Source organism: Idiotropiscis lumnitzeri, chromosome 12 (genome assembly GCF_059441095.1).
Source record: "Idiotropiscis lumnitzeri isolate Australia: NSW breed Sydney's pygmy pipehorse chromosome 12, RoL_Ilum_1.0, whole genome shotgun sequence".
Classification (NCBI taxonomy): Eukaryota; Metazoa; Chordata; class Actinopteri; order Syngnathiformes; family Syngnathidae; genus Idiotropiscis; species Idiotropiscis lumnitzeri.
This window is the reverse complement of record NC_142402.1, coordinates 4,134,487-4,251,797: the sequence shown is the minus strand read 5'-3', so window position 1 is coordinate 4,251,797 and position 117,311 is coordinate 4,134,487. Positions and strand designations below refer to the sequence as shown.

Genomic DNA, 117,311 nt, shown 5'->3' with positions numbered 1-117,311 from the left:
GCATGGAGTTTGATGTATTATTATGTTGGCATAGGAGTGGTGCATTTTTTTTAATTAACGAGTGGACATCTTACAAAACCGCAGTTTTACAATCAAATGCAACATTCCAATGAGTGAACAAAATACATAGCTTCAACAACAACGACAAAAATAGAAAAAAATATAAATAAAACTTAAAAAACTTTAAAAAATAATACCCCAAGGGGAAAGGACAAGAACACTTTTTTCCAAGTTTCCTAAAACTTTTTTTTTTTGTAACATAGTAGCCAACTCATAAGCACATTCCCAATTTGGTCAGGGGGAACAGCAAGTGTCTCAGCTAAGTATGACAATGTGTGTAGACTTTTTTTTATTTTTCACCAGGGACAATACATAAATATATGAATACAGCCCAAACAACAACAAAAAACCCACAAAGAAGTGGAGAAAAATTAAAGAATTTTGCCTTATGAATGTGGAATTTTCCCAAAAGTAAAATAATATTCATCGTATACCTGAGTGATACATTTTCAGAGTCAAAACCAGATATATCTTTAGGCTCGATCGTTATACATTTGACAGTTTTTGTCACAATTAAGTCCTTTATGTCACTTCAAAACTTTAATGTTACTGGGCAACGGCAAAATAGGGGAATTGTGGTTTCAGGTTCAATTTGGCAAAAGGAACAAATAACATTAATATCAACGAAATTGGAAATAATTACCTTACTCGGATAAATATTGTGTAAAATTTTGAAATGAATTTCTTTGCAGTTATTCTAGACGCCAAATTCAAAGGGGCATAACCATTCTCTGCTCCAATTGATATTTTCAAGTTGTGCATTTGAAAAGGATTTTCCTCTGGGTATGATCCGACTTTTACGTTGAAGCTCCCCTCGAATATGCTTGTTGGAGCACATGTGGTCTATTAAATCCATTCCGCCAACTTTAAGATGAGGCATTAGAGGGTTAACTTTCTGGTAGCGTAAACAAGATTTCATTAGTACTCTGGGCAATGCTTTTGTAACAGAAGAATTTTTTTTTTATATGGAATTGAAAAAAAAAATCCCTTAAGTCTTCATAACTATAGAGATCATCATTATGATAAAAAAGATCAGCAATTTAAGTTATGCCCCTTTCATTCCAACTTGTATTCTAGAGACTTTTTTTTACTACTACTAACAATGGCACAATTGTTCCAAATGATCCAAATCTCTGTGAGGTGAAAAATTGTGCGTATTACATTATTACAACGAGAGTAGAGCCTGCTCATAGAATTTGGAGAGTTTGATGGGCAATCTTGCGACCGAATAGTTACACCCAAGCAACAATTACCAACCTACTTTCTTGAAAATATTGTTTGGTATAAAGAACCATAAAGAGTTTGGATATTGGGAACAGTTCTTGAGCCATTTGACCTTAGAGGTAACATTAAGTTGAACAAAATCTAATGTTTCTAAAGCACTCTCTGATCTCTGCAAACAAAGAATTTCCGTTTTTAAGTAATGTTTGCTTCACCACACAAATCTGGAAAACAATTTGTTAATCTCTGTACAATTTGAAGGGCTGACAAAAAGTGACAGCGCTGGATACACCAACCGCGATATTCTTTCTGCCTTTGACAGTCAGACTCTTCCATAAATGGAGAGATCCCTTTGAAGCCACATATTCAGAATGGACCTGGTTGTTTTGATGTCGAGAATCAAATTCTGCTGGTGACTGAGAGTCTTTCAGAATACTGATACCAAGATTTTTAACACTTTGGTTAACAGGTTGAAAAGAAATTCTCTTCTGATTCATATAAACATAAAATTTCACTTGTTTTTTACTTCACACCCAATGCTTCAGAAAAGGCCATCCTGCTAACCAGTCGGGCCACCGTGCCACCCACAATTAAGGTCCTCTCCCAATATTAAAATTCCGATGGTTTAAACCATTAAAATTCCGCCTGAGTTTCCCGCTACAAGAGATATAGACATTCATAATTGTCAAAATAATCCCTCCAAGAGCACCTATACCAATTATCCAATGTCAATTGTTATCCTTAAGCCCCTTTTCTGACAGAAAGCCCAAGGATTTGTGACAAGGGTGGCGCGGTGGAGGATTGGTTTGCACGATGGCCTCACATTAGGTGCAGGGTTCGATTCTCGCCTTCCTGTGTGGAATTTGCATGTTTTCAATTGTCAATTTTAATCTGTCATCTTTTCAACATCCAAAAGAATAAAAAGGGACATTGCTTCTTCCTCACTGCGCTCCACGGAGTTTATGATGTCACCAATTTCCCTGAGGCGCAACAGCTGTCCGTTCTTCTCCTGTCTGCCTGTGTTTGCCATCTTTGTTGCAGTAACTCTCTCTCCAAGACATCTTTCTCCTCCACCACATTCACCCCTGAAGATTACAGTGCTTCCACGAGAGATGAGAAAACCTTGATCACTATGTCCGGCAACACTTCAAATTGAGCTGAGTATGGAAATTGGCCTCTGATGTGATGCTGCTTAAGTTTTTTAATGACATCACGCACTTGCTTTGTTTCCTTTGCACCTCCAGAGAATAATCCTGGTCCAAATTTTCTCCTCTTGAAGCTCCACATCCCGCTGCTTCCATCCCTACTGCATCACCACTTGTTTCACACTGAAATCCAAAATCTTCAATCTTCTCTTAATTTTTCCAATAGAAGCCTCCATGTGCCCTTGAGAGTCTATTATGTCTCTTGGCACTTCCATATCCTTCTCGAAACTTAGCATTAGTATTTCCTGCCCGTTGTCCGACTGAGCCAAGCTAGCATACAACGTTAGCTGCTTTTTGTCATCTTTGCATCATTGCTTTTGCCCAGTTTAGGGTCTCTTCTTGTTGACTTTTGCATTTAAGGCATTCTTGTGGTCTACCCCCAACAAATCCAACCACAACATCCTATAGCAGGGAGTTAAGATGGTCAGAGCGAACAAACCAGCTGTCTATACATGGGCATACCGGAAGCAAAAGTCTCCGCCTTACTTGTCTTTTATTCTGAAGTATACATGGGAATAAATTGTTTTGGTCCTAACTTGACTTGGGACCTTTCGACCCTGGGCACTGACTGCAATACGCTTGTAACGCAAGTACGCCTGAAGGCAATCAAATATCACGCTCACGTTACTATTTTCAGTACGCATGTGCACTTTCTCTCTCTCTCTCTCTCTCTCTCTCTCTCTTTATCTAGCTATCTATCTATCTATCTATATACATACATATATATATATATATATATATATATATAACCTTGGTACAGTAAAAGCCTTGCGAAGATTCACTTGTTAGGTAATCCTCAAGAAGGATTTTTAAGGACTTTATCTAGCTCAGGAAATAGAATGATTTCTCAAATTCACACTTTTTAGTTGGTGATTAATCCATCCATCCATTATCTGTACCGCTTGTCCTCACAAGGGTCGTGGGGGATGCTGGAGCCTATCCCAGCTATCTTCAGGCAGTAGGCGGGGTACACCCTGAACTGGTTGCCAGCCAATTGCAGGGCACACAAAGACAAACAACCCTCCGCGCTTACACTCATACCAAGGGGCAATTTAGAGTGTTCAATCTACCTTCCATCCATGTTTTTGGAATGTGAGAGGAAACCGCAGTACCCGGAGGAAGCCCACGCAGGCACTGGGAGAACATGCAAACGCCACACAGGAAGGCCGGAGCCGGGATCGAACCCCTGACCTCTGCACTGTGAGGCAATCGTGCTAAACAGTCGTCCACCGTGCCACCTTAATGATTAATATTCAAAACTATTTGCAGGACACCATTTTGGATGGAGTCATGACTGGGTTTGCCTTGGGCCTCAACGTGACTGCTCGTGTGCCAATGTATCAGCGGCAAATGTAAAATATCTGGAAACAAATCTGAAAGTAGAGCTCCATGGAGCTCTGCAGAATGTTTTCAGGCAGCAGTTGCTCCTCTGTTCGTACCTTGGCTTTGCAGGTCGATGACCTTGGTTTGAGTTATCAATACAAAATGTTTTTGAAAATTGAAAGTTGACGTTAGAGGTATCATCGTCAAAGGGAACGAACATAAAATGGCCCGTTATGCCGATGATATTTTGATTTATCTGGGACATACAGCGCATTCTTTACTGAAGTTTATGCAATCTTTCGATCAATTTGGCTCATATTCTGGTTAAGAAATGAATGTACACAAAACCCAACTGCTTTCATAAAATTATGACCCTCCAATAAATATATATAATATATATAACAGTGGGCGGCACGGTGGGCGACTGGTTAGCACGATGGCCTCACAGTGAGAGACATCATCGGGCGTGGGTTCGATCCCGGCTTCAGCCATCCTGTGTGGAGTTTGCATGTTCTCCCCGTGCTTGCGTGGGTTTCCTCCGGGTACTTTGGTTTCCTCCCACATTCTAAGAACATGCATGGCAGGCCGATTGAACACTCTAAATTGCCCCTAGGTATGTTTGTGAGCGTGGATGGTTGTTCGTCTCTGTGTGCCCTGCAATTGGCTGGCAACCAGTTCAGGGTGTCCCCCGCCTACTGCCCGAAGATAGCTGGGATAGGCTCCAGCACCCCCCGCGACCCTAGTGAGGAGAAGCGGTACAGATGATGGATGGATGGATATATAACAGTTTTCCCCTTTCTTGGCGAACAAAATCCGTAAAATATTTGGACATCACTATGCTAAAAGAAATTAAATTATTGGATATTTAGTGTCTCCCTCTCCAAAAAAGAATTAAGAAAGATATATAGAAGGTGGGGTCTAATCACAAATCTATTACCATGGTTTTTGTACATTATTCAAACCCTATGCATAGAAGTGAGTCACAACCAGTTTAATGAATTGGACAGAATGTTATTGAGGTATATATGGCAAAATACGAGACCAATGGTTTGTCTCAAAACCTTACAACTATCTAAGGGGAGTGAGGGTTGTGGGGCCTACCATCTCTCAGGGACTATTATCTTGAGTCTCACATTAGTGCAAAGATATGTTGCTGTGACCCATCGTATGATGCACAGTGAAAGAGGATCAAGGAGGGATTCTTTCCAATCTCCACACAAGCACTCTTTGCGGAAAGTCATATTCAGAACTATATAGAGTATATATTTGGTGTTGGCAAGCTACGGCGTGGGGGCCACATGCGGCCCGTTAAACGTTTTAATCCGGCTAGCCAAACTTGAAAAATGAATAAACCTCATCAATGTTTTATTTTCTAAATACTCTAGTGCGTCAAACATTGATATTTTGTTGTAATGCTTTTGTTCATTTTCATTCAAAATTAAATGTATTTTTTTTACTCTGATGTGGTGAGGTTACCAAAACACTCCATCCATCTGCTCCTGGTCCTTCTGTCAAATTTTAGAAACCAATGTGGCCCACCAATCAAAAAGTTTGCCCACCACTGATATAGACAATCCATGGGTCAAACTGACTTTAAGAGTTTGAAAAAGGACATTAACAAAACATAATCTGGCTAGAGAGGTTGTGATGTTGAAATGATGTGCATACGATTTGAATTTTATGCCTAATAAATTTGACCTTAGATTTAGGAATTGGACAATAAATGGGATAATGGCTCTATGTACCATAATAAAGGAAGGTAAACTTTTTAGTTCTGAAACACTTGGGCAAAATTATGACCTTGAAAGACAAGATTTCTATCGATACCTACAAATGTGTAATGGAAGGAGGCGAGAGGGGTGGGGCTGGATCTGTTAGCCATAAAATTGGGGGTAAAATTATTTCAAGCCAAATACGGGTCTAATCTTAAATCGCATTCTACATTTTATATTAAAAACAAGTGGGAAATGGAAGCAGGGCTACACATATCAGAAGAAAACTGGACAATGTTATGGCGATATCAATGGAAATGTACCAGCTCACTGTGCTGGAGAGTGTTTGATTGGTGAGATTTTGTTACACCGATTCCAAAATCCTATTATGAATTCTCCTGTTGTTGGAGGAATTGTGGTAATTACAATGCAAGTCATTAACATATTATCTGGGATTTTCCAATTCGTAAAGACTTTTGGAAGGATATTCATAAGGCAATTCAGGATATATTTGTAATGCTTCTGGAGAAAGGAAAGTGGCTAACTCAAGAAAAGCCTGACACTACCAGGGCGGATAGACATTATTATGGACAATTACAAAACTGAAAAAAATAATGGCGTATTTCAATCATAGAAGTGGACGATTTGCTTCCTGATGGGAAAAATTGGTTGATTTTGTTACCTCCCTTGAGATCGGACTTTATTTTTGACAATGATTGAATATGATAAGAGAAAACTCCCTACATGCATATACTTCAATGGAAATAAGTTGTGCGACATTTAGTGCATAGCACACAGTTGTATTTTCATTTTTTTCCCCTGTGTTTGGAAAATAAATACCCAATAAAAGTTAATTAGAAAAGAAAATTGAAAGTAGGCCCAATGTGCCTCATCAAACATATATGTTCCTTTTTTTGAGTGTCAGAAAGGAGCTCATGGAATTATCCTGGAATGCAAAAATAAAGTAATGATGGTTATTATGTCAAATACAATATATTGTTGAATGAATAAAGAGTTTGACACATTTATAATTTGTCTCTTCGTTATTTTTGTCTTAATTGTGATGAAAACTTTTAAAAACAGATGAAAACCATCTTCAAAATCATCCCTTTGTCTGGTTTATGATAGGAACATGCAGTTGCTATAGTTACTGATGTCACTCAGCCGGGGAAAATTGTATTGAGGAATATGGGGCATGGTTATTATGGAGAACAAGGGAAGGGAATCCTTTCATTATGCAACATTTATAGTTAAAAATGGTTTAGTTCGTTAGTGCACTACTACCATAGCTTGACAGAGTCTGCCAAGGTAAAACACAACATAACGCTTGCACGCATAACACTTTCCAAAACAATCTCATATCTATCACACCCTGCATCGTCTTCCACCGTGCTCTAATTAATGAACTAAACCATTCTTGTTCATCAATGCCCCCTTTCTTATGCTGAAGGACATACACACACAAACGCACACGCTTACACGCACACACACTCAGGGCTCTGAAGTGGAATGGCCAAGTCTTCCGCTTGGCTCGTTAGTCTTCACAATTCAATTCAGTCATGACTGTAGTTCTGATTATTATGTTGCAGGTTAATGAGGCAGCATGCAGTGGATGACATCACTGAAAAGTACAAGAATACTGTACAAGGGTGTATTTGTTAAAAAGATTCTGTGTTTAGTATGACAAGATGTGGTGTGACTAATAATCAAGGACTCTTTAATTTGAAATGTTCATTTTTGCACTGTATGTAAAAGACGTGTCAGACTTGTAGATAACAGTTAGCAATTTACGCTTTGTTTTCTATAGCTAACTGCAAGTATTTCTGATGATCTTAAGTATCAACGAGTCTTTTTGCTTTTCATATTTCTGAAATATGAAGAGGTCGTCATCTGCTCTAAGTGTCTATACTGAAACTGTACAATACATTAAGCTTATGACTTAACCAATGACAGTTTAGTTTGATTTCTTAATCGAGAAGTAATAACATTTTATTTTTATTTTTGTTAAACAGTCAAGGTATGTGAGGGCATATATATACATACATACATATACACAGTGTAAGAATCAGCATATGTCATGTGTGGGCCATGTGTCGTGTCTGATAACAGTTGTGTGAGGAGGTATTGATAAACCACACAATCTTCCACAGGTCTGTTGCTTTTGCGCGATAACAGAGTGTAGACCCACCTTTTAGGAGTGCTTAATTAACTAAAATATATCATACAGTAACTCGTGTGACGGATTACAAACAAAGAGTCATGATTTAAATTTCGCTATTAGTTTCTTCATCTTGTATTTAGAATTTTACATATATTGGTTGTATGTTCATATAATATTGTGGTAACTTAGTTACAAAAATATGATGTAACGTAGATTAGTTAATGATACAAACTGACATGGCCCTGTGTGGTGTATTATCAAGTGTTTCAAATTGTATTCGTTATGAATTTGCTTCAATTTGCTTGGTTTCCTCACTGTACTGATTTGCCACTCATCAATTTTCCCTTGTTGATTTTGAGGCCACACTTATCTAGTTCAAATGACATTCTAATGTAACTACACTGTATTGGTGTTGACCAGTCATTTGATGTCTCACTTGATAAGATCATTGTATTTTGGTTGTCACAAGTCATGTTATAGTCACTGCCCCTAGAGCATCGATCAGGATGTCATTTGAGGCCAGGGTGACTTGTGATGGTGTAGAGGCAAACAACAAACAAGAAAACATTTTTATTCATCTTTGAATCATATGCTTTGATGCATCAACAGCAGTGTGCTTTGGAACAGCGCACTAAAATGTATAACTCCACCATGATGCCTGAGGACGAATATCTCATTTTTGAAATTCCGAGATAGATGCAGCTGACTGATTTCAAATATAAATGTATGAATGATGCCAAGTCATTTTTATTTATTGTGACATTGGTGTAAAAGGATTGATTGAACTTTGGAGCAACCAATGATACAAAATAGTAGAACACAATTAACGCAATTTACCCAAGAAGCATGTTGTTGTCTTCTGGAGGAAAACAGATTAAGCCGGGAGGAAATGCAAACTTTACTCAGAAATGTTCCAATTGGAGATTCAAACCCAGACATTCATTTTAAATTAAAGAATAAAATGGCATCTCTGAGCTCACTTTTAAAGTGAATTGACTTTTATTGACAAAACAGGTTTCCATTAAATATTTTCACAACTTAAATGATGACAACAGTATCTCATATATTAGTCAAGAAATATACTTATTTGCTTTTAAACATTATTGATTATTAAATCCTAAAGTCCTGTATTAATACCTCTGGTCATGGAAAGATCTGAACGGAAGGTAAGCATACTGCAACTGCAGTAGAGTCTGATTAAGATAAATATATACTACATACTGCATCACAATTGGAATTCATTTTAGAGTTACAAGTGGTAAAATGCAGTGTGAGGCAATACTTTGGTGGACATGTTTTTCACAGGTATACTTATTTTTATTTAATAATTATAAGAGTGCTCCATTGAAGCCCCAGCCATAGTGAAAAACAATAGCATCGGTAATCTCTCTGATACAGCAGTTTGTAACTACAGTAGTTAAAAACCCTTTTGGGGGAAATGACGTGAGGCAGTTGAATGCATAATCAAACATGGTTTAATGTTTTTCGAAGTCAAAAACATTGGAGAGGTGTAATTTATGTATGAAAAAACTAAAAAAAATGAAACTCATTTTTGTCCCTTAATAAATCAACTTCTCATTGTTTGGGTCACGTCTTTGACGAAGTTAAACTCAACGTTTTTTTTTAAATCTGACGACTTTGTCTTTTGCGGCACATTGGGCGACTGGTTGGGATGGGATCAACTCTGGCACCGGCCTTCCTGTGTGAAGTTTGCATGTGCTCCCTGCGCCTGCATGAGTTTCCTCCGGGTGCTCCTGTTTCCTCCCACATTCCAAAAAAATGCATGGCAGCTTGATTGGACACTCGAAATTGCCCCTAGGTATGAGTGTGAGCGCGGATGGTTGTTTGTCTACGTGTGCCCTGCGATTGGCTGGCAACCAGTTCAGGGTGTCCCCCGCCTACTGCCCGAAGATAGCTGAGATAGGCTCCAGCAACCCCCGTGACCCTTGTGAGGACAAGCGGTACAGATAATGGATGGATGGATGGATGGACTTTGTCCCTCATTCAGCAAGACTGCCTTGGGCGTATCTTGAATTTTTTTATTTATTTTTTTTAGACAAATTCATACCACAAAGCTAATAAATGCAAATAATATATGTTGTTCAGAGAACACAGGACAAAGAAAAAAGAAAATTGATTGAGAAAGTCAAGTGATGAAAATCAATGTTTCCCATTCTTTATTAAGCCAAGGCACATATTTTGTATTAGGAAAAAAAAATGCACACCACCAAACAAAAACTAAATAAATCCCAAAAAGTGAATATGCAAGTTAATTGTCATCTAATATAAGAGCATTTTATTACCTGTCACTCACTATGTTGCAGCCAGATATTATTTGAAGTAAATAAATAATTGTCATACCAAATAAGTGAAATTGGATAATTTCCTTGATGATCTTTCACGGCTCTGTAATGTGTGTCACGACGCATTAGGAAACATTGATATGAATGAGGCCTTATTTATTTGAAGGAGGCGCGGACTTGACGACCCTTCAAAGGCTGAGGGGGCCGGTAGTTGTCTGCCATGCAGCACTCATCCTCTCCTTTTCCACTGAAAAGCAGGCTGCGGAACATTGCCATCTATGGATGAAGCACAGAGATAGTTTTATCTTCAATATACAGTAGTTGCAACAATATGAATGCATTAAGTAATAGCTGACTTGAAAAAGAATATGGGGTAAGATGAGAAGTGGAACTGGATATTAATGACAAAAATTTTGACTAGGCCTAATAACTGTTGCAACTCAAAAACACGCATTTGTGTAGGATTTATTGGCGAGTTAGGTTTGCCTGTCAAACGTTCTGCCTCAGAGGGCGGAGGGGCTGTGTCATGTGACAGGTGGCTGATGTTGATTGTCCGCACCCAAGCAGAACCTAGTGACAGAATGACTAGGCATTTTTTGCCGTGTACAGTTGTGCTTTGAGATATGAGTTTAATTTGTTCTTTGAAGATGCTCGTAATTAAATTAGTCATATTGCGAATCCTCTTTCCCCAATGAAATGAATAGAATTGCCATTAATTGGTTCCAGCATTCCAAAAAGAACAATAAAAATTCCAATGCGTTCTTTTTTAAAGAAAAATAGTCATCTGCTATATTGTACTTTATACAAACATATAACAATGAGATAAATGAACTTAAAAAGAATTAAACAGTTTTTGTATTCATCACTTGAAATGCCATTGTGCTGCTGCCCACCCTGATCAACTGGGGGCAGTATAAAACAGACGGACAGAAGTATATATTTGATATTTAATTTGACAATTAACTTCAACTGGGTGGCATTAATCCTCTTTTTCTTGACTTATTGTGACGGCTGTGGATTTGAGTTGACTGCCATCAAACAGCACCCTTATCTCAAATTTGTACTCACTTTCGACCACGTCGAGCTTTTAAGGAATGAATGGATGTTTAATTTTTATTTTGGTTAAAAACTGACTGAAACAGATCAGGATAATACATATAAAATATTGATTTCAGCTAAGAATTTAGGAGAAAATGTGCATCGCGAGTAAATTTGATCCACTTTCCCTTTTTACATGAAAGGGTAGGTGAAAGTATTTTTTTCTGCGATAAAACAAGATGCACAAAATCCCCAAAATTTGGGCAGCAGGGGGAAATTGTGTAGCTTCGTTGATGAGCAAACAAAAAATGTTTCAATTTAATCACACACTAAATTCTAATACATTCTATTCCCCTGCTCTAACAAAAGACAATAAATACCCATCAACTGTTTTTGTTGAATTTGTCTTTCAATCGTCATAGAAGGACGGGTTTACATGGAAAAAAAACATGTTTGACACCAAGATAAGGAATACTGGCATAGAGAAAAAGCACAAAAAAAACCTCTAATATCAATAGCAGTGATTAACAATAATTCTGTGAACATATTCCTCGCCCTTGAAACTAACTATACAAGTCATACTTGAGTTTTCTAAATCTACGTTCACACTGCAAGGAAATGGGACCCAGGTTGGATTTTTTTTGCCCCATACGTGAACTGTATCTGATTTTTTTTTAAAGACAGTCTGAATGGCTCAATTTGGATTTTTTTCAAATCCGACCTTGGCCACTTTCATCAGTGGTCCTACATCGGATATGTATCGGATGTTTTGCAAAAATTTTTGTTTGATGGACTCATGAATTCATGTTTTGTCTAACAAGGCACAGCACACATTTTAATGAGTGTATTTATATACTATATATGACGGTTTGTTTATTTGAAGTACCTGTGCAGGGCTGACACTTATCGGCTCCTTGAGAACAATCCATGTGACACTCTCCAAAAGAGGTGGTGTGGTCAGAGAGCCATCGTATGTCCAATAGTCCCGAGTAGGGGGCAGAAGAGTCTCTGGGTCAAAGTTAGCAAAGGTGGTCTGCATTCCCTGTAAGTGTCACAGAATAAATGAGGGGAAAGGAGGTACAAATATCAGCATTCATCGTGCTTTAGTATTTTGCTTTTGAGATGGATCATCAGCATGGGTTTTTTCACCTTTGCCTTGATCGAAGCCAAGGCGTCCAACACTTTCTGCAGCCTGGGGTTGGCAGCACCAATCTGGAAGAATATCAGTCCCAGTTAATAAAGAAAGAAAGAACCATTTTAATTTTTTCATCAAATGTTAGAGGAATAGATAAGTCATCATTATCATCATTTGTCTATAGTGACCAACTGATAATTGACCATATTACATAACATGAGTGCTGACTTGATGTCGTGGACTCACCTTGAGCAAGACACCAACCACAGCAAGTCCATCAGGTTGGCTGGCCGCCTCTCCAAAACTGGGATATTTGGTGTTCCAGTGCACCAGGTGAAGCTGACAAGACAGCAAAAGTGCAATCATTTTACAATTACATAATTCAACAATTAAAGCTAAAGTGGAAGAGTAAAGACCTCCAACAAGTTCAAAGTACATGAACTCCACCTAATTTAATGACACCAACGCTTTCCTGCTATTGTTGAACTGCATGTTGCATTAAGCACGAAGGCAAACTCAAGATTTAGTTGATTGGTACTTTTCTGGGGTAGTTTTCATCTGTTGGTTTATACAACCACACAAGATATGCAGTGCTTTGACATAGTAGTCCTTTAGATTTGCATTTTCGGCAGTTAAACCTCCAATTTTGCACTGGTGTAGTTGTGTACAAACTGAGCCAAAAATAAACATCTTTTAACCTTTTTTAAAAATGCACTCTTTTTTTTTTCAGTACCTCACATGGGAACTTGATGCCATTGATCGTGTGCTCAGAACCTCTTTCATCACTGGCTCCCCAGTGGAAATGAAACTGCTTCAGACGGTATATTCCAGAAATAGGACCCCCAGTAAGGGCTGTAAGGAAGCAACATTTGAATTGTGAAATGTTAACAATTTTGTTCAAATGAAGATTGCATAAACGTTTCATTAAAAAAGTCCCTTTTTTTTATTTATTGATGGTGCTTTTAATACAAAGTCTTTGGTCACCTCCAAAATTCCACAGCTCTGTAGCTCTATGTCCTTTGCACTACTGTGTCTTTCTGGAGTAAATATCTACTGTTAAGTTTTAAAAGAATTAATAATGGATTTATATCTTTCATATGAGAAGTTTGATCAGGCCATGGTGTTCAGACATCCCACTAACCAAACTACTCGTGACGCAAAGGTGCAGTGACATCATCAGATGTTGTTATCTGCTGCAGTGCACACAGCAGGGTGGAGGCATAAACAACATAGTCAGCCAGATAAAGCCTTCAAGGAATATTTGCTACTGTACAGTAATGCGTCAAAAAACACTATACGAGTCGAGGCTGCATTACAGTTGCTTAGTCTAATTGAGGATCGGGTTTTCATGAGATTTTTACTTTGAATATTTGGAAACACTTTGAAAGTCAATTTACTACTGCATTTGATGAGAGATATCAAAATAATTACGTTGTAGTCAAAAATAAAAAAAGTGAACGACAACTGCAAAATAGAAAAATATTATTTGGAATGCTTTGTGTTTATGTTTTGTATTTTTGCACACATAGTTGGCACACAAGTGTCTGACAAAATAAAGATAATAACTAATATAAAGCAAATGTGTGTCTCTGTTAAAGGTGTTAATCTATGGAATACTTAGGAACTGACTTGTATTCAAAAGAAGGTTTAAAAAATAATGCAACAAAATTATATAAATCAAGTATAAATATGAACAACATTTACATACACATTCTATTATCATATGAGCCTGGTAGTATATTTTCTACGATGGCATAATTACCAGGGTAATTATTTAATTACTTAATATGTAGGTAAAGGGACTGAGTGTTGTACTTCTTCCTACTCCCTTTGAACATGTAAACCGAGTTGAACTTTGACATCCACTGATGCTTTCTCTTTCTTTCTTCCATTTTCTTATCTTGTAATGTGTTTGTATGATCAACAAATCAATCAAACGCCCATTTTTATATTTCCATTATCTATAGCATACTTCAACAGGATTATTTTTGTAAAGACTCAGACACTTACTAGAAGAATCGACATCATCCAAATAGTCAACTTGGAAGGAGTGTCCATTGTTGAGAATGCCCAAGGAGTTGGATGGGTCATATTTGAGTTTCAGAGACTTCAGAGAGGGTGAAAACTGGGCTTCCTTAGGGACGATGTTGATGGGAGACTGTCTGGGCCCATTGGCTATTGGGAAACCTTCTTCCCATTTGTCAGGACCTATGAAACGTGGAGCGAAAAAAAGGGAGTTAATCATAATAATAAAAAAATAAAAATAAAATAAAATGAAATAATAATAATAATAATAATAATAATAATAATGCACACGTGATTTCCAACTACATTCACTAAACGATTTGAACTCACCGTTATTCGGTCCGTATCCCCATTTATGAGACATGTCTGCTCCTTTGCGCGCTCCCTGCAATTACACGAACGTGTGACGAATAGAAGTGAGTTTCGAATATCCAAATGAGGGCGAGAAGTGAGAGAACGATGTTCAACACCCGCCTGAACGGCACAGCAGGTGTTTATATAGGCGGGCGCCCTGGCTCCTCACCCGGGTGGGTTTGGCTTGTTTCTGCAGCCTCGCTTTCATTCTGCAAGGAGGATCGTTCGATTACGAGACGCGGTCCGAATAATTCACTCCTGCTTTCTATTATCTCCAAAACTACATTTGCGTTCGAATGCTTCAATCCACATTTATTCTACACAGCTGTGCAGTATGATGCTGGTTTTTGAGTGGCTGAATTGTTCGTGCGGGTTCTTGTTTTTTATATGAAGCATGGTCCATCGGATTTCTTTGCAATATCCTGACTTGGAATTTTCTTTCAGCGCTTGCCAGCGTTCACTAATCAAAATCGTCATCTACGTACTTCAATATCAAAGCTCTTAAGTGTGACGGTGGAGGATTTCTTACCCGTTATAAATTTCATTATTTTGGGTCGAGTCTGCAGGTGGTCGTAATATTGTGACGTAACGAGTATAAACAACTGCAGCTTTGTATCGGTGACTATATTTAGTTATTTACTAATACCTTCATATTTTTTGTTTATCCATTTATGGTCACCACAGCGTAATCCTCAAAGTGAGAACATGTTAAATGAATTGAAATAAGACTAGGAATAAATCATCGTGTCAAATGTTATACAGGTATTTGCTTTTTTTCCCCCAAACCACCCAACATCCATCTGTTTTTTGTCTCCCCCAAATTTTGACACACACAGAATCGTGATCCTTTTCAAAGATCAATAAATATTTCCTTTATTTTGTATAAAGTAAGGTTTTGAGAGGACTTATTGGATGCACTGTATAAATAATGTGTTACATAAAATGAATTGTGTGACACAAAAGTGCCTTGAGAGGAAATTGTATGTGTTTTGGCACTTTGTACCTAACAAAAACAAAATAACTCTCAGCATCCTATATTGCAAGGAAGTGGATATTCTTCACAAAGTGTCCTAATTCTTCTTTTGTATCAAATTGTAATTTGTCTTGACAAGCTCAATTGTATAAATTGCTTCAATACAGTTTTTCAGGGAACTTTATGAGCTTAATAACTCAACAATGTTTTTTTTTTTATGTAATCCGAATTTGAAGTCCATTATTTGTTCTTCCATCCTCCCTTTCAGACCAGCCCTTTACATGAATGTCATTCGTCATGCTCCATTTAAAAATTGCAACCACTGACTGCATCCACACTGGTTGGTGTGCCAAAAGCCACATAGTCTATTATATTGACACTCCCAGTTACAATCTATTAGACAAAATATGGTCACGCATATGCCTTTATATTTCCTGGGTCAATTGGATGTCATCTTGATTCCTCCCAACAAATATATGCTGCACAATGCAGCTGTCACACAAGCTCAGTTTACATCATGAGTATATCCAGCTTCACAACCTTGAAGAGGTGTGGCAGACTGAAATGCGCAGAATGTCACTTACTGTAAATTTACCCTGAGAAGTTGGGCAAATTATTGATCATTTTATTAACTGAAAAAATACATGGAAATTAGTTGTAAAAACCCAGCATCTATATTCATAGATGATCAAGTTGTTTTTTATTTTTTGCTTTGTCTTGGAACAAAAATAAGACTACTTGGTACATAATTAATTGTAGAACTGCGGCACGGCAGTACATTGGAAGTTGCAGTGTTCTTGTTTTTTGACGCATATGTCCGTGTGTGCGCGCGCAGTATGTTCGCGTGCCCGCCCTCACTACAGTAGTCATTTGCTGCCACCTTGGGGCTCAATAAGAGATTGATAGTACCGATACTCGTTTGATGGAAATACAAATAGTGTAAGAGTGAATGTAACATTATCATTTAAACTATTAACAGTCTATTCGAGAAGATTTATTTATATTTCCCCTTGATACCCAATAGCGCTTATCAGCAAGATAGATATTGGTAAAAAAATATATTATATATATATATATATATATATATATATATATATATATATATATATATATATATATATATATATATATATATATATATATATATATATATAAATATAGCATATAATAATTTATAATCTTGCAGTTCTTAATGACTGCAGAGCAGAGGTACCATGCTGGCCATAATCATTAGCCAGATGGTATCCAAGGACAATCTCTTCTAACTGTATCATCATGCATTTACAAAGAAGCCTTGATATTGTATTTTAATACCACAACGTAGAGAAATGCACCGATAAATTGCTGCTTCAACATCATAATAGTGCATATGATCAGAATCAAGGGAATAATGTCGTTGCCATTGCCAAGGCAAGCCCATGGCCATCTTTAGCAGTGTATATCACTATCCCCGCACCGGTTGTGTTAGCAATATATAACTTGGCACAAACTCAAATTCTTGAAAGATGAGAATTTGTAGAGAATTATTTCTTTTTTTTTTTGCTTTTGACCATGTCTCAACAACAACAACAGTGAACAGATTATTTTCCTGAGAAACAAATGTATGTTCTTTTAGCCAATACATTTATCACTGTACTTTAAGTGTTAAAGGATAATTTCAATGTATCACCATTTTCCACATTAGAAAAATGGAAATGTACTTAATTTAGCTCCAGGATCAAGCTATTCTCATCAAAAACCTTTCACCTGTAGAAGTAATTTTAATGTCATAGAAATGGGTAAAAAGTGAGGGAGTGTCTGTAGCACTGAATTTTTTTTCAGTACATTAGCATGCATGGGTCATATATAATGCTCTTTACATTATATCTTGCCTCAGCAATTTCAATCATCACAACAATTAAAAAAAATAAAACAGTTTTGCTGAGTTGTTCTGAATATTGCATTTGGACTACACAAAGATCACTTCTGGTAGGGAAGAATGTCAAATGTGCCTCGGGCATCAGGATATTACAGGTCTATGAAAAAGGCTGCATTCCGAACTCATTTTAATGCTTCTTTGGACTCCAAAAATGTGGAGAATGTACACTCTATAATTTGGTGTAATATCTTGTTGCGTAGACTTATTTTCAAAAGGTATATTTGTTCTCATTTTGACATTTCTACGTAGGATGCAGATTGCGAAGGCAAAATTCTCATTTGATTTGTACATATTTGCAGAGGTTACTAAACTGCGCCAAAGTGTTTCAAAACCCGATTATATGAATGTATGGCCAACTGGTTAGCACCATGGCCTCACAGTGCAGTGGTGTCGGGCCTTCCTCTGTTGAGTTTGCGTGTTCTCCCCATGCCTGTGTGGGTTTCGGGTTACTCTGGGTTCCTCTCACTGTTGTTACATATCTTAATGTATCCGTTGCTACACAGTTGCTATGGTCCTTTTATGCTCTGTTCTTTTATGATGTCATATAGGCTTGATGCTTTGAGTATTTAAGATCGAGTTACTCAGTGACACATCGTTGGTACGTCAAGCTTTCTTCGTGTGAGGATGTCAGCCATCTTTCATGTGTTCTGAATCCAGGCCTGCTTGTTATTACTTGGAATTTTTGTATATAAAGACTTTAACGTCGCCACTTCCGTCTCCTGTCTGCTTCTGGGTCCAAACCCCACTCCTCATGTGACACTCACATTCCAAAAACATGCATGGCAGGTTGATTGGACACCCTAAATTGCCTCTAGGTGTGAGCGTGCATATATATATATATATATATATATATATATATATATATATATATATATAGTAAAATTAAAATATAGTAGTAAAATTAAATTAAAAAATTAAAAGCTGCGCATGACAGCAGGCTCCATTGCATACTAGCGGCTTAACAAACTTATAGTTCACCAGCTCGCCAACACGGCATACTCAAGTTCAACACCACCAAGCAGCATGGTGAGAACTCTAAATGAACCACCTGATCAACAAATGATGAACCCAACTACAACAGTAAATCTACATATTGGAAAAAGGGATTTCAAAAGCTTTGAATATGCTAACCACGAGACATTCAATTCTGAAAATAATTTGGACCCAGGTAACCACTTTAGTAAGTAATTACAGCATTTAAAATTCTGACTACTACATGGATGATCAATTCAACATAAATATAAAATATACTTTAATTTACCGCATTTTCCGGACACACCATGCTATAAAAAATGTTGTTTACTGCATGTACAGAACGATTTTGTACTGTGAATGCACATAAAGGTACATTAACAACTACTTTGCTAATTAAAAAGAACAAAAGAGAAGAAGAAAAATTCACAGAAAAGCCGCACTGTTGTATTAGCCGCACGGTTCAAAATCTAGGAAAAAAGTAGCGGCTTATAGTCCAGAAAATATGGTACACACTTTAATAGTAGAAGCCTAAAATCAAAGAATACTTGACTAAATTAAACAAATTCATAATAATTGCAAAATAGGGACAATAGAAAGGGTGGGGTGTTGCAGTATGTGTAGACAAAGCTTTTAGATGCAGTAAAATTGAGAGCTTGACGAACACAATAGAGAACATAATGGAATGTTGAACCATTGAAATACACACAAAAAAATGTATCAACACCAGGATCATGTCTTAACACATTCAATAAACTAACAGATATGCTTAGTCACTCAAATGATAAAAAAAAAAAAAACGCATAATGTGTGGTGATTTTAACATTGACTTGCTAAATACAAATGGACACTAAAAAAAACAACAGATTTTTTTTTAAGTACAATCGACAGAAACAGTCTTTTCCCTGTAATTATGAACCTAATTCAATAACAGTTGATATAGCTCCACTAATAGATAATATATTTACAAATGAAATTGACTAGAAAATACAAAATGGATTTCGAATTAATGATGTGTGACCAACTCCCCGTCCTTGCATCCATCCATCCATCCATTCATGATCTATACCGCTTCTCCTCACTGGGGTCGCGGGGGTGCTGGAGCCTATCCCAGCTATCTTCGGGCAGTAGGTGGGGGACACCCTGAACTTGTTGCCAGCCAATTGCAGGGCACATAGAGACGAACAACCATCCGCGCTTACACTCATACCGAGGGGGAACTTAGAGTGTCCAATCGACCGACCATGCATGTTTTTGGAACGTGGGAGGAAACCGGAGTACCCGGTGGAAACCCACGCAGGCATGGGGAGAACATGTAAACTCCACACAGGATGGCTGGAGCTGGGATCAAACCCACGCCCGATGCTGTCTCTCACTGTGAGGCCATCGTGCCAACCAGTCAGGCCACCGTGCCGCCCATACATTGTTAAAGCAAAAATAAAAACAACAAACAAGGAATATGGAAAATAGTAAATCGCAATTAAAAAATTACTCCAATAAATAGACTATCCAGAATATTTCATACAAGACAAAAAATACGGTATCTCAAAAAACTGCGTAAATAACGAATGAATTTAACAAATATTTTGTCAATATTGACAGCAACCAAGCAAAAAACAAATCCTGAGCCAAGGAATAGTAGATAAATACATTAAAAACAACTCCTCCACTATCATCCAAAGAGCTGTATATATATATATATATGTATATATATATATATATATATATATATATATATATATATATGTATATACATATATAATGATTATAGGCATTTTAAACATTTATGGGACAGAATGTTCTAAAAGAAAAAAAATGAAAAAATAGAGAAGCTATTTTCAGCAAGACTTGATAACTTTATTCAGAAACACGTGCTATTAAATGAAACTCAATATGCCTTCAGAGAAAACGGACCACCTCAATGACAGTAATGAAACTTGTGGAATAACCAATAGTACAGATAGCAGAGTTTACTATTGGGATTTTCCGAGACCTATAAAAAAAAAAGCATTTGACACGACAGAGCGTGAAATGTCTGGTGGCACACAAGGAATAGCATATGAATTGTGATTTAGAAAATAGTTTATTGATAATTTCGACTTTTCTTTTCACTCTTCTTTCGTCCCGCCTACCGCGATCCACCCACCATTCACAGCCTCTCCAGAGAATAGGAAACTATAAAAACAAATGTAACGATATACAAGGATGCTACGGTATGTTCTCATCAAATAAAGGTTTATTGTAATCGATTGGTGTACAATTAATCCACTATTTGGAGTAAAGTTTTCTTTTGATATCTCATTCTATTCCAAATGTAAATTTTACTCGGTTTATACTGGGACCAAATGGGCTATAGTCGTTAAATGTAGTAAAAAGTTCTTTCGGAACTTTAGTGTGTAATATCACAATTTCCTTAAAGACATTTGAAAGACACTGATCTATCCGAGCGAAAAAAAGGAAGAGGAGGAAAAAATTTATTTTATTTTGTAAGGAAATACCGGAATCAATATAGGTAAAAATTGGTATTTTTACCTCCGCCACTGACCGCAGGCTTTCGCCACTTGATGCCCACACATTGACGTTCACACATTCACAGTCTCTCACATTCCGCCGGTGACTCTGCGTGGACATCACCGTGGGTGCAGGAAGGGACGTTTCTTTGGATGCTACGTGTTTAGCGATGATGTGAAGAGCTGAACGAGGTAAGCTCCTTTTACACCTTCCAGTCTAATTATTGATAGGTCAGGCGTTGGCGCATCACACGTTCAAGGAGTAAACAGTTTCTCACTGGCGATGCTGCTGTGGATTAATGACTCACCTCGCACCGGTGAGGAGGCTCGAGCGTGTTTGAAGAGGGGATTGCCTGCATGATAGATAGTCAGCCGCTGGCTTCATCAACTCTCTTTTGCCGTGGCTCTTAAAGCTTCAGCATCTTCAGCATCTTCAGCATCACGTTCGAGCTGATGGAGAGCCACCGCGACGGCCGTATGTATTTTCCCCCCCTTAATGCCTTCCAATATATGAATTAGGATTAACCAAACACCCACATTCAAAACGTACTTTGTATGTGGGGGAGATTTTGACAGAACGATTTTAGGGGGTGAATAAACGTGACTCTTGAATGTAATGAATGAGAAATAGTTTTCCAGCTGCTTCAAGCATAATTTCACACCTCTTCATATGTAAGGCTTATGTGAAGGCTGCATCTAAGTGATGTTTCAAAGCTGGGTGGAAGGTTGCATTTTGCAGGAAATAACATATTTAACAGGTTGTTGCACTGCCGTGTAATCATTATTATCCCAAGCTCAAATGAAATTTAAGACTCCAGTGATGTCAAGTGTGATGTAGTGCAGTCATCCTTGGTTGGGATTTGTCCGCCTTATCTTCTTCCGCTTCAGTGAGAAGTTGTGAGTTTGAGTCAGATTGTCGCCTGTGGCTGTGGATGAGAGGACAAGAGATCTGTGCATGCTTCTAATTCAAGACGACCAACTGGTGATGATAAGAGTGTGCGCATAGTGTTAGCTCTGAAAAGACTCCCATTGCATTAGTACAGCGTAAAGTCCCCACCAAGGTAATTAGAGTTTATGAAAAAATAACTGCAGGTATAAATTAACATTTTTGTAAAACAAAATCAAATGAAGACAGAAGTGTTTGTGAACTAACTGAAATGACATTATTGGTTTGCAAAACTAAGACAATTGTAAAAATATTCATATCTTTTGAAATCAATTTCATATGCCCCGGTTAGCTTTTTATGTTAATATTAAATGAATGTGTTTGGGCTCGATCTTAATCTGCTTAATGTTTGTGGAAAAAAGCTTAACGAGGCTTAATGTTAGTAAAGTACAACCAGAATTCATGTGCATTTTGTCATCTATGCCAACTTCAACTTCTGAAAGTATCATGGCAATCACCAGTCTTTTAAATTTTATGGGCTTTTAAGCATTTTCCTCATTAAGTCACATTAAGCTTGAGTGCACACCTGTGGAGAGTAATGTGTGACGGTAATGTCCTTATAATGTCAAATATTGGTCTGATGATATTTATATTTTCTGAGATTGATGTGGGCTTAGGTAGAGATGTGTACAATTTTGGATGGCGATTGGTTGTAGTTTTCTAAAATTAAGCGACATTAAGCTTTTTCTTTATCGAGAACCTCTATGGGGAGAAAAAGCTGAATGCCCATAAAATCCAAAATACTGTGGCAATTGTTTTGATATTTTCAGAGATTGAAGTGCGCATAAGTAGAGATGTACATGTGAATTTCAGTAACGATTAGTTTTAGTTTTCTGACATTAAGCGACATTAAGCTTCATTTACGTTAAGCGTTTTGGAGATTGCAACAGTTGTTCAGGTACTTTACGCCAATTGCCCCAAAATGCTAGCATCAAGAACTCTTTTTTTCATTTGGCCTGAAATGATTGATTGAATACGCTCCCTTGAATAAATAAAAAAAGCAAAATATCTGCCTCGGTGCTTTGTTACACCTGTGTTGTATGGCCTGCATAGCACTCCTTTCAGAAGGAAGCCATAGCATAGAGCCAAAAATATCTGTAAAAGTCACATCATGTCGATAATTTTCATTCATTTCATACAGCACGTTTACGATGAACTAAATGTGAACACCTTGTTATGTGAACCAATCTAATAGCTTACCATCAACTGTAATAATGAATGATGTTTAATTGTTGTGGCTGTAACCTGCCTGACTAGATCATGTTCAGATGTGGAGGGTTGGAAATGAATTTGAGTGAAATTGCAAGAGAGTAAACAGAAAGATGCCAAAAAAAAGAGGAGCGACAGCTGGGCGGAGGTGACACCGCAGGCAGGGATGCGCCGATGGCTCTGAAGTTCTGGGAGGAATGTGTGATATTTACGAATGATGTGGGCGTGAGTCAATACTCACTTTGTTCTGTAATGTGTTATGAATGGGATTTTCTTGAACGTTATACATGTTCATTTACAAAAAGGTCAATCGCTCTTTAATGCTGTTCAAGTGTGTGTGTGTTTGTTTTAAAAATATGTACAGTGCAAGCTTTCTTGGTTCGATGATTATAAAATAAATCACCATAGAGGCTTCAATGTCATATACAGTTTTCTCTGTCGCTGAAGCAATATTATCTTGAAAAAGGCACACTGAATGCTGGCCTACCATAAGTGAATGGTTGTTGGCCTATTATACATATTTGATTAATTAATTAATTGTTTCTTGTAGTTTATTTTTTAATGAGTCTGATGACAATTTGAAGTCTCTGGCGTTATGAAATATGATGCTGGCCAAGCCAGGTTGTGATATTTGTTTAAAAAAGTGTGTCAGGGTTCGCCGGAAGGCGAGTTGGAGGAAGGACCCAAGATGCGAGGAAGCGGGGAAAAGGGTAACTTAAAGGGAATCTATTAAATGAATCAAACAAGGACAAACAATGTGGCAGGGTGCAAAGTAACAAAGAAGAACAGAACGTGACTTAAACCTAAACGTGACGGGGAACAAAGACAGCGACAAACTAACATGAACGTGAACGGGGACGAGCAATCGGGACAAGCGAATATGGCCGGTGTGTAGAGAGCCAGCGCGAGACCGAGATCAGGGAGCGGCCGTGACAGTCCTGGAATTGAGCAATGTACCGACACTGAGTTGTCGGCACGGGGTGTCTAAATAGTCCGGTGATTAGGGGAGCAGATGGGAGTCAGGTGTGAGGCTAATGGGGAACCGGTGTGTGGCTGGTGGGTGCGTCTCCTCGGCCGGACGAGACAGGGCGGGAACGAGCGCTGAAGGAGACGCCCCACTCAGCTGACAAAACAAACAAAAACAAGGACATGGCATAGAAGGTGAACAATAATAACAAAAACCCTGACATGACTGACACGGGTCATGACAAGTGTGGCTGATTATTTATTTATTAATTTTTTTATACAGTAAAAAATTAATTCAAAACCACACATAACTCTGTTTGCAGATAATGCAGGAAATCTTTTGAAGTGCCTCTCGATCGAAACAATAAACTGAATAGCTCCAAAAAACACAAGTCACATATTTGAACAAAAGTCAACTTTTCTAGATGATTCATTTAGTGCCGGATGTAGTCAGTTATGTATCCTTGGTTGGTCCTTTGTATATAGATTCTAACGGAGAACAGTAATGATCATGCCAATGCTTGCATCAGCATGCATTTAAATCCTACTGTTTTTTTTTTCGTTTGTTGTTCGTTACATCTCGGCTAGATTACTGTAATCCACTTTACTTTGGAGTCAGCCAGTCCTCCCTCACGCGCCTCCAATTGGTGCAAAATGCTTCTCCGTGTCTTTTAACCGGAGATCGAAAGACGGCTCACATAACCCCAATCTTGGCTTCTCTTCACAGGCTCCCAGTGCGTTATAAAGTTCGCTTTAAGATACTTCTGTTTCTCTTTCAATCTTTAAATGGCTCCTCTCCAGCGTATTTCTCAGAGCACTTCCAACCCTACGCACTGGCCCGCAGCCTCAGGTCTGTGGCCCAAATGCTGCTGGAGGTGCCGAGGCAAGCCCCCTCTCTGTCCACATTTAAAAGTCATTTGAAGACACATTTTTATTCTTTAGCTTTCGACTCAACACGAGACCGTCGCTGTGCTGTTGTTCTTCTGGTATCAATTGTATATGTGTTTACGTTTTTTAGTCTGTGTTCCAATTTCCTGCTAATTTGTATTACACCATATGGAAAGCGCTTTGTTACAGCTTCAGCTGTTGTAAAATGCGCTATATAAGTAAAGTTGTATTGGATTGTGTTGGGTGGCACGGTGGATGACTGGTTAGTATGCTGGCCTCACAGTGCAGAGGTTGTGTGTTTGATTCTGGCTCCGGCCTTCCTGTGTAGAGTTTGCATGTTCTCACTATACCTGCGTGGGTTTTCCTCCGGGTACTCATTCACACATTCCAAAAACATGGCAGGTCGATTGAACACTCTAAATTTCCCTTAGGAATGAGTGTGTGCGCGGATGGTTGTTTGTCTATGTGTGCCCTGCGATTGGCTGGCAACCAGCCTGCTGCCCGAAGATAACTGGGATAGGGTCCAGCACGCTCCGCAACCCTTCTGAGGAGATGCGGTACAGATAATGGATGGATGTATAATGTATTTTTTTAACACAAGCAGAATGCATATTACAAACAGTAACAACACAAATATACACGGTGCTATTAATTACTGTATTTTAATTCCTCTTTAATTGGTGACCAACTACGACCTAATCAAATTCCCCATTGACGTTTCAGTCAAGGTGAAAAATTTGTGGTTCCCTATTTTTTTCCTCTGAAATCATTGAAGGCGGCATAAGCTGAGAGACTGTGTGGCAACCACGGTTCTATTTGTGTCACCATTACTTCTTTGAAACCCGTGTCTTGAATAGGTGTATTTTTGTATACTATGATAAATTATATATTACCCACAGAAGTGCAGTCCAGCAGTTGCACTCTTGCATTTTGTATTTGTACTGGAAGTGGACTTTGCAACACTCAGTGTTCCGTCTTTCATTTCTTATTCTGCCACCACTACTCTATTTGTTCATGGTGGGAAAAAAAGTAGTTCCATGCCCTGTCATTTCCTGTTTTAAAATGTTGTTCAGTCTTATTTTTTCATTTATTAATTTATCTTTGTCTCATTCTGCTGCCTGCTCATAAAGCGGGCAAAGACCTGTATTCCCATTTAAGCTAGAAAGGCAACGTTCAGTTGTGGCCACCATTATTTTCTTTTGGTGTCAGGGACCACTTTTATCTCTGCGAAATTGTTGTACAACAATGAATGTTATATGGCGAAGGTGTAGGGAGTTTTGAGTGGTTCAGTGTCAGTCACACAAGGGATCAGGTAAAGTTGCTTGATCTATGTGCATCTACCCACTGTAAACCTCTTCTGTTCAGGCTCAGAAACAATGTAGGGTTCTCATTTTATATTATTATTATTATTGAAAGCCGGACCAGGCGGCACGCTCAGAATTTTATTAAAAAATACAGGCATCAAATTTGCAATATGATTAAAATTTGTTGTTGGCACTATTTTGTGTTTGTTTGATCTAAGTGCATTTTGACTGCATTTAGCTGTCTACTTCTGTTTTTTCTGTCTGTATGTTGTATTACATTAGCATCAGTGCTATGAAATCTAAGTCAGCACAAAATATCTGCCAAGTGGCAGTGACAGTGTCAAGGACATCAACCTTACTGTACAAGCTGCTCTGCTGTGCTGCAAAGAACTCAATCCTCTCACCAACTGTGAGACATGCACACATGCATCATCATTAGGTTTAGCTCATATCGCAACATAGCATGTTGACTGAAGTTGCGGTAACATTTTCATAGAAACATAATCATGGTAAATATTAAATAAATATTTAACAATTAGGAGTATGACAGCTGCAAAAATTCTGCCTCTGTCTATTGCCACATTAAGGTTAAAAAGAAACAGATAATTTATTTCACCGGGTCTGTTCTTAGCAATTATATCTTTAACTCTTCTTATCCATGAATTTTCAAGTGTAGTGTTCATTTTTAAAAAATGGTAAAAATATAATATTATAATGAAATGACTTCAAATATTTATTTGCATTCCCGACCAGAAAATATTACTTGAATATCATTTTATTCTGACACAAACCTGATGCAAATTCAACATGAATTACCTTGCTTCTGTTCTAAATGATAAAACATGTCAGGAGCTCGCTGAAATTGAGAGTTTGCATTAAAGAACTTCAGATGGAGAAAGCCTGTTGTTGTTATGGTCATGTGCCCAAGTAGTCTCTTAAGCTTTGAAGCAGGTGACTGCTTTCTTTGGGCGGTGGTAGGATTTTAGCAGGCATTGATGACTGAGAACAAAAACGTAGCAACTGCCTGACATACCTGGCGATGGTGATGGTGGGTTTTTGCTGAGGAGCCTGGAGTTTTTATGAGCCTCTTAAAGAGCAAAACGGGCAGGAAGGTGTCTCTCTTCTCTTACCACACATGGATGTTTGGCTGAGATTAACAGAGAGTTGCACCAAGAACTGGACACTAACAGGTCTTCCTGTTTGATGTTTGCCAATTTTGATGTTACACGGCAGCGTCTACTCCCACATTGTCCACACTCTCGGCTGCCAGACTCCTACAGTCGTTCTACCTCCACACATACTTGGTCTTCTGTGAGAGAGCAGTGTCTCTCCGTGCCCTGTGCCTTACTGCCTTTTGTCTTTGGAAAATAGCCCAAACCTGTCTGGCCATATAAAAGTAAAATAAAAAAAAAAAGAAATACAGAAACATTTAAATTCAGCAATCATTTGTATTCAACCACCATTTCATTAGATATTTTGCTACTTTCTGATTTTTGGAGGATTCAGAACAGAATACATCATTATTTTGGTGGGTGGAAGGGTTCTGTTGATGCCAGAGTGACTCAAATGCTAAAAATGACATGCATTCGCTTTCTGCCTCACACACATCAGGATTTTTCAAATCTTGAAAGACTGTTTATCCGTACTGACCCCTCGCATGAAAATTAAAAGTCAAGGCATTTAACAGTTTTGGATTTACTTTGTGTGGTGTGCTTGAATAATCTCAACACAGAACAAGACACATATAAAAATTCTGTTAAATGAAGAAGAACAAATGGCTACCTGATCTGTTGTGCCAATCTTTCCTGAGTGTTTCAGAAGTGCCCGGAAGCAGAAGTGTTATAAAATAGTCATATCATCAAAAAGAGACTTGCTTTGGAAAACACACCAACTGCCGGAGAACCCACTTGACGGAGCCAAATTCCAAGACTGGTGCCATGGTGTTGAGAAGATCATCTGCATGAGCCAACATTCCTCATTATTTTGCTGATGCTCATGTCTGCTTGTTGGCTGTGGTCTCCTCTCCTTTGGCTTTGCTCCCAGCAAATTCCAGCGAGGGCAAAGACTTTCGTTTCGTTAGGCTACATCCATGGAGCTAACTAGCTATCTTCACAATGGTCATCTGCGCAAAACCCATTTTAGGCATTCCAATGAACTAAACATGGAAGATGTAGATTTTAAAACATTTATTGAGAAAAAACCTCCATCCAAACACACTCTTGGATGTGGCAGCTTTTCTTCGTATGCTAAGTAGTTTATAACTACATGAGCTTGTTGCCAAAGGCTTTGCTATACTTCAGAAGACTTCCGTTTAATTAGTGGAAACCTCTGTGCACCACATTGTCTGTAATTTGACCAGATTCAACAACAGCCAGCCGAATCATGACATAGTGACAGAGATTAAAGATCTTCCCTGTCGAACATTGCACGACAGCCACCTACATGGCCACAATGCCAGCCCTAGTTGTGACCGGGAGAAACCCCTTGCCAAAACAAAAGCGGAGATGGGCTTTCCTCGTGGTGACTCTGGGAACCGCACACCTCTGCCGTGTGTGGCTCCACGTAGCCAAAGGGTGGTTATAACATATGGCGCATCATACACATGCCAAAGGGAGGTCACCACAACAGTACTGGACCAGACAATCAGGTCCAACCTCCACGACCTCACTTCCCGGGTGGCAGTAAATATACAACCTCCGTCCAACTCTGTAAAACATCAGCAGCAGGTGAAAGACACACCTTCAATGCTTCATGTGACGAATCATCATCAATCTATCGTCTCTCAGAGAGACACTTAAAAGGTCTAATCTTGTCGTCAAAGCACAGTAGTCAAACCACAAACAAACTTTGGTCCATCTTCTCAAACTGAGTACGCTCACACCAAAGTGTGACACGCTAAGGAGTGACATGTTGCACGAAATTGGTTTGTCCATAGATACTGCTGTGAGAAGGCCTTCTTGCTGTAATAGTCGACCCCCACACACGCCATTTGGCAGCAACGGATTTGCATGTCGCCCTCCCACCCTTTTTATTATGTTTTAAAATGTTTCTTGCTATTGTTGTTTTTGAGGGATTTTGCACTTTTTACATTAATGTAATATCGCACAGTATGTAAATATATTTATTTCATATTGCCATAGACAACTTTTTCAAATGTAGAATGAGGGCTGAGCGATATGTCCTATAATTCATATCATGCTACAAATTTAATCGCTTCACCGTTTCGGTATATTTCTTTCTTTTCTTTTCTGTGCCGCTTCTCCTCACTAGGGTCACGGGGGTGCTGGAGCCTATCCCAGCTATCTTCGGGCAGTAGGCGGGGGACACCCTGAACTGGTTGCCAGCCAATTGCAGGGCACACAAAGACGAACAACCATCCGCGCTCACACTCATACCTAGGGGCAATTTACAGTGTTCAATCGGCCTGCCATGCATGTTTTTGGAATGTGGGAGGAAACCGGAGTACCCGGAGGAAACCCACGCAAGGATGGGGAGAACATGCAAACTCCACACAGGATGGCCGAATCCGGGATCGAACCCACGCCCGATGCTGGCCATCGTGCTAACCAGTCGTCCACCGTGCCGCTGTATCAGTATATATTGCTATATAAAATTACATGTAAAAGTTATAATGGAAGTATTTTTGAATGAGTTATTTAAATGCGTAAGGTAAATATTTTGCATTAAAAGCTTTCGAAAGTATCAGATTTATTCTTCTCTCTGCTTCTTTTCGTTAAAAGTTTGCTTGTAAAAATGCGTTCTTTTTCTTTTATGCAATGAAAGCAATGTAACAAATAAAAACATCTAGTGAAACAAAAATATTTATTTTTATTAATGTCCTTTTCCAAGAGGAAATAAACCACTGAGTTTTCAGACTAATACTGAGAAAATCAACTCTTAAACAGTACAGGCAGTGCCCTAATAAGGCAAGCAGAGGTAAAGCAAGGGTGTCCGAATCCGGTCCTCAAGACTATTCAGAGTGTTTTAGATGTTTCCCTCCGCCAACACACCTGATTCAAATATTTTTTTTAAAAAACCTGAAGAAAAGAAGAGATTAAGTCATAGAAAATGTAGGGCAGCGAAAATCATGGGGATATCTCAGTCAGATAGAATCACTTAAAAAAAATGAGGGAGTGAGGGAGGGGTTGCCGGTTTGTTAGCCAGTTCTGGTGTTACACACTCACTCAAGAGAGATGAGGTGTATCCCATTTGATGAGCAGCCTATCACAGTGACAAACTACTATCACACAAGCCAGGCATTTGAATTCAACAAAGGCTATTGAGTAGACATAGGCCTTTATGACATGTCATGATGCATGATTTGTGAAACAATATGTGGATATCACCTGGTTGTGCAAAATTGAATTGTACTTTCCACTTTACAGCTTTACACAATAGTTTGTATTTTGCAAGCTACACAAATAATTACGTAAATTCTAACCCTTAATTGTGGAGGGCTGCATGTATGTGTATGTGTGTTGTCTTTATCAGTTTATGTTGAGATGAACTGTGAACTGAACTCAAATCCATAATTGTTTCTAAGCCAAATGATGCTTTGGAAATACAGAAAGCTCATCAATGTTTCTGAGAAAATATGTTCTAGTGTTAGCCCACTTAGGAGGATTTGGAAGCAGGCTGCCACCATTTCTGACAAGACACATTTATTCAAAGACTATACAAACTCAGAGTGCTGAATCTGATTCATTTGGCATCTGGTCGACGATTTCCTGTTTGTGAAGAAGACTTACTTGTTTGCCAGGATACAGAATGGTGCTTTTCCTATTGAGCTGACATTTGGAGCTGGTGCACAAGTCCTGTAGAGTTAGTGCTTGCCTACAGTGTTAACATATTGTGTTGCATTAAATAGGATTACAGATCTGCGCATGACTGTGAAGATGCTGTGCAGTGGTTGTTTTACGCATGGTATTTAATGCTGTACTACTCACCTTGGAGGCTTTTTTTTTTAGCTCAATTCACAAAGCCATAAGCACCCCTGTGGTTGAGACGCCACATATAATCTGTCTTCCTCTGGCAAATGTAAAATCAGTCATTTTTTTACCCCTCTAACTATCTGTTTACGGCCCCTATGTAACTGTTTTACATAAGAAATGTTATATTCTATTTTTAGTAACGATACAGAAAAAAATGGATTCATAACACTGACTTAACTTATATTGCAATACTTAAATGCAAATGTGATTGAAAACTGCTACTGTATTTTCACAACCATAGGGCGCACTGTATTAAAGGGTGCAGTCTAAGTTGCGGGTGCTATTTCTGGCCGATATGTTTTGTTTTGGTATTTATGCAGACAGAGAGAGAGAGAGAGGATTTTTTTGTACAATGTATGTATATGTAGCCAATCTCGGTGGCGGCTTTCGCTTTTCAAGTAAGTTGTCTGAAAAATGACTGCTGTCCTGACAACTGGCTTTTTAATTCCTACACCTTTCTCTTCCTCAGCTCGCTTTTCGGCGGAAAGTCGGTATCATATTTTCCATGAACAGTCCGAAAATCCCGCTCCACATTTCCTTTCTTTGGTATGGCGATGGTAGACGGGCAGATGAGGGAAACGCACTTCGAAAATGTCAACTCCTCCTCCCACTCCGTATTAAAGTGATACGTTTTTGTCTTACTTGGTCCAGCACCCCCATCATGTTTATACCCCCCTTGAGTTCAAGAGAATAAAATGAGGGCTTAAAATTGGAGGTAACCAACTTGCTAGCTTGTTAGTTGTGCTGCACTTAGGCACCGTTGTTTGCGCATGCGTGGTGACCTATGTGTCACACAAAAAAAATCAGGTATCATCTGATTGGGTGCCCTGTATCAATCACATGACGGATAATGATAGGCTGACGTCTATTTTTTTAATGTCATGCGATCTACCCATACTACCTTTGCTATCGACTGGTCGATCGCGATCGACGGAATGAGCACCCCTGATATAGAGTCTACATAGAGTATTATTCTGGCGTATCCACCATAATTGATATGGCAGCGCCCCCGTAAATGAATGCATATCAATTTCACTCAGCTTAAAGATGCGCCAATTTACAAAGTTAATGCCTTTTGTTCACCCATGTATATACATTGGCACACGAAACAACGTACGTTGATATTGAATGTGATGATTATACATATTTAGCAGCATATTTCAGTCTCATCACATTAATTGTGTGCCGCTCATAATAGTATGAAAAAAACCCTTTAAAGTGAATGTTTTTGCCGAAATTATATAGAATTCTTGTTTTTTTTGTGTCATTTTTAGAGATTTTTTCAGAAATAATGCAGTGGTTTTTGTATTAGGATAATTAAAACCCCTTTTTGTTATCACTCCAACATTTAGAATTAGAATTAGAAATCCCTTTATTGTGCGCAACATGTTTTGCTGCAAGATTTTTATGACTTCCGAGAAGGCTTGCTTGAACCAATTTAAGACTTGATTTGATAGAAATTTTAAAACGGACTTGCTTGAGACTTGTGACTTCCTTTTTTTTGGGAATAAAATTGGAAGAGAGAGGTGGATGCTGGTGGTGAAAGAGAGCCAGTGAAAGGTGTGAAATCAGATCGTTCTAATCATGAAAATGACAGGGATACGTCATCCAAGCAGCATGAAAAAAAGAAAAAAGTACTGCTTCCAACCGGCTGTTATCTTAAAGGTAACCGCTTATCCTTATGAGGGTCGCGGAAATGCTGGTCCCTATCCCAGCTGTCTTCAGGCAGTAGGCAGGGTACACCCTGAACTGGTTGCCATCCAATTGCAGGGCACACAAAGACGGACAACCATTCACTCTAACACTCAAACCTAGGGACAATTTAGAGTGTCCAATAAACCTGTCATGCATGTTTTTGGGATGTGGGAGGAAACCGGAGTACCTGAAGAAAACCCACGCTGGCTCGGGGAGAACATGCAAACTCCACACAGGAAGGCCGGAGCCGGAATGGAACACACAACCTCAGAATTATGTCTGATGTTAGTACAAGCTTGCACTGGTACTGTGGGGGGCCAAATCTGAATCAGTGCTCAGGAACCAGACTTGATTGATTATGTTAGTAGGCAGGAAGTGAAGCTGTGCTTTCTCAGTTGAAGCGGGTTAGAAGGCACCATACTGTAAGAGTTGCCCCCTCTGTGTTGTTATATAAAAGCAAAACCTTCGGTTTTTATTTACCCACGTTGTCTTCTTTTACAAGACGTCTGTCTATCCATAATCTGAACCGCTTCTCCTGACGCAGGTCGCGGGCCTGCCGAAGCCTATCCCAGCTATTTTTCGAGCAGTAGGGAGGGTACCTTCAATCTGGTTGCCAACCAATCGTAGGGCACGAATAGACAAACAACCATTACATACACTCACAGTTACACCTCGGGATAATATAGAGTGTTCAATTAACCGATCATGAATATTTTTTTTAATGTGGTATACTATACTTCTTGGTAGTGGTCAGATGGATGTACACAGAGCAGCAACATGTTACATTGTGTATGTGAGTGAGTGAATAAAACCAAAGCCCCAAACCACTGAAATTGGTTAATTGACAAGGTAATGTCTTTGTATTCTTGAGATTATAACTATACATTACAGTGGACCCCTCCTATTCGCAGGGGATAAGGACTGGGCCGACAAAAAAAACCAAAACATGTATAATTGGCACTCATCTAACTGTTTTTTTTCCTTACACCCAATCATTTGTTAAAAAAATGCTTCTAGCCGATGGACTGTTGAACAGGTTGGAATAAATGGAACAGTCGTAAAATGTTTCAGGTCCTCCTTGAAAGACAAGACTGGAAGTTTTGAATCTGATCAAATGGCCACGACATGTGGGGTCCCTCAACGGTCAGTCCTTTGACCCCTAACTCTAACTCCTAAAATAATGCTAATGGAATAAAAACCCAGTAGGTCTGCAAAATAGCGTCAATTAGTAGAGCCCAGAATTCAAAGTAAACATGAATGAATGTTTGGTGAATCAGCATTTGGCTGTCATGTTCCATGCAGATGGAATGACGTGCCAATACAATTGAAGCGTAACAAGTGTAAATTAGCATCTTAACCCTTTAGGCGTTAATGTCCAGTTCTGATCTGTGTGATCCAATATTCTGGTTAGAAATTTGATAATTGAGGTGTCTTATTAATGTTTTTAAAAACCCGAACAACAGCATGTTCTGTGGGGTTCTGCGCATGTTTACATGGCTATTTATATTAGAATAATAATTGTTAGTGCTGTCACGTAATTAATTTTTTTTTAACTATATCACCACAAATAATTCCATTGTTACCTTTTCGGGACCATAGAGACTTAGAAATCCCAATTCTTGCTGAAAAGTGTCATGAAACCATGTAGTATGATACGTCTATTGCATGGATATTATGCATGGACAATAGACATGGCCAATAGGAAAGAACAAATCATCTATGTATATAACCCTTTGTGGGATTGAAAAGTGCATGTTTGCACACTCTGCTAGCCTAAGTCTGACACATGCATTCATGGAAATGACTGTGAAAAATACATTATGTGAATACGATCTTAAGAGATGGTGCAAGGGAAAGCTGTCCACAATGTCGTAGTCAGTTTTATCATTCATGTTATTGCAAGCAAGAAACATCACAGGTTTAGACAACAGACTGCAAAAAAAACAAACAAAAAACAAACAAATAAAACACAATATCTCTCTAATCTGATAAAGATGATAAAATCCCAGATTGCCTCAATTTGATAATCTCCCAGAATGCCTCAGTGTGATAATCTCCCATAATGCCTCAGTACTGTTTTTGTGTAATTTTTATTTCTTTTGGTGATAGGAATGGCATGAGTGATGCATGTTTTGTGTTAATTTTATTTATTTGTTTCATTATTTGCTTGTACGCTGAGATATTTATGGTTTTGACTTGAAACCATGACTCTAAAGAGTGTGGTGGCCAGTGACATCCCTCCCCTGACCTAAACAATAGGTTTTGTTGTCACGACATATTTGATTGGCCTTAGCTGAAGTGCTGCTGCTAACAGCCGTTCGCATGCGCGAGCTAGGATGCGCGAGCAGCTCGCACCAGCTAGCATGTATGTAAACTCGCGCATGCGTGCGGTAGTAATAGCACTCTCAACTGGTGCTGCACCCTTTAATACGGTGCTTGCAATTAATCACATTTTCAACTACTATTTTTAGCCCAGCTTATAACAGATATTTACTTGAATAATATCTTGGATTGATGCAAAATCACCCATTTAATTCAAAGACTGTCCTAATATTCTCAAATACGATCGAAATGGAGACATTTTTACAGAACCTTTTTCTTCGAAACATTTCTCCCAACTGCCCACATGCGCCACACTCCAGCAGTGTTGGTTTGCAAGGCCCAGTGGTGACTTGAACACGGTGTTTTGAGACCTGCTAAAGATGCACAGCTAATATGGCCCAAATTTGCAAAGGATGCAAATTATTTTTGAAATAAATCAAACTAACTGAGTTAAAATATTTAACTGAGTTAAAAAAATTTTGGATTAATCATCTGAGTTAATGCTTTAATTTTGACAGCCCTAATAATTATATATAATAATAACTTAATAGGCAGGTGTGAAATAATTTTGGGTGGTGGTCTAATAAACTTGTTTCATAATGTATTGAAAAAATTAAAATGAATAAAAACTAATTACTGCCTCCTATTATCTGGGGGCGGAGGGGAAACCTAAACACGTCTTCCAGTGATTTTATTATATTTATATATGTATTTGGCACACTGTGTAAAGTGTAAATAAAAACAGAATACAATGATTTTCAAATCTCTTTCAGCCTGGATTCAATTGAATCCACAACAAAAAGATATTTAATGTTCAAACTGATAAACTTTACCATTATTTGACAAAATGTAAGAACAAGTGATGTTGAAATCGGACGGTACAGTTGTGAAAACATGATTTCAAACGTTTATCATTCCTTGATATTCAAGTAGGAGCAATGAAAAGAAAGTTCTCGCTTTTTATTTGTTTTCATCTTTAATGAACAAAAAATGGAACGGTGGGCGACGGTACAGTGGTGCAGGGTTCCATTCTGGCTCCGTCCTTCCTGTGTGGAGTTTGCATGTACTCCCCATACCTGCATGGGTTTCCTCTGGGTACGTTGGTTTCCTCCCACATTCCAAGAACATGCATGGTAGGTTTATTGGACACCCTACATTGCCCATAGGTGTGTTTGTGAGCGTGGATGATTGATGTCCTTGTGTGCCCTGCGATTGGATGGCAACCAGTTCAGAGTTTACCCCGACTACTGCCCAAAGATAGCTGGGCCAGGCTCCGGAACGCCTTCAACCCTCATGAGGAGAAGCGGCTCAGAAAATGGATGCATGGATGGATGAACAAAAAACATTACTTTCATGCTTTTCATTTCATGGCCCAAGTTCTTTATTTGCTTGATTTGTGTTATCCATAAATCAATCAATCAAAAATAACTATTCTTTAATTCAACAGATCAAACACTGACACTGAATCAAAGCTTTAAGTAAAGTCAGAATTTCATCAGTTTTTGTTTTTTCTACTCTGTAACCTTAATAACACTTAATAGGCCGTTGCAAACTCATATGCCATTGGATGTTCTTTTTCCGCATTATCATTCTATAATCAAACAGTGTGAGTGTAATTAAAATGAGAATTGAATGCAATAAGTGTCCCACACTACGGAAATGATGACAGAAGATAGGTGCCAAATTGTATGATTCACGCTTCTTTCACAGTCATCTGGTCATTTTGGTCCCAACTCCTTCACACATCCCACCACTGAGCTGTTCCCTTATCTGTCTGTCTGTCTATTGTCGGCTTCACAGGGATGCACAAACACAAAATTGAATTTTGTGTGGAGCATTGCAGCCCTACGCACAAGGCACCAAGATTGAGAAAATCAAGGTCCGTAAGAAGGAGAGATGTGAGGAAAGGCAGAGAGAAGGAGATGCAGGTGCCCACGCATGTCTCCTCATTGCTGTGCTATGAAGGCTCGGTTGAATCACATCAGTCAGTGGGCGAACAGAAGAGGAAAAACACACACATTCACGCACATAGATTATGACATACAATACTTTTTTTGGATGATGTGACGTCTTACAAATGATGAGGAAAACTTAAAGGATGGGAAATGTTAATCGATGCATTCATAATTCATTACTCAGACTCTTAATCTCTTCAGAGCTAGATGGATTTTTCAAACTGTGTTGTCACCTCTAAAACCTATCCGGCCAAATAAAATAGTATCCATTTTCAGAAATCCAGCGTTATTATATTGACAACAGTGGAATAAATTGCTAGAAAAAGCAAATTGCCTTCCTATAGATGGATGCATCAAAAATATACCACATGCATTTTTGTGACCTGTCAAAAAATGTGTTGTTCAGATTGTGGCCTGACTATCTCATACCAGGCGTTACAGTAGCCGACTAGGTAGTAAATCATGCGCTTCACAGTTTCACAGTGGGTTCAAATTCGGGCCCCTTGCAGTGAAGAGTTTGCATTTTCTTCCTGTGCCACTGTGGGTTTTCTTCACCTACTTTGATTACTTCCCAGATTCCAAAATCGTTCATAGGTGTGAATTGTGGTTTGTCAATTTTGATTGAATGGCGACTAGTTCTGGGTGTGCAGCGCTTCTCCCCCAAAAGTCAGTTGAGAAATTCTTTGGCACACCTGCGAACCTAGTGAGGATTAACGGTACAGAGAATGAATGGATGTGACATAACAGTGAGCATGCATCTGCTCTAAGTGTCACATATACGGATCTGCACACTAATTAACGTGTAATTCAACAGAGTTGTGATTTTTTTATTTCAAATTCAATTCAGAATCAGGGCTTGAGCGCACCCCTCCAAACAACGCAAAGCCATACTGGCACACAACGTAATAAAGAGTGAGCAGTGAATCATTTGCATGAGATAGGACCACCCCCACAAATACAGCTTTTCTCATGAGCTCTGTAAGTAACCATAAATCTCTATTAAAAAGGGGGTAAAAGTGTGTTTTATTTCTTAATTATTCTTCTTTGCTCAAAACACCTTTACCGAAACAAGTCACAGTTATTTTTTTAGGCAAGCAATTACTCCAGCAATAAAGTTGCTATATTTTTCATGAAATTTGCTTTCATGAATGACAGTTACCCTTAATATCAAAATAATAACCTTAATAATCAAAACAGTTTCTTACATATAATAACCAAAATGAGATACATTTGATATCACTGTTGGTAAAGTGGTACCTTCACCTGATGTTGGAAGAGACCGTTCCCACTCAATGTCCTTCTTGCTACACTCACAAGTGGCAACCTGTCAAGGGTGTAGTCCACCTTTCACCTGAAGTCTCCAGTAATAGGCTCCTGATGACAATAAGCCTTATTGAAAATAGACAGACCGATAGAAACTAAATAAACAGCCAGTCCTCTGTTGTGTTCCCAACTGCAGTGGTATGGTACCGAACTAATAGAGCAGGCATATTGCAGCCTATTGATTGGAAGATAGAAAATACACATAAAAAGGAATGGGTCACAAATGACACTTGTTCTCCAAAAGAGCTTTTCTTCTTTTCATGGACACAGTCACATGCCATGTTGATGTTGTTCATTAATTGGATGTGACGTGCTGAAATGGAACGGAAAACAGAAATGCATTCCCCTTAGTGCTGTGCTGTGTTATGACTCTCTGGAGCAATAAGCGCTCTAGTATGCTTGTAGTTCATCGAGACAAATACTATGATTAACTGTCACAAAGTAGCAAGGTGTCAGACAGATGGTGTGGTTTGATTCTTCTCAGTTTCAAACAGTCTTTGTGATATTTACAGCACATGAATAAAGAAGGGAAGACTTAAACATCAAACGTGCTGCTTGCCATGGGCACATCGAGGCCCTTTTTACTGGTACTGAGCACCCCCAAAGTCAGTGCATGACAAGAGGCAAAAAGGCTGATGTTTTTTAATTCATAAACATTACTTAAAACCAGAGCTGGGCAGCCCGTCCCGGCCCGGCCGTACGCCCATTTTGGGGCAGTGGTGGGGGGGTGACAACTTTTAAGAAAGAGTTCTATTAATTAGATTTTTGTCCGGCCCACAAATTGGCCCTCATGCGTGTGATGTGTTCACAAGGCGGCAAAAAGTTATTCTCAAAAATTTCCTCAGAACGCGTCAAAAGTGCCACTACCAACTGTTTGTGTATGAAGAGATGTGCGACAGCAGCGTACGTTCAAGCATGCCTGTATTTCCTAAGTATGACATCACATAACCCTTCGCCTCCCACCTGCTTCAGGGGCATCCATTTTAAGAGAGGGGGGGAATACCATAGACAGAGAGAACAGAGGGGAAGTCAAACCGTGAACCCACTTCAGTTTGACAAAACACTTACCACCATTTTAAGCCCGTAATAAAGTAAACGGATTTGAATGGTAAATTAGCCAGCTAATGATTGTTGTTGGGATTGTGCTATTCCCGACCCCTCTTGTAATTGTATGCCCCCGTTAGGTTATATCAGAGGTATTCAATTAAAAGTCACAGAGGTCCACGACTAAAATGTCTTCCAATTAAAAGGTCCGAACCAAAGTCCAACTTCCCTTAATGTCTAGCCTATGTTTACATTTTTAGTTTCAATAATTAGTCATTTTCAACAGAGCGCACTTATATACAAAATATTTAGCAACGTTCACATTAAACACCTTTGCCAAACAAATATAAGGCGTTTATTTCACATTCAAGAAAATGTGGCTCCAGGAACTTAAGTTTGCCACTTCCAGAAAAAAACTCCTGCAGAAATATATCAAGTGCTAAGCATTGAGTTAACATCTTTTACCTTTTTTTTTCTCAAATCACAGAGTTATCAGCCTAAAAAAAACGGAAAGCCTAATTATCCAAGTAAACCAGGTCAACATGTTCAGTACACAATCAATAAAAATGGCTGTCCTCATGAAAAACTAATTTAAAATGAGCTTTGACACCACCTTTTCTTTTGAATATTTTTTAACTTCTCTTAATGAGAAAAATGAGTTTGTGACTGCCCTGCCAGTGACTTAATTCTGGGTTGGAACGGAGTCAGGGCCATTGGGATTTGGTAGATTATTTCACACATCTGGCCTTTGTTTAAATAATGTTTGCGCAACCGTATTTAAGCACTACTTCACAACTTCCCTATCACTGAATGTTTTTTTTATGTTTCCCCAAAATCCATGATACTTTTAGTGATCATTCGTTTGCATGCCGCTGGGCTGTAAACGAAAATGTAAAAATCTGTTGTACTGCACTCAAAGTTCGATGTTTTTGCGTGCGCTCACCTCAAACTTCAGCGGATAACTTTGCAAAAAAGGGCGGTGATTTGTTTCGTAGTGGCGCTTCCCAATGTTGCGACGGTTTCGGGGCACATGATGGACACTGGTTTTGAATCAGCTGCAGCCAGAACAAAACTAAATTTCTCCGTCCATTCATTTAAAACAACACACATCAACCTTGCTAACTTTTTAGCAAGGCATACTGTCAGCAGCACTCTCTTCCGGTCTGCTGCGCAATTGGCTCGTAAACAAAAGATGTGATTGGCTCAAATCAGTGACGCGTTTTCTGTATTAACTAAAATTGCAGCGCCAACGTTTGTGAATGCGCCCTGAAAAAAATTCATCGTAGATTGGTCATGGGTCCGGTCCGAACCATCGCGCGGTCCGGTCCGCCATTTGGTGATGCCTGGGTTATATGATGGCTGAATAAGAAAATATAGCCACACTTAAACACAGGCTGCTGTCTTAAGTCTCGTCGTACAAAAACAATGATCTTTAAATATACTCCTGCCGTTAGCATCTTTTCCGCAGCAACATCCTGCATGGATGCTACATTTTTGGGGGTTTGGGGAGGCGACAATTTTTATGAATAAGGTCGGAGCGTCGAGGCCGAAAGGCAAGACACCCACTTATTGTATTTTATGGATAACAAAAGAAAACACTTGATTTAAAGCCACAATAGCACAATTCTGCCGTAAAAACGTAATTGCATCAGACAAATAGCTGTGGGTCTTCACATTATGAAATGAGGTATTATATCCATATTGTGCTGCTTATGAGGCAGTTAGGGATGCTTTCAGTTTTATTATTGTAAGCGGCAGAATGAGCTTATAGTTACTTACATTCATATAATGATGAGGTGTGAGGCGTGACCTGTACACTGTAGCATGCCGCTGATTGGTGAGCGTGGGGATATAACGCGATGTCAGAGATCGCGATTCTGGTCCCAAATCGATAAATCGTTCAGCCCTAATACTCAGCGTTAAAAAAAAAAAAAAACTTGAAAATTGTGAATTTATTTGTGGCTCTGAAAAACATGTGAAAATCACTATTATGTGTATGAATGTGTATGTGTGTGTGTATGTGCGCACGCATGCATTTGCACATGTGCGTGAGTGCGTGCGTGCATATGTGTGTCTGCACAGACAGACTGACAGTTAGCCTCATTGATATTTGATTGTTTTCTTTGGCAAACAAGTGGCAGTTAAAGTAAGAATGGGTCCATTATTGTCTTCTTGGATATAAAAGAAAATGGTTGTTTATCTGCCTTTTGGTTGCTGGTACAGAGAGACTGAAACAGAGAACAGAAGGAGACTTTATATACTGTATCATTAGTATTCAGTTTATTATTGTATTTATTATTGTTATGTCTATCACCACATTGAAAATCACACAGACACTTAACATATATATCAGTGGACTTCATTCTAGACAGACATCTTCATTACAATACATAAACTACATGATTTACTATATGCTTCATTTAACTATATGAGGAGGAGAAAAAACAGGGACAGACTGCCTTTTCAAGAAAAAGTTTTTTGCTCACTGTAGGAGGCTGGTCTTCTCCAGAAATATGCATATTGTCAATGTGGATGTTGAGGAGCTGCTGTATCAAAAGATGATGTCTTCCCCCAGATATTATTTTTGCAATTTGAGTCATTTTCTCCTTTGCTGTAGCTCATTATTAAAATCTTGTAAATTTGGCTTGCTCGAAAACCTCCCTGCAAAATTCCTGTGCACATTTCTTTTTTCCACTAAACGATGCACAAAATAAACCATCCCATACCCCCAACCCACCCACACACACCCACCCTATCCCCCACACCACCACAAACACCACCTAGAGCGTCCAGCGGTTTTTGTAGCATCTCTAAACCTCTGATGCTAGAATTGGTCCTGCTGCTTGCTGGCTGTAAGGTGCAATACATCCAGAGTGCTCATTCAATATAGTCTGTGTTGTTATGGCAACTAACTTGAGAATAAGAGCTGGCGCCATGCACTTACTGTTGCTATGAGGTTATACAATATATCTCCCAAATGATTATGCATATAGGATTTAATTCGAAGAAAAATGTGTGTAGTATAGTTTCACCTGTCCTTTTATTTCAAGCAGTGGTATTTTTAGCAGTTCTCCAGGTGAACCAAATCAAAGGAAAATTACTTTTTACAGAGATGTCACCCTATTTTGCCGGTCCATCATTCGTCCACGACCTGGGCACCTTTCCGTCATCGCCCCGCCATCCATATTCATAAAATAGACGTCCTGCGTCTTCGTCCGTCCTGCGACCTTTAAAAGCGCTTCCGTCCTTGCATTTCACCAGTTCATCAACTGCAACCCCACCGGCCCAAAACAAAAACAAAACAAAGTGTTTGTGCATGACGAGAGGCGAATGGCAGAGGTTTCATAATGTATAAACAATCTTTAAAGCTCATTATCTGGCTAATTTCCTATTCGCATCCACTTACCATAATTTCTGGACTACAAAACTTATTATAAGCCATAATAGGTACATTTAGCCATAAAAAAGGATTTGTACATATATTAAGGGCTTCAGATAAACAGCCGCGGGTCTCCAGGTTATTAACTGGGCTATTATCTATAGAATAAACACCAGTTTACTCACTTCATGAGTTTTTTACTCACCGAACAAAGTCGAACGCTCCTATAGATACATAGCATAGCGGAACCTTTTTCAGATTCTTGTCCCACGAGGCAAATTCACAGATGAGCTAAGACTGCTTTGCTCTAATTCAGGGGTGGGCAAACTTTTTCATTGGCGGGCCACAATGGGTTCTAAAACTTGACAGAGGGGAGCAGATGGATGGAGTGTTTTAGTAACCTCACCTCATCTGAGAAAAAAAACAAACATTTAATTTTAAATGAAAAGGGACAAAAGCATTACTACAAAATATCTGTCTTTGACACACCACAGTATTTAGTAAAACATTAACAAGGTTTATTTATTTTATTTTTTTTAAGTTTGGCGGACTGGATTAAAACGTTTAACGGGCCACATGTGGCCCCCGGGCCGTAGTTTGCCCAAGCCTGCTTTAATTAAACGCAACTTGGTGCTTATTTTGGCTTTCAATTGCTTCTTCGCACAGCCGTATTTCTTCCGTGTTTTTGGCCTTGTTGAATCTCGGTCTCCCTCTCACACGATCTCTCTTTCTCTCTCCCTCACACTCACTCTCTCTCATCCATTCTGCTCTGAGTTCAAATAATTCTATACACGCTGTACTTGACGAAAACCCACTTCCGTTCTTGCTTAGTCTGTCCTTTTCTAAAAAACTTCTCGTCCTCCAGAGTTTCGTCCCTGTATCAATATGCCTATCTGTGCTTTTTATATATTCCTCTTATGCTTAATGGGATGAAAAGCATGCAATAGTTCAATGCCTTTAAAAAGGAATGAAACCACTAGACATTTCAAGAAAACCACTGTACTGTTGAAAAATCTGTGTACAATTCATAAAGGAATTCAAAAAGGACCACTTTTTTTTTTTTTTTAAATTTGCAAATCTTTGATTTTTTTTTATCAACTGTATCTGTCATGTATACATTTAATGTTTACCACACATCTAATCTCTGCAGTCTGACCACTATGTTGCTTGCTATGTGATTCTACCATCCCTGAGCTTCTTTTATGCAAGCTGCCGAACACTGAAAACACCGTAAAGATGCAAACAAAACCCGCAGACCTAAATGCAAAAAAAAAAAAAAGCATGATTATTAAGCAAAAAAATCTGCAAGTAAGAAATGCTGCAATCACAAAAAGAAAGTGGAAGCAAAATTACAAACCACAAAAAATGCTAAAGAAAAATGCTATAATTTGCAAAAAAAAAAAAAAAAAAAACACACTGAAAACAGCGGACGCAAATGAGAAATACTGCAATTTGGTGCCACATAATGGACCGTCTCAAAACACTCGAGTAATTACCCCCTGTTTCCGAATTCGAGGAAGGTGGGATGTCGGACTTATCCCACTCGGCTAGTCCCAGTTCTAACCTCAAAGCGTTCCAGGCGAATGTAAGCAACAAAATTAAGGTCTTTTTTTCCCGCAACTCATCCTTCCCAGTTCAAAGGGGTGTTCCAGTGCTCCTTTTCGGGTTAGAGAAAAGTCCGACTTCCCACATTCCTCGAGAATGCAACATTAGTTGGCGTGCATTTGCAGAGGAAACTTAAAAGGTGCTTTTTTTTTTTAGATATATTGATCTTGTTTCTGTTATTTTTTTCATATTCGTCCAGGCCTACTGTCAAGAATTTTTTTTTTTTTAACAATTGCACAACTTTGCGTAATGAATAGTTATTAGTTGCATTTTTAGTACTGCAATCCATCAACATTTGTAATCATCCACTGGCTTGCTAGAAATCGTGGTTGTGTCATCTTGCAGTTAGTTATATGGCATGGCGTAGTTTTGGCTGTCATCTTCACTAAACTTCCCATGGCTAGTGGTGTAGTAACACTCAAAATAAACTTTTTTGATGCAATATTTGCGATAAATAAACAATTTTTGGTTTGGTAACTGAGAGCAACACTTCCACTTTTACTGCCAGCCAAGACGGCTGGTCTAATGTAAGATGCTCTATGCTGCAAAACGCTCATTTGAATAAAAGAGATTAAAGTAACCAGGAAAATACTGAAGTGTAAATACATTTGTCACAAATCCATCATTGGCAGAAAGTAGTAATGACAGTTTATTGTTCATGATTGACTTCTGACAGGAAAAAGAAAGGAGATTTTCTTAACTTATAGGATACAGTAAAGGTTAATGCAATTCTCTAAGGTTGCAGTCACAGATGGCTATTGGGGCAATGTTGGACTGTTTGACCGGTCTGAGATCTCTGTGGTACATGCAGGAGGATATGAACAGGTTGACCTCAGCACAGTTTGATCACAAGCCGTTTTTAGGGAGAATGAGATTGTCATACTGACTGCAGGAATGTACAACAGCACCGTTACCTGTGAATTGATTGGCTCAGTGCTAGAGTGAATCCAAAGTTTGTGGGTTCGATCCTCAAAATTTGTGAGCATGTCAAAGTGTCCCCGAGCAAGATGCTGAACCCTAATTTGCTCCATGTATGTGTTAGCAGCCTCCCACTGGTGTATTCCGTTACCTTTTCATTGTTGAGTCCTCTACCATAAGCCATTTCAGAGAAGTTAGACAGTAAAACTGCCAAGTTTTGAGAAGCTTTTTATTGCGGGCAGCCAAGGGCACATCTGTGCAATAATCTTGCTGACAAGGCCACATTTTGATCTGCCACACCGGTGAGGTGGATGAATTATCTCAGATAAAGGAGAAAGGTTCACAAACAATGATTTTGACAGATTTGTTGGGAGAAATATGTCATGTGTGGATAGAAAGCCTTAGATCTTAGAATTCAGTTAATGGAAATTGAGAGCGAGAGCTAGTGTTGCATTCACTTGTATGTGAGCATGAAGTTTCGATTGACTACATGGGCACAGATGGTCCTGTGCCCCCACTTTCAAAAGAACCTCCATTCATCCTCCCAAGTCATGTTTGATGCCTGAAAACAGACCTCCAATGCCCCAAGGCAGACAAATATTATAAATCCAACATAGATTGACTTTTTTACTCACGTTAACACTAGGGGTGTCCCAATCCGATAATTTGCATCGAATCGGATTCCAATATCAAACTAGTATCAGATTTTATCGGTCTACATGCAAAATGTCCAATATTAGCACTCGCATACAGGCAATCCATTTGAGAATACGCTCTTGTTCTTGTATCCAGCAAATTTACAAACTGGTAATGTGGAAAACTTTGAAAAACTTTATGAAGCTTCAAAATCTACTTTCCCTCACCAGATGATGTCATCTATTGATATATTAATTTGTTTCAACATATCTGGTATTGGAGCAATCCAAAAGTAATTGAATGTATTCAAGTTACATTAATATTGGGCGCTTTAATTACATCGATTACTAACTGCATTTTTAACAGGTAATTAGTAACTGTATGCATGTATACATTTAATAGTCAGATGCACATCATATATGAAATAAATTGGTCATATATTCTCACACCCACCGTTGTTGACTATTGTTACTCAGTTTAATAGTATAACTTGATCCAGTCTCTTCAAACAATTCGTTCTAAAAAAAAATAAATTGCAGCATATATCATTGCTGTTCATATCATATCGGACGACATTGGAAGCTGGAATTATTCTATGCTGCAATATCAATATCGAAGTGGATGATGTCGCATCGGGACACCGTATGTTGGTAAGGCGAGGAACTCCTTTGTTGTGGTGTTGAGAGCTCTAAAGTCCCACTCATTCATTTGATGTGAGTCAATTTCACACTAAAAAGAATTACATCTGCTCAACGTCAAAATAAAAGAAGTATAATTTTCTCCACAAACATCTGTAGCCTACTTTTTTCTACTTAGCTAGATTGGTCTTGTTGGCATGTACTCACCACTAGCTGAACAGAACTACAGAACTTTAAAAATATCACATTCCTTCTTTTTAATGCTTAGCCAACATGTCATTAAAAAAAAAAAATAAAAAACAAACTAAAATACAAAGATCAATGGGAAGGAACACATTGGCTTTTCCAAGAGGCCCCACAGTTGAAATGGTGCGCCCTACACAGCCTGAAAGGTCATTTCTTCCAACGTCGAGCGCAGCCATTGCAGAGCAGGAGTCTGATCCCACCCATGAACCGCTGGCTCCTATGACTTCTCCACCCACATCAGATGCCCACATTGATGAGCATTCCTCTTCCCCGGCCTCGTGGTCCATGACAGGTGGAGTGGACAGGTTGACGGCAGTGCGTGAAGTGTGGAAGCGCAACGGTGATGGTTTAGAACCTAAGCAACAGGAGGAGCTATGGCAACTGTTGTGGGACTTGAAGGACATTTTTGCGCTGACAGAAGAGGAGGTGGGCCGAACAGACTTGGTGCAGCACGAAATTGACACGGGGGATGCACGACCTATCAAAGCACGCCCCCGCCGCCTTCCCCTTGCACATCAGACGGATGCTGACAGTGCAATTGATGAGATGCTGAAAGCTGGCATCATTGAGCCATCTGACAGCCCTTGGGCCTCAGGGGTTGTCATGGTCAAGAAAAAAAAGACAGTGAAGAAAAGGTTCTGTGTGGACTATCGACCCTTAAACAGCGTGACCAAGAAAGACTCCTATCCATTGCCCCGCATTGATGAGACTCTGGATCTGGTGTCTGGGTCGTCCTGGTTCTCCTCATTAGACCTGCGCAGTGGATATTGGCAGGTGCCCCTCAGCCCTGAAGCCAGGCCAAAGACTGCTTTCTGTACTGGCAGGGGGTTGTGGCAGTTTCGAGTTCTCTGTTTCGGCCTGTGTAATGCACCTGCTACCTTCGAGCGGCTTATGGACAAGGTGCTGGCTGGCATTCCCCGACAAGAATGTTTGGTCTATTTGGATGACATCCTGGTCCATGGGAACTCTTTCCATACAGCCTTGGAGGCCCTGCGCCGGGTCTTACAAAGAATTTCGACTGCGGGTCTGAAGCTTCACCCTGACAAGTGCTGCTTCATGAGAAGAGAGCTTGAGTTCCTGGGACACAAAGTTGGAGGGGAAGGCATTAGCACTTTGGAGGAGAAAGTGCGAGCCGTGAGGGACTGGCCTACTCCCAGCAACCCGCATGAACTGAAGAGCTTCCTTGGGCTGGCATCCTATTACAGGCGATTCGTGCGGGGTTTCTCATGTCTAGCTGCACCGCTTTTCCACCTGCAGCGGAAGGACACTGATTTTGACTGGACTCCTGAGTGCAGACGGGCCTTCAGCTCGCTAAAGAAGGTGCTGACAGAGGCACCCATTCTCGTTCCCCGAGACGCCAACCTGCCGTTCGTCCTGGACACTGATGCCAGCAATGTTGGAATTGGGGCGGTTTTGAGTCAAGTGGGGGCAGACGGGGAGAGAGTAGTGGCATACTTCAGCAAAACCTTGAATAAGGCTGAACGGCGTTATTGTGTCACACGAAGGGAACTGCTGGCAATTGTGAGAGCCATTAGCCATTTTCGATATTATCTGTCCGGTTTACCCTTCCCTGTACGCACTGACCATGCGGCACTCCAGTGGCTATTGTCTTTTAAGGAGCCTGAAGGACAGATGGCACGCTGGCTTGAAGAACTGGCACCATATGTCTTCCAAGTTGAGCACAGGGCTGGAAGTCACCATGCCAATGCTGACGCTATGTCTCGACGCCCTTGTGCTCTTGCTGGCTGCCGCTTCTGCGAGAAGAGAGAGACCCGAGAGAAGGAACTTTGTGGTGATGAGCAAAGTCTCGCGCATGATCATGTAGACCCCGTATGTAGGGAGGTGCAGGTTGTGGACGCATCTGAATGGAGGAAGCAGCAGCAACAGGATGTTGACCTCCGACCTGTATTACAGTGGGTCGAGTCGGGTCAAAACCCAAAGTGGGAGGAGGTCGCTGGACACTCGCCTGCCACTAAAGGACTGTATTCAAAGATTGGGACTCTTCAGGTCAAGGATGGGGTGCTCCAGAGAGCTTGGAAGGAGCCTGCTACTGGGGAGGATAGATGGCAGGTGGACGTCCCCAGGGCCCTGAGAGAGGCTGTGTTGAAAGCTTCTCATGGGCCTGCAGGGGCAGGGCACTTTGGTGTGTCGAAAACACTTCGCAGACTGCGGCAAAGTTTCTATTGGGGTCAACTAAGGCGAGATGTTGAGGACTTTTGTCGCCGTTGTGACCTCTGCACAGCGCACAAGAGTCCACCAGGCCAGTCTCGTGCCCACCTCCAACAGCTAGCAGTGGGCGCTCCTATGGAGAGGATTGCGGTGGACATAATGGGGCCATTTCCATGCACTGACAAAGGCAACCGTTATGTCTTAGCTGCTATGGACTATTTTACGAAATGGCCCGAAGCATATGCCATCCCCGACCAAGAAGCAGAGACTGTTGCAGACGCGCTGGTGGAAGGCATGTTTACAAGGTTTGGGGCAGCTGAGGTCATTCACAGCGACCAAGGGAGAAACTTTGAGTCGGCTGTGTTCACTGCAATGTGTGAGCGACTGGGCATGAGGAAAACGCGCACCACACCTCTGCATCCTCAAAGTGATGGGCTCATTGAGCGCTTTAACAGGACCTTGGCAAAACAACTCGCAATTCTCACAGCGGAGCACCAACGAGATTGGGACAGGCATCTCCCTCTGGTTTTGTGGGCCTACAGGTCCGCTGTACAGGATTCCACTTCATGTACACCTGCCCTGCTCATGCTGGGGCGTGAGCTACGGACACCGGTGGAAATGGCTTTTGGCAGACCCCCTGATACACCAGCCGTGCCACCAGGACCGGAGTATGCCAGGAGACTTCAAGACAGGTTGGAGTCAGCACATGTCTTTGCTCGTGACCATTTACAGAAGGCAGGTGTAAGGCAGAAAAGGAACTATGACATGAAGGCCAGAGGGACGGACTTTAAGGCTGGAGACCTGGTTTGGGTGTACAACCCAAAAAGGAAAAAGGGCAGGTGTCCTAAATTGGACAGGCACTGGGTGGGGCCGTGTGGCGTGCTGGAGAGGATAGGAGAGGTGGTGTACAGGGTGCAGCTGCCACCTGGTGGCAGACGGGTAGCCCTCCACAGAGACAGACTGGCCCCATATAGAGGTGATGCCGTTCCGCAGCAGCAGTTTGGGTCGCGGACACACACTCACAGTGGGTATCGAATCCCACCCCTCCAAGACACCGGATTGTACCTCCACTCTCACCCCCACAGGCGGCTACAGTTGAGGACTCATCGCCTGATGCTACACTGGCTGTTCCGAGCGGACATGCCTCGGGGCGGCCTCAGCGACAGAGGAGACCACCTCAGTGACTTTGTTGAATGACGCCCTCGGGACGAGGTTCTTAATAAAGGGGAGGGCAGTGTAGCGACTTTGTAAATAGTTCAAGGGTTCTGTGTTTTCCTCTTTTCTGTGGAGGCTGTGAAGGCAGCAGGGGAGTGAACGTTATGTTGTTGTCGTTGTGTTGCTCTCTCTCTGATCGGCGTGGTTGCGGCCAACAGCAGCCGTTTTTGGCTTAATAATAAAAGCGTTCGCTGATGGACAAATTGGCCTGATTTATTATACAACGTTACAATATGTATTGCGCAACAGTAAACTGAATAGCATACTAGCAAATCAAAACAAGGCTCGGACACTCTCTCTCTCTGTCTCTCTCTCTCTCTCCCTGTCTTGTCCTCCCCCCCAAAAATGTGCGTCTTTCGATGAAATGCACGTCTCTGTATAATACCTTTAACACAATGGCAATCTAAAATCTTGTGAAAAATTAATTATTTTGGTTGTTATTTTTCTGCCCCTTAAGTAAGATGATTAAAAACAAAAAACGTGTCTCTATCTGTGTGGCTGCCACACTTCTGTCATGATGTCAACCTGAATCCGATGCTGTTTGGTGGCACTGCCCACTAAACAGTAAATAGTAATGATGGAAGAACTTAGAGTAACGTCTCTGAAGGCTATGAGAGACGTTAGTTGTTTATTACCTTTTTTTATGAATCACAAACAGGCTACTGTGGGCCGTAGCCAATGCAAAAAAAGTGCAACAACAGCCTGCGGAAAAGAATATACAAGGACAAACTCTTCCCTGAATAGTATTTTTATATTTTGACACCTTTGAGAAAGTGGGCATGTGTTAAGTCTGCTGGGGCGGTACTGGAGTGGCTCCTCACTTTGCGACGTAGAAGAGTGAGGATCCAGTCGTTTTCTTGGGTTGGGAGGGACTGGTGCAGGTATGCTCAGAGATGGCAGAATGGAGGATGACGCCTCTTTAGGGGTGATTTGAGTGAGGAATGTAAATTTTTAACATGGCTAAAAGATTTAAAAAAAAAAAAAAAGTTGATTTAGCAATATGTATGGCTTGGAACATATCACCCACAAAAAGTGAGAGAACACTGTGTTGGCAAGTAAATCAACACTAATATAATCTTGCTTCATACTATCACTGCAGTTTCAACGGCTAATGTGACAACAGTGTATGTTATATTTACTGAACAGTATGTACTACTGTGTTTCAATACATCCATCCATCCATTATCTGTACCGCTTCTCCTCACTAGGGTCGCGGGGGTTGCTGGAGCCTATCCCAGATATCTTCGGGCAGTAGGCGGGGTACACCCTGAACTGGTTGCCAGCCAATCGCAGGGCACACATAGATGAACAACCATCCGCGCTCACACTCATACAAAGGGGCAATTTAGAGTGTCCAATCAACCTGCCATGCATGTTTTTGGAAAGTGGGGGGAAACCAGAGTACCCGGAAGAAACCCACGCAGGCACGGGGAGAACATGCAAATTCCACACAGGAAGGCCGGAGGATTGAACCCACGACGGCTGCTGTCTCACACTGTGAGTCCATCGTCCTAACCAGTTTTGATACATATAATGTGGAAATGTGTTGATATGACAATAAAAATACCTTTGAATGAGCAAATAATATTTTATCTATCATCTAAAACCATAATTATAGATGTGGGCATCATTTTTCTTTATTAAATTCTAAAACCAAGATATCAAAACATTCAGTTATACAGTGAACCCTCGGTTATCGCGGTTAATGGGGACCGAGACCACCCGCGAAAACTGAAAATCCGCGAAGTAGCGGCGCACCTTCAAAAATGCTTAAAAAAAAAAAATATATATATATATAGATATATATATATTCATATATATATATGTGGGTAGAGAGAGAGAGAGAGTGAAATTCATGTTATAACAAATAAAAACAAATTATTATTAAAACTTATTATTTTTGTATTCCCCAGCCATTATTTTTGTATTTATTCAATAACTTCTTTTTGTATTTATTTTTATTTTTAATTACTTCGACTTTTACCTGCTGGTACGCCGTCCGGTGTGCCCTGTGAATGTTATGATCCTCCAGCAGAGCTGGAGGATTGAGCAGGACTCTCCAAACGCAGACACGGGAAAAAAAGGTGGTGATACAAAGATATTTATTATAATCACAACATAGTCAGTATCCAATAACAATCTAGGACTATGAGGGTCTATCGGCTATAATATATATAATACCAATCTATCGGCGGAAAGAACGTAAAGCGCTGGTGGAACACTCGCACCAGGAAAAGGGAATAACTATAGAACGAAAAACGCTTGCAAAAGGCAAGGAATGACTAACGAAGATGGCTTACCACGGAAGGATAAGAGGAGACCAATCATCGACAGAAAAAGAGAACATAAAACGGGGCGAGCTGTAGCTGATAATGAAATGAAAGAAAAACGCGACAACAAGAAACACTTGAACAAGATAACGATCGAAGTACGGGAGCATGAGCAAGTAGGATAACAATCCGATGCCAGGTAGTCAGTGTAGGTGGATTATATAGTGAGTGTAATCAGTGAGTGAATGGGAATCCGGTGCGGGGCTGGTGGGCGCTTCTCGCAGCAGTTGACGGTATGGCGCGAGACGATCGCTGGAGGAACGCCCACACAGCTGAAAAAACAAAAACACACGCGGCATGACAGGCACGGATCATGACAGTGAAATGAAAGGTGGCATTCTTCATTTATTTATTTATTCATTCATAACTGACAGCTTCGTGCTCCGCTCGTGCCCGGGCGGAAGGTGCTCCTTTTCGGCTTAACTGTGACACACGCCCGCCCTCCTCCCCCGGAGCTTCGATTCGGTTAAACCTAGGGGCCGCTTGGCACCGTCCGTGCCCGGGGAAGGTGCTCCTCTTCGGCTTAACTGTGACGCGAGCATGCCCTCCTCCTCCGGAACTTCCATTCGGTTAAACTTAGGGGCCGCTTGACAACGCCCGTGCCCGGGGAAGGTGCTCCTCTTCGGCTTAACTGCCACGCACGCCGGCCGGCCTCCTCCGGATCTCTGGTACGGTCCGAACCGCGCGAAACGTCGCCCCCGATCTTGCCCGGGGGAACGTGCTCTTCTTCGTCCACTCTCCTCTTCGCCCACGCTCTTCTTCGGCGCACGCCGGCCGTCTAACCGCTCCAGCGCCCCGTCGTGCCGCTCGGCGAAACTACAATGCCCCCGAATATTTTTTAGACCCGCGAAGCACTGAACCCGCGAAAGGTGAACCGCGAAGTAGCGAGGGTTCACTGTATATCAATTGTGCTTATTTTCTTTTTGCCCCGTTGTTTACTTTTATCTATAAAGCATTCAACCAAAAAAAAACAAATAATAACACCTTTAAAACATCGGATCTATTGGAGGCTGTTATATTTTGGTTGTTTCACACTTGTGATTTGAGAATGTGTCGCATAGTCGCTAGTTCTGTCTTAGGCATCTTTATTCACAAAGAAAACCATCCAGAGTTTACAATTATTCAGCAAAGAAGTTACACATCATCGCTGTCGGGCGCACTCCTGGCTGACTCGCAACGGCTTCTTGCAGTTCTCGCATCATTCGAGTTGGTATCCAACCTTGTGTTGCTGTCATATATTGTGACCACCAACGTTAACATGACACCAGTCTGCAAGTCACATTATAATTCTAATTTAATCCATTCAAAAATATGTCCAATTAATTATACTGTCATTAATTTCATTTATATAATACAGCATTGGCTCACTGCTTTTGTGGCTCGTGGCTTGCGGCTTGCTGATCGCCAAGCAGCTGCTTGATTCCAGCCTGCCAGTGGGCAGGCAAGTGCCGAGTTAGCTCGTGACAGTTGGCTGACTCCTTTTCCAAAGGTTTAGAGTCATGGTTGGCACAATAAATAAAACAAAATTTATTTGTGACAAATAATCTGCATACTTACTTGATGCGATGCTGACAGCCTAGCACAGTTGCAGTTCTTACCGAAGCTTTACAGCCCGACATTTTTAACTAACCAGTCTTTTTCAAACGTGTCTAACCTAATGACTTTCACTTGTCATTGTTTAAAACAAATCCAAACTTTCGCTTTTGAGGGTCACTGTTGACACAGTTCGATTAAGCGCTGTGATGCCTCATCATCTCATCATCACTGCAGGTCTGCAGCTGATGACAATTTTGTCAAACATTGCACCTTCCATTCCATGGATTAATTATCCAGTTAAATTATGATTCAATTAATATAATTTTAATCTGAGAAAAGTGAAATCTTCACTTAACGGAACATGAAAAAATAGTGTTCATTCCAGTGAAAAAAATAAAATATATGTATATATATATATATATATATATATATATATATATACATGTATTGAGTGTGTCAATCACACGTTGTGAATGTAAATTTCTATATACTAGTCCACCTCCTGTGTTAGTATCCAAGTGCATGGTGACTCAAAGGCTTTTTGTTCACCAGCTTTTATTTAGCCTAAAATAACTTGATCCCAGCCCTATTTTCATTCCTCCTCACGCCTACACACAGCATCAACGCAGCAGTCTGGTACATGTGGCTCTTAATGGAAGGATGGTGGTACAAGATAGGTTGTGGGTTATTCAGCTCCGGTTTAAAGCCTGTTTTTTTTTCCAGACTCATTTCCTGCAAAGTTGCACTCAACGATGACAAGAATAACAATAATTGCATTGCTGCCAACTGTTAGGATTGTGCGTATTTTGTTATGTCAATCACTGAATGCTTGATGCGAATATTTAAGGTCATGTTACTCAAACAGGATGAAAACGTGCAAAAATACTTGGTAGATCCATCTATCCGTCTACTACAGCTTATCCTCACAAGGGTCACGTTTGCTGGAGTCTGTCCCAGCTGTTTTCGGGAGGTAGGCGGGTTACACCCTTAAAAAAACAAATTCACAATTCACCATTCACAATGACAATCACACCTCTGGACGATTTAGTGTCCAACTAAATGTGAGAGGAAATCGGAGTACCCAGCCAAAGCCCACACAGAGAACATGCAAACTCCACACATGAAGGACAGAATGTGACATAATGTGCTAAACAGTCGGCCACAATGCTTGAAACATAATTGCCATATATGTTTGACAACACACCAGGGCAGACAGTGTAGTTCCGCCGGTACACTCATGTAAAGTTGTGCTTACACATGCACAGCGGAAGTTAACAGACAAGTTGTATATAAGATGAACCCAAACAACTTGAGGCTAAACTCGACTGCCACCAGCCTTAATAGATTCCTATCAGTGGTGAGGGACAAAGCAGAGGCACAAGAGCTATTTTTCCATTACAGGTTCCAGAACAGCCTGGGACCACACCGCACCGGCCTCGCTTGACCTGGCTTGGCCTTCATTTCTTTTACATAACAACAGGCGGGTATCGATTGGGGTGAGATCAACAATTTTGCAGTTTGTACTAGGCTGTGGCTCGAAGACGTTTTTATCAAGGTGAAGACCAATGAAATGCTCGCTTACATTTTACAATCCAATACAATACAACTTTATCTATATTGCGCATCCCACAAGAGCTGGAGCTGTAGCAAAGTGCTTTCCATATGGTGTAATATAAATTAGCGGGAAATTAGAGCACAAATTAAAACACATAAGATTTACCATACTATTTTATTCACTGGTACACAGAGTTGGGAGGTTTACTTTAAAAATGTATTCTGTTACAGTTACTAGTTAATTGTTAAAAAAGAAAATGCCTTTCAGTAACGTAATCCACGTACCATATTATTAAAGAAATGTAACTTGAATTTATAACTTGATTTAATTAGAATAAAAACCTCACTCCCCTCCCGCACATTACACACACGCACACACACACCCCTGCACACACACGCACATACACACTCCATAATTATTATATGATGCTGATGGTGATAAGTGACATCACCACAAAATACCAAATTTATTCCTTGTGCCAAATTTTATTGCTAATATGATTTCAATTAGTAAATCTGTGGGTGATTTGAACACATGGTGTGATTTACGTTTGTTGCAGCCAGGTAGCAACTAACTCCGCGGTTGCAGGACACTGCAAGTCCTTGAAAGCTCACACTTTTCTTTGTCAATGTTATTTAAGATAAATCATGTTTTTTTTTCTCTAGCTTTAATGAAATACAGTTACATTTGTTGTAATCTGAATACCTAAAGCCGGTGTTCCATTACTCCCCAAGCCTGATGGCACTTACATGACATTTTAAATATGGTTAAGTATTATTGTACATTATGATATTGCTACATTACATACAGTATTTTGTGGATTTTGCGGAGGCCGACGGCTTCCTTGCTGCTTTGCTTAAGAAATGCGCATTTTAGAAGTACCTCGCAGGAGGTTCTGAAAAGCGTTTCAATTGTAACGACACAGCCCCAAAAAACTGTAATAAAAAAGTGTCCACAAAGAAGCAGGCTGTTTTAGGGTAGAACCGGTACAACTGAAAAGCAGGTAAACAGAAGCTTCTCTGCTGTGGGAGGGAAAATGACACCTACATAAATCAGCAATGTTTGCCCGGATAATTTGGGTGAGCTGGCCTCCATGATCACATTTTCAAACGCCTCAACTTGCCTACTCGATCCCTACTCGTTTACTTAAAGGGACACTTAATTGGGCTGAACACTTCGATAAATGATGTCCATCCATCCATTTTCTGCTGCTTAAATGGGGTCGGGTCGCGGAGGCAGCAGCTTCAGCAGGGAAGCCCAGATTTCCCTTCCCCCAGCCGCATTTCCTAGCTCTTCTGGAGGCATCTCCACGCGTTCCCAGGCCAGCCGGGAGACATAGTCTCTCCAGCGTGTCCTGGGTCGTCCTCAAGGCCTCCTGTCGGTGGGACTTGCCTGGAACAAGAATCTGAAGTGATTTTAAGGCATTTTTGTGATGACTAAAGCGGCAGATTGGCATGCCCCATTTTGGGATGTAGTTTGTTGTTTTTTTTTCCATCTCAATCTTTGTCATGCCAGGGAGCAAGCATTTTAATATGTGTTGTTTCCTGGCTGGCGGCACGGTGGATGACTGGTGAGCACTGTCACGAGCCGTCTGTCGTGGTTGCAGCTAAGTGGGCGTGGTCCGACGACGCTCGTTCCTGGAACTGGCCACGAGCGAGACGCGCTCACGAGCCACGCAGCTGCAACTGATCAAGACTCTGATTATTGACTATTTAAGCCACAGACGCGGTCATACCCGCGTCGGATTATTATCCTGCCTTGCTCATGCTTCTGCTTATGCTTATGCTCATGCTTATGCTCATGCTCATAGTTCTTGTTCTTGTCGTGATTGGTTCCGTGTTTTGCTCTTGCGTGTTTGTTTATTGTTTGATACTACCAGCTACTTCTCGGCTCGCTTTTTGTTATCGTTCGCATTTGGATTTGTCTTAACCCTTTCGTGGTAAGCAATTATTCGTTTTTCGGTTTCCTTGCCTTGCAAGCGCTTTTTGTTATCTCGTGATTTATTTCCTGGTGTGACTGCGTCCACCAGCGTTTTTCGTAACGTCTATTCCGGCAGTTGTAATTATAGAATCCTAATAGTATACGAAATTGATAAGAGAATACTCCCTATAGTGATTTTGTAATTTTGCTTGACGGTCATAATAAATACCTTGTTAACATCTCTTCCTGTGTCAGCGCTTAAGAATCCACCTTCACAAGCACGATGGCCTCACAGTGCAGAAGTCGTGGGTTTGATTTCGGCTGCGGCCTTCCTGTGTGGAGTTTGCATGTTCACCGCGTGCCTTCATGGGTTTCCACTGGGCACTCCGGTTTCCTGTCAAAATGACAACTTCACAGGAAGTTAAAAAATTGCCAGCTTGTTTGAGTTCCTAATCACTGTTCTGTTCAACTTGTATTATACCTTATATTTCTATTGCACACTAACATCAACATAATTCAACCTAAAAAAGAAGTACCTTCAAGCGATAATTTAATGGCGTTGATTAAAACAAACACGAAGCTGGCAGCAGCAGAGTACTTCAAAGTCCATGTGAAGCCCCCACCATAAAAAAAGCCTTTCAACGTCACAATGCGAACGTCTGCACGACAACAGCTTCACAAACACCTTCTTTATGGACTAGAGCCATGAGTGATGCAATAACTAACACAATGGGCCAATAACTCCATCTATTCAGTGGATATTAATATGAATGGAGCTTTATCTCCGTGACACCGGCGTGACTATCTTCCAAAATATTGAGCATTTCTTTCTAATATTTTCCGATGTTCCAGTTTAGATCTGACGAACTCAAATACAGGGCCATGGACCTGAAGATTTCCATTGCTGTTGTCGTAGTCGGGAGCTGACATGTGCAGAGTTCTTGTAATTTCCCCTTCAAGTTTTACATACACAAGTTTTTTTTTTTTTTTCATTTGTTATTATGTCCATAGATTTGTCCCTTTAGAATTCAAAAGAACCACTTTCCTGAATTTGGGCTGTGGTTTATAGTTGTGATGTCATCTGACATATCTTCAATTTTGCAATATATTTTCCATTTCACACCTGTCATCATGTTCAAATCTGCAGGTAATAGAAGCTCTTCTGTATTTGTGTGGAAGGTTTTTAAACTTGGCAATATGACAAGTAACTTGACAAGACACACAGAGTGCCTGTTGCTTCTTCGGACAGAAAGATGTAAGACATGCTTGTGACTGAGTCTTCTTTGAAAATAATCAACATGTATCTTTTTATCAGTTTTTCTTGAGAAGATGGATGTTTTGCATCCAATTGCCTCATTAGTTTTGATGGTTTCATGCTTTCTTGTGCCAATACTTCGCTCCACAAACACTGAGATCGTTCTGCATTTTTATCCTGAATATAAGAAAATCCATATGTTATATAATCTGCCATATCTCCGTTTGGCAGTGATCAATACTTGAAAAGGAATCACAGCTTTTATTCTATCTGTAAAATATTTGAAGCCCATTAGCTTTACAAGGCATCATTGCCACCTACAGTGAACGTGAAGTGAGCATGGTGACCTCACAGTTCTGAGGTTGGGGATTCGAACCTTGGCTTTCCTGTGTGAAGTTTTTATGTTATCTCAGTGTGTGCGGGGGCTTTCTTTGGGTACTCTGGCTTGCTCACACGTTCCCAAAAAAACATGCGTGGCTTTGTCATTGAAGACTCTAATTTCTCCGTAGGCGTGAGCAGGAATTGTTGTGCTCTGCAATTGGCTGGTGACGAGCCTAATGCTCCACCTTACCCGCGAAGCCGAGTGAGGATAAACAGTACAGAAAATGTACGGATGGATGTACTGTGTTGTCTTGATTTACTAGCTGCTGCATGTGTTGTGTGTATTACTTGTTCAAGGACCACAAATATTACATTTCAACAAGGATTTCTTCCAGCATGTTTGCTCACATTAGTTTCCAAAGAGTTTTATTCCGTCAATGTTTATCTGCGTTTGGAGGAGAAAGAAAATACACTTCTCATCTTTGTGTCCTTTTACTCTAATGTCTAACCTTACGAACACAACACTTCAAGTGAATCACTTCTTCTTCAACTTTAAGATGTATTTTTATACATATTGTTGTGAGTCCAATCTCAGTGAACACCCAACCCACAATCATCAATAAAAATCAGTCTCTGATTGTTTTTTTTTTCATAAAGAGAAAATACACAAATTCAGTATCATAAATACAACTTTTAGGCACAATCAATTATCAAATATTTTTTTCAGTTCAGCAGCCAAGTACCATAATCTGTTAGCTGCCAGGATGGCCGAGTGGTCTAAGGCGCCGCGTTCAGGACCCAGTCTCCCCAGGAGGCCTGGGTTCGAATTTCCCCATTGTGGGACTAATAAAGGGGATATTAGTTTACAGCTGTTATTGCAAAAATTAAAACAATTAGTAGTTATGTGTTGCAAAAGACAGAGGGAGTCTGTCCTGGAAATGGTAATGGAAGAAGCCATTTTTGAATTACCAAACCCGTTCTCCACCTTGAGAATTTATGCATATAGGAGTCTAAACTTGTGGGGGAAAAAAGAGGAGGAAATAACCAGACATAGTTCACAATTGAGCTCTGAGTGAAAAAAGAAATAGTATTATGTCAGACACTAATAAATGTAATATATGTGAGTGAGATGGGAAAAGAGAGTGAGTATGGTGTATTTGAGAGCGAATGCTCATCTCAACTGCGCAATGTTGCATCTACCAGTGGAGCTGTCTGACTGTGTTAATCAGTCTTTTCTCGGAGCAAGTAGGACAGAGGAATGCCAAATACATTCTCCACAACCCTGTCATTATTACAAAAGTAAACCAGTGACACACATGTCCATTTGGGGTTGAACTGCCTTGTGCATGCCCGGAGTCACTTGAGTCATAAAGTCGTGTCATTTTAATGAATTCTTAACTGCAATTTTAAATTTGTGTATTAGTTTACTTTTTATACTGAGGTAAAAGTACATGAAATTCAGTGGCGTGCTGTGCATTTCACACCTATGCCTTCAGTGAAGACCCCCTCATCCGTTATGACACCAAAGGTGGAGAAATAATATACAGAAAGACGCTTACCCACTACTGAGTGAGTGTGGGACAACCTAACTTCTCTTGAAAGGTCCATCCTGAATATGGCCTCACAAGTGTATCTGCAATTAAATCCACACTTTTTCCTCTTCCAGCCATTGTGGTTTAAAAATGCAAGAATATTCTTTGGATTATTGAACAGTCCCTAGTTACAACTTTCTGGGGTGTTGATTGCCCTGTCACAAGTGAGTATCCAATCACAAGACGCGTTCATCACCTTCAACGCAAGAAGGCTTTACTGTCATCAACTCATGATCTGATTGGCTGTTGCAACTGTCTATCGACTGTAAAAGCCCCCTTGAGACACAGAACAGACACCCGCACAATTGTATCTGAAGGCCTCGGACGAATAGTGTGTGCTACTGCTATTATGAAATATGCCTGGCAACACAAGCTAGCTGAATTCTGATTGGATTAAAACTCTAACTTGCAAATTTAGCACTAGGATATAATATGACATCAATGTGAAGAATATGATCAGGATTTCTTGATTATGTTAGGCCAGCAGAGAAGGCGTTGAAGGCCTTGACCGCTCACCACTGATGAAATTACACCGTATTTGGTGTATTTTGTGTGAAATGAGTCTAATTAAGTTTGTTTTGTTTTGTTTCTTTTTGCATGTCTAACAAGCAAAATATTTCAAAGTGGTCCACATTCTTAAATAATTCTGTATCCAGCCCACAAAACATTTGGACTACCTGCATTACAGTATACCATTTGCACTTTACCTTGACAGAGTCACACATAAACTTTATTTTAGATGAATGGATGGATGAGAGGGGTATCCATCCTCTTGATTTATCAATCATTCAATCAATGCTTTATTCCACATTTTCTAAACTAATACAATTCATCTAATGCGTGAACAGTTTCTTTTCACTAGGCAGACTAGGTGCGAATACAACTATCTCCCCAACTTGGGCACCTCAGAGAAAGTGGGCATGTGTTTGGGTCTGTTTCGGTGGCTTCCTCAATCTTGTACATATGAGGTCTTTTACATGTAGGGTTGAGGACCCAATCGTTTTTTTGGGATCTAGCGGAGCTGGTGCGTAGAGAGCCAGAATGAGGAGAAATGCTCAGAGTTGGTTAAGTGCCTTGTGACACTCATCTCTCTGTTGTTTGTGTGGCTACTGACTCTCACCATCCCTGCCAGCCGACAACAGGGGCTATCCCTGGGGCACAGCAAATCCGGCTCCATGCATCTCGCTAACACATAACAAAGGAGTTTCCAAAGGCGGCGTCACTGCGTGCTGAAGAAGACTGTACAATATCATCTGCAAATTTGCCTCGTGTGACAACAAGAGAGAGTGAGAAAGGTTCTGGAACACAACTGTGTAACTAGCCGCGTTTGGCATTGTTTGGGGAAAATGGCGTCTCCCGGTGCAGGTGATTAAATGCTTTTAAAATCCATCTGTGTGACTTTTTTCGTTGCAAATGTCCCATTTTATTAAATTAGCAGTACATTAGAACACAAATTAAAACACATATACAGTAGATACCTGAATAACAGCTGAACAGCGACAGTCTCATGTTGAAGGTCATTCTGTAGAGAATCCCCCCTGAGGCTAAGGGAGCCAGTCAAGAGAAGCCAAGATTGGGGTTATGTGCTCCCTCTTCTGAGCGTTAATAGTTAAAAGGCAAGCAGCAGCGTTTTGGACCAGTGCAATAATTTGCAAATCTTTTCCAACCTTGCAAATCTTTTTCAACATATATTCAATGGAATACACTCTAAGAAATTATATTTAATGTTCAAACTGATGAACATTATGATGATGATGATGATCGTTATCATTATTATTATGTTTATTACTAACTACAATAATAATCACAAAAATAATATATATTAAAAGAATTTTCACTTATTTTGAATACTATGCATGTAGCATGTACAAAAAGATGGCACAAGTTGAACAAAAGAATGGCAAAGTTGAGAAATGTAAAAAAAAGAAAGAAAAACACCTGTTTAGAGTGTGCTGTGGTCTGATGAGTCCATATTTCATACTGTTTTTGGAAATCATGGACATTGTGTTTTCCATGCCAAAGAGGAAAAGAGCCAGCTGGATTGTTATCAGTGCAAAGTTTCAAAGATAGTATCTGCTGGTATGGGGGTGTGCTAGTGCCTATGGCATGGGTAAATCTGTGAAGGCAGCATTAATGTTGAACTAAACATGCAGGTTTTGGAGCAACGTATTAGGCCAGACAAGCATTGTCATTTTCAGGGATGCACCTGCTTATTTGCGTGTTCGTACAGTGTGGCTTTGTAGTGAAAAATTGCGGGTACCAGACTGCTCTGCCCGGAGTCCAGACCATTGAAAATGTGTGGCGCATTATGAAGCGTAAAGTAGGACAACAGAGACCCCGCACTGTTGAGTATCTGAAGTTGGATATCAAGAAAGAAAAGGAAAGGATTCCACCAAGAAAGCTTCAACAATTAGTGTCCTCATTTGCCAAATGCTTATTGACTCTTCGTAAAAGAAACTGCAATTTAATACCGAGGTAAAAATCACCCTGTCCCAACTTTTTGGAACCATGTTTTGACATGAAGTATATTGACTTTTTAGTGAATTCAATTTAATATCAATTGAAAAGGGTTTTTCAAATCTTTGTATTCGTAGATTTTGGTTTTCACAACTTCATTGGAGTTGGGGTTTGTAATTAAATGAAATTAAATAATAACAGAGGTGCAGGGTTCGATTACGACCTTGCTGTGTGGAGTTTGTTTGGTCTCACCGTGATCAAATTGCTGCCTTTTAATTGAGTCACTCCCTCACAAAATGACTTACCTGCTTTATGTTTATTTTTTTCAGAGTCTGAAGCTCTCCTCTCAGGGAAAGTCATCCAGAGCCTTTCAGTGAACACGGGCCAGCCTGGCATCTCTCATCCACATCATTCCTGTTTTGCATCCACCCTTCTGTCCCCCACATCATGAAAGGCCTTTCGAGTAGCCGGAGTCACCATCATGTGGTGTCCTATGAGCCATCATATGATCCACTTGGTCAGCATGTTGACCGCAAGCCATACTTGATTAGTCAGATGGACATGCCACTTCCTATTGCTGTGCCACATCCAAATGAGCTGTCCTACTACAATGCTCAGCGTATCTCCTACCCCTCTGACAATAACAGTATTGTCCCATACGGAACTTTTCCTAGACGATGCCATTCCACCTCCTCATCTCACCATCCTGAGGTAAAGGATGAGTGTATGGCCATGGTACCATATGTAGGAGGAGGGGGAGGAGGAGGTGGCGGAGGGTATGGTGGTAAAACACCCACCCGGGTTCCAGCAAACTTTGGAGACCCTTTTGAGCATCAGTCATCATTTCCCAGAGATGGTTACCATACACTACAATACAAACGAGGAATGTTGGCCCAGAGTGGGGGCATCGGGTCCAACACCAACAATGACAGCCCAGGGAGGATTCGCCACCTGGTTCACTCGGTCCAGAAACTGTTCACCAAGTCACATTCACTGGAGGGGCCACACCACACACAGTCTGTCAAGGGGGCCAGTAATGGGAGTGTTAATGGTGGTGTTGGTGGTGGAGGAGGTGGTGGTGGTGGTCCAAGGGCAAGTCCAGAAGGTGACGCTCCACCGATGGGAGTGCGCCAGAGGAAGCGCAGCAAGAGTCGTGAGCGCTGTCGATCAGCAGAGCCCAAACATCGAAGTCACCACCATCATCACCACCAGCTCCACGGCTCAGCATCTGCACCAGGCTCTGGATATTGGAGCTCAGATGATAACCTGGAACGGGAGCTGTGTCTCTACCACCCTCACCACCACCAACCACCACCCTCACCTTCACCCTCCATTTCCCCTTCACCTATAGCAATGACAATGGGTCGCTACCCTGGCAACAACCCTGACAAGTTCCACCAGTCACAACAGTACTTTATGATGGACCCTTATGACACAATCAGTGAGCATGCACACACCCATGCACATCATGGACACTCACACCACCATTCTGCACTCAAAGCCTCCCGGAGCAACAACGATGTGAAGTATGCAGCGCCATCCTCTTGTGTGCCAGTTAGTGGTAGCAGCAATAACATCGGTGGCGGTATCGGTGGAGGAAGTGGTCCCTTGCTGTCTCTGGGTCTTGTGGACGTTCCCGTTGTGAAGAAAGGGGCATGGTCGTCGAGCTTAACGGTGAGCAGGGCCCGAGAGGTCTACACCAACAACAGCAGCCACAACCAACTCAGAGCCAGCGCAGGAGCCGGTAACCTAAACCTAGATAGAGCTCTAGTCAAATCTAAGGGCAGTCAGCAACAGGAGCGCACTTGCCATTTCTTACAGGTAATTAATTCCACCTCGATTCCAATCCACAACCAGTTGATTCACCCCTCCCCCGTTCTGTTGACCGTCCTCCCACCTCGACTTACTCTTCATCATTGACAATGTTTCCTCTGAGCCAGTGGTATTCAATCTAGTGTATTTCTAAAATTACATTTAATACAGAGTGCGAAAACCGAACACTTAACTAAAGCAATCATCTCACTCTGACGTACTGTAGCTCGTAATTTTCTTAAGTTTTTGGGTATTAAAGTGTTTATTTGTTATTCAAGTATAAGTGATCAGACATCGTCTTTCCAGATAGTTTACCATGTGGGATTTGCCAATATCTAAAATATTACAGTGATAATATACAATAAAAATGGTCATAGGTCATTTTAGCCATTAAGCACATTCTGCTTGAGACACTACAACTACTGGGATAACGAGAACACAGAAGAGCTGTTCCAATTTAAAGGGCATCAAGTTCCACCATTCTACAGGCCCATGCAACTGAACAGGGCAAAACCAAGGAATAGAGAAGTACCTGACATATTATGAATGTCATGTCATGTCATTTTCCGTATGTAATTGGTAAACACCATTGCCAGGTTAAGGTACCCCATACATCGTTAAAGAAAATACTGAAACCTTGACCACAATGACACAGACAAACAGAACGTGGTGAAAAGATCAGTTGAAGGAGAGACGACAGAACGTGGCGCAAAGATCAGTTGAAGGAGAGACGTAAAGCACATAAATGCAGTTGGAGCGTTGTAAATCCATATTACTGTGCAGTGTAGAATATCTGATGCACAACGAAAAAATAATAATTATGGTTGCAGCCATTTATAAGGTCATCCATCCACTATCAGCACAGCTACTAATGCTTCTAAGATAAGTCTCGCTACACACCAGAATAAGTAATGAACAAATGAAGACTCACCTGAGGGAACCTTAACTGAATTCTTAGGCAAAGGTTTTAGGTTTGCTGTGGAGATTACCTGTCAGAGTAAAAGTGGAAGATGGTTCCTCAGCCTGTCAGCTGAATTCTCTGCCACCATTTCCACTTGTACGGATTCTGGGAAGCAAAAGTCAGCCTTGGCAGTTTGTAAATATTGACAAGTATGCATCTTTTAAGATGAACAGCATTTAGAGCAACATAAAACAGGTCCTTGGCAGCATTTGCCCCATGACTTCTGTTTTGATTTTAAATTGCTGTTGGTTCCAGCATACAGTAATATATGTATGTGTGTATAGCAATGTATCAAGAGTCCTTGTACACAAAGAAACAAATACTTGACCTCAAATACACGTTTTTTCTCCTCAGAAACTGGGCCAATTAGATTGAATTGGCAAGGGCATGGTTTGATACAGGAGTCGCATAGCCTCTTAGCAAGACTTGGTGTAATTTGCCACTGAATTCAAAAAGAAAAATGTGACAGTAGTGCATTGTGTGGACATCTGTTAACGGACAATATTGTCTCAATATACTGTCTGTCTTAGCCAGGAACATTTTTGTAATGCTTTTTGTTGTTCCTCCTATTCTCTAGCATTTTTAGCAACACACACACCTGGAGACCTTGGCTACAATTGGATCTTTGGTCTTGGTGCAAAACTTAATAAGACATAAGACAGTGTACCTTAGCGTTGCAAAATTATTGAGAGTATTTCGTATAAAAATCAGCATGCACTTTTTTTTCTCGAACTTTGAATAGCTAAATATTGATTCACTTCACCTTCTTGTAAAAATATTGCAACTTTGCGATGCTGTTTCGCTATTTACGCCATCATACATAACGGTGGAGAATTTTAAATGGCGAACAGTTAGTTCCACCAAAGACTGCACCGTATTAAAAGATAGAAGCCAAGAATAATGTCACATGAATCGTTCCTGCTAATGTGAGGATGCAGTTGCCCATTCTATTTCCAGGAACAGTTCTTCGTTGACACTCACATTGTCCACAAGCATTTGAAATGATATAAGGCTCCTCTCAAATTTCAAATAGATAAATTTAATGGATGGCTGAATTAAATTAAATCAAATCAAATACATTTCAATAAATAATAATAAATTATTGTTTTATAGTACTCTGCAGTGAAATATAAATATCACATTGGAGGATGAATGACACATCACAGCGACAAGATGACTAGGAAAAGGAATACGCTCTTCTGGGCCAACGTATGCGCCTTGATTCAAGAGAAATTAAACTTAAAATTCTTAGGAGAACAAACTATGGATCTTAAACATTAAATGGGATTATGTGCATGATATGTTTGGCACAATTTTAGTGTAAAGGCTCTTGCCTAGGGATCCACTTGGATGTTAACCCTTTAGCTTGTGCGTGATTTGAACCACGTCTCTGTGTTCAAAGTTCGCGGTGAGCCATCCTGGCCCTGACTAATTTACACCAACAAAATCTTGAAAATGTAGTCAAAATAAATCTTGGATTATGACTACTATGATACATGGCTAAAGTAGAAATTATGAATAAATTATTGTTCAAAGTTATCCTTTGTGAATTGCATCAGTGGACCTACAATGGATAGTGATTTAAGTCATACATTACATTTGTATAACAAACAATATTTGACTCATTCCGGCATAATATATAGGTCTCACAGATTGCATTTATTTCAATTAAAGACTGTGTTTCCTGCCGTGACTCCAAAATAGACTTCTAAACTTACAAATAACTGTACGCATCTTGTATTTGGAAATCAATAGTGCCTAAAGCTTTTGAGGGAACATTGCAAACCCGTAGCTTCCCCACTGCCACCTTCTCCCTGACTCTCATTCACTTACCCAACTTACATTCAGGCGTTTAATGCACCTCACCCCCTGCCACCCACCTGCACCTCCTTTAGTCCCTCTTGGTTTGGAGAGCCTCTTTATTCCTTTACCTCCTCCTCCTTCTCCTCCTTACACCATTTTAGCTCAATAGAGAAGTAAGTGCAGTCAGTAGCAGCCTTACTCTCTGAATGCTAAGCAATAACATGAACTCATGAAGAACAACATCCTCTCCTCTTTGTAAACATCATTTTTAATTTACTCTCAGTTCTGTCCTACTCTTCAGTCTGTTATCTTGCTTTTTCTTATTGCTGTTGTAATGTATCTGTTCTTGTATTTTTGTACTTGTGATGTGGGGTCTGTTTTGTTGAGCTGATGTTGGGAAGCTGTCGTGTTGTTTGTTGCTTTGCTGGAGTACCGTACCTAGTGTACAGGAGGGTTGGCGCAAACTGTTCTAAGGCGCCATTCAAGGCCGTACAATTTCAAAACAACTTTACTAAGTCCATTTGTTCCTCTCAAGAACAAACATAATTTAATTCGTGATGAAAGAATATCAAAGGTTGGGTTATAAACAGCATTAATTAAGATCTGTCAAGACATGCATAGGTTTATGTGATCAACTCTTATCAGTAAAATGTTTGCTTAAAGGTAATCCATAGATTTAGCTTTGAAAAATGTGACTACATTACCAGAAATTGATAAATCAAATACAAGGAGGTAATGCACTATACAGTACTGTAACTGCAATATTGTTGACATTGAAAACTCCTCCCCAGCAACTGCTCTTTGTTCCTGTGATTGTCTTTGAATATATATCCAGTGGCCTGATGTATTCGCAGGGACAGACCCTGGGCGGGCCTGAAAATACTGAAAATCCACATATAAGTGAAAACCATTGAACTCGAACAATTTAAAAAAAAAAAAAAAAAGATAAACTTTAAACAGGGGTTAATCCCCGCCCCTATAAAACTCCACCCACACCCTCCCCCCAAAAAGAAAGAATTTACCAAAAAATAGTACAGGTGGCGGGTTCCAAAATGCCAATATGCAGGTTTCCACTGTAAGTATATGTGAATTTTCTATAATATATATGATGGTAGACCCGTGGAGGTAAAGCATCAAATAGAGGTGGCTGTGGAGTTTTGGACAATTTTGTTCAATAGAATTATGGAGGGTGAGAAGATGTCTGAGGAGGAAAAGTGTGTTGGTGCCAATTTTTAAGAGCAGGGAGAATGCAGAAAATATAAAGGACATGACATATTTAGTAATTCAATGAAGTTACAGGAACTAGTACTGGTAAGTATTTGGGGGAAGCACTGCCGCAACTCCGCGCACATGCATTGTTTGCCTTGAGAATATTGAGGGAGCAGTACCAAAAAGCTGCGAATGAGCAGGAGTTTTGGGTGGACATGTGACTGCAATCGGGATCAAGTCAGAGCGGGTGGAAGGCGGTCTACAAGTGCCCATGCTCTACATGAGCTTCTTGAACTTTGTGCATGCTAATGTCCTTCTTGGACTCCAGCGAGTCCTTCCGCAATAGACCACACACCTCTCTCCCCACTTAATTTTAAGGGAACGAGCTGAGAGTCGCTTCGATCGGCCGGGAGTCAGCTCACAATGGCGCAAAGATCCACTTCTGTCTGCGCTACCCTTAGAAAATAGCTACAGAAAGAAATCTCCTCCCACAATTAGACTCTTGTTATGAAAATAGGCCCTATATATGCATGAATGAGAGGAGTGAGACTACAAGGATAAGAGAGGGTCAACAGGTGGAGGAAAATGTTAGGTGTCTTTTGTGATAAAAGAGTGAAAGATTTATAAGAAAGTGGTGAGGCAAGCCATGATGTGCATCTTATAGAGAGTGGCACTGAAGAGATGATAAGAGGCAGAACTGGAGGTGGTGGAGATGAATATTTTGAGGTTTGAGAGTGAATCTGATGAAGATGTAGCTGCCAGTCAAGATGTGGTGACTGAGGGAAGACATGAGGGCGTTTGCTGTTTAAAAAGGAGGGCACAGAAGATAGGCAGAGATTGACAAGGATGGCGCGCAGTGGCGACCCCAAACCGGAAGAATAACAATTTGAGATTATGGTGACAGAAGATCAGATTAAAGGCAGAAAAAAAATTGGTTTCTGATCTGCGTCTATGAAAGCAGTGTATAATGTTGTAAGTAAAGTGAACAAATGAGACAGCGGCAAGGCATGCTAAGCCCAAATAAAACGGTTATATTCCAATACTAATTTCTAAATATGTTAAAATTCTAATTTTCTTAGCATATAAAAAGGTTGTTCTTGATGATTTCCTTCCCGTCTTTCTTTGTAAGCCTTTCACTCTACCTCTGTCTCTCTCTCTTTGCCCTTTTGCTAAAAAATACTGACCCTTAACAGTTAATTTTTTATGTTCTACAATATTATGAAAATGCATGTGTTCCAGAAAATGTTTGCAATGATATTGATAAGTTACGAAACAACACACAAAAGGTCACAATGTTTATGTCGTGGTCTGAGTGTCACTCCTTTTAATTGAAAATCTGCTTATTTCCCTGAGCAGTTACGAATCCGTGGTGTCAAATCTACAGGCTCTTTTTATACTGTACAATGTAGCAGCAATAGAGCAGCTGCATTGTGACATGTTATTTGTAGAGAGATACCGCTTCCAGCCATCACAACAGCCAGGGTTGCTAAACATCCTACAGGCTATACAGTACAGTAAAGCAAGACAAACAGTAGATGAGTTGGATCTGTAAATAAACAATTTTAAATATGCAATGTGGAAATTCACATGCCTTGTCAACATTAGAATAAATAAGACATACCGAGTTCTGCTTGTGATCAAACATTAATCAACGTAAGTCAAACATTAGCAACGCAATCCATCAGCAGCTGCATTACAGTGTTCAACTGTTCCTCAGCTTTTGCAGCACAACAAGTACAGGCTGCAGTGGAAGCGAGGACTGTGCGTGGGTGAGAGGCACTGCTGATGCTGCTGCAGCTGGTCCTTTCCCCGCATTCGCTTTTTATAGCCAAACTGCTCATTTGTGTCTCTTTTACGTCACACTCTCGCGCACACACGCACACACGTATCGAAAACAGATCCGTTCATCCTTTTTTCCTCGGTGACTCACGCATAATTAGACAGAGTAGCAGTGAAATTCGCCTGCTGCTTGTCTCTTTTATTATCTGTCAAATTTACACTACCTAGTATGAAGGCCACAAACGCTTTCTTGACACATGCCACTAGCATTACACCCACTGGCACTAATCTTCCAAAAACTGAAGAGCAGTGGTGGTGGGAGTGACTACTACACACATACAAGTGTCTAAAGATCAAACCATAATTATTAATTGTCTCATTGAATAAAATAATTAACATATGCCAGTTCCAGTCTCTCTGTACTCGGTCATACCATTCGTGCACACTCTCTCTCCCTCTCTCTCTGTCTCTTGCTCTCTCTTTCTCTCTTTTTGTCACTCTCTCTCTCTTTCTCTCTCTCTATCTCTCTCTCTCTCTCTATATATATATATATATAAACATATATATATATAAAATATATATATATAATATAAAATATATATATTATATATATATATATATATATATGTATATATATATATACAGCGCGATGTGATGTCAGGAATAAAAAGACGTCTTCTTTTGAAATTAATGTTTCCAATACCGTCTGTTGCTGGGGTTTTAATGACTGTTTTTTCCAGTTATTACAAACTGATTTAATGCTAAATGATGTTAACAAACTACCGTCTCTCCCGCGTGCCATTTTGAATGAGGATGGACTTCGCCTGCCAAAGAGTGAGATTGCTCGCGAAGAATACCTCACTTCACATGCAAAAATTTGATTGCAAGGTTCGTTTTCAATAGGGCTGAGCCATGGGGCAGGGCGGGCTTTCCATACCAACTTTCTTTACTTTCTTTTGAAGAACGTGGGTTTGGCTGGCCAGGTTTGTCGATGATAGCTTTTGGTAAATACAAACAATGCATGTTTTGTCTTTTTTTTAAAACAAAAAAATAAAAAATCCCCAAATTAAACTAAAACTGTTTTGAAAAAACTGAAACTAATAAAAAACTAAAAAAGCCATTCTGAAAACTAATTAAATTCATCCACTTCCTGATCCGCTTTTCCTCACGAGGGTCGCGGACGTGCTGGAGCCCATCCCAACTGTCTTGGGCAGTAGGCAGAGTACACCCTGACCCGGTTGTAATTAAAACTAACTAACTAAAAAAAATAAATAAATAAATAAACTCAAAAGGAACTAGCTCTAATTAAAATTCCCAAACTAAAATAACCTTGCGGAGCAGCAAATTCCTTTGCATGCTACGCACAAATGGCTTTATTATATATATATAATATTATATATATAATATTGGTAACCACGTTCGTTGCTTTGGAGAATAAAAACGAAAATGCAAACACTTGCTACTTTTCAAAACATGTTCAACATTTCCTTGCACAAGAGAAACTATGTGCGATAAGTATAAACTATTTGCAAGTATTTTCCGCTCATGGAGATACGGCTCAATGATTACTATTATTCATTGCTTATATAAAAACAACACTATTTATGTGTTTCTACTGAAACTGGTTCATGATTGCGATAATATTAGAAAATACACACTTGTCTCAAGAATTTGATATTCATTTGATACACGTCTACTCTTCCATGTCTATAGGCCGTGCGTTGGTGAACTTAATTGACTCCTGGAAAGCAGATGTATGAATTAGCCTGAGAGAAATTTCAGACCTCATACAAACACAAATACACCCACACACACACAGGTTCTACTCTAGTAATTAGCAAACAAACAGTATCATAACCCCATGAATCTGCAAAACAGTGGATGTAGGAACTATAATATCATTTTAGTCAAGTCTTTTTTTTGTTCAGCTGTTAAAGTTGAATTTGTATAGTTAATGTTTGTTCTGCACGCTCCATGTTTTTAATGATCTATGTACCAGCAACACAGTTTAGTGAGACAGTGTGGGACCAGGAACGAAGACAGCATTGATGGTAATTGTTTGTTGACCTGCACAAATTTCCAGGTACCTCAGGATGAGTGGAGCGGTTTCTCTCCTTTGGGGAAGGAGGATGACATTCCATGTCGAAGGATGAGGAGCGGCAGCTATGTGAAAGCCATGGCTGAGGATGACAGCGGAGACTCAGACGGGAGTCCCAAACCTTCTCCCAAGATACAGGCACGACGTGCCAGCTACTTGAAAGCCACGCAGCCATCACTGACTGAGATGACCACTCTACAGTAAGATTTCCTTTGGATTATTTTTTAGGACTGTACGTCTTGCATCAAACGACATGATTTTCACAGAAATGATTGAAAGAAGAAAAGAAAAGAAAATCCACCCTCACAATTCCAACGTGTCTTGATGAGCATCCTTCATTCAATTAAAACATTTTAGCACACAAAAAAATAACCTTACCAGGAAGTACACAAGGATGGGGTGTGCGTGTGTGTGTGTGTGTGTGGGGGGGGGGATTATAGCGTATAGTGCCAAAGAAAGAAAAAAAAATTACGCAAAAATATAATTTTTTTTCTGATATTTCTATAATAGTGAAATTGTGGTAAAACTGTGATGTGTACATTTAACATGGAAAGATAACATACCTATTTCACACACAAACACACACATCTGTATATATATATATATGTCAATCATATCGCGCTCACAAGCGTTAATTATTTTTTGTAATTGATTGAGTCAAAGTATTTGAGGCAGTTAATGCATGCGTAGAATTACCTGCCCATGCATCCCCATCATCCCACACAGAGTGCAGTGAGCACGAGCGCAGACAGCAGACAATCCCAGACAATGCAATTTCGAGATCGTCAAAGTTGCGTTTTTTTCAAAGGGCTCTGATCCCCCACGCTCACGAATCAGCGGCATGTAACAGTGAACAATTCACACTACTCAGCGCCTAACTAGTTAGAAGTCGCCTGTACTCCCGAGAGTATTTGCGGCTACTTGAATGCTAGGCCTTGCGTCGTAGTAGCATGGACTTTATTTGTACTATATGTAAATCCGTGCATAGCAGCAGCAAGGAGCTGTGTGATGCGAATCATCCCCTCTGTGGTAACAAATGAAAAAAAGTAGTGTATTCACCAAGGAGGCAAACGTGGAGGCGCTAAGCGTGCTAATTTTATATTGATATATTGTGCCGCCACATTCCTAAACACATTTTGCAGATTTTAATCTACTGGTATGAGAAACAATGCAGTGGGGGAATAGTGTATCTGCCCCATTTTGTCATGATCCGCGTCGGGCATGACAGGGGTTTTTGTCATTGTTTTCGTCTGCATGTGCTTTTGTTATTGTTTTTGTCACTTTCCTACCATGTGCACTTTTGTTTATGTTTGTCAGCTGAGTAGGGCGTTTCCCCCCAGCACTCTGTCTCACCAGCCACGCACCTGTTCCCCGTTATCATCAACACACCTGATTCCCATCTGCTCCCCTATTGACTGGACTATTTAAACACCTCACTCCGACAACCCATTGTCGGAACATTACTCCTGCTGCTTCATTTGGACTGTCACGACCGCTCCCTGATCTCGTTCACGCTCATGTTCTCGCTTCGCTCCCGCTCTTGCTCCCGCTCTTGCTCCCGCTCTTGCTCCCGCTCTTGCTCCCGCTCTTGCTCCCGCTCTTGCTCCCGCTCTTGCTCCCGCTCTTGTCCCTAGTTTTTGTCACTGTCTTCGTTCCTCGGTTTTTGTTCTGTTTAGTCAAGTTTAGTTCGTCATAGTCATTTTGCACCCTGCCACGTTTGTTTGTCCACGCCATGTTATTTGTCCTCATTGATTAATTTAATAAATTCCCTTTAGTTTACCCTTTTCCCTGCTTCCTCGCACCTCTGGGTCCACCTCCTCCTCGCCTACCGGCGAATCTGACACATTTAGTGTCAGCAACGGAGTCATGCAGAGTGGAATTCTGTCCCCAGTATTTTTCAACTTGTCTATGAATGAACTCTCAACAAGCTTCAGATCATGTAAAAATTATTGTGTGGCAGAGAATTTAATTGGGAATCATTTTTTTGTATGCTAATGACTTAGTAGTGTTTAGTCCGAGCACTGCAGAGCTGCAGCATCTTCTTAACATCTGCACAACTTTATGATGAACAACGTGACAGAAAATTTAATTCAACTAAGAGTGTGTTTAGGATTTGTAGGACTGGACAAGCACATATACTTTTTCTTTATATATATATATATATATATATATATATATATATATATATATATATATATATATACTTTTTCTTTATATATATATATATATATATATATATGTATGTGTTAAATACAGTGCTCAGTGTAACTGATAAATTTCAATATCTGACATGTACGTCAGTGTAATTGGTATATCAAGAAATCGCGCACTGACAAAGGTTCCGGGACAATTAAAAATGCATGAATTTTTTTAATGTATAATTTTTTGGGGTAATTAACAAATCATAATTAATGTGTTGAAGTCCCACTCCTAATACTTATATTTTCTTTTACACGGTACTTCAAAATATGTGAGTCCAATCTTGTACTTCACATTAACATTGTCAATCTCCAAGAGCTGTTGATTAATTTTCCCCCAGTCAAGCTCAAATTTCAGGGTTCCGTCTCTTCCAACATTTCACTGACCAAAGTTAAGTTGTACCATTGGTGTCCTAGCTGGCTCAAAAACCTCGGGAACAACACTCTCTGTTTCTTCTTTTTCTCGTGGTGTTGTTCACACTTCTGTAGCGGCGTCATCCATCGCAGTCTCATCTGTCTCAGGGCTATTCTCTTTCCTTTGACATCTTTTTTTGCCGTCTCTGTATGCATGATCTCAGTGTGGCCCAGATGTAGAGATGGTGCCCAAGCTCAGCGTGACTCCGATTTCGTACATCATATTGGTTTGCCAGGTGGTAATACAAACAAAACCCAAGGTTATTAACTCGAATCCGAGTGCAAGTAAACTACAAGAAAGGCTGGAACCTCCATGATGCAACGCTTAATGACGACAAATTTGCAAAAAAAAAAAACAATCAGAATTTGCTTTGCTGTCTGACTCTTGATTGGTTAAAATTATAGCACAATTGTCACGCCTCGGTTCTTCTATCACGAGTGTAAATGTAAGCATTGTGTAAATTCGCCAACGGTTTTATACAAACAAGACATGTTTTTGAATGCACCAAACATGCAACATTTCCCATCCTGCTTACATAATTTTGACACAAATTTAACGCGTTAGCTGTGATGCGGCATTGAGGCGGCCCGTCAAAATATTTCCTTATGTGAAAGCAGTGCATGCTGCAAAAATGATCCACCGGACGGCAGCCAGAGAAAACTTTAAGTAGAGTGGGCTGCGAAAGTATACAGAAGAGGTGGCTCGGGCATCTGACTAGGATACCTCCTGGACATTTCTCTGGTGAGGTGTTCTGGCCACATACTGTACCGCAGGGAGGAGACCCCAGGGATGACCCATGAGAAGTTGGAGAGTCTATGTCTCCCGGCTGGGAGTTGCTGGGTTGAAGAATGACTTGCTACCTCACTTGGGATAAGTGGAAGAAAATTGATTGATTAACGGATGGAAATTTAAAAGAAAAGGCCATTATAAAGATTTAGAGCTTCACACACATTTTCCCTCTCCTATTACTGAATACAACTGCAAATGCTGAAAGCTGACAACCATCTGTGTGAGGATAATGTGCTTGAACCTCACAAAGCTAGATAACCAGTCCCTCCAGTAACTAACTGTAAAAGCTGGGAATGGCTAATGCAGTATGGCTGGTTTGCTACTAGCACTAAAGGATGAATGAACGTGTCCCTTATGTCCCCACAGGCCCACGTCATGACACATTACTTAGCCAAGCTGCATAGCCCTTTGCCCACATAGTCATTTGCCCCCAATACAAACTCACTCATCTTTTGTATTTTTCAAACACGCAACAAGGCACACATGAAAATTTGTTAAATTGTTTTTTTGGGGTTTTTTTAGTTTAGGTTTTCAGAGTCACTGAAAATATCATATGACAAAATGTGAAATTCTGGTACAGTAGTTGCTCCTTCATCAAACTAGAATGGGTACTTACTTGGCACACGCGTACAAAATAGAAAATTGTTTCTACCAAAGAACGTAACCCGCAAACAACTAATCTTGCAAAACTCAATTTTCTCATAAAAAAGTCACAAGGAAGTCTATGTATATGTGTGTATATGTGTGTGTATTTATCTTTGTGTGGGTGTGTGTGTGTGTGTGTGTATATCCTTTTAAGCCATTTTTTAACTTGGACTTAAATAGTGATTTTTAGTTTTTGTTGTTGTTTCTGAGTCAGTATAAAGGGGCATGACTTGGAAAGCGTCCGGTATCTTGCTACCACTTTTGAACATGAACTACTGCATTTTCCGGGCCACAGGGCACTCTTTCAAGTCCCTAATCTTCCCCAAAACAAACAAAGCGCCTTGTAAAGCGACGCGCCCATTATATTGACTAAGCATCACTCGTGACCATCAACCCTTTTACTCATTGGGCTGTTCGGAGTGCATGTTAGCACACCCTGCTGGACAAAGTCTGAATCATCTCTGCTTCTAATTGACCGTGACTTATACATTATGTGACTATGGTGTTTGGGTGATGGTGTAGGAGAAAGCTGGACAAAAGGGCAGCTGTCCACAATGTTGTAGTCTGTCTTATCATTTATGTTATTGCAAGCAAGAAACGCCCCAGGTTTAGACAACAGACTGCAAAAAGCCCAAAGCACAACAGCACATCTCTCTAAACAGCCATGCACATCTCTCTAAACAGCCATGTGATTGGCTGAGTCTGAGTGGCTCCCAAGAAGCCATTGCTGTAATTGGCTAAGGCTGAGTGGCTCCCAAGAAGCCATTGCTATAATCTTTTTGTGTTATTTTTATTTCTTTTGGGTATATAGATGGCATGAGAGATACATGTTTTGTGTTAATCTTATTTCTTTGTTTCATTGTTTGCTTGTATGCTGAGTTTTTTTTTGGTTTTGATTTGAAACCGTGACTCTAAGGAGTGTGGTGACCAGTGAAGTCCCTCCCCTGACGTTGTCTTGTAGACTATTGCCAAGACACCTTTTATTGGTTAAAGTCATTGTTATTGGCAGTGATTCCTAATAGTTTCATGACATCTGTCATTGAAACGGGTTGATACTTCTGGCAACAATCCATTAGGGGAATGAGTCCTGGTGACCTAGCATCAGCTGAGCTAGCAGCTGAGCTAGCGCGAGCAGCTGAACTAGCTCCTTGTAGTCCGGCGCGCCTAGTATATGCATTAAATACGGAAATAGCACCCTCAACTGGTGTTCCGCCCTTTGATGCAGCGCGTCTTATGGCCGTAAAAATACGGTAATTATTTTGGCTAACGTTCGGGTTGACGTGTTTGCTTATAGCGCTCACAAGTCAACCTGTTTTTCCCTGTCATTTTTTAGCATGTTGAATAAAGTATGTTAAAAATAAAATTAAAGACTTTTAATGATTGCAATATTTTTATCATTGCAGTATTTTTCATTTCCCCTTTGTACTATGGACAGACTTCCCTCTGAACTATGGACAGACATAAGGAGTGTTTCCTTACACTTGTATATGTTGTGGGATATAAGTGTGTACATACATGTGGATTTGTGTATATACGTATACAGTGAACCCTCGGTTATCGCGGTTAATGGGGACCGAGACCACTCGCGAAAACTGAAAATCCGCGAAATAGCGGTGCACCTTCAAAAATGCTTAAAAAAAAAAAAGGGCGAAGTAGCGGCGCACCTTCAAAAATGCTTGAAAAAAAATAAAAATAAAATATATATATATATATATATATACGGGTAGAGAGAGAGAGAGTGAAATTCATGTTATAACAAAAAAAAAAAATTATTATTAAAACTTATTATTTTTTTATTCCCCAGCCATTATTTTTGTATTTATTCAATTACTTCTTTTTGTATTTATTTAATTACTTCGACTTTTACCTGCTGGTACGCCGTCCGGTGTGCCCTGTGAAATGAAAGGTGGCATTCTTCATTTATTTATTTATTCATTTATTCATTCATAACTGACAGCCTCGCGCTCCCCGCTCATGCCCGGGCGGAAGGTGTTCCTCTTCGGCTTAACTACCACGCACGCCGGCCGGTCTCCTCCGGAGCTCCCGCATGGTCCCGAACGAAGCGAAATGTCGCCCCGCTCGTGCCCGGGCGGAAGTTGTTCCTCTTCGGCTTAACTGCCACGCACGCCGGCCGGAGCTCTGGTACGGTCCGAACCGCGCGAAACGACGCCCCAAATCGTGCCCGGGGGAACGTGCTCTTCTTCGTCCACTCTCCTCTTCGCCCACGCTCTTCTTCGGCACACGCCGGCCGTCTAACCGCTCCAGCGCCCCGTCGTGCCGCTCGGCGAAACTACAATGCCCCCCGAATATTTTTTAGACCCGCGAAGCACTGAACCCGCGAAAGGTGAACCGCGAAGTAGCGAGGGTTCACTGTATACTGTGTATTTTCGCATAATTTGCTTTTTCTGAATGTTTGCTGCTAATGTTATAATATCATACATAAACAGCTACATTACACCGCCGTCTATGTGTGACCTATATATTTGCTGCTGTAACACTGCAAATTTCCCCATTGTGGGACTAATGAAGGACATCTTTATCTTTATCTTTAAATTAAAATATCCGTTCCCAATCTGAGGTTTGTGAACTGCGAGGGAGCCATAACTTGGGGTTCCCCCAAAATATTTTGCAAAATATACTTAAGTACGTACCACAGCTCAAACACAGCAGACTATGTAATTCAATTATGTTTTAGTTAATTAATAATTTCCAACATGGAAATGAAATAAGATGCCAATAATTTTTTGCAGCTTAAAACATTTTTAACAAAAAAAGAATCACCTATTTCAGAGGTATTCAATTAAAAGTCACAGAGGTCCACGACTAAAATGTCTTCCAATTAAAAGGTCCGAACCAAAGTCCAACTTCCCTTAATGTCTAGCCTATGTTCACATTTTTATATAGTTTCAATATTTAGTCATTTTCAACAGAGCACACTTATATACTAAATATTTAGCAATGTTCCCATTAAACACCTTTGCCAGTCAAACTAATATAAGGTGTTTGTTTCACATTTAAGAAAATGTGGCTCCAGGAACTTAAGGGTGCCACTTCCAGAAAAAAACAGTAAAATATTTCCTGCAGAAATATATCAAATGCTAAGCATTGAGTTAACATCTTTTACCTTTTTTTCTTAAATCAAAGAGTTATCAGCCTAAAAAAAACGGAAGGCCTAATTATCCAAGGAAACCAGGTCAACATGTTCAGTACACAATCAATAAAAAGGGCTGTCATCATGAAAAACTAATTCAAAATGAGCTTTGACACCAACTTTTATTTTGAATATTTTTTAAACTTCTCTTAATGAGAGAAATTAGTTTGTGACTGCCCTGCCAGTGACTTAATTCTGGGTTGGAACGGAGTCAGGGCCATTGGGATTTGGTAGATTATTTCACACATCTGGGCTTTGTGTTTTCCTTTAAATAATGTTTGCGCAACCGTATTTAAGCACTCCTTCACAACTTCCCCATCACTGAATGTTTTTTTTATGTCTCCCCAAAACCCATGATACTTTTAGGGAACATTCATTTGCATGCCGCTGGGCTGTTAACGAAAATGTAAAAATCTGTTATACTGCACTCGAAGTTCGATGTTTTTGCGTGCGCTCACCTCAAACTTCAGCGGATAACTTTGCACAAAAGGGCGGTGCTTTGTTTCGTCATCAATGTTGCGACAGTTTCGGAGCATATGATGCACACTGGTTTTGAATCGGCTGCAGCCAGAACGAAACTAAATTTCTCCGTCCATTCATTTAAAACAACACGCATCGACCTTGCTAACTTTTTAGCAAGGCATACTATCAGTAGCACTCTCTTCCGGTCTGCTGCGCAATTGGCAGTGGATCGTAAACAAAAGATTTGATTGGCTCAAATCAGTGACGTCTTTTCCGTATTCACTAGAATTGCAGCGTCAACGTTTGCGAATGCGCCCTGAAAAAAAATCATCATAGATTGGTCATGGGTCCGGTCCGAACCATCTGTCGGTCCGGATCCGGACCGCGGTCTGCCATTTGGTGATGCCTGACCAATTTATTCATTTGCCAAACCGCTTATCCTCACTTGGAGGAAAAAGATTGGGTGCTGTCTGATAGAGGTGGAATTAAGTCACAGATGTTCATTCATCACATAGGTCTCATGTCTTAAAGTGAAACTTTATTAGGCTTTACATTGGCACATATATAATAGGTATACAAATTACAGTAGTACTAAAGTACAAAAAATTCCCCCCAAAAAGACTCTGTAGTGATTCAAGGGCTTTTTTGGGATGAGATTTACAATGAATTGGCACTCCTTGATTGGAGCTTGGTTTGTTATTTTCAACTGTCGTCTACGTCGCTACGTCACAGCAAGGAGGCAAGCAGTGCAATATTACTTAGTTTGTCACATGTTGTCTGAAACGGCGACCGATCACCACCAAAATTCAAATGCTCATTACTACTCATGTCCACTTCATATAAAAGTGTTCTGCACAATATTGTTGAAACGTAAGCTCATATGTGCAAAAACCATGATCACATCCACTAAATAAAAAAAACGGCCAGTTTCTTCTTCACTTACACAGGCTGCAGCGGAGAAGAGCATGAATGCATGCTCGAACTTCGGTGAAACTGATTGTAGTTTTCAAACATTTGTTCTGCTAAATTTTTTCAAATTTTTAAAAGTCTCAGGAGCCCGCCTGGCCAGGAGCCACAGGTTGATTTTAAATTAAGAATGTTTATTTTGATATGACTACATGGACAATAACAGTCTACATTTAACTCAACAAAGTCATAAGAGTGACAGTATAAGTATATATTAATATTACAATATTATAAATATATATCGCAATTAATTACGGAATTTTCTTGTGATTAGATTTAAAAAAAACGTTAAAAATATATATATACATACAGTGAAACCCCGCTACTTCGCGGTTCACCTTTTTGCGGGTTCAGTGCTTCGCGGGTCTAAAAAATATTAAAAAATTAAAAACTTTTTTGCCCGGGCAAGATCGGGGCTCTCCATTCGCTCCGCTCCGCGGGGGCATTATGATAGGGTCGTCGCTGTACGGCCGAGGCCGGAAGCGAAGCGTGAACTCCACAAACGCTGACCACAAGAAGAGTTTCAGACCAGGTGTTTATTGGGCCCGACAGAGAACAATCAATCCATATCCTCACTAGGATATGGACTAGTGACAAACATAGATTTAGGAGTATATATACAATTACAAGCGTCGCGAGCGACGAGAACAGAAAACGTTGGTGGACCGGGTCGCACCAGGAACCAAAAATGAGATTTAACTTAAAGCGCTTGCATAGCAAGGATAAACTACAAAACGATAATGGTCTTACCACAGAAGGGAAAGATGAATCCAAATAACGAAAACGAGAACCAAGGGCGAGCCGAAAAGTAGCTGAATCAAGAAACACTATGAACGAGAAAATCAAGACACGGAACAACATGGAGCAAACGTGAGCATAAACTATGAGCGTGAGCATTGCGGGATAATTATCCGACGCCGAGCGATCCTCGGCGACGGCTTATGTAGTCACGGTAATCAGCAGGTGATGAGCGTCAGCTGCGCGGCTGGGCGCGCCTGCCCGGTGACGTGCGACGGGGAGCGCGCGGAGGGAACGCCCACTGCTGGACAGAGAAACAGACGGATCATGACACATTGTAGTTTCGCCGAGCGACACGACGGGGCGCTGGAGCGGTTAGACGGCCGGCGTGCGCCGAAGAAGAGCGTGGGCGAAGAGGCGAGTGGACGAAGAAGAGCACGTTCCCCCGGGCACGATCGGGGGCGACGTTTCGCGCGGTTCGGACCGTACCAGAGCTCCGGCCGGCGTGCGTGGCAGTTAAGCCGAAGAGGAGCACCTTCCGCCCGGGCACGAGCGGGGCGACATTTCGCTCCGTTCGGGACCGAACGAGAGCTCCGGAGGAGGCCGGCCGGCGTGCGTGGCAATTACGCCAAAGAGGAGCACCTTCCGCCCGGGGCACGAGCGGAGCGAAATGAAACCGAGTTCAACAGAAAAGGAGACACGCTTCGGGGGAGCAGGTCCGGCGTGCGTGACAATTAAGCCGAAGAGGAGCACCTCTTCCGCCCGGGCACGAGCGGAGCGCGAGGCTGTCAGTTATGAATGAATAAAGGAATAAATTAATAAATAAATGAAGAATGCCACCTTTCATTTCACAGGGCACACCGGACGGCGTGTCAGCAGGTAAAAGTCGAAGTAATTAAATAAATACAAAAAGAAGTAATTGAATAAATACAAAAATAATGGCTGGGGAATAAAAAAATAATAAGTTTTAATAATAATTAGTTTTTTTTTGTTATAACATGAATTTCACTCTCTCTCTCTCTCTCTCTCTCTCTCTCTACCCGTATTCTATATGGTGTACTGTATACAGGGGGTATACTGTATACCTGTATAGGTTTTTTTAAGCATTTTTGAAGGGGCGCCGCTACTTCGCGGATTTTCTGTTTTCGCGGGTGGTCTCGGTCCCCATTAACTGCGATAACCGGGGTTTATATATATATATCTATATAAATAATATATATATATATATCATATTGCATTATGACATTGACTCCATATTGGAGTCAAATTACTGCGAACTGGTTCTACAAAAGAACCAATCGTCATTTCCCATCCCCAGTTACAAGTCAAACAGAGGCAAGACCAGTAAACTCAAATAATATTATTAGCCAATTTATCTGATATTTATGTACAGAAAATGTATAACACTTCAGAATAATGCACTTTTTTACCACTTCATAACAACACTTCATCAATCATCTTTTCCTGTAGCTCAGCGTGTCAATCAAAACTCATTTTACATTTGTAGCAGTTTTAAAGATAAAGATAAAAATAAAGATGTCCTTTAATAGTCCCACAATGGGGAAATTTATTAAATTCTTAAAACAAATTTTTAATTACTATGTTTCAAATAATGCAATTCTTCTTGTAAGTGTGTGTTACGCATGTTGCCCACAGGACTTAAATTTGTTCTGTGAGGCGCAAACTAAATTCTGCTGTTGTCTCTCCCGTAGGATTTCATCAGAACATTCCCCAAAGCTACAGATCAGGAGCCACAGCTACCTGCGTGCGGTGAGTGAGGTTTCAATCAATAGAAGCCTGGACACCCTGGACCCCAAAACCCTTCTCGATCCCAAATCGTTGCTGTCCTCACCCCAATACCGCTCACGCAATGAAAGCTACATGAGGGCCATGAGCACCATCAGTCAGGTTAGTTGTGCTGCTGAATAATATACAGTAACTTCTAATTGTGTGTTCAAAAAGACAATCACAGTGCACACAAGGTTTCGTCTCAGCTGCCTTGCATTTAGACCATTGTCAGTTAGCATTTTTTTCAGTTGTAAAATTATAGTTTTGTATTTTTGAACAGATGGGAACACAAAAATTTTCATGGCTTAATTTGTGCACAATAATTTAATAATAATTTGCACATATTGCAAAGCCAAATTCAAATACTTTACCACGTTAGCTGTACATCTTTAGCACTTAATTTCAGAACAAAACACCCTTATTAGGCCCATCTATGCCCCCTGCCTTTGCCTAAGCACATGTGTGGCCCGCAGGGCAGTTTTGTGATACAATGGAGGGTTCGCCCCCTTGTGTTGACTGCAGTTCCATCGTTGAGGCTTTGGCTTACCAGGTAGACCGCTGTCAAAGGTGGCGCGGCTCTGCCCACGTTGGAGCTTGCTTATCTGTCGATTCGGATGTTGTCGACGTGCCTCAGTAACTGGAGGTTGATGATAAAGGGCTGCTGTCACCTGTTGGGGTGGTCAGCCCGTGCGCCCCTTGCCAGCAGAGTCCCTGGAGTGCTCTTGATTCTGGCTTCAGGGCTGCCCACCCAACCCTGTACAAGTAGCTCGACACATGAGCCAGAGGAGGGGTCGATGCAGGCTTTTTTGCTTGTAAAAGAATCATTTGACCCGCCCCACACTCACATGCATCTGAAACACAAGAAAGAGCTCTTTGAAAAAGGCATAATACTATTTCGCAGCAAAGATTGATTGGCACTTGTGTCACACACATTGGTGTTTGGCACCTGATTTTATTCACCGTCCATCAGTGGAACAGAGCCTTGGGACATAAATGGCTTGTAACTGGCATCGACACCATTCCCCTCCAGTGTATCTGAAACTACAGGGGATGGAACAGGAACAGTCTGGAAAAAAACAACACTCTGGGCTTTTGGAGCTCTGTTGTTACTCCTTACGCAGAAGGACAGGACACATAGCGATTCTATGACCCATATCATGACAATTAAACCTCCTGAAAATGGAGAAAAAGGGTGCCAACCAGTTTGGTCGTTTGGAGTTGTAATGGAGTGACCACTGAGGACATGATCTCTCCAGGCAGAAAAACAACACAATGAGTCAAAATCAATTTATCTGCCAAAACATTAACTTTTGACAATGACTCCTGCTTTTGTTCAATAAGTGAACAGCAGTGGTATTTGGTAGACAACATTTGAAATTCCTCAAGCAGATAAAACAGTCGCAACTTGTCCATAAGGACAGATTTCTCTTGAGCACACTCAACATTGGTTGAGTTGGGATACTGTACAATTCCTAAATTTTGGATAATAAGACTCATGCACGAATCCGCAAGCCCTTAAAATTGTAGCTTTCACAATATTAAGTCGAAACTATTATCAATGGATAGGGTCGAGCACACCTCATTACATATGTAACTTACATTGTAACAACAAACTCAGCCTTAATCAATGCAGTGACAGATACCTCTGCCACCTGCGACAGTGTACCCTCAGAAGGCACATTGGTAGCCTCACCAGGCTTTGGCAGCATCCGCTCCCACAATAATTTATACCTCGGGTCCGCAAAGCAGCAGTCCAGGTGGCACGGTGGACGAGCGAGATGGCCTCAAAGTACAGAGGTACAGGGTTCGATTCCGGCTCCAGCCTTCCTGTGTGGAGTTTGCATGTTCTCCCCATGCCTGCGTGGGTTTCCCCTGGGTGCTCTGGTTTCCTCCCACATTCCAAAAACATGCACAGCAGGTGGATTGGAGACTCTAAATTGCCCCTAGGTTTAATAATGTTGGTTGCCCACGTTGCAGTGGAGCAGCAAAAGCCATAAGGCACAACCACGGCCACTGGCTGCCGTAGGTCCCGTATTCAGACCGATTTACGAGCAATATTTAAAGAGAAATAGGCCTTTTGTGCACATATTAAGTCTTAAATCTTTTAGTTCAGCTCATGAAAAATGGTAACAAGTTGATGCGTTGAATTTTATTCTGTGTTTTGTTTTAATGAGCTGTTGAAATCAGCTGGAAGTAGTCGTAGTAGTTGGAAGTAGGGATTGGTAATATTTGATATGCAGCCAACAGCGTTGTTGAGGGAGCTTTTCTCATATATTCAATACGATAGTAAAGATTATTCTACCATGCACCTCTTCCATAGAAGCCTTCATTTGCACCACCTTAAACCCTACCTTGAACCTGTACTTCTGTCTTACTTCCTGCATGTATCCTCAATAACCATTACCTCCCTGCACCTGCCACTGCTTCTATTAACTATTAACTGTTACATTGGGTTGCTCGTGGGGTAATGCCTCCATTTCGTTGAGAGAACAATAAAATCTCAGTTAAACAACTTGACACAATAAGGTTTTGTAATGCTCAAGGGGTCCATTCAATTACAATCCACTTTCAATTGACTTTATTTTGAAAATGAAGACAGTTAATTGTAATCTAAAAAGATAGATCCAGATGGGCTGTTGCAATAGGCATGTTTGTGTTAAAAGAGAATTTGTTCAATTTAATTGGTAGGTTGGCCGTTAGAGTCAGCAAGTTCCCATTATTCCTTTCTAAATTACCACTTGCCAAAATCACAACACTTGATTACAAATAACCAGCATTGGCAAGTCCATGCACTGCAGCAAGGAAATCTCTTAAACATGGTCTTCACATTGAAGGTAAGAAGAATGCGGTGCATTCCCATTTGTTGAAACCACAAACTCTATAATCAGTATCCCATGTCTCCTTAAGGCAATGAAAAAACAGAAACAGATATTGAAAACAGTATTTACAACACTAATGTTTATCTGCGACGGGGATGTGAAATTGAGGCCCTTTTATATCTGTTGATCTTTAAGATGTTTTGTCTTGGATAAGTTCATTTGAGTTACAATCTTGACAAAGGCCATAATAAAAGAATTTTGCGTCAGATGAACTGAAAAAAAACAAAAACACTTTTTTTCTTTTCTTTTTTTGCACAAAATGGAAAAGCAATAAGAAATTGTAACGCTTTTCTTCCTTTTACAATTGAATTTGTTGCAGGCTTTTCAATAATAAAAACTAAATTAAAAAAAATAATAAAATGAATAAAAAAATTAAAAAAAGCAAAACAAGCTAAATGAAACCAGATTTTACCAAATTTGACCAATTGTAACTACGTTAAGATGTTATACAAAGTATCTACTTAGTAAAAGTGAAATTCCAGTTAAGACAGTCGGAAGTGTGCAGGATTGGAGCTCAAGTGTCATGACCCGTGTCGGTCACGGCAGGGTTTTGTTATTATTTTGTCACCGTCCATGCCATGCCTTTGTTATTGCCCCATGATCTCATTCTCGCTGGGTCCGGGTTTGGTCGGAACATTCTGTCAGGATCGCCGGTCGGCGAGGTGAAGAAGGACCCAAGATGCGAGGAAGCAGGGAAAAGGGGAACTTAAAGGGAATTTATTACCTGAATCAAACAAAGACAAACAACGTGGCAGGGTGCAAAAAATAACAAAGGCTAATTAAAATGTGACTAAACTGGATCAAGGACGAGGAACAAAGATAGTGACAAATACTGAGGGACATGAACGTGAACGAGAGCGAGAACGAGATCATGGGGCGGCCGTGACAGTCCTGGTATGGAGCAATGTTCCGACGCTGAGTTGTCGGCACGGGGTGGTTAAATAGTCCAGAATTATGGGAGCAAATGAAATGGGAGTCAGATGTGCGAGGCTAACGGGGAACAGGTGCGTGGCTGGTGGGGACGGAGTGCTGAGGGGACACGCCCCTACTCAGCTGACCGAAACCAAAACAATAACAAAGGCATGGCATGGACGGTGACAAAATAATAACAAAACCCTGCCATGACTGACACGGGTCATCCCATCAAGGCTATGTCAAGTTAGTGGGAAAACTTGAATTTTGTATGGAACAAAAAAAAAAAAAAACTAAACTATCATTTCATGTATTATACATTTGGGCGACACATGGAATAATTGCCTCACAGTGCTTCCTGTGTAGTGTTTGTATGTTCTCCTCGTGCCTGCGTGGGTGTTCTCCGGCTTCTCCGGTGTCCTCCCACATTCTAAAGACATGCATGACAGGTTGATTGGACACTCGCAATTGCCCCTAGGTATGAGTGTGAGTGTGGATGGTTGTTTGTCTTCGAAGTGCCCTGCGATTGGCTGGCAACCAGTTTAGGGTGTACCCCGCCTACTGCCCAAAGACAGCTGGGATAGGCTCCAGCTCGCCCACGAACCTCGTGAGAAGAAGCGGCTTGGAGAATGGATGGATGGATGTTCCACATTTGGCATCAAGGGTAGCAGCTTGACATTCCTGATTGGACCAGTATAAGATGCCTTTACAGAAATAGAGACTCAGAGCGCTAGGTTCCAAAATAGGTTAACATGGGTTACTGAAAATGTTTAAAAAGAAAAGGCTAGAATCAGTGAAAAAGCACAACAAAGTAGTTCAGCACTAATAATGAATAAGTGTTCAGTTGACCTGCATGCCTGACATGTCTTTGGTCTACTGAGCGAATTAAAATTCACCAGTGTCCTGTATCCTATTTCTCCATTCATTTGTACCTTCTTCTTTCTCTGTCCACTTATGCGTTGGAACCTTTCTCTACAGTTGAGTGAAGTTGAGGTAAATGGACAAATTGAGCAGGTATGCGAGCAGGTCTACAGCGAAATGCAGGCTCAGGCCATGGAGGCTGCCATGAACAGGATGGATCGGATGGACAGGTTAGACAGGATGGATAGGATGGATACGTTGCCCATGCCGGGATGTTTCCGAATGAGGAGCCACAGCTATGTGAGGGCAATTGATCAGGGCTGTGCTGGGGAGGAGGAAGGAGAAGGAGGAAGACCGCTACTTCTGCTGCCATCCTCTCCACCACGCACTTCGGCCACGACTGTCAGGACCATCCAGAGCAGCACAGGTAGGATGCCCTGATACATGTTCACCTTGGCAATGTGACACCTTTCCTCATGCACAACTACCACATAGATATCAAAGAAATATTCATGTTGTTTTTTTTTTTTTTGCAGTCAAATCAGGCTTCATGTGATATTATTTTTGCATTTGTTACTTCTGGTCTTCTCTTGTTGTTTATCAAAGCACGAAGTGGAAAGAGGTTAGATGCACTTTATATTTATTTATTAGCGAGATAATGATGCAATGACCACATAACCAATTTCCAAGAGACATACTATTCCAAGGTGACGTGAACAATGGACGACATAACAATTAAGTCCAAATCTGTCTTTTCTTTACTTATCATCGCACCCATTGTTGCCACAGTTACCCTAAAAAAGGAACTTACCATATTTTCAGCACCATAATTAAAGGCACCGTCTCTGTTACTGGTGCTATTTCTGTATTTAACACATCCATAAGGCTCACCGTATTATTGGGTACAAGCATGAGCTGGGCACTCAACCATTTTGTGCTGGACAGTTACCCACCCTCTGGCCGCTATCTCGGTACCCATCCTCAACCTTCCGGCCTTATTCATAAAAATTGTTGGCCCACGACCCCGTTCCATTGACTTTCCCTTTGTTCTTGCTGTCTGTGGTACGTCCAGTGGCATTTGGTCCGCAGTGGTCCCAAAGTGGAGCTATTGTATTATGAGTGAAATATTTGCTGAACATCGCTATAAACCATTAATAAGAAAATAATTTTGAAAAGATATATATATATATATATATATATATATATTCATCCATGACATTCAAATGGCAGTGCCCCAAGGGACTTTGTGTTTGCTGTTTGGGATTGTCTTTATCTTCAGTCTGTTACAGATGGCCTACATTTCTTGCTCCACTTGGAATTCATTTAGAGATACATGTACAGCCACATTCACACGTTTTTCAGCAGCCTAACAGCACAGTGGAAACTGAGCTCTTTATAGATGAATGGACATTTTATTGTAAATGGTGCGTCAATGACCAGTGAACTGAAAGAAGCCTTACTGCCCTACTGCAAAAGTGAATTATTGCCACAGGACTTTTTGGTGTCTTTTTATTAGTGGATTAATTTACACATTATGCAGTAGAACGAAAGGTTTAGTGAAATACTGTAATTAGTAAATGATGGCCATATGCAAACACATAATTTATTTAACTGAACCCAAAATTAACTGAAGTATAATATTATTTACAAGGTTTGCATAGTCTTAAAGTCATAAAATGCATTCAATCCATGCATCTACAAATATAACAATGAAATGCAATAAATATTTTTTTCAAAAGGCTTAAACATGTTAAAATAAGTGAACATTCTTGAAAAAAATATATTTAACTCTCGTGGTAACGCAGTCATGACAGCCAACCCAACAAAATAGTGATGTGATATTAGTCGAGACTCTTTTAAGAGCAGACACAATATTCATGCACTGTAGCCACTTTGCAGAACATGGGACATCGGCAACATTGCAAAGTTAATCTCCAATTTTATTTCAGATGAAATCCAAAAGTCTTAAAAGGTACTGACTTTAACTTATCTCAAGCTGCCAGGATCCGGGTTTAAAATGTGAAACTATGTGTTCAGAACATGTCACGTCATTCCAATTATAATCAAATACTGCATATCAAAGTGAGATCTGGGGTGAAGCTTTGGCCCTTGTCTTAAGAGGCTCTCCCCAACAAATGAGCCTCCGCTGCTCCCAACAAGTCTTCAATAACCACCCACATACTGTAATTCATTTTGAACTGCCTGGAGAGAAACCACAAAACCACAGGGAAAATAAACATTCTGTAGGCTATAGTGTGGTTCAAGGCCAAGGCTGAACCTGAGTCCTTTTGCTGTAAGGTGAACTACTAAAAAACTATGCATTCAGGTTAAATATATCTCCAAAAATGTTTTTTACCCATCCAAGAAAAACGGGGATTGCACAACAATTCAACGACTTTAATAAGCAAAAGGCTACTTCACAGGCTTCTTTTTCAAAGTTGACTTCAATGAACCTTTCTCATTGTGCTGATTCATTAAAAAAAAAGAAAAAGAAAAAATGTGGTCTGCCCTGACCTTGTCAAAGTAGCCTATTCTGCTGAAATTCTGAATTGTGACAAGCCCACTTGGTCCTGAGAGATGAAGAGTGAGAACAGAAAGCATGTGAAGAAGGCGGCTTCTAAATTTAACAAATTTCCACAAAAAAGTGCTGTCACGTTTAGTCCTGAGGCCCCCTTATGGCCAACACTCACACATCGTTTAGTATCGCAGAAGCAGAAAAGGAAGTAACGCAAGACAGCTAGACATCCATGCCTTATGCATTTTAACTAACTGTTAAGGGACAGATTAGAATTGTTAACCTCTTCAGACTGTGATTGGTTTTTGAAATCATGTACAGTAGCTACCAAACAAAAAAGTCAGTCACAAAACGTGTGTGGTTGTGTGAATTCATCTCTCTCTCTCTTTCTCTCTCTCTCTTTCTCTCGCTCTCTCTTTCTGCCCCTCTCAAATGTACAGATTGCAATGGCGCAAGTACAAAACATTCTCTAATTTTAGGGGCAAACTGCCATCATTTAGGGACTGTTTGCAGCCGGTGTTAGTATTTTTTATGTAATAATATGCTAAATGAACTGCTAACAGTTCATTTGTCTTTCTAAATGACACCCTGAACCCAAAGACTTTCAGAGTGACAGATAGCATAGTATTGCAATGTAACTCAAGAGTTACATGCTTTAAATGTGTCAGTCCAAATTTAAGCATATTGTCCTCATTAATGAGTATTGCAGATTTCAATGACACTGGATGGCGTAGCTCTCGCTCATTATTCTACAAAGTGGTCTGTGAGTAACATATGCAATTTGATATTTTATTCCAACACTATGTTTTTATCTCCTCCCCTTTTCCTTCTTCTGTCCTTTTTTTAAAATGTAGTTTCATCTTGCATCACAACATATAAAAAAACTCCTCCACCAGTGCCACCGCGAACATCCACCTGCTCGACGGCCTCCAAGCCCTACATCTCCATTACAGCCCAGAGCAGCACGGAGTCTGCACAGGTAGGCGGCAGCAGCAGCAGCAGCATTCTCAGTCTGATATGTCTATTGACCAAACATTCCACATGGACTTAAATTTGTTGCACATTCTGAGACAATTTATCAGTTATGTGGTCTCTCTTGTCTGGGCAACTAATAAGAACAACACTTTATTACATGCAGACCCAGAACCTAACCTGTAATAATGAATCTTTGGCTGCCTCAAACATTTCCCTTTTTTCATACCAAGCAAGCATTTCGATACAATTGGGATCAAAATAGTAAAATACATTTTCATGAATTTAATGACAAACATGTGATGTGTAGGTATGTTCACCAACAACCAAAGATTCTTTCTTAACTTTGAGTACAAGTAAGAAGGCGTGGTGACGTTGTGATTTTAGTGCTTTGAATGTGAGTCTGCTTACTTCATATTAAACTGATTGTGTATTTTCATCTTTCTGATAACAACTCTGAAGTTTTGTGTAGCATATAGTGTTCTTCCCACAAAGATTGGTCAAATTAAAAAAAAAAATCCACCTGTTGCGGAACGTAACCCTAAATTCATAATTATTACTAAACATGTGATGATGATGATGATGATAATGATGATGATGACGATGAACGCTTGATGTGCTTGAGAACATAAAAAGGACAGCTTCAGAAACAGCACAAAAAAGTCATCTGGAAAGTAGTTTTTTTAGTTAACAAAATGTTAACCAGTAAAATTAGCACTCCAAACAAGAAAATAATAATGAGTTAACAAAATAGTTTTTTTTTTATTAGCACCCCATTGGGATTTGCTATCTTAACTATGTGTCTAAACTCAATGACGATGTCAAATACAAGTCATTAATGAACAAGATTGGATGTGAGTTTTGATAGTGTTCACAGAATGTATTTGGAGGAAAAACATGTTTTTGAAAACCAACTAGGATGCTTACATGGAAGAAGAGGGACCAAGAGGTGACATGACTATCCAATCCGGGCTCAGTAACTCAACAGAAAGCATCGACAGCATGAAGGCTTTGACTGCTGCCATCGAGGCTGCCAATGCACAGGTGTGTTCCCTACAGCACACTTTAGGTTCATTTGTCTGTCTTGTAGAACAGTAGACCCGTTTACAAAGCTTTTTTGGGGGGCGGGTATTCTAATATTAGAAACTGCAAAATAATGTGAGTATTTTTTCCACTGTAGATTCATGGACCAGCCAGTCAGCATGTCAGCAACAGCACTGTGACAATCAACACCCCTGCACCCTCAGTCATGAGCAGAGGTCTGATTGTTGAAGACCACCATGATGAATACAGGAAAGAGGCACTCAGGAAGGGAAAATGTCTCTCCATAGGTATCCAGGTATTGACTTGATCTATTGCATATACATTTTTTATGAAAATAATTTCACCAATTAATCACTAACTAAAAATTCGCAATGGGTACACAGTATTTTGTTTCAATGAAAAAAGGGCCAATTCATGATTACGTATTCTGGGTGGGCTTCGGGGTACCCTGCAGGTGGATGGACCAGATGAAGTTATGGACCAAGAGGATCCATCTAAGTTCGCTTCTGTGGGGGTGCAAGTGGAGGATGACAGACGGTGATTACATGTTCCCTTATTGTGTCACTAAATGTTGGACATTTGGTAGCGTATCCTTTTGCAAAATTCATAATGGATTGTTAGTCTGGTGAGTCACGCATTTCTCATCAGACAAAAATGCTACTGACCAATTCCTCTGACATCTGGTTTATGATTTTAAGTTTCTTGTTCCCATCTCTCTATTTAGCATTTAATATAATTTCTCAATGTTTCATTTCTGGACTGAAATTAATGGGCTCCCTTGATCCCACTGTATTATCAAAACTATAGCATTATACATTTTTTTTTGCTTAATTTATTAAATGATATTGATAGCATTGTGTATTCAAAACTATAGCATTATAATCTATTTTGTTTGGTTAATTTACAAAATTTTAAATATTGCCAAATAAAATAAAACTGGAATATTGTTTTAAATATTTACTTCATTAAGGTTTTCATGTTACACCACAAAATATATAATGCACCTGTAAACCAATGATTTGTTGTTTCTTGTAGAATAGATTACATTATATTAAATTCATGAACGCATACTACTCGCAAAAAGTTAAGGGTTTTCGGCCATCAGGTCGATTTTTACAATGAAACTAAAATGCACGATAACCCTTATAGGTCATCTTCATTTGACATTCTTTCCAACTGTTCATTATTTCAGTGCTTTTTGCACAACTTTATGTCCTCTAACAAAGAACTCAGCTGCAAATTGGAACTGGTATTTAATCCATGAATCTTTCAATAAATTACCTGGTTGAATTAAAATTATTTAAACAGCCCTCTTCATTATGTTATGTTATGGAGTAGGGTGTTCTCACAAGGCAGTGGACAGTCTGGCCACTGAGTTTAGCATCACAAAGTGACCAACGAATTGAAAAAGACATACAGGGAGATTGGAAATTTGGAATGCATAGGAGTTGACGTGTGATGTTGGAGAACATTTGGCTTGTACAAAAAGTACTGAAATATTAAACACTGTGACATGAGCTTTCGAACATTTTAGTTAGCTTCACCTGTTAAGTTTGTTGTGCATTTTGGTTTATCCTGAAATGTTACTCTTTTCGTGAGTAGTGTTTAACGCTACATAAGAAATGGTCCCACAAATGCAGAGCATCAGTTGATCTGCGTCGACTACCAGTGATTGAATGACTGCTGTTTCTTTCTCTGTTGGTCAGGTATCGTCGCTTCCAACGGTCCAATAGTGTGACAACAGCTGTACAAGTAAGGCACACTGATCACATCATAATCTGATTGATTGATTGGTTGATTGATTGGCTGGTTGGTTGGCTGATTGATTGAACATAATACATTAAAATAATAATAATAATAATAATAATAATAATATTGCCTTTATTAGTCCCACAATGGGGAAATTCGAGATTCGAACCCAGGCCTCCTGGGGAGACTGGGTCCTGAACGCGGTGCCTTAGACCACTCGGCCATCTTTAAAAGATAAAAACAAAAACTTAAAGAAAGAAAAAAAGCAAATCATCATTAGATAATTTACATGTTCAAAGGGAGAAGTAAGAAGTACAATAATTATCCGGCCCTTGGCTCACATATCATATTATTATTACACTGGTAGATTATTTATAGACAAAGAATTATGCCACAGAAAAATATACTTCTGTGTGGTGTATTGTATTGTTTGGGACTGACGGTGCTGTGCATGAGACAGGTTCATCTGGGCTGCAGCTGATCCTTGATTACGGCCTGCAGCTGATCCTTATTACGGGGATGGTATATATTGGGGAGGCACTGTTGCTTTAGGTGGATGTGTAAGCAGAGACAAATAAAGCCACCGACAAGCCTGCAGTTGTTCCCCCGTCTACTTTGTTCCGTTGAAGAACACGACATGGTGTCAGGAGTGCTGTGAGGCTATTCGGGACGGCACTTGGAAGCAGTCGAGTAAGAAAGAGGGAGAGAGGTGAGCGGAAATGTTTGAAGAAGACGACGTACAGCAAGCAAGGGCAGGAGTTAGCACTGTGGCTAGCACTCCCGGCGCTACGTTTAGCATACAGCCACCGGAGCCCTTTGATTTCTCCAAACCGCACGACTGGACAAAGTGGGTACGACGCTTCGAGAAATTTCGTCAAGCAAGCAATCTGTCCACAAGTTCGGAGGAAAACCAGGTCAACACATTGATATATTGCATGGGAGACGAAGCGGGTGATGTCTTGAGAGGATTAAAGCTAACTGAGACAAAGCAGAAGGTGTACAATAAAGTGAGAGATGGCTTTCACAACTTCTTCATAGTCAAGAAAAACATTGTCTATTAGCGTGCATGTTTCAATATGCGCAAACAAGAGCCAAATGAGACTGTGGACGCCTTTGTCACTGCACTACATGCGTTAGCGGAGCATTGCAATTATGGTGCGCTCCATGACGAGCTCATAAGAGACAGAATAGTAGTGGGCTTGGCCGACACGAGGCTGTCTGAACGCATGCAAATGGAAAAGGACTTGGACTTGGAGAAAGCTATCAACATGGCTAGGCAGTCTGAAGAGATTAAAAAGCAACAAACTGCTCTGAGAAGTGATGCTAACATGATGCAAACGAATGTGAGCTCTGTGGATAGAGTTGTTAAAAATAAGCAGAAAAAAATGTTTGAGTACAAAAGCAAAGCGGTGAATTCACATCAACAAGTTAAAGTCAAAAGCTATGGCACACCGAACACACGATGCTACAAATGTGGTGGATCTCCTCACCCAAAGTATGAATGTCCTGCCAATGATGCCAAATGCCATTCATGTGGGGAAAAAAGGCCACTATCACGTATTCGGAACGTCCATTGCATCGAGGAGGAAGAGGAGCAAAGTTTTTTCCTTGGCTCAATCTCAACAGATGACCAGGCATGGACAGCGGAGAAAAATGTGAGGGACACAAAAATCATGTTCAAGCTTGACACTGGAGCGGATGTTACTGCCGTATCGCAGTCAGACTTGAAAAATATATTTTCAGGATCCACAATGCCTGTTCTTCAGCAGCCGGAGAAGCCATTGCTCGGTCCTGGGAGGGATCCACTCAAGGTTGCTGGACTCCTGGAACTGCAACTCAACTACAGAACAAAACAGACGGTGGAAAAGGTCTACGTTGTCAGAAATCTTGGCATGCCACTGTTAGGCCTTCCTGCCATCATAGCCCTGGGTCTTCTTGTACGTGTTGATGTTGTTTCGATGGACACTTTAAAAGCAACCTACCCCAAGCTGTGCAGTGGATTAGGTGAAGTACAGCAAGCATACCACATAAAACTCAAGCCAAAAGCTGTGCCATACTCATTGAAAACCCCTAGGCGGATTCCAATACCTTTGATGGGGAAAGTAAAGGAGGAACTACAAAGGATGGAAGAGCTCGGCGTCATCACTCGAGTGGAGGAACCTACGAGTATGTGTGCCGGGAAAGGTTTGTCTTGCCATCAGTCGAACAGAGTCTTCGGAGGTTAGCAGGAGCCAAAGTGTTCAGCAAACTGGATGCAAACATGGGCTTCTGGCAAATTCCTTTGTCAGCTGAATCAGCCAGACTAACGACTTTCATAACACCCTTCGGGCGATTCCACTTCAATCGCCTTCCTTTCGGCATCAACTCTGCGCCGGAGCATTTTCAGCGCATCATGTTGGAAGTCATCGAGGGAGTTGAAGGTGTAGTCTGTCACATGGACGATGTGCTAGTATGGGGACGTAACCAAGAGGAGCATGATGCCCGACTTCATGCCACCTTGCAAAGGCTTCAAAAAGCAGGCATAACTCTTAATGTCGAAAAATGTGACCTGTCGCGGAGCACAATGACTTTCCTTGGTCACATCATTACAGACACTGGCTTAAGTCCCGACCCAAAGAAAACAGGGTCCGTCATGAAGATGAAGGAGCCGACAAATGTGACGGAGCTCAGGAGTTTTCTGGGAATGGTGAACCAGTTGGGCAAGTTCATCCCCAATAACAAGTAGCCCAAAGTTTCCGCAGAGTAACGGGGAGGCTGAACGTGCGGTACAGACTGTAAAGAGCTTACTGAAAAAAGCTGCGGATCTATATTTAGCTCTTCTTGCTTATAGAGCTACTCCTCTACAGAATGGATACAGCCCTGCCGAACTACTCATGGGTCGTCGCCTGAGGACAACACTACCTTCCTTTCCTTCGCAGTTGGACCCGTCACTGCCGGACAGCGTCGTGCTCGCACAAAAGGAAATGGAGAAGAGGATATCGGACATGTCTTACTACAACAGACGTCACAGAGTAAAACCCTTGTGTAAGGTGTCATCAGGAGAGCGAGTGTGGGTGACAGATGCAAGAACACCAGGCACTGTTATCCAGAGTCACACAACACCAAGATCCTATACTGTGGACTTATCACCGGGGACAGTGAGACGCAATCGCAGACATTTGATCCCATTACATTCACATTCACCTTTGGGTGATGAGTATAAAGAAAAGCAGAATGAGGCAAGTGTATCTGCGGAGCAGGTAAAACAATCACCCATTGTACCTCCTGTATTTCCTGTTAATACTGAAGTTGATCAGGAAGAGTCGTTATCAAACCAGTAAGGCTAAATCTATGAAGCGTAGCTAGACATGCGACATACTTCTCATTCACGTTAGTTTTTTTTCTTAAAATAAAAAGGGGGAGATGTGGTATATTGTATTGTTTGGGACTGACGGTGCTGTGCATGAGACAGGTTCATCTGGGCTGCAGCTGATCCTTGATTACGGCATGCAGCTGATCCTGATTACGGGGATGGTATATATTGGGGAGGCACTGTTGCTTTAGGTGGATGTGTAAGCAGAGCCAAATAAAGCCACCGACAAGCCTGCAGTTGTTCCCCCGTCTACTTTGTTCCATTGAAGAACACGACATTCTGTACCAGGTTAACATGGATTAATCCATCCAGCCAACCATCCATTATCTGTACCGCTTGTCCTCACAATGGTTCCCCAGCGATCTTCGGGCAGTCGGTGGGGGACACACCCTGAACTGGTTGCAAGACAATCGCAGGGCCCTCATAGACAAACAACCATCTGCGCTCACACTCATACCTAGGGGCAATTTAGAGTGTCCAATCAACCTACCATGCATGTTTTTGGAATGTGGGAGGAAACCAGAGTACCCGAAGGAAACACACTTAGGAACAGGGAGAACATGCAAACTCCACACAGGAAGGCCGCAGCCGGAATCAAACCCACAACCTCTGCACTGTTAATCCATCGTGCTGACCAGTCGGCCACCGGGCTTCCCCCATATAGATTAACTCTGAGATTAATCTAAGAAAAATTAACTCAGTTAAATAGTTTAACTCGGTTAACTCAAGTTCATTTACTTCAAAAAATAATTTGCATACAATTAGCTGTACATTTCATTTCAGAACAAAACACTCTGTTCAGTTTACCACTGGGCCTTGCAAAGCAACACTGCTGGAGTGTGGTGCTGAATATGTTTTGTCTGTTTCTAAGTAAAATGCCAGTAAAAATGACTCCATTTCGATCTGATATTCATGAAAAAAACAATAGCTGAAAAATGTAAATCACTTGACGGTACTAATAATATATATATATATATATATATATATATATATATATATATATATATATATATATATATATATATATCTGTGTGTGTGTGTTATTTATATTTATACTTGATTTATATAATTTTCAAATACTATATTTTAAAACCTTCTTTTGAACACCACAAGTGAATCACACCTTCTCAATTCATTGTCATAATTATTCTATAAATTAACACCTTTAACGGAGAGAATTGCTTTATGTTTTTATCTTTAATCTTTAAAGTCAATTGTGCCCCTTAAATTGTAACAACCTTCTTTGATTTTCAAACAGCTTCTGAATACTGTTGCAGATTTGGGTGTTGTATGCTTTGTATATTATTAGTGCCGTTTTAAATTCGACTAAGTTGTGAAATTTAAGAGTGTTGAATTTTATAAATAATGGACTGGTTGGTTCTCGATAACTTGAATGGTTGATAATTCGTATAACTCTTTTTTTTAGTTGATAGAAAGGCTGAGTATTTCTTGTATATGTACTTCCCCATGTCTCCAGGCAATCGTTCAGGTATGGTAATAATAATGAGCATTATAACGTGGATAATGATTCCTTTCTTGGAAGGTCCTTGGTGTTCAAAATTATGCCTATCGGTTTAGATATTTTACTTTTAACACTTTTAACAATTTATCATCATAGCTCTTGTTTTTTTCTGCCTGTACATCGCTTACCTTTTTACAATTCAATCATTCTTGGAATTTTATTTCCTCAAAAAAATTGCCCATTTGTAATAAAATGCTTAATTATAGTGCCAAATTCAAGAGTAGGACTGTAGGATTTTTACTCCAGCATGGTGCTAAAATCTGCTTAAGTTGCACCCAGAGTGCTTTTTTTTCATAATCAAATCATCTGTTTGAAAGTATATTCAACTGTTTTAATGACCATAGTTTTAGATATATTCCCAGTTTAAACATAAATATTCCGATATGCCTTTATCACTATTCGTGGCAGAGCTCCGTCCCTATTCCCAGTGAATAGTAGGAATATTGTACAGACCTTTTGGCCCTTGGCCAAGTATCCAGCAAATAGCCTCTGAAGGATTTAGTCACATTGTGCAACATTTCTTTGCAATATCTTGGCCATTGCTTTTTTTTAATAGGTTATTCTTGGTGTGACACACTTAAGCTTTTTGCACTCTTACATGTGCATTTCATATTCTGCGTAGAATCTTTATGGGCTTTCGAAGTGAACTACATGCTCACTAATTAATAATTAATACATTTAAAGCAATTCATGTTTCGTGGAGCATTGCAATGCGGTCTCTTAGAAAAGCTACAGTACAGTAAATTTGAGCCCTTAAAGCATAATCAGATATTGGAAAAGTGTAACCATATCACATTTTAATGTTTGTCAACGTACCGGTGATTGAAAACCTTTATTAAACCGAGGCAAATATTCTACATTACAAAAAAAAATCTCTTGACACACCAGCGTACACAAATTGTGGATACAAAAGTTAATATTTTACGAGAATAAATAATTTTTGGACTGAATACTGGCTGCACGGTGGGGGACTTTCACGATGACCTCACTGTTCAGAGGTGCAGGGTTTAATTCCTTCTTGTGTGGAGTTTGCATGTTCTTCCCGATATCTATGTGGGTTTCCTCCCACATTCCAAAAACATGCATGGTAGGTTGATCGGACACCCTGAATTGCCCTTAATAATCGACATGTTTAATAATTTGATATGGGAGCTAAGGGGAAGGACTGGATAAGTATTGGACTTCTTCCTACTCCCTTTGAACATGTAAACCAAGTTGATCTACTGATGATTTGCTTTCTCCTTCTTTCTTCCAACTTTAATTAATTAGGTGTTGAATAATGTGATTTATAATAATAATGATATATATATATTGCCAAAATGATTTGACATTATGTGATTAATTGAAATGATCGTGAACTCTTGTCATTCAAACCTAACCAATTTTAGCTATTTAATTACACAATGTGAACTGGGGAGAATTCTGAAGCAGAAAGACAACCCAATCGGATTAGAAAGATACCATCTTGACATTTTTTATTATTACAAATTCTAATAGCCTGAATATATTTTTGGTACTCTTGAATATTAACTTTTCCACCACATACAATTTATCAAATTGCACTTTGTTTGCCTCAACTAGGCAGATTTGGACATGCCGGGGCTTCTTGACACTCCTCTTGACTCTCCTGACATGGACTTAGAAGTCATGTCATCTGGTGTCCTGTCTCGTCAATACTCCCGCGATGCTGCCACCTCAACCGTCAGCATCCAGGGCTCAGGGAACCACTACCACGCCTGTGCCTCTGATGAGTATGAGGATGTGGGCTTTGATCCATCCATTCTTCCCCCTCCAGACCCTTGGATAGATAGTGTCAGTGATGAGCTACCTGATGTCAGCTTCAACAGCTCAGCGATTTTAGATGTAAGTAGGAAATCATATTGATATTCATACTTTGTATTTGAATTGATGCCCAAGATTTTAGAAGCAAAGAGTAAAAGTATCAAGATTATAAAAAAATATTGTCAGGTATACTAGCCGATATAGTCAAATCAATTTTATTCAGACACAATGGACATTATCGCAAGGAAGTTTGCAATTGAAAAAGGTCCAGAATCGGCCTCTTCATACATGAAGGTAAACTAGTTAAACTCCCCACAAGGAAGCACTATGACAACAGAGGCAAGGAAAAAAAGAACTTAAGCACAATCAAGATTGAGTTTGAACCCTGTTGTCATTAGTCATGACAGTCTGCCTTGACTGGTTGCAAGAAAAGAAAGCCGTAGACGAGACAGGTTAATAACAGACATGGATGAGTGGAACGGTGCTCATCGTGATAGGTGTAACCAATGTTTCTGGAAACATTTGTGATGAATTTACTCGCATTGTTATTGTCCACCGCACTGGAAGCATGACTACCTACTTCGGGGGAGATTAAAAGAGAGGTTAGTGGCATACATGGACTTGAAGAGAGAGTGCTCAGTGCATGGTAGAGCTCCTGGCATCGTAATGAAGAGTTGACCCAGGACATGCCGGAGTAAGCCCTGACTATAAACATCACTTTGTGATTAATAAAACTGGTTCACAGTGGTTTTAATGGAATAGGACGATAATATACAGTAGAGATACCTTGTGGCACTCGCAATGTATTGCATGTGTGGCAGGTGGTGCAGAGGACAGTGTGTCAGCGAGATGGCCGATGGTTCCTAAAGCTGCTGCAGGCTGAGACTGACCGCATGGAGGGCTGGTGTCGACAAATGGAGATGGACCAACAGCGTAATGACCTTCCTGAGGATGGTATGTCTCTGATGTCGTACTGTGTCATCCTCGCCTGCATTTTTAATGCGGCAGATAATTAGAGGAATAACATTCAGAAATTGAATTATGCAAAAATGAAAGGAAATTTTAACATTGTTCCACCATTCGGTTTTGATCATAATTAATAGTAGGACATGGTACCAGATACCGGATTCAAACTCAAAGAAGAAAATGACACATGGCGGCGTTTGTCACGATGAAGTATAGTCTAAAGGCGCGTGGACTCTAGCAAAGGCAAGGCAAGGCAGGGCAGGAGTGCAGAGGTGATCACCAAAGGTGAGCAGCAGACTGGTAACTGTGAACTAAATACCAACAGACTGAGGAGAAGATGAGGTACACCTCGACAAGATGCGATTGGATGGAATGAGCCATCAGACTGCCCCAGAAAAAAGCAGAAACTGACAGACATGTCGGGCAAACAGGAAAGCCATGAAATGGGGACACAGGAAAACACCAGATAACCCAAACTCAAAATTGGATCACACAATCCATAAAAGGAACGGAAACATTTGTTTAAAATTTCAAAAAACAAGAAAGTACGAGATAGAGCCCAGATGTCCCAAAAACAAGAAACTTTCCAAAACAAGGTGGGTCCAAGGGGTATTCAAGACTGGTATTGGACCAGAGTACAGGACTAGTCATTTGGAGGAATGGTCAGAATAACCGGAACATCTGTTGGGTGTCTGAAACGCCAGACGAGAGGTGCTTCACCGTGCTGTTCAGCTACACTCCCAGGATGCCCTGCCCCACAAAACTGCCAAAGCCCTTCAAGGGGGGCAGCTAGTATGCCAAGTGCAACGCTGCTGCCAGGGCTGAAAGCAGCCTGTTCCTCAGTGGAACACACATTTTGCGCCATCCATGTCCTCGGGTTTGAGAAAACATGGATTATTTTTTTTTTTTTATTATCGGATCTGGCTTTTACCGTAATTGGTGTTTTCTTGTCTATGTTTTGTGCATTCCAATTATGCTTATCATGTCTGTCTTTCAACCTGATCTTATCGGTTTTTGCTACTTCTATGTCAGCCAATCATCTCTCACTCTCAAATCGTGATTTCATCCAGTTTACCTTGTGGTCCCTTTAGTCTGTTTCTATTTTTTTTATTTTGTTTCAGTTGTCTGTGACGATCAACCCTGCACTCCTTTGTTGGGCTTCTTTTTCTCTTTCAGTGAGCCAAGCCCAAAAACATAAGCACAAAAGATAGAAGTCTTTGACATTTCTTGTTTCCCCTTATGTTTTGATTAAAATCTGACTCTACTGGTGTGGGATGCGTATTTATTCATCATGGAAACCATCTGCCCACATGACTTCAATTGCACTCCACCCGGCGAGTCCTGCCACACTCCAGAATGACTGTTATTCAGTTTTTGAAGATTCAAATCAATTGGCTCCGAATGAAAGCCTCTCTGCACTAAATTTAGTGATGTGGTGTTGCAGCAAACAGTCTCATGCAAACACGAGAGAGGGCTTCCCTTCGAGCCATTGGAACAGATGTACACATAAAGCACGGGTCCACCGAGAGTTGTTTGGTGTCTTTCCATGGATGTTTTTGCAGGTGTTATGCTTTTAAGTCGAGATACGATTACATATGAGTCTTACTGATAACTGTCGTCGAGCCTTTAGGGTGTTTTTGGTACAATTGGAAATGTGCTGTGTGACATTCCTTACTTCATCCATTCTGTGACATTTAAGTAGAGAACATTTATAAGCATGCATGTGCAATTTCTAAAGGGAAGTGCAACCTCATGCTTTAATGGTGCTTTATAACAAAACGGGTAGCTCATTTGGTACAGATGAGATTAATTTTTCCAGACTAAACATACATTGATTACATCATCTGTGGGGAAAATTAAAAAATATTGCACAATGTTCTATTATTTCTTGAGGATAATTGCTCTTGCCCGGCTTTCAGAAAAATACTTTCACTTCTTTCAGCGCGTCTCTGCATTGACACACAATGTCTAATGGAAATATTTTCTTTCTTCAAGGCACAATTACATTTCACTTATTTGTACTTCACAAGAGCATTTGAATTAGATGCAATATTTTATACCATAGTAGGTATTGTCTATTTCATACTGTACAGTATTTTCCAATTGCCATTCATTCTGCGTTTTTGGGTATGTACTTGTGTTTCTGTGGTTGGAGTTCTGGGAAAGATGAGGAGTGCCATCGGAAGCGCTCAGCTGTTGATGTCCCAAAAGTTTCAGCAATTCAGGGAACTGTGTGAGGAGAACTTGGTGAGTGATCATTTGTATTCACATCCCTAAATTCCTAGTGTACAAATTCAAAAAAAAAAAAAAGCAAATGAAAACTGCATTAAGTGACAATGAAAGCAGGATGGTCTTCAGCATATAACGCTGTACCCTGAAATTCTTCAGAAAGACTATATACAAATGAAACTGTCCATGTCCTATATTGTCCACCCATCCCTTTTTTCTACAGCACTTAGCCTTATTAAGGTCTTCCTAGCTTTAGTCTTTGGTCTCTCTCCTTCGCCACCGTTCTTAGAACCCCCACGCCCACCCTCGTCCTGCAGCCTCGGACCTGGCTGGTTTTTGGGACATGCTACAGTTGTCCATTGAGAACATCAGCCTCAAGTTTGATGAGCTTCACCAACTTAGAGCCAACAACTGGAGACCCCTAGACCCTCCTGAGCGAAAGGTACACAAACACACCCACAACTGGCAAGATATGTGACTTACTGTGTAGTGAAATAATAATAGATGTGGAATACAGAAACGGAACACTTACTAAAATCAATGAGACCCAATACAACATCCACCAAAATGCTGCTTTTACAAAGATAACCAGAAATCAAAGTTCATACTATGCAGTAAATGACCTCACTGCCACCACAGACCTCATAGAGCATGTCGTTCAACACAATTAATACTACAAGCATTTGAATCTTCACTGTAGGCAAATTGGTCTTTTCCTCATATGCTAGTTGTATAACTAGTATAACTAGTTGTCTTTACTTTGCAACCTGAAACTCTGAGGAAGGATTCCAGTATCTGACTTCAGTCTTGCAGCAGGTCTTTCTGCAGTTATTTGTGGGTCTCATGAATCGGATGGCAGCATTCAAATTCACCTTTGGCTCTTGCTGTGCCCTTTCTGAAATGCCCTAAGATGCCACATGATGGCCCTACTTTCCCTGTCTCAAGGAAAAACAGTGATTTGTCAATATCTTGGCATCTCTAGGCAATTCATGACATGTTTCACGGGAGTGAATAATAGTAGAGTCCCCAATCCTACTAAGCTTCTGCTTTAGCTCATGAGCAGCTTCCGCCTGCTTACTAACCAGGTGGACCATGTGGAGTTATAGAGACGATATCACCCAATCAAGCAAGCACTCGGGAATTCAAATGGCCCTTCTCGCTGACGAAGGTGGGTGGACAGGCAGCTGAAAATGTAGACAACCATGCTCAAGGATGATTTAACAGGCTTCACCAGCCCCGAAGCCGTCAACCTCGGATGCTCGAGAAGAAAATGACTGACCATAGTGCTAGATCATCTCGCTTGGATGACTTCTTAGTGCCATTTCAACAATAACAACACATCAATAATGTATGTATTATATTATAAATCCTTTTAAGGGGGAGTGTAAGTTATTTGTGTTTAATTGCAGTTTGCAGCAGGGCTTGGTTCTTATGCCCTGCAAATAGTGGGCGATTACTGTTCAGTGGGAAACAAACGTCAACATCATTCATGGCATGGAAAATCTCTGGTGGCATTCTAAGAAGGAAATTGTCACAGGCGAAATGGAGACCATTGTATTTAATTCAATGTCAATATAATCGAAGCAAAAAATGTGCGTCACAAACTGTTTTATTCTTTACATTCTGTTGAATTGTGTCATAATAGTTTATTTGTATTTTTATTAAAAAAGAAAGATGTTTTAGTTAAGAGTGTTTAGAGTAACAAGCATGGTCACGGAACGAATTAACTCAAGGCACCGATGCAGTTTAAATTTAAATATAACTTTTCTCGAGGTCTAATGAAGCTTGGGCAACAACCAGAATGATACAAACAACAGGTTGTTCTATCTACTGAGTACTATTTTTCTTGAGTGAAGAGTTTGAATATTAGTTGTGTTGAACTATTTATGATTTTAATTGAATGAATTATTATAAACATACTTAATTAACGCGATCATCTTCACATGAACATACTATCGACATGCTATCGTCTCACTAACCATGCAAACTGTCATCACCCACAATGATAACTGGTCTGCAAGCTGTTTGTTATCATTTCATGTGTTATTAGTGAGGCTTTCTGCTAATCTCTGAGGTATGCTGAATTTTCTGTTATCAAATATGCGTGTAAATATGTAATTCCTTTTCTAAGCAACATATGCTACGGGTACAAAACGCTGCGCATAATATTCATTGCGACACTGTTTAAATGTGAAGTCAACACCAAGATTTTCTTTACAATAGGTTTTATGCGCCCCAGTTGCTCTAATAGCAACCAATCAGAGCTCATCTATTTTTTTTTAAGCTGAGCCATGATTGGTCATTAGCTGAGCCCTAAGCAACTGTGTTGTTGTTTTTGTTGCACAGAAAGTGGTAAAATGGCCGCCCACTGAGATGGTTCAAAATGGGTGGATTTTGCTGCTTAACTCATATTCCACAAATGCAATCTAAATCCCAATGCCGTGTTACGACTAGTGGGGCCATAGAACATCATTGTAAAGACAATGTTGGGATTGACATACCCTTTAAGTAAAATGTGACTGATCTGGATCATTTCAGCATTTCATAGCATTTCCATAACTACCAGCTAGGCTAAGCTAAAAAAAAATATTCCCTCCTTGAGATCAAAATTTAACAAGCATTGTCTACAAAATAGTTGGAGCTAATTTTTGACAGTAACGACTATAACTGCCATTGACAGCTATACTACATGTGCATGTTAGTTATATAGACATTTTGTTAGTTCTCTGTGGGAGCCCAAGTTAAAGCATTCAGGTTTAGTCTCTTTTTAACATTGCAGTGCTTATGATTTTTTTTTTATCCTTTGCTCTTCCTCAGCAGTATCTGATGCAGCTTTTCATCATGCTCACTTTTGACTCGAATGGCTTCCTCATTTGCTCTCATGGCCTTTTTTTTGTTTCTTGTGCTTCTTTGTGTTGACAGTGAAGGCGCTTGCAAACAGCCACGCATCAATCACCACAAGAAACACCACAAGGCCTTAACCTCTCTGGGCCTCCCTTGATCCATCATGTCTGTCCATCCATCCATCTCACCACAATTCTCTCTGCCCTTGCTTCCTTTCTTCTGACACCCACCGCTGCCTCGCAATGTGTGGCTTTCTGTATGCGCGTTTTGGCAGTTAGTCTCAAGGTCAATCGATACAGAAGTCTTTTAGTCACTTGCATTTTACAGTCAAGGACTCGCAATATTACAATATTTGAAAAGAAACAACCGTTGAATGAGAAGCTTAATCACGTCAGTATTACATTCTAATTTACTTTTGAGGAATGCTTCTATTTTCGTCTAGTTTCGAGTAGGCGGAAAAGAAAAGCGGCAATGATAACTGAAAACTGAACATATTTTAATTAGTGTTTTTGTATTTTATTATTTGTGTATTTTGAACCAACATGAAATTTAAAAAAACACTGCAGTAAATATGAATAGCAAAGGGTGTCATGCGACAAGCAGTTTGCATGGGGTAATTGAAAGTAGTAACATGAGTGGCTTGTGGCTTCTTTCATAAAAGATGTCATAATGCACTCTGCAGTCGGGGTTCACAAAATGTTTACGCTTATCCCTACAAGTCCCACCTTCATGACCAACATTAAAATGAAGTAGCATAGCAGGCGTAAATATCACTCAAAAACAATACAAATAAAAATGTATAGTTTATATTATTGCATGTTAGGAACATTATTCAATGCGCTTACATATAGGACAGTACAACAGTACTTAATTATGGTTTCAATATAATGGGTCGCTCATAAGTTAATTGTACCTAAAAAAAACTTTCTAAACACTTAATATTACACTTAAAATTAAATGCACGTGTTTTGTTCTAAGGAATGAAATACAATGAAACTGTACCTGGGCTGTCATTATTTTGCGTGCCACGAGAGGGAGCCTGGGACTGTACCATAATGAGATGCAGGGGTGTCAAATTCATTTTAGCTCAGGGGTCACATGGGGGAAACTATTATCAAGTGGGCTGGCCCAGTAAAATCATGATCTACAACAAAAAACAAAAAAACATCAAATAAAATACATATTTTGTGTAGAATACATAATAAAAAACTAACTAAATATAAATCAATAAATTAATACAGTGAAACAAATATCCAGTGGCAGGAAAGTCCCAATCAAAATATGTGGTTTTACAACTGATTTTCGATGAATACAGTGAAGTTTGTCATCTTGTTCTTTAGTGAACGTTTAATGCAACTGTGATGATTCAGTCTTAACACTGGGTGGCACACACGTAATGATGTACAGGAAGTGTCTTTGACAGGAAAAAAAAGAAAACTCACAAAGAAGATGATGTCACATCGAATGCTCAAGCCCTGTGTGCTAAGATGTTAAAAAGTAAATAAAAGAAATTCACGACAAGACTGTACCGAATGTCTGGTGCAGGCGCAGGTTGGGACCCCCTCCCATTGTAAATATCTTTGCCGCGGTCGAAGGCTTTTTTTTTTTACCTGCACTGAGTGATGTAGCTCAATGCTGATGCAAACTCTGGTGTAGTTATTCACGTTCTGTCACAAATTGAAGAACGCTTCATCTGCCATAATAAGTTGCAGCCTAGCTCACAGACACAAGTGCCAGCCATCAAAAGCAATGCATGCGCATTGAAAAAAATTGTTTCGATGACATTCACAAACATGGAAAGTGGCAACACTTTGCCTGTGCGAGCTTTTACATCACCGTAGGCACGGTTATGTCATAACTACCTAATTTCCATGGTTCCCAGAATGTATTGTCGCATTGGCGCAATGCATTTAATTAATGACGTTATAAGGACGTTAACTAGTTATGTGTTTGTGGTACCAGTAGCTGGATTTGTCATATTTAACACATTTATGTTTGATTTATGTAGCACTATCGTTTTTTCCCAAAATGAAATCATGACTTAAGGTTGTGTGTTAAATAGTGACATCTAGGCCAATTGTTGTTTCAATGTGCAACTTGAAACCTTGAAAATATCAAGAAAAATGCTTTGAATAAAAAGTTTGCAGATTGATCCTTTAATAGTGGCCATTTAGTGAATTTGGGCAGCGGTATATTTACTGAAATTTATGTTGAGCAAATCTTATCAGGGGCCAGATTAAACGCCGTTGCAGGACTCATCCAGCCCACATGCCGTATGTTTGACACTCCTGCTCTACAGGCTTCAAACAGTTGACAGTTAATTTTACAATGGCTGACTTTACATAGGTATGGCAAAAAACATGTTTAGTAGCATTAATTATACTTTTTACATTTAAAAGTATCACGTAATATTTCCTATGAAATGAAAACCAGTTGTGTGGTAAAAAAGACATAGACATTGATATTGGGATTGTTTCTTTCTTTGTTAAAAAAAAAAAAACTGTGCGTCTGAAACATGTCCAGTCCGGTAGCTTGAAGGAAATAAAACATAACATAACAATAAATAAATAAACAAGTTCATCAAACTTTTTTGGTTACAGGTTAGCAAATATACTTCCAAAATCTCTGCCCTCATTTCAAAATATAATATCTGACATTATTTAGATGCGGCGCGGAAAACGATGATTCAAAAATGGCAAATATTACCTATTAGTATCTAATCCCAAATCCAAAACTCTACTGTATCGTGATGGCAATAGTATGTTCTTGGCACCCTTCACAAATAGTGCATGTGCATTTCTTGAATTGTTCTTCCCTCCGCTCCCTACCGCCCTCTCCCACCAGGAGAGACGGCTTCCCCCTCCAGTGCCAAAAAAGCCACCCAAGGCCCCGCTCCACCACCCACCTCTTGCCAGAGATCGCTCATTGGAGAGTTCAGAGAAACAGCGACAGGAGGCCCGGAAGCGCCTGATGGCGGCGAAGAGAGCTGCATCTGTGCGACAAAACTCTGCCACAGAGAGTGCTGACAGCATTGAAATCTACATCCCTGAGGCCCAGACCAGGCTATGAGGACACTACTGAGCAGTACAGAACCAACTTCATACCTGACATTACATATTGTTTACATCTTCCTGTCAATTGTTAAGTGTAATGGCAGCGGTTTTTTGAGATATATCCAAACCTTAAGAAAGCGACCACTCCAAGGCCTCAAGTGCGTGTTTTTTTTTGTTTTTTTTTTATAAAGCCATGACAGATATGCTACGCTGGAGGAAAGCATTACTGTTTTCATGCCGGATAAAATGTACTACTAGAATAGTCATTAGGATTGTTAGTCCAACTGAAGGAAGGGCTGTGGTAACAAAAAAAACAATCACTGGTCCTCATTTAGCAATAGGTTTGTTCATTAGAAAGCTATATTAGACCCTCTTTACTATTGGCTTCTTATCTTGTTAATAGCCACGAAATTAAACCAACAAAGACAATTGAGTGCAGATACTGTAAGGTTGAGCAAAATGCTTTTTAATTGACCTTGCTGTTACTCTATACTCATATACTAATATATGCTTTAAACAATTACAAAATGTTGATTTAAATAAGTACCAATGGTTAAAAAAAATAGCAGTTGTGAATTTGAGATAAATTAAAAATAAATGGCAGTAATTGTTCAAACACTGACTCTCAGCAATTTGGAAGGAAAATAATTTTATTCAAGAGCGGACTGAAAAAAAAGTTTTATTCTGCGTATATTGTGTTTTCGCACCATGAATCGACTATTCGCTCTTTCGTCTGTCAAACCGCTCCGAAGTTAACTGATCATGATTATTACAACATGATTGAATTAATAAAGTGTGAGTAGCGAGTGGAGACATGGCATCATTTGAGGCAACGTTATGTTTTTGCTCAACAATCATGCTCATACAAGTATTTGTATAACAATTTTTGGGGAATGATTGTAAAAAAAAAAAAAAAGAAATTTTAAATTGATGTTTTCTTGTATTAGAATAATTTTGCAGTCATCTGAGTATTATTACTATATAATTATTTTTTATGATTTTATTTTTACTTATGTATGTACTGTATAAGTACTCCGAACGTGAGCAGCTAATTGCTGTGTCAAACAGTCAGAAGTGATGACCTAAGCCTCTTTATTGATCTCTGACTTCTGCTAGTATGTCAGAAGCAAAACAGAACCCCATCGGTACCTTCAGCACAGTAGCTTTTGGTTGCCTTGTTTGTTGAGCCTCATGATGTGCACAGCTAATGGCCAATCATACTCAACACTAACCCCCTAGATGTCAGCACTTTGTTTTCGACCACTTAGCCAGCAAAATTCGTTTTGCACTCTTCTTATGTGGGAACGCCTTATGCAACACGCTCCACTAGCCAGTATGCCAAAAGAGAAATGGGTAAAGAATGCACATTTTTCTTTTTAAACCATCGCCCCCAATTGTCTTGATAAAGTGTCTGTTAAATAATGCTAATGTGAACATCCAACAAAACTCAATGCTGCTCTCCTTACTTTACGGATTGTTTCTGACGTTTGCCCAACTTAGATGCCAAGCCATGAGTGGAAAAACTCGGTGTCAGGACGGTATTATGTAAATAATCTGTGCTGTTAATTCACAGTGGGTCGAAATTCCAAACAGTTTGCTTCGAGACACATTTCTGCAAATACTGATGAGCAGGCAGGCACTCCAGAGACCCAATGCTTTGTGTACAAGCAATTAAACAGTCAATTTTTTGTATGTTCCCTTTGCGTTTTCATTTATTAGGGGGAAAAAGTGAATATTAAAATAAAATGTTCAGAAATGTTGGATGCATCATTAAGATCTTGAACTTCTACCTGTCACAACAATGTAATTGCAGTAGCAGATAAGATAACTGCTTAGCTGTTAATTTGGATATGTATACTGTTTCTACCACTGGCTACTACTACTACTACTTTGATTTCTAGCAGGCTGGATATCCCAAGTCACCATACTGCCTCTTACAAGTCAGACCAGGTACTACATAAGATTAATGATTTGAGACTTTTGAATGTTGGTGGAAAGATTAGAGTGTTTGGTGTGCTTCCAATTTTACACCAAGGCCACTGATAGAGAACAGACAGACATTTTTATTATATATGTATTATTGACGTGTGGAGTCTCACAATTTAAAAATCTGCGAAAATAATGTGACGCGACAAATACAATATTCAATCATTTGTTTATCTCGCCTACTATGAACATGTTGTTTTTCAGTAAATCACAAAACAAATCACAGCTTTCATTGGGTGGTGCAAATTTTAATAAAAAATGAAACACCAACATTTTAGCTGTGCAAAAATAAAGCAACAAAGAAATAAAGACAATTCAAATTAGGTACAGCTGTAACAAAGCCCTTTCCAGAACATTCATCAAAGTGAATGTGACTTAATATTTAGTTGAAAATGTTTACTTGCCTTAACTGCATTAAGTCTGTGGCTCATTCTAATCAACACCCTGTGCGATGCTATTCCAGCCTTTCAGTGCAGCCTCATTCGGTGGTTGTTATTTGGGGAGGTTACGCCCTTTAAGTCTCCTAGTTAGCTGGTAAAATGCATGCTTTATGGGGTTTAAGTGTGGAGATTGACTTGGCCAGTCTAAAAAATTCCAATTTCTTATTTTGGCAGTGTATTTTGGGTTCAGATCCTTTCTTGAAGCTTGAATAGCCTCATCACTTTGGTAAAGGTTCATTTTAGTCATATAAGTCAATTAACATTTTCCAAGAATTGTTTTACGCTTTCCTGTGTACTTGCACTTTTTTTTTTTTTTGCTGGTGTCCTCATTGTTTCGAGCTTCATATTTCATTATTTTGGGCTGTCGCCGTTTGTCCAATTGCTGATATTGATTTTGAATTTATTTCAAATTCACAATTGCTAACTTTTTACCCATAGAAAACAAAGCCCATTTGAGCAGAATCTAGCAAAATGTTATTTTCTTAATTGTGTGTCAGCTCCAGACGTAAACACTGAGATGATAATTTCTTGCCTCAAATTTGTGATGTCAAACCCAAATGATCTTTGTTTAAATGAATTGGCCTTACTGCTCCAATTTGTACATACATAGTCTGTAGAACAACCGGTTCATATTTGGATCTTTTTTGCATTATATATTTTTTCACATTATTTTAAAGACATTGTAATAAGACATTTTTTTGTTTCAGTCTCTTGTTTTTTTTTCCTTTATCTAGTTTCTTACTAAAGACAGTAGGGCTACACCCCCATTTGTATGATTCACATCATCTCATTAAATCATCTCATATTTGCCCCATGTTGAGCATTGCCATATGACAATCTTATGCGGACTGTGTGTTGTAGGCAATTTAGCTGACTTGGCTCTGCAAAATGCTTCTAATTTGAAATCACTGCAGATAACAAAACAATCAAAAGCTACGCAAAGTTTGGTTTGTTCAAAGGTGTGAAGACTAACGTTTTCAATAATGAACAAACAGTCCTCAGAACTTAATTCAATTGTCACTTAAATGAAAACCTGACTTGTCTTTTATATCAAATTGCCCAGCTTTTTAAATGTTAAACCAAAACAGTTCCTAAGCTACCCTGTTAGTTTCATTCTGCACCCATGGACCATAGCCTGATTTCTATGATGATAGTGTATATTGTCTGTGATGATGCTATTTATGGCTATGCTGACATGTATCCTAAGACTCCCAGAGCAGATTTCTGGTGATCAACAGTATAACTATTAAATACTGTACTTCGGAATCTAGTCTGATTATGGTGATAATTTGTGATTTTTAATGAAGGTATACTGCATTTATTTTGTAATTTGTAAAAATGTTCTATACGTGATGAGGGGGGTTAATTTTGTACAGCATCTAATTGCCTCTGTGTTTAAATGACAATGACGGTGAGCCATATTCAATGTGAAATATTCTTGTCAAAAGAAAGGGCCATATAAATGCAAATATGTTTTTTATTGTTGATTTGTTGTTTTTCTTTTTTTTTTTTCTCTCTCTCTCGCTTTTTTTTAAATCAAGGAAATCTGTCTTAAGCGTTCCAGTAGCAAGTTATGTCTGAGGAAATGTGGCATGTCAATGAATGGAGGAAACGGTAACGTGCAAATTTAGTGGTTTGACTGAAAGAGTAAAAAATTTAGTGCCGTAATCTAAAACAGACCGGAGTCATTAAATATTCAATGAAACTGGAAGAAATCCGACTGCCTGATTAGTGCCATATCGCAGTAAATGAAAAGAATTTCCAATGTATTTCTGAGTAACTTCAGTGAAATCAAAGGGAATTGAAAAAGATTTGGGATTTTCCGTATAAAGTGGCAGATTATTATACAGTATATATTTTTATGTCGTTTTTTCTTTCTTTTAAAAAAAAAATGTCCAAATGTGTCAGATTTTTAATCTCTGCAATGTTATCTGTTGCTGCTGATAACCCTTAATTCCTGCCAATGGTTTGTGTGAACAAACTCAATAACTTTTTCCTCAGGAAGAGCTGTAACATTTGATCCCGAGATATGACGATCTGTTCCTCATACTCTGTGTGTGTGTGTGGCTGTGTGATTGAGTACCATTTGTATATAGAGCCAGAATTTCTGGAAGGATTTACTGTTTGTATGTAAATGTGATTTCTATAAAGTGCTTCCCGAGTCACGTGTTTTCTATGTCAGGCCTTTCTTTAGCGGTCTAGTAGCCCCATCATCCTTCTTTATATGAACTTCACTTGTACTTGCAACCAACCTCGTGTGTTTGTTCATAACATGGTTAAGGGTTATTAATAACGCATGCAGACACTTATTAGTACTTGTTAGTACTATATCCAAATGGAAAACATGTACTGGTTTACTCATGCTCTAATTTATATATATATATATATATATACATATATATATATATATAGATAGATAGATAGATACATTTATTTATTTTTAACTATGAGGTTTTGTTCAGTGAACTGTCATGCTCTTCTGATCCTGTTATATTGTAAAGAGATTATTACATGTCCATAACTATTAATGAAACTGAAATAAATTGATCAAACATGTCTTGTTCCTTAACGGAGATATTTACCAATATTTATTGTTGCTATTATTAAAAACAATTCATAATTGTGTTGCTATGCCTTTACAGTATTTTTCGCTGAGAATATGTGAATATAAATTCGGAGCGTCATGGCCATAGCTGTCTATGAGGTCCCCAATCCAGCTTTCACATTAGACGAGAAATTTATTGTCAGGCTGCTTACTGTCAAAAGGCAACACAAGCGCAAGGAAGGGTGAAGAGACAAACAACAGCAATGCACAGCAATATGAAAATTCATGATTAAACACAAGGAGCAGAGGTGACAACTCCAGACGGAGATAATAAAATGCATGAAGGGCAGACGAGGAAGGCACAAACAAGTGACACAAGAAAACAAGACAAAACTAAATCATGTCAGTTAATCTATCAATCGGTTTCCATCCAACAAAAATTTCTCTAAATGAACTGACGCATATTCATGTTATCTTCACAAATATTTACATTATGCGTTTATGGGCTGTTCCACTACTCGATTAGCTACATCGGATCCATGGTGAGAGGGTGGTTACCTTTGTGGCCATGTTTTTGTACACAGGTGGGTTCGCTTGGTATTGTGGCCTGTTGTACCTCCTCCATTGCGGGTCAGCTATAGTGAGGTCAGCCAAGAACTCCCTGCTGATGGGATGTTGTCAGGGTTTTTTTTTTTCACTTCCCCAGCTTCCTCTCCTTCCTCTTCAGCCAGAGCCTAAAACTACCTTTGTCATCTTCCTCTGCCAACATTCTCAGCTTCCCTCCAGTTAATTCTGCATCCCTCAAAAGGCGTGTGGTTGACAGCCCCACATAGCCTTGGTCAAAAACCTCTTCTGGTTTGATCGTGGCCTTCCAGCACACTCCCTGGCACTCTGCAGTCAGGTTTGAGTATTTCTCCCGCTCGATAAATAAATTCAATAAAAACAGATAATAAATAATGTGAGTACATGGACTGGCAGGTTGTGTGTTTGGGTAGATTTGGGTATGCGTTAGACAGCAATTTGATTTTACTTTTGGCATTATAACAAGGTACCTTCATGTAATTGTTATCTCACAAATCAGAATATTTTACCCATGCCTTGGGCAAAAATAAGTTCATATTATATACGTTGTTGCTTTATTGATTACGAGTTTCGGTTAATTCTGGCTGCTGGGTTATCACAAAATAATATTGAGCCCCTAGCAACGACTAGAACTGATGCTGGCGAATGCTTCAAACGTTTCACCACAAGATGGCGGTAAATCACCAGAACGCTGAGTAGCGTGAGCTTTTTATTTTTTCCATGTGCACAATAATCAGCAACATACAGCAGACCTTGTGTGAGCTAAATTCAGGAAATGTCAAATCAAATCTATTTGTATCACAAATAATATAATTACGCATAACACAAATAATAAAGCATGAAAAACATTTCATATATTTGACAAAATGTTTTTTCAAAGTTATATTCTGTCTCGCGAAAAACCGATATTGACGTCATACCAAGGTAATATGGCAGAGC

General features: G+C 40.1%; 2 protein-coding genes across 5 annotated transcripts; one reads left to right on the top strand and one right to left on the bottom strand.

Annotated features, from left to right (window-relative positions):
• Positions 1–9,836: 9,836 nt before the first annotated feature.
• cahz (carbonic anhydrase) lies at positions 9,837–14,703 on the bottom strand. The gene is made up of 7 exons (XM_088311157.1): positions 14,514–14,703; positions 14,169–14,366; positions 12,892–13,010; positions 12,405–12,497; positions 12,173–12,235; positions 11,910–12,065; positions 9,837–10,261 (listed from the first exon to the last, which is right to left on the bottom strand). The coding sequence occupies exons 1-7, from the start codon at positions 14,545–14,547 to the stop codon at positions 10,142–10,144; spliced, it is 783 nt and encodes a 260-aa protein (XP_088167283.1). The 5' UTR covers positions 14,548–14,703; the 3' UTR covers positions 9,837–10,141.
• Positions 14,704–20,951: 6,248 nt separating this feature from the next.
• Positions 20,952–115,814, top strand: dlgap1a (discs, large (Drosophila) homolog-associated protein 1a). 4 transcript variants are annotated; one of them, XM_088310590.1, is made up of 15 exons: positions 20,952–21,102; positions 63,655–64,999; positions 72,973–73,187; positions 84,064–84,259; positions 88,909–89,218; positions 92,161–92,285; positions 93,197–93,322; positions 93,459–93,617; positions 93,777–93,859; positions 95,029–95,074; positions 101,527–101,808; positions 102,549–102,681; positions 104,849–104,940; positions 105,212–105,364; positions 110,611–115,814. In XM_088310590.1, the coding sequence occupies exons 2-15, from the start codon at positions 63,773–63,775 to the stop codon at positions 110,833–110,835; spliced, it is 3,372 nt and encodes a 1,123-aa protein (XP_088166716.1). In that variant the 5' UTR covers positions 20,952–21,102; positions 63,655–63,772; the 3' UTR covers positions 110,836–115,814. The 4 variants fall into 4 exon arrangements, with proteins under 4 accessions (XP_088166716.1, XP_088166715.1, XP_088166714.1 ...); XM_088310589.1 differs by having other exon boundaries at positions 63,655–65,146; positions 84,064–84,121; XM_088310588.1 differs by having other exon boundaries at positions 63,655–65,146.
• Positions 115,815–117,311: the final 1,497 nt, after the last annotated feature.

Bases quoted from the DNA above. Each gene is read 5' to 3' on its own strand.
- cahz (XM_088311157.1), bottom strand. From the start codon at position 14,547: ATGTCTCATAAATGGGGATACGGACCGAATAACG. The intron at 14,367-14,513 runs GTGAGTTCAAAT...CACGTTTCATAG, and splicing joins GGGATACGGACCGAATAACG to GTCCTGACAAATGGGAAGAA. The intron at 10,262-11,909 runs GTACTTCAAATA...CTTCATCCATAG, and splicing joins TAAGTGTCAGCCCTGCACAG to ATGGCAATGTTCCGCAGCCT.
- dlgap1a (XM_088310588.1), top strand. From the start codon at position 63,773: ATGAAAGGCCTTTCGAGTAGCCGGAGTCACCATCATGTGGTGTCCTAT. The intron at 95,075-101,526 runs GTAAGGCACACT...TGCCTCAACTAG, and splicing joins GTGTGACAACAGCTGTACAA to GCAGATTTGGACATGCCGGG. The intron at 104,941-105,211 runs GTGAGTGATCAT...CACCGTTCTTAG, and splicing joins AACTGTGTGAGGAGAACTTG to AACCCCCACGCCCACCCTCG.